Consider the following 144179-nt stretch of genomic DNA (forward strand, 5'->3'; position numbering starts at 1 on the left):
GAGATCACATTATGAAGCATTATTGAGGATCGGATCCACTTTGGCCTGAATTTATTTCTCAATGGTTCAATTGCTTACCGACAATACAAATGGTTTATGATTGTTCGGCTTAAAAAGCATCACCATCCAGAATCAACTTTATATTTCTGTGGTAAGTAAACTAGTAGGACGAGTCTATTTAGACAATATAAAATTGGCACTATTTGATTTATGCAATGCCTGCAAACATATGCTACTGAATGGTAACTTGAGGCTATTAACAGAAAAAAAAAATGTCTCCACATTTGAGGTTTCTTTTTTAAACCTTTTGGTGAATGGGTAGTTTTCGAAGTTTTTCTTAATTGGCAATAGCTAGACGTTGTTTTTTAGAGGAAATGAGGGAAATATAAAGCTCTAGCTGAAGTGTCAGTAAGTTAGAGGAAATTAAAACAACAACCACGGCGGTTCCAAGCGGGAGTGAGGGTTTAGGCCAAAAGAGAAGGATGTCCAACAGCTTTTATATTCTGAAGAAACAAAAAACAGGAGCTTCTTCCTTTTCAAGCTGCTGTAGTGGAGGAAGCAACAGCAGTCACGACCTTTGCTCCCAGGAATCATGCTTGGAAAACAAAGCTAGTGTTTTGGTAAAACACCATTCATTGTTAAATGGATATACCAAGAAGCAGCTCAGTGTGGCACATCCTGAGATGTGTTACTTTTGTTTTGATGTGATTTACTCTCACCTACATCAGAAGCCAGATACTCTAAAGCTGACTAAATGGACCAGTGATGAGTAGTATGTTTTATTTTCTATTTAGTAAATTTACTGTGGTTTTTTGCTAGGTAGAAGGTGAACATGCTACTTGATACATCTTTTTATAGGCTTGACCAACTCTTTCTCTGGGTAATGCTTCTAATAGGCTAGGCCCATTCAGTCAGTGTCCAATTTTAAGATAGCCTAAACATTTTGATCAGAATTTATCCTCCATACAGGGGTGTGGTTTATGCATTGTGCATTTGCTGACACATTAGACAACTTTGTTGGCACATTCTTTATCCCCCTCCCCTCAATACTCAAAATTCTAGCTTTGCCCCTACTTCTATAATTATGAATTATGATACAGGATGTTATTACATATAACATATTACATAACGTATGCTATATGATGTAATTACAGGTAGGCCTAGGCCTACCTAATATTGAATTTTATGAGCCTACCTTTGATGACCTTTAAAAATGTGTGTTATAAACGTGAAACCTTGTAAAATAGATCTTCTGCTTGAATGAAGTACAACAAAATTGTTTTCAGTTTCACAACTTGGCTCAATCCCACTTTATAAGGTTTTAAAGATATGGAAATAGCCTACATTTCATAAATTTTGAAAAAGAAACATTGATATGGCTCAGAATTCTACTCAAATTACCTTAAATACCTTAAAATTATCTTAAATTGCAGCTTGGAGCAATCTAAGGGTTTTTCCTTGTAGAAACTCCAGAGTTGATAATACATGACACATAGTTGAATAGGTACACTTGGCAAGTTGTTTGATGTTGCTGATTTGAGTGCTTCCCAGTTATACTTCCATTCTTTTGTTGACCATTTGTTGTCAAGATGGTTCTTAAAGCTGTCTGTGGTTTGGGCAGCAATGGTATCTGGCAGTAATTTGTTCCAGAGGTTGGCGACATAGATGGTAAGAATATGGGTGTGTTGCTGCTTTGAGGAGAAATGCCTGGATAACTGCAAGTTATGTCCCCTTGTACAAGAGTCCTGAGGCACCAGAGGAAGAAGATCAGGGAGTGCCTTTGAATTAATGAGTTTATGAACCAGAATGGCATCACTCTGTCTTCTTCTATAAACCAGAGTTGAGAGTTTCAACTTACATGGCCTTGTAGGGTAAGGGAGCTCATGCAGTCCACTCATCATCTTAGTGGCTCTTCTCTGGACATCTTCAAGAATTTTAACATCTTTTTTGAAAAAGGGGGATACAGGGACCATGCATCCCCCTGTTATGCTCAAATAACAGGAATAGCATTTTCAGAACTAAAGGCAGAGAAAAAGCAACTGGTAACTGAAAATTAAGGTGAAATGTTGTTTTGTCAAAATTTCTATAGGTATAGACCTGTCATGTAGGCAAATTTCTGGGCCTTCTAGAGGGAGAAGGAGTAGAGGTGGGTACTTTAAAATACACCTTCCCAGGATATATTCCCAAAATCAAGAAGTTCCCAAAAGTTTCATTTTACTAACCTAACCCCTTTCCAAGATAGCAAGAAGTCACTAAACTAGAATTTTACCACCTTTGTAAAATTCTAGTTTGGTAGTCAGGTAGTCAAAATTGGCTATAACATGTAAATTTAAACAAAAATTAAGTCTACCCTTGTATCTTATCCTAATTAAATACAATTATCCTGCTTCAAAACACTTGCCTTAGACTGAATAAATCCATAATAGTCTTTGTCTGTATCTGTGAATCACACTTGCTAGTAAAAAGGTTAATTCTTTATCCACCAGTTTCAGTGATGGTAGGAAGCTGGCTCATCTGTGGTGTTAGAAATGGTGCATCTTGGTTTTTGAGTTACTCCCTGTCCAGTGGTTTTTGACTGCATCCTCACTGGTAGAGATGACTATGTTCCCATTGAGAGTTCCATAAGCTGACACCTCTGTTGGTAAAGAGCTAGTTTCTCAGTCTGGTATCTGCTCATTTTTTGAAAAGCTTTTGAGAATGACCTTGAGTTGTTTTTTTAATCTTCTTGTTTAAAAGTTCTAGAGATGCAGAAATTAGAATTCAGAATCTTGTAAGCTGTAATTTCATCACCTCACTTGCAACAGTAAGTGGGGGGAGGGGGTACTTGAAGCTCCTTGAGATGTGATGAATAAGGGTCTTCATATAGACCTTTAGAGCATGTTGTTACCCTTTACTGCTCTGATTCATGATCATTCCAAATCAGTCTTATTGACTAGGCATGCTTTACACATCCTAAACTCAACACTTGGTTCAACAAAACTTTTGTAGGCTACAGCTTGGGATCTTGTAGTGATTGTTGTTTTAACTATACCAAGTGTGTGATTGGCACTTACAAAAGCTGCTTGTCTATAGAGATAAAAATTCAGCTTATTGTCAACTAGTTCACTAAGGTATCTTTCTGTCTGGCTGTTGGAGATATGTTTACATGGACCATCACTACACTCCATATTGTGCTTGGTACATGGGTTTTTCTTTCCAATATGTAGTTTTACATCCTGCTTCCAAGTGTTATTTCATTGGGTAAATGGATTGAGGTCTTGTTGGATGAACTGAGTGCTCTTTATTGTGTTTACATTTCTGAGAGTTTCATTCACAGAGCTCAACTACACTCTTATATTGCAAAAAGCCCCTAAACTTGAATTTTACCAAAGGAGAATTTAATTTACAAAGAGTCCACTTTCAGTCACAATAATTCCATTGGTCATTTTTATAAATATAACATATTATTTATCATCTATGTCAAAGAAATCTGTACAAGTCCAATGTTTACATTTATCACAGCTTAGTACTTTTTAGTTACATTTAAGCCAATACCTAGTCATCTTTATCTTTAATGGTCATGCTTAAATTGGTTTAACTGCAATAAAAACTAAATAACAATACATGCCCAGCAGCAAGGAAACTCAACAGAAGCTCAAGCATAATAAATAACCTAATGAAAGTAAAAAAAAGTTTAAAAAGACTTAATGTAATTTACCATATGGGATTAAAGACTCAGGCTCCCACAATAAAACACCCATTATCAGAGTATAAGAGAAACTGGAATAAATGGAGTAACTGTCATGGTATTATCAGCAAAAAAAAAACTACTTGTAGGCCTATAACCAGGGATCAAATTAAATCAAGTTTAACACAAATCAAAAAATTTAGTCTTCAGGTTTATGTTCCCAATGTATGCTTTTAGTCTGTTATTTTTCACACTCCTGTGATTTTAATGTATTAACCCAAGACGACAATTTTGTCATCATTTGATAGCTGAGGTTCAGCTTTATCTATCTAGACATTCACATTTCTGAAATTTACCATGTACTTTTATGTAGGTTAAAAATATGTGCCAAAAATGGAAAGAAAAAGTTTAAGCAATATTGTAATTCTTTTTTGGTGAGCAGATAAATCAGAAACTGATTATCTATTGATGCTTTTTTTTTCCTTTTGCATAAATTACAGATTAAAATAAGTCATTAAATCACATATTTTACAGAGAAGATAAACCTTTAAAAAACAAGAGCTAAGAGCTCATATGGCACTTGTGACAAGGTTTGAAGTGCCAAGAGCTCATATGGCATGAGCTCTAGCAAAATTCTAAGAATCAATAGATTAATCTAAAAGGAAAATCAGAGGCTTAATTCTGGTTAGGATTTAAAATAAGAGCTCTGAGACACAAGGTCCTTCCAAATATCGAAATTCATTAAGATCCAAGTACCCACTCATAAGTTAAAAATACCTCATTTTTTTCTAATTTTTCCTCTCCCTTCAGCCCCCCAGAAGGTTGAATCAGGGAAAATGACTTTATCAAGTCATTTTGTGCAGGTCCCTGACATGCCTACCAATTTTCATTGTCCTAGCATGTCCAGAAGCACTGAACTTGCCAAAGCACTTTGCCCCACTTCCCCAAAGAGAGAGGATCCAGTCTGGTTACAGCAATCATGTATCTGCAACATTTGCTTATTCTACCCACCAAAGTTTCATCTCAATCTCTCCATTCTAAGTGTTTTCCAAGATTTCCGGTTTCCCCCTCCAACTCTCCCCAATGTCACCAGATCTGATCAGGATTTAAAATAAGAGCTCTGAGACATGAGTTGCTGTCCTTCTAAATATGAAATTTCATCAAAATCCAATTGCTTCTTTGTAAGTTAAAAATACCTCATTATTTCTAATTTCAGAATTAACCCTCCCCCCAACACCCCCAAAGAGAGTGAATCCGTTCCAGTTATATCAATCACATATCTAGGAATTGTGCTTGTTTTCTCACCAAGTTTCGTCCCAATCCCTCCACTCTAAGAGTTTTTCAAGATTTTAGGTTTCCCTCCAACTCCCCCCCCCCAATGTCACCAGATCAGGTTGGGATTTAATATTAGAGCTCCGAGACACAATATCCTTTTAAATATCAAATTTCATGAAGATCTGGTCACCCATTTGTAAGTTAAAAATACCTCATTTTTTCTAATTTTTTGGAATTAACTGTCCCCCCAGTCCTCCCCCCAGATGGTCGAATTGGGGAAATGATTATTTCTAATTTAGTCTGGTCTGGTCCCTGATACGCCTGCCGAATTTCATCATCCTAGCTTATCTGGAAGTGCCTAAACTAGCAAAACCAGGATGAACAGACAGACTGACAGAATTTGCAATTACCATATGTCACTTGGTAAATACCAAGTGCCATAAAATTCCCACAAAGGAAGGGAAAGGCGAACAATGCTATAATCACCTTAAAAATTAAAAAGGAGTTACATAAACAAGGTATGACAGGTTCGTGAGAATTAGAAGCCAAACAAGCAGAAAAGTGATAGACATGATCAGCACCAAAAAAGTCAAGAGAATATATCATCAAAGACAGACTATTTTTCATATAAAACTCCAATAAAGCTATTAGAAAAAGCTAAGGCAATTTAGAAACAAGTGAAATCTCAAGAAACTCATGGGCACTATTTGTAGAAGGCAAATCAGTAGCCACAACATAAATGACATAAATTCCATCAGGACCAAAATTTTCTTATTTTTCATTCTTGGAAGAAGAGCTAGATGACTTTAAAGAATTCAAATAGACAAGATGACAACAGTTAAGGTACAATTTAAATAAGGTAAAAATACATAGAACCCACAGCATGATGAGGTACTAGGAATCTCAGGGATGAAGATTTTCCAACATTATGACTTATATTTATGTTCAGTTTATCTATTTGACATTTAAATGACTGATTGCTGTTTGGTTGGAAGCTAATGTACTTGGTACTATCAATTCTAAAGTTTTATGGTAATTAAATAACAGATTACTGTCTAGTTGAATACCAATGTACCTGGTATTATCAACTCTAAAAACACTGCAAGATTGACTGACAATCAGGCCAGAATTTACCAATAGGCCTGGGCCAAGGGGCACACAATGCCAGGGGACACAATAAATTGTCACTGAGTGATTTCTTTTCCTAGCAAAACTGAACTGATGTGATTTATCATCAAAGTGCCAGGTGCACTCTACCACCATGTAAAATCCACAGCTCAGAAATCACAAAGCATGCAATTGAGCTATTGAGTTTTTATCCCAATGATTTTGAATCTATGATTGTAGATGAATGCTTACATTTGATACCTTTCTTGGTACAAAATACTGATGAAGGATAAAAATAGCATGACTCTAACTAATGTTAGCTAGGTTTTGTGTAATTTTGATGCAGTTGACATATATTCAAATATTTATATTGCCTTAAGAATGGTTGTCAGTGTACCTGGTACGAACTGCACAGGAGAAAGATCCTTCCTCACCCTTTGCCAGGTGAAGAACTACTTAAGATCTTCAGTCAGCCACAACAGATTGATATCATTATTCCTGCTCACTATTGAGGAAAGGCTGACTCAAGAGATGTAATACAATAATTACACATTCACACAAAAAAAAGAAAGGAGGAAGGTTCTGTCAATTGGTTTTGAAGATAAATAGGCTAGGCTTGATTACAAATTAATGTATAAGGTGAACATGTATTATTTGATGCTATCTACCCATGGATTAAACTTATTTCTAACACCTTGTTGGTTTATTTAATTTAATTAATACCCCCAACATACAAATATTTCACTATTGAATTATTATCACAAGTAATGTTATTTTGTGATAAGACAAAAATTGTCATCATAAAGATGATTTTTTTAAGTAATATTGACCCTCCCTCCTGTGGTATGAATAAGGAGCAGTAAAAACGCTTGGGCCTAGAAATGCAAAACCTTTAAATTCAGCCTTGCCAATCACCAAATCAAGAGAAAATCGCAGGATTTGAATTAGAGCAAACCAACAAAGACTGACTAAGAGCCAGTGAATTGGAAACCAGTAGAGTAAGTACATTGTGCCATTTTCAATTTATGTGTGTTGTGGTGATCCTTTATTAGCTTCAAGCATGGATACAAGGGGGAGGCCATGGGGGCTAACACCCCTCTTCAAACGAATTTTTTAAGAACCCTTTCTAAATTCTACTACTGAGTACTATATACAAGAAATAAGAACTGAAAAAATCAATCATTTTCTGAAATAAAAACAAAGAAAAATAGCAATGCAATAAAATTGTTCAAAGACAGTATATGTTATAAACCCAAGACTGAAATGTTTCTGTGCTGTTAGGGAGAGCCAAAGGGAGTGCAGACCCAAGGCAAGAAGGGTGGACAGTGACAGTGCTGTTGTCTGTATAAGCATGCAAAGGTAAGCATCACTTATCACTGTTTCCCCAGAAACAGAGACACATATGAAGTATACATAATACATACATCCAAATGGAATAATCTTATTTCCATCACTTAACTAGAAAAAAATCAAGACAAAAAATCTGCCTCATTGCTAGCAGCAACACAACATTATATGAAGTACCCTGACAATGATGCAAATTCATTTGCCAGCAATTTACACTCTGCCTCTTTTGGTGGCACTGAAATAGCTTAGAATTGTGAGGAAGATACTGGCTTGTCATTTATTATAAGGGTCAAGGTTGTATCTTTCTTTATGCTTAATGGCTTTGCATCCTACTGTAATGAGATTTAAGAACCATGTGTTGCCTCATACCAATTGGTAGTCGGAAATTTCGCTCCACAATTTCTTCTGCCAAGTCTGTTAATAGTTACGTGAGTATATTTCACATCTCCCTTGACATGAGACCTGGTTATACTTATTTTTTTTTGTATGTGGAACCTGTTGCAGGGCACCATAAGACTAACTATCCTTTCTAGCATCCCTCAACAAGGTCCTTTAAGCAGTAATATTCTCTGAAAGATGCATTTCCTGTTGCTAGGGCTAGGTAAACTAGCGCCATTTATCACCCTTTTACCCATTTGTCTTTTTTTTCTTGACATCATATTCTGAGCTTGATTAAGTTCTCTTCTAGTCTCGTAGAGAAAAATTTGGACAAAAAATCAAACTGGCTCAAGAGTTTGTTGTCCACTGCATTAAAACGCACTGTTTATCTTCTGCCAAACTTTTGCCACGACTGCTTTTCACCTTGATTGGGGTAGGTTTTGTAGCATCAGCAATGCTTGTCATTTTCCCCAGCCAACTAACTAGGCAATTTATTATCCCTTCTCTTTTTCTTTGTTTTTGATTACCTTTGCCAAAAGTACTGTTAACAGTATTAAATAACTCCCTATCCTCAAACATTGTCATTTAAACAATGGGTGCGACTTTTGAGAGAGGACTTTTCAAAAAAAAAATTTGTCCTATTTTTATAGGAGCCTTTCATGTTGGTGTCCAGACACTTAGATTATCCATTCATCTTATATTGTGAGCTTACAACATCATGATGGTATCAAGATCAATCGAAAATATTACAACTCTCAACAGGCAACGAGTGTGTAACCTTCCTGGTAAACTGGGGTTGCCTCTGATTGGCCAATGGATATTGATGTTTAGTGACAATCACATCCTTGACAAAGTTTCCCAATGCCTTGTGCAAGTGGCAAAGTGATCCAATTAATCTTCTATTGCGTTACATTACGTCAATAGCAAACCTGGCATTAATTCTATTATTTTAAACAAAATTGTAGACGGGGGATGTTACACTTTCTCCCTTGGAACTGCCCCTCCCCCCCCAAAAAAAAAAGAAATTAGGGCTCGGGTTACATGCTTAATTAGCTTTAACATTGCAAGCAGCATCATCACCAAATGAGATTGCTATTCTGAGATCCTTCAAGGCACTAAAAATATCATTAACAGAAATGACAAATAAGAGAGGATCTAGCATTGAGCCATGGTACAGACATCAACAAAATTCAACTGGGACACTTGTGCAGAAACAGTATGGCTATCACTCAAAAATTGAAACATGTCTTTCAGGTATGACATGATTGGCTTTCAACTGAGTGCTATTGTGATATTCTGCTACAAATTGATCAGTACTATTGTGATATTCTACTACAAGTTGATCAGTACTATTGCCCCAAAAATTAGGCAAAAGTAAAGATGCATCCATGACCATCTTTGTTGGCACAAATACAAACTTCAATTTTTTATAGATCTGGGCTGGAATCTTCACTCTCAGGCTCTCAGACCTGTTGAATCTGATAGTGTAAGAGTTTTTGGCACTCTTAACAACAGTTACTTTTAACATTATCACTTTTCACTATTCATTATTTTTTCATATATTATTTTAAATATCAGTTCAAATAAAAATTTACAGTATGCCTGTGCAAAAACTTTTCGAGAAAAAAAATAATGGTAAGGCATATGTATTTTGGCTAACAAGGCTTGTTAGTCGGTAATTTTCTCAAACTTGTGGAGTATGGGTTAGTCATGACCTGCAAATCAATGGGCTTGAATATGTCCCTATCAATGGGAATGAGTATGTTCTATTATGTTTGGTCCTTTAAGTCTTTAGCCATGCCTGAACACTGAGGGGGAGGGGGGAAGGTAAGTATCTCTCCAAAAGAATATAAAAGGCTCCCAACTCTTTAATATTTCTCAAAAAGATCCTTTAAAAGTATCTTTTTGAAGAATAATAGACTCCCCTTTCCAAAAATTTTTGCAAAAGAATCTACTTTTTTGTTTTTGAGCCTCGCCTATGGAAATTCTCTGATCACCTCCTCCCCCTATTCCTGAGCTATATGCACCTATGCTTGAAGCTATAAGAAAAAGTATTGAAAAAGTATATTGAAGCCATTTGATTGGTGGTAATGATATTTTTTTTTCAGCCCCCTTTTTGTTACTTGGAAAATTGGGAAAGAGAAACGACTTCGAGGATGCATTGGAACATTTTCAGCCATGAAATTGTCATCTGGTCTCAAAGAGTATGCTTTATCAAGGTAATTTTTCTTGAGTTCTTTTATTTCATTGCATCTAAACTTTGAAAAGAAATATTGATATGTTTAATATAATTTGAAAACTTCTAAACTACTAAGATGGCAAAAAATTAATGCTTTGGTGAATTCAGTTCTTGTTGTTTCTGTGTTACTTCTTTTTTTTTCATGTCTAAAATATTTGAGTTTCCTCATCTTATTCTGCATTTCTGAGGCTAGACTCATGGCTAGTTTCTATATTTCTCAGCAGTTATAATCTCTAGTTCTTTTTGCTTATTATTTATTCTTTTATGTGCATTATGACATGTTTCTGCACCAAGAGTGTGATAATAATTAACCTCCCCTCAGGTGTTTGAGGTCCTATTCCAGAATTTGGAATACCATACTGGGCAGGATTTTTTTTTTCAGCCCTATACATTTCTGCTGCTGTTAGTTGCACTTCTAGTTAATGTCAGTAACCCCAAGCAGTTTTTAACTAAGATGAAGGAACAGACCTTTTGTTTGAACAAATGTATATTAATGAAAAAGAGAATGCATGAAAATGTATAAATTTATCCCCCTTCATTGCGTTGACAGCTCTGTGAAAAATAATTAATACTCATTGTATTTTCTGATATTCTTGGCTACATCTGTGAAACAAAAAATTGTTTCCATCTAAAATATCTTGCAAAATACGATTATAAGTCATGCTTATTAAGTTTGTCAGATGGTATTATCTCTACCTATTCACTAAGTGGATAAGAGGCATTCCTTCTAAGATTAATCGAAAGGGATTTTCTCAAAGAAAAAGTTTGGATCTAAATCACATATTCGGGTCATCAGATCCCACAGCTATAGAAGGAAATTCTTTAATATTCCACCCTAAAGCTTTGAGTCTTAGATTATGTGTTAACAGCTAACCATTATTTCGTTTCGTTTGATCTATTAGACAAATATGTATCTTTGAAAAAAATCACAAAATGTCATACAGATTATGATGCTTAATACTATGTCGCCTAATAATTTCTATCCAGGAACATTAATAGCAAAATCCAGTATATTCATTATTTCAGTGAACCAGAAGTATGTTTCTTAAAAGCTAATACAAGTTGGGACAGTTATTTTTTTTTATAGAAATTGGATCACTCGTTTATTTGATTGACTGACAAGACATCTAAAATCCTAGTTTCAACGAATTAACATGCATAAAAAATAAAGTGAGAATCTTAGGATCTGCTTCCAATACTTTATTCAAATCAAGCTTAAAATTGGTCAGTATTTTTAGCCTATAAAGATGATGCAGCTATAAGTTGACTTTGTGATTAGGAAACAGATCTATCTGGATTTGAATGCCTTCATTATAAAACTTGCTTGCCAAGGGAGCCAGAGGGGAAGGCAGAAGTTCTCAGCTGCCCCTTTGATTGGCAGAACATACAAAAAGTGCAAAACAACAATTTTTGGGAAGATGTGTTTCTTATCTTGCATCATCCTCGCCATCTATAATTTAATGTGAAGTACGTAAAGGGTAAGACATGTTTCACTTTTTCAGTGCTTTCAAAGACTCTCGGTTTTCTCCTATATCGATCGACGAACTCGGACGCCTTCACGTTTCTGTTTCAATTCTGGTTAAATTTGAAGAAGTCAACAACTATATGGATTGGGAGATTGGTGTCCATGGCATAAGAATAGAATTTCCATCTGAACGAGGCTCCCGTCGAAGTGCCACCTACCTCCCCGAAGTGGCCTCAGAGCAAGGTACATATACATATTTTGAAATTTCTCTATGGGACTCCTGTTTCCCTATGTGCAAAAGGCAAGTATGTGTACTGAAAATGGATTAGGGGAAAACTAAATCTTGATGCCCCCTAAAAAGAATTTAAGGGAATAAGTCTGCAATTACGCGTTTATTTTGCAAAAATTTGGATCTAATATTGATAGTACTCCTCTCTCGAAGCAGATTATGGTCCTAATCTTAGTCCATGATGAATGAGTTACAGTATTTTATGTTAAAAATGTTTGAATTCAAAGAGTGTACTGTCGATTTTTGTTGAAGTATATAAGTTGTCCCATACTTTTTGATAATAAAAAATCACAATGACCTCTATTAGCAACACTTTCATAACTTATCATTGACATCTTGGTAACTTAGCAGTACTACCAGACAAATTAATCCCCAGACAACGTGAAGTGCAACACTTGGAACTTCAAATGAATTACAACTAAGAGAGCTTTAATTGGAATTAAAACCAAGTAATTACACTCATTAAAATTATTATTACGCTTATTAAAATTAATATAAAATTAAGATTAATGTTAGAAGAGCTTTTGCAAGGTTTTGCATAAGTAAAAATTTGCTAGATTATACCCTGCTTATCAAGACAAGCATATTAGCATTAATTTATTAAACATTAAAAAGGCCTAAGAAATAGGAAGCATTAATCTTAGAATTGTTGTTATTTAAAAAAAAAAAAACACTATTAATATATAGCCTGAAAATACTAATTCGTCCAACGACTCATAGGAGCGAAATATTACCAAAAATAAAGGATCCAGATGTAAGAAGCGGAGCAATTGTTATGAACCAGATCTCAATCGTTATTCTAATTACTAGTAGGGTTTTAATTAATCTGTGTGAATTTTATTGCTTTCTAGAATATTCGTCAAAAGATTCGTCTATGTCTTTGTATCCTCGTAGATTCCGTATTTCATAACTTCATTGAGACTGGTTACCCTTGAAAAAGGCTAATTTACGGGGTATACCTGCTGAGAAGAACAGGTTGCAGGACAGGCAGATTATTTCTGCAAGACAGTGTGTGAGTATATATTCCAAACCCTGAAGTTAGACGGCAAGCCTATTGGCCTGTGTTTTTGGACGTCTCAATACGGCTAAAAGACAACTGTAGCTGTTCAGCATTTTCTTCGAAGATTCGTACCAGCATGTCCTTTTTGTTGTGGGTGATATTTCAGATGAAAAACAGTTATATAGACTACTTTCTTGGCACTAGCATATAATTGTTAATACGATTTACTTTTCGCCTTAAAACAGTACAATGCGAGAAGAATGACACCAGATACGTAATATTGACTAAGCTCTGAATGGAATCACCAACAAACTAACCTATGGACATGGTAGTGAACCTAAGTTGCATTTGGTGCGATTCTATTAATGCAGGTATGTATACTAAAAAGTAGTTGCTCATGACAGTGGCTTCATCATAGTATTGGAACCGTAGTCTACCAAGCTGACTCTGTTTTCTGTACTACATGATCGGTGAAATACTTTTCTGTGTTAAGTTTACCCATATGAAAGCAGCCAATAGCTCTTATTCTCACTTCTCCATTGTAAAAATTTTCAGGTGAGAACTCTCTGTGGCTCCTTTGGTACATTAGTAAACAAAAAACTTTCCTTTTGATAAATTCATGTAATAAGTCAACTTTAAACACTAAGTAATAAATGAAACTTTAGAGGGATAAATATTAAAATAAAGAGTAGAGACAAACTTAAAATGGAAAGAATTAACCATAAGTAACAGTAAGACTGTCACTACCTGAAGCCTATCAAAGGCTAGTGCTATTTGCCCCTTGCTAAAAATGGCATACATTTTAAATAGTTTTTTTTTGTGTTGTTAGATTAGAAAATTCAATTAGAAAACTCGAACAGGATTGTTTGCAACCAGCAATTTAGATTCATAACTCTTGGTGCACATTACATTTTTAGATATATTCTTCCTTTTAAAACCATTCCATGCAATATGTAAAAAAAAAAAACTTGTCAGCAGCTGCATCTATCACGGCTGTCTAGATTTTCAGTAGGGAGTCTATTTCTAAGAAAAATTGATCCACTCAACTCGTGGAAGTCTTGTAATATGGGTCTCAGAAATACCTATACGAACTTGTCATAAAATTAGTGTTCATGGCCGCCAAAAATGTCCTTTCTGAATGTCGAACGATCAATTCATCCAATAATTCGTGGTAACAGTCTCTAATTAAGGAGAACACTCGGCCAAATAACAGCCGAAACTCTAAAACGCGGAATTTTGATAACAATACATACATCAAATGAATTAGCTTTTTATGCCGACTCCAGATATATAAAATTCATCAAGTTTCATGTGCCCATCAAAAGCTAAGAGCCTCAGAAAATTTGTACGAAAGTTTATATTGAAATTGTTTTTAGATTGAGTGGGAACGCCCCTAAAAATTCAAAGCACCTTCATAAAAATCGCAGCATCAGATTCGGCATATCAGAAAATCATATTATAAGGCTGTCTAGCTTCCATCTGGAAAAATGGGATTTGTAAGTTTTGCCAGAAGAAAGATGACGGATGCGTGTTTGTTAGTTATGCTGTTTTTTTTTTCAAATCGAGAGAGGTTTTGCTCAAATGGAGTTCTAGTTCCCCATTGTGTGACCAAAACGATCGGAGGAGGGGGGCAACTAGATTTCCCCTCCCTCCCATGCTCCTTTTTCCAAAGTCATCCGATCAACATTTTGAGATAGCTATTTTGATCAGTATAGTTGATATGTCAAGTAATCATGTCTCTGGGGATGATACGGCCCTGCAAGTCCCTGGGGAAAGGGTTGTAAGTTATGAAATTTGTCCTGTGTTTACATTTAGTATTTGTTATTGGGATAAACAGACATTTTTGGGGGCGGGTGATTTTTATGTGTGTGGGAGATTTTCCAAGGGGAGAATTTTCCTTGAGGAAGGAAGTTTTCGGGGATGAAATTTCAAAGAAAAACTATACGCGAGAGAGTTTACCAGAATTCTTATACGAAATTAATTTTAGTTGACCTACTTTCTCTTTGCCAATTCAATTTTATATTTGAAGTTATTCCAGGGAAATAGCCCAGGTAACATGTTCAAAGGAGTTAAAGTTGTCTGGGGGATATTTTCGTGGGGTGGTAATTTTCCGCAACAGAAATTCTCCGTGGGGGGATCTTACTCGGGAGAAACCTTCCATTGAGACATTGGGTGGGGAGAATTTCCAGGAAAAATTTTCCACAGAGGGAGGATTTCTGGCATAATTTGAAAAACCCTTACAAATTAAAAGAAAAACTTTTTTTTTCAAACGAAAGTAGGTTAAGAAAATTTTTCAGGCGGAATTGCCTCAAAAAGTTTTTTTATGGGGAATTTTCAGCAAGGATGGAATTGTCTGGGGGAAGGGGGACCTTACATGGGAGAAACTTCCCAATGAAAAATTTTCTTGGTTATATTTTCCATGATAGAAAAGGTGGATCTTCCAACATTATTTGAAAAACGATCGGAAATTAAATTTTAAAAAACTAATTTTTTCAACTAAAAGTAAGGAGCAACATTAAAACGAACAGAAAATACCCTGTGAACGAGGGCGGATCCCCCTCCTCAATAGCTCGATCTGTACGCTAATTCTAACTTGTTGTCACAATTATTTAAGAACAACTCTTGAAACACAAGAGCCGTTTAATTAGTCAGGAGATTTTTAAAATACAAAAAGAAACTTTGGCGTGAAGAGCGAGGTATTGAGGAGGGATTATCCCCCTAATATAGGAAAACTTTTTTTAAAGTTTTATGTTGCTCCTTACTTTCAGTTGAAAAAAATATTTTTTTTTTATTTAATCAATGAAAGCCTGGACCAATTCTCAGAGGAAAATATTGACATTTTACTGCCTTGAATAGCCAGTAATTCCAAATCAGATTTTTATAAGGTCTTTGGAAGGTTCGAGGGGCCTGTTATTATTTGTTATAATTTCTGGTCATTTTCAAATTTGACTTGACTAAAGATTCAATTTCGGTTCGTTTTAGGCTTCATTTATTTATTTAGAGCGATTTATATTTGTTTAAAGGATTGGATTTTATCAAAAAAGTTTATTAGCTCCCAAAAAAAGTCCCACTCCCTTCAAATTTTCCCTTATCACCTCTTTGAAGAGGCCCTTCTTTTTGTTTGGCAGAGCTAAATTGTCAAACAAGTTTTGGTTGGCTATTATTTTTCATCATTAAAACCTGATTTTTCATTAAATCCCTACTTCAAAAAAAGGTACCATGAGACCTACTAATTTTCTGAGTGAATGAAAAGTCACTATTCTTCATTATTAGTATAACTGTTGCTTCTTCTTTTGTCTTCCATTCAATCCTTGTTTAATTTATCTATTGTATAGAAAGTGTAGATAAGAACTTGCTTTTATAGTAAATTGAGCTGTGAATTCAACAGACAAGTCGCCAGAGACCTTTGCGGCTGCTATTGTGGACAAAAGTGTCGTGAACCCAAACTAGAAATATGCTTTTTCGTCAAAAACAAAGTAAAGGCTGACTCCACGAATGATAAAGGTAAATGCGTTGGTGACAAAAAGGCACATTAAAACATAAAGTATTTGTGTTGTTCAAAGAGCAAGGTTGAAACCTTGGAAAGTAACGTTACCCCATGGAATTTTTCACACTAGCATAACTTAATATGTCAAGTAATCTAATATTTGGGAGCTAATTTTGCCTGTAACGTAGGCTGTGCCAAGGTAGACTCTAGCTCTTAAAATATCTAGCTCCAGCTCCTAAAAATTCCATTTTTTTTTTTTTTAGTTCAATGGCCGATTGCAATTATTAAATTGCATTCCAAAGCACTTGTTGAAACTTATTACAATTAATTATTTGCTTGTTGTGCTTCAGAACTGAAAAAGCAGCAATTTTTCCTTTTACAGATAGAATATTTTGGGAATTTTTACCTTTTAGTATAAGCTAACAAAATTTTCGGTTAGTTTCAAAGATCCTATGGGTTTTGCTAGATCGACATAGTAGTAACAAAATAAAATTTATGGATGAGAATTTAATAAATTCTGAAAATAAAATAGTAAATCTTTCTCAGAAAGCCTTTCATGCTTGATCAGAGCTTGAATCTCAATCTCTATTCCATGTTCTTAAGAATGATTATGATGGTTAAACGTGACATAACTTGACCTCTTCGTTTTACGTATTACCCGCGTAGTGTGAAAGTCACTTTATGTATTGTGCTTCGCATCACTTGGGCATGGTGATTCGTTGAGAAACCTAATATATGATTCTATGTTGTATTTTCAGGTTGAGACCATAATCAAACGATTTTCTGAATTCGATTAGGAGACAACAAAAATATGGAGTTCGTGGCCTTAAAATGAATGGCTTTTTACTCTCCTCCAGAGATAATCTGGACAACTGACATCAAAATGACCGTTTTTTTAACACCATAATTTCGTAAGAATCCACGTCACAAATTTTCTTAACTTGTTTTTATCACTTGGGCATGGTGACTCTTGAGGTATCTAATATATAATTTACATTTTATTTTTAGGTTGGGACCATATTCAAACAATTGACTCTTTGCTCCGAAAAGGAGGCCACAAGGGAACTGTGACTCCGGAACTCCGTAAGCAAATTCGATTGGTTAGATATCAGAGTGAAAAAATCACTGCAAGCTTTCAGGAATATATGACTTTTCGCAAGCGGAATGGATTCTCATGACTGAGCTGAAATTTGTGAGGATGTAGAGTTTTTCTGAATCTTTTTTGTTTTTGTTTGAGATCTGGTCAAGCCGGTTACAGTTTTTATGTGCTCTCATTGTTGGAGCTCTCATTGTTTCAAGAATCCCTCCTCTCCCTATGATAATCATCAACGAAACTTATGAGAATGCTTACATCTGTAAAACTTAGAACCTAGAATTACCTCATTATCAGTTCCAGGCTTCTCATGACAATTCGTATAATGCTCCCCCCCCCCCGCCCAACATGTTGACAACATTTTTACCTTGCATGAAGAGTTTTTACATTTAGGGGGGGGGGAGGTACACCTTACACTTTAAGTTAGGACTTCCAGCTTAGGTTAATGACATAAGAGAAGAAATCCAAACGTGTTTACTGTACTTCATACAACAAAATAAAAATGATCTTATCAACACTATCAAGTTAATGTCTTTCCAATAAATTTAATAAGATGACTTTTTGGGAGCACACGTACCCCTTGAGGGGCATTGATGGCCAGTCAAATTCAAGTAGCAAACTCGTCGAAATATTACATATTTGAAGAAACCAGAAGGAGCAAAAAAGGGAACCAGTTTTGTCTTTGAAAAAAAAAGAAATAATATTCCATCTGTGGCATGTACAAAGAATAAAGTAGGACAAATGTTAAGCAGCTTTTTAAAAGCTTTTTCTGAAAAAAAATCCACCCCCTGAAGGGTGATTCAGCCCTCTCCTCCTTAATCGTTTGAAATTCCATGTGAACTTTTGACTGGGCACGACTGCCTGGAAGAGTTCTTAAATTTCACTCGTTTTTATCCAGCTTTTGTTTTCTGAAATATGCTTTGGTTGCTATTCAATGCTAATTTACTTTAAAGATTTGAATTGACTGCCTATAGCTTTTGATAGGACCATTTTCCAAAATTATTTTTCTAACAAAAACTCTTTTATGTTCTTGCAGATCCAAAGATGCATCATTTTAGGTGAATCTGCACCCTCTAAAATTCATGTCCTTGTATTTATTAATGTCATGCGCTAACGTTGAAAAGACAATTCTTTTTTTTTTCTTTTCTTTTTTGACCAGTGCATTGGTACTGAGAAATTGACTTGCCACACCAACGTGGACACCCTGTATACTACATGTATATATATACATACATATATATATATATATATATATATATATATATATATATATATATATATATATATATATATATATATATATATTACCAATTACGAAACCAGAAACCAGCCTCGCCTTATTCTTTTGTCACAAAAGTAAAGCTTTCCCATTGAAGTCTAATATTTAAAAAATTGTTTCAAGGATTTCAATTGAATTTCCTATAAATTGTGCAAGTTTCGATAAAAGATAGAATTGACTCATTCTTCTTCTTTTTTGTCAGATCTCGTCGATTTTTGTCAAATTTCTTTTTGTCAAAATTCGTCGATGTTTCGACGCTCCGTTTATCAGTGGCATTAGTAAAAGAGGGTATGTTGATTAATTATTTTTTAAACAGAACTTCAATAGACAATTTTGTGGTTGATCGTTTTCTTTGAAAATTTCTGGTTATTTGGATGTTATTAGCATAATAAAACTGTTCCTCTAGTTGATATAAACTTATCAGCATTTTCACATGGTAAAATCAAAAAGCTCAGCTGATCATGGCCATGGTTCCTAGTCTACTGGAATTAATTTTAACATTCTGTCAGCAAAAAAGTTTCGTAATATTTTTATTCTTTCCTAAATCAGAAATTGCATTGAACTTGGAAGTAGGCTAAAGATAATATTGTACGAAAAAGTACTACTTTATTCAGATATCCTGTCAAGTGTCAATGTACTAACTTGGGGGGAGTACAAATATACTATTACGACTTTTTCGTATGGTCTGAGTTGTACATGCACTTTGAAAACCTTAATTCAGAAATTTCGAATGTTTTAGAATTTTAAAGCTCAATTTTAGAAAGATACTGTAATTTGACTGTAACTGGCTTTTTAGTTAACCTGCCTTTTTGACCCGTTTTTGATTTGTTTTACATTAGATGGTATTTCGTGTTCGATGTTTTGTGTACAGTCGGATGTGTTTTTATCATAAAGCTGGGCTATTGTGCCTTTTTGAGGCGATATATACTGTGTTTGTGATTCTTAGTTGAGGGAGGTCTTAAGTGTCTATTTGAGACTTTTTTCGTGAGAGTTATATATGCATGCCCTTTCTTTTATAATTGTTTGTATTTAGTATAAAATTAGATGGCAGTGCAATCAAACCTATCGCTTTGAGAACCCTCCTATGCTATAACAAAAGCTTCTTCTATACCCAAGAGTGACCAAAACACAGTTTCACCAAAGAAATGACAAAAAAATTAGTCGGCCTTAGCTCAGAACAGATGCAAATGGTCTAGAAATGACATAAAATTAAGAACGAAATAGGATGTTTCTCAAGCAAAAATGGCAAGTTTACTAAAATGTTCATTGTCTATAGTCATGCCAGTGTAAAGCTCATTCTACAGCCCCATTAGAAAATTTTGAAACATACATTGCTCCGAAAGACCTATTTTGACACTTAAACGGAGCCAAAGAGTCAAATCAAGATCAAAGTCCCTAAGGTTTTTAAATAAAGATTGATCCAATGATCGTATCTGCAAAATTTCAAAGAATATCTGGAAACTTAGTCTCGAGAAAGGTTTTGCCATGGAATGTCCAAACTAATAAGGATGACCATTGGTAGTAAAACCCTTCCAAGAATGAAATGTCCTTCGCCATCTAGCGCCCCTCCACGTATGAAATTTCTCTCTTCTTATCTCTTTGATCAGGCAAGAAGTATCATTCGAAAATATTTCGTTTTTTATGCGAGCTACTATCGAAAAACTTGTGCAATATATTCAACCTTCTTTCATCCCCCCCCCCTCTGCGGTGTCAAGATATCCTTTTTAGGAAGTAAAGACCTATGAGTTCTCAGTAAATGGAACTGCTAGGATTGCAAAATTTAGACGTATCAATCTATGTCTCAGGTTGAATCAGGTAGTAGTTCGATGCAAGATCGATAAACTTATGTCGTTTTCCGAAGTGAAATGTATGTACAATAACATAAACCAATAATCAAAGAAAACCTGGTAGATTTTAAATTATTATAATTTTCCTACCCCAGGATTTGCTATTGTTCATTTTGAACCTGGTTTAAAAGTGTGTTGCATCGTATCATCAATGTTTGCAAATGATTAAAAGTACTAACTCCACCTTTATTTGGTTTGCTGAATATTGTCTCCTCTAGGATTGAAAAGCGCTGCTCAAAATTTTTTCGGAGCGATACAAATATTTAAAGCTTAATAGTTTTGTTTTCAGTAGTGTGTTAAATGATTATTTATATTGGATGAAAAATGATATAGGTAGTACAAAACCTGAAAAGAAAATGTCGACATTTTTGTAATTTGAATATTATTTTATTTCCTGAGAATGGGGGTTCGATTCCTGGCGTCGCTGGTTGTTTGGTTTGGAAGGGGGGCAATAGTGTGACTCTGTAAGCTCAGCCAAAGTCGACCCAGCTCTAAATGGATACCAGGAGAAATCTGGGGGAAAACCCGGGAAGCGTCGGATGATTTGCCCCCAAACACGCATTACATTCCCGGCCGAAGAGATTAGTAAAGAGATCTATACCTGCGCAACATGGATTATTGGTTAGCATGCAAAAAAAATTTTTGATTTCCATAAAAAAAAATGAAAAAAATATTTTATCCCCCCGCCCCTCCGATTTCAAAAAGTACATTCCCCTCTCCAACTTAAAATTTTATGAACTGACTGTCCAACATATGTTTATGCTTCCTTATAACGCTTATTTAACTTACCTAATTTACATCAAGATGACCAATAAGACAAATTGGTGTGCATCAAGTAAGATCAATCTGAAATGTGCTTGAAAAGTGTGAACTATTGACTTTCTATTTTGGGCGGTATTTTTATTAAAATATCATATCAGGTCTGCCATTTGAAATTTAAAACTATCCGGAAATTCACCTGTAACAAAATCCCAAAGGCTCAAAGATATGAAGTAATAGTACTTTTAGTGTTGTTGTTATGCCAAAAGTCATATCTGTATATTTACGAACAACGTACATTACAGCATAGAACTTAACATTTCTGAGACAATTGCCAAACAAAATGCTTGCTAAGATGCTCTCAAAGGGAGGATCAGAAGGGCAATGTATGTTCAGTCATACTCTAATCCTCCTGATCTACATTGCCATGCTGATTCTTAATGGTCGGTTCGGAAAACAAAATAACGAAAACTGATTTTATTTAAATTTATGGAATAAAACACGACACATAACAGAATGCCAAAAGTCTCATTTTGCTTTCTTTTTAATTATAGAATGGTTAAGAGGGTATTGAGCTCTTTGATTCAGGTTATTCTATTGTTTCAATGTCTTTTGAATGAACACTTTGTGTCTGTTATTATTAGGAGCATTATATTGCGTATATTTTCCGCAGTTACCCCTTTTAAATGTATGTTGATGGGCTAGAACTACCCTTCCCATCTGTAAATATCGGTGGTGTAACAAGTTTGGCTCAAGGGGTAATGACGAACAACGGCTCAAGAAAAAGGAAGAAAATGTTGGTTTAAAATAGTGTTTAGTTTATCTCAAGATCCCCAATGACACGTTTGAAATGATCCTGTAGGGAAAATTGTGCTTCAAGTTGAAAAATAAGCAAGCCATGCAAATCATTTTCTTTTTTTGTGTTTCTTTTAAATAAATTCTCTCTCTCTCTCCTTCTATAAGTTTAAACTTGTGCCCCCCCCCCTCCAACTCATCGTTCGTGGTGTTGAAGCTTGGCTTCTTTTTTCTATCTGAGAACAAAATTGTTGTGTTTACCTGTTCATGTCAAAAGTGAACTAAGAGCTTCATTTCCCATATTATTTTCACCTTTTGTCTTAGAACCTGGCTCTCTTATAAAGATTTCTCCAGGTTCATAAGTTCTTTTTAATTCACCAAAGCAAAAGTTACCCCCGCCTTTTCTAACAGGGTAATCCAGAGTTGGATTCTTTATTATTTTTATAGAAGAGAGGGGCGTAAAATTAGCCTTCCCGCCTTTCCCATCCCTCGAACCAAGCACCTAAAAAGGTAAATTTTAGCGTCTTAAGAATTATTAAATTAAAGTAAAACAAGTTTAAACTCTAATTTTGATTTTATTAATTATCAGTTTTATTCTTTTTACTTATTTTCTGTTTCACTTCGTGTTACTTCATATTTTTGGGAATCAAGGATTGGCCATGATTATCAATCTAAAATATTGTCATTGTCCGTTATTTGTTAATGGGATTCAAACCCATTTATTTTTCCCTACATATCACATCAAGGGTGCCCCTAGAGAAGACATGGCCCGGGAGGAAGGGGGCTGGATATATTTTTCAAGGAGGAAAGGTTGAAAAACGATTTCTAGTAAATCTTAAAAATTCAAATATTAATTTTTGTTTCCCAAATATTGATTATTTTTTTCCGTATTATTTACCTTTACTTTTTTATCAATTTCCTGGGTCGCAATTGATTTAAAAAGAAGAAAAGAGGGGAAAAATCGTGTTTGAATTAAATTTATAGCATAATGTGCCAATAATCTTGAAAGGAAGTAATATTTAATTATGACAATACCTGTGTGAATGGGATGGAGGGATTTGGAGTTTGATTGAAACTTAAATGAGGGTCGAGATTCACAACTAGTTGAGCCCATATTGGACACCAAAATCGACATTCTGGAAATGGCACTTTTACAAGTACAACTAATTTGTTCTAATGGGACGAAACGCCCGTTTCTTGAAATTTTAAGCCAACCTATTTTATTAGAATAGCATTTTACCATGAGATCTTAAATAATTAAAATATTTTGAAAAAGGAAATTAACCTTAAATACAGGAGAAAAATACTCATTGATCGCTAGATTGCTACGCCACCGATAGATGCGATGTATCCGCGTGTAGGTAAAAATTCGGAGATGTTTTAGTTAATTAATTGCAACTTATTTCATGTACTAATTTTTGCGTGATTAGCTTTAGTTGATTAGCCCTTGGTTATACGGCGCTATTAGACAATTTTCTATCGTTTTTCTTTAGAGATAATACAAGTTTAAACATCAAAAATTTTTATTGTGTGTATGTTAAAGACATAGGAATAGCCTGAGGTCTGTACATATTATGATGTACTATATAGTTTAATCTTTGTCCCGAGATTGGAAACAAGTCTAAATCTGAGCCACTATCTCAGTATATAAGCACAATTTTCAGCATTTATACTGAGAATATGGAACAGTCTGTGCAGGGAACAAATAAATTAAACTGAAAACATTACTTGGTTTAAAATTTTTTTTAAATGATTACATTTGATGCAAAAACAAGAAAAGAAAAGTGTCTGAATGCTCCTAAGACAGCAGGTCTTAGCTGCCTTAATGTTTACCTTTAATGTTAATCTTAAACATTCTTGCTAGTGTCGTGTGAGTCAAGAGGCCTTATCCAGTTTTTTTCTACTTTTAACGTCAAAAAACATTTTTGAAAGCAAAGCGCAAAACATAAAAGTAAAAAAAAATACAAAGAAAAATCTGTACGTATTTCGATAATTCGATGGAACTCGGGCCCCGAAGGTTTTTGACCGCTTTTAGTCTACAGCCATGCAGGTAGTTTCAAAATTAAATTCTTTGAAAAAATTCATAGTTCTGACTCAAACAGTTGAGCTGTGTATCTAATGTATATTCTAAAACTTTTATGTTAAATCTAAAAATCATTTCAATTATTTTCGTATCGGTTCCGCAAATAGTACAATCAATTGGCCAAAAATTCCCAAGAGCGGTTTTACCACTAAAAAACGGAACGAAAATTCAAAATCATATTCCCATTCAAGTTCTTTAATGAATTTCGTGGTATTTCTGTGTAATGTTAGATGGCGCTTTTGTATGTAAAGTTTTCTCAATGAGTTCTCAATACTCTATGGCGAAGCCAGTTATTTAATATTCTACTTGCTGTCTTGGGAGCATTCAGACACTTTTCTTTTCTTGTTTTTGCATCTATTACACGGACACTTTAATCATTAAACTCCACCATATCTAAACAATAAGACAATAACAACTTTAGGACTATATTTATGAAAAACAGAATAATATTACATTTTAATCTAATAAGGACAACATTCTGTAAATAAAGCTTACCTAGGATTCAGATTTTTCTTCGATATCTTCTTGCATTCTAGTGAACCGGGCGTAAATATTCAAGGTGTTTTTTGTTTCAAGTTCACTTAGCACAAATCCTATTAAAAACTGGGCAATTAAATTAGCGAGAAAAATATTTTTGTGAGGTGCATACAGTTTCCGAACAGCACTTGGAACATGACGGAAGTTTTCAGGCAAAATTGCTGTTTGCAGTCTTGAAGCGAACTAAAAAGAAAGATACGAATTGACAATGCTGCAAAACAGTTTATATCACAGAATAATCGTGTACTAGTCCTTGAAATAATGCAGGGTAAACTTACTTTGCGCTCAAAATAAATTTTGAATACAAGTATCGGCACTTAATCATATACAGGGGCAGATTTTTTTTTATTTGAGGCCAATAAGCCGACAGTCCTCATCAGTCAGAATAATATAGCTTGTTAGAACCCATCTTCAATGTTTTAATCGTGACGAAAATTACTGAAGTTTGCATTGCCACATAGGTTATTTATTTAAAACAAAGGGAGGTTTCAGTAGACTGTTTTAAAAGATTATTTTTCAAGTTTTTAAGTCGGCCAAGTCTTCTGTACGGGTAGTAGAGGTCGCAGCATAAAATATATATGGAGTATATGTATGGAATATGTAACTTCGTTTCAAAAGTAAGACATAACAGCACTAGCCCTATAGAACAAAATGGTGAAAGTGGGAAATATCGTGTTGGATTTCGATCGGAGGAGCTCATTTGAAGGACGATTGAGCCAGTGCTAAGTGCTTGGCCTCAGTACCTACCAAAATATAGAAATGGATAAGATGGGAGCTTGCATTAGTGAATATATATCTATATCATTGCTACAGAGGCTCATTAAAATACACCATGTTATCGTGTACAATGCTCGCGTTTACAAGCACTCGAGTTACTGTAAAGAATTATTTATACTTTCACCTTTAACTGAATACACTCTTAAGATAATACTTGTTTTGCTGCTTTAACATTATATTGTAACTGCTTATTGAGAGACAATTTTCATCCAAAAGCCTTATAATGTTGTTTTTGATTTGACAAAAGTTAAAAATATTTACATGAAGGTGGCTTTCAATTGCATCTTACTGAGATAAGACACAAAACGCCTTCAGTGAGTCTTTTGTTTCCATTTTGGTCTTGTTATTCTTCCTTGGCATTTTTACACTGTGGCTCTGCCTCTTAGGTTTTTTTCTCAACGAAGATGAAGACGGCAAAATCTAGTCTACTACTATTACGCAAAATCTTGATGTATTTGAACTGGTATGATTGGTCCTTAGCAAAGTTAACTTTGGAAACGCAGCCACGAAGACCGCAAAGGTTATTTATAGGGAAAAGGCGGTACTCAAAAGCGACCAGTAGCAAGCTGCCGATGACCGATATGCCTAACAAAAAACAGCAAGTATTTAAATCGCATGAATCAGAGGCAAACATTCATCTGATAGATTGGGAACCAAGTCTAACGCCTTAAACTGCAGTAAAATAAGGTAATACACATTGGTGCAAGCTTTGGGACGAAAATATAAGACATTGCTTGAAGTAACGATCAGAATACAGAATAAGTGCATTCCAGACCATAATTTTTTAAATGGCCCATCAGGCCAGCCTTGAGAGATTTAAACCTCTTATGCCTCACCAGTACTGGCACGGTAACACACACAGCCACGTATGTATGTGAGAGACGTCTTAGTTTCCCAGCCTTTCTTCCCTAAAATTAAATGATTGTTTCCCACTTTTATATAGTTTGAATAGTTTTTGCGAAGAGTTCCCCCCCCCCCCTTCACCCTTTTAAAGCAGCGCTCCATCCTAAAAATTTTCTTCACTTATTCGAAAAATTGTTCGAAAATTTATTCACTTCAAAAACTAAAAAAAAATTCCTTGCTTAAATGAAAAAAAAAGCATTCCATACGCTTTTTTTACCAATTTATTACGTTTTCTTTCAACAATTTAAGTTAATATTCTTGCTATTCCGTAAACTAATTTTTTAGTGTCAGTTTATAAATACTGCACTTCTTGTGGGCTGTTATGTGTGAAATAAACTTAGTTTTAGTTTAAATAATAACACTAATAATAACTTATTTCTTACGCACTTACAAAAAGCAAAAAGTGGAGTACAAGGAGAAAAACAAAGAACTACAAACAAAACAAAATACAAGAAAATGAAATAACAATTTAGCAAAAGAGGCGGATAAGATGATTGTTAGGACTAAGACGGATTGGCGCTTCGTCAATTAATTTTGAACTTAGTTTTTCCACTGAGAGAACAATATCCGTTGCCTGATATTTACTAATTAACCTTCGGCTTTGAAATGATCGTGGTAAATAAAGTAAGAACTTACAATACCGATAGTAATCCGTCTTGACCTCTTTACGACACCTTTATTCAAAAGCATATAAAACCCAGCACAAAATAACAAAGAATGGTCGCAGAAACTCGAGTACAGCTTTTTAAGTGCTTGCCGCCGGAAATGTTCACGATTTCCAACAATTTTAGAGTACCCCAGTTTAAGCTTTAATTGAATATCCCGAATTGTCTGAAAAAGAAAATATAAATGACAATCAAAGAGAAATGTATATTTATAATAGCGGATAATCTCCAAAAAAAATTTTTAATTTGATATATCTACGGCATCTCAATAGATTCTAGCCCCAGTTTGGCGATGAAGTTTCCCACTGCAACTCTGGCTCACTTCTTACATTAAAAATATTTTGAATAGGACTGAATTAAAAAGCTTTCTTTAAAATATTGCATCCTGAGAATAGATGTTGAGTATCAATTCAGAGTTCAAAGTGTCAACATCTAAATTGGATATTGCATGGACATTATTAATTCAGTAAGTTTTTTGTGAAGAAAATCAAAATTTCGCAATAGGGATTATAGTGACGCATAAGTATGAATCAGTCGTGCTCTTTGACCAGTTTGACTGGTTTTTCCCAGTAAAGGATAATGGATAACAGCGAGTATGTGCATTGCCCGGTAATGAACTTTTTGCAAAACAACTGGGAAGAAGGTATTGAAGAAGCTACTATTATTCAACATGCAATAGACTTTTTTGAATGCGGTGTTATTGCTGATGCGAAAAGCGAATTTTGGGCGAAGGTTGCGCCTAATGATAATTGCCCCCGGCGCATCGGTGCGAAAGCTTCTGCGAACAATGTGAAAGATATTCTTGATTTTATTAAGAAACTGGACTCTGAGGAGGTATCAACTCCGATTTATGTGATCAAGTCTCCAACCGAGGTCCCGGTTTTGCCCGCAGTTGCGTATTCTAGGCTGTCAACAAAGGTGAATCGCGTGGAACAACTACTCAAGGTTGTTGCCACCAAGCTGGATGCCTATGAACTGAATTACCCGCAACTGCCGAAACCTGCAATTCCCGACTCGCATGCTACTATTGTTGTGTCGAACCTTCCATCTACCCTTTCGGACCCAATAAAACGAAAAGATCTGATAGATCAGATTGATGGACACGAATCAATCACTAGCATTCGCCCCGTTCGTGACAAACTGTTTATCAATATAGATAAGTCAGTTGCTGAAGATTTCCGCTTATCGGTGACTGGTGCGTTTACTGGCTCTTCTGCGAAAGTTCTAACCAAGAAGTTTTACGGACTCCTGAAGGGAATCCCGCCTGATTTTGAACTGTCCCACCTGATATCGTGCCCTGGTGTTTCTGGTGCCTCTAGGCTAGGGAAATCGCTTGCAGTAAAACTTGAATTCTCTGATGCAACATCAAGAGTCGAAGCATTTAGATATGGTCTCAAAGTTGGATATGAAATCCTAAGTGTTTATGAGTTCAAAGCGATTCCCCGGTGCTGTAACAATTGCCGATCCCCTGACCATCTCCAGTCGTCTTGTCCCTGTGTTACACCAAAATGTGCGCGTTGTGCCGGTCCTCATGTTTCAGATAGAGACTCGCCTTGCAATTTGTCACCTAAGTGCGCAAACTGTGGAGGTGATCATGTTTCATTTAGCCTCACTTGCCCTAAATTGAAAGCAATTGTCAGTCGCAAGTTACCGAAAACAAACTAATGTCTGAATCAGTATCACTCGTGTCCTTCAATATTAATGGGACGAAAAACAAGGACCTGACCATTGATGAACTGTACAGTAAGTTTGACATTGTATGCTTTCAGGAACATCTTTTGACCGCAACGAGTGTTAATTTCCTGCGCCGCAGTTCCGCCCACTTTGTTTTCACAACAAATGCTAAATCTACTTTTGGAAGGCCTTCAGGGGGGTTTAGCATGTATTATAAAACAAAAGCTCAGCTTTCTGTCCCCGTCATGCTATTTCTCTGATGAACATTTATTGGCTATAAGACTTGGTAAAACCGTATTGATAAACACTTACCTGCCTCACGATGGGAAGAATATGACATCGCTTAATAAATTCCCCAAAGCATGCTCTAGTTTGAAAACTCTCCTTCAAAGTATAAGCAAAAATGGGTACGAATTTATTATTATTGGAGATGTGAACACTGATGTAAAACGTGATTCTGCTCGTACTGTGACCCTACTTGATTGTCTCCCTGATTACAGAATAATTACGAAGGATCTACCTTTCTCGTATGTGCATAATTCCGGCAGCTTATCGGATATTGATCATGTGATTTGTTCCCCGTTCATTACATCTTCAACAGTGCATGTCCACGAAGATGAGCAAGATATTGATCACCTCCTTTATCGCTATGCTTTTCGATTAGCAAAGATAGTACTGACCAGGCTTGTGCTCCTGCCTCTAAATGGTTTGTGCGGAGTAATTGGAGAAATGTTAATATGCCATTATATATTTCAACCCTGGCCATTCTCCTTGGTTTTTTACGTGTACCTTTTCATCTACTCCAGCTGAGTGTTAGTCCTACTAAAAGTAATTACGATCTGAATCATTATTACAACCAAATCGTGTGGTGTTTAAAACGCGCTGAGGAGGTTGCTGTCCCTCAGGAGCGAGTGAGGAAAAGTACAAGGAAACCAATCTGGTCGTGTGACCCTGAGCTGAAAAGTGTGAAAAATAAAGCCAAATTGTGGCTGCGTATATGGGTTGCTAACGGTCGACCATTAGCTGGGAATGTGTTTGAAATAAAACAAAAAACTAAGCGTGAGTTTAAGAAATGTCTGCGATCGAGCCGTTACAAAGGGTTAGAATATCCTACCAATAAGAAAGAATGGGAAAAAGTGATTAATTCAGCTAATTTAAATAACTCGGCAAATCCTAATTGCCCCATTACGCCTTCCGCATGGTCTGGCCACTATTCAGTTATATTTTTCAAAGTGAATTATGCAGTGCACGCGCTTTATTCGAAACTGCTTGATTCGGTTCTCCCGCCTTTCCTGACTCAGGCACGAGTTATTCCCGTTTCAGTTGACGCTGTAATTGCATCTGTTAAGAAATTGAAATCAAGTTCTCTTGATATTGACGGTATCAGTGCTTGTCATCTAAAAATAAATTGCCCGTCTTTGTTTTTCCATTTACAGTTGTTTTTCCAAATGTGCCTTTGTCGTTCCCTCGTTCCTGACAGCTTTTTGTGTGGAACTGTCACTTCTGTACTTAAACGAGGTAAGACTCCTTTGGATTGTTCTTCTTACAGGCCTATCACGGTTGCTTGTAATTTTAGTAAAATCCTTGAACACATCCTACTTCCTTTCATAAGTATGAATGCTAATTTCGGGGAGAATCAGTTTGGTTTTCGGTCTGGCATCGGGTGCCAGCACGCTCACCGTGCTCTTGCTTTCCTTCTTAAAGATGCTTCGGCTAAAGGGTATGGTCTTCATATTTGTGCTCTTGATCTTTCTAAGGCTTTCGATAGTGTTGTACATAGTCAGGCTCTTTACTCTCTTTATAGTCACGGTATTAACCTTTCAGTTATTTTTCTTCTAAAGTTTTGGTATTGTAATTCTTATCTTCGAATTAAAACTAATGGTGCCCTTTCATCTTCTAATGTTCTTGTTCGTCGGGGCGTACGGCAGGGTGGAGTGTTATCTCCTAGTATTTTCAAATTTTGTATCTCTGGTATTCTTGAGAATATTTCTTCTATGTGTTTTGTTGGTTTGAGTGATATTTCTTACCTTGCTTATGCTGATGACATTCTTCTAATTAGCCGGTCTAAACTCAGTCTACCGCAGATGGTTCATAAAGTTTCTTCTTCTTTTACTAAAATCGGTCTTTCGCTTAATGTTGATAAATGTAAGTATCTTTCTTTCAATGTTCCCTCTTCTCCTAGGCCTCTAATTTTTCAAAATTTTTCTATCCCTCATGTAGATTCGATCCGGTGGTTGGGTATTACACTTACAAAAAATCTTAAAACTCTTCGGGAGCGTGCTGTCTGGGATGCTAGAGTGAAAATCCAGATTGGTTACTCTAAAATTGTAGCCAATCGAGGGAAATACAATCGTATTGCCCTTGGTAAGCTTTATTCTACTTTTTCCGATCATTCTGTTCTTTACCTTTCTGGGCTTTACCCTATATTTAAGAAAAAAGATATTAGCGATATTCGATCCTCTTATTTCCGTTTCTGTAAATTTCTTCTCTATCTTCCTCTGTGGTATAGAAATCGAAAGATAATCAAAAAGTTCCATCTTCAGAACATTACTGAGAAGCTGACTGATCTACACAAAAAGCTCTCAGAAACGGCGTATCGGCGTTTGTCGCCTCACCACGGTCTGATCCGTTTGTATGATTAATGTCTATTGTTGACTCTCGTTTTTTTTGTTTTTTTTATTTGTATCACATATTTTTTTTTCCGTTTTTCTTTAAGTTTTTACTCCACTATTTATCTTTTTGATGTAAGTGGGTTAGAAATAAATATTATTATATTATTATTAACTGGCATCATAGAGGTTACTTGGACTTAAAAAACAGTAATTCAGTTCAATTATTTGGACTAATCTACATTTTAGCGTGCTTTCAAAAATATTGGTTTTAAGGTTCGCCACCAAGAGAGTGCTAAATTTGGCTTGCAATAGCACTAATCGCAGATAAGTTGAAACCAGTCTTATTGCTTGATAAGAGACTTAAAAAGGGCTTTTAGGACTTCAGATTGGCCAACGCCAGACCTCCTTAAAAGAATATTTTTATTGAAAACGGGTCTAAAACCAAGGAATATTTGGCAAGTAAAAAGGTTTAGCATAGACATCGATTCTTGCGTCCAGTGGAAAGGTGCAAGTCCAATTGCTCTCGCTTCGCTACTTGTCAAGCTACAAAATCAATCTCAATCAGTACGCCGTCTTGCTTGCCTTTCCACTAATTCTCTTAGTCGGAAATTTCTAGTTAGACAGACACGGGCTGACTCAAAGAACTTCCTTTCAAATTTGGCGAAAATTGCACTATGTAAGAGGCTACCAACCAACCAAAACTCCAAGAAATACTAAATTGCCAGTTGAACCTTAAAAGGAACTAATGAAAATAAAAAAAAACAAGTTTTATTAACTGAAAGTAAGGAGCGACATTAAAACTTAAAACAAACAGAAATTATTCCGTATATGAAAGAGGCTGTCCTCTTCTCAACGTCTCTGTGTTTACCCTAAAGTTTTTTATTGTTTTAAAGAGTAGAACTGTGACAGAGTCCAACTTTAGCGTAAAGAGCGGGACGTTGAGGAGGGGACAGCTCCTTTCATATACGGAATAATTTCTGTTCATTTAAAATTTTAATGTTGCTCCTTACTTTCAGTTAAAAAATCTTATTTTGTGTTTAATTTCTGAACGTTTTCTAATTTTTTATTTTTTATTTTGTTTTTTTATTTAATTTCTGATCTTTTTTTAAATAATGCTGGAAAAATCTGGCGTCTCCTTCATAGCAATGTCCCTTCCCCATGAAAAATTCCTCCAGGGAAAGATCCCCAAAGTAACCCCTCAACCCTCCCCCCCCTTCCACTACCAAAAAAATTCCCCCTTGAAAACGTCTGTATGCTTCCCAATTACCAATACTATATCTAAACATTGGGCAAAGTTCATAAATTGCAGCCCTTCCCCCGGGGACTGTGGGGGATTAAGTCATCCTCAAAGCAATATTTATTATATTTTTCAAACATGCTGGACAAAATGGCTATCTCAAAATTTTGATCGGGTGAATTTAGGAAAAATGAGCGTGGTAGGGGGTTTAGTTGGCCTCCATTTTTTCGGTCGCTTAAAAGGGCACTAGAACTTTTTATTTCAATTCGAACGAGCATTCCCATGATATTTGAGAACCACTGGGTCGATACGATCACCCCTGGGGAAAAAATTAAAAAAATAAACACGCATACGTGATCTTTCTTCTGGCATAAAATATAAAATTCCACATTTTTGCAGATAGGAGCTTGAAACCTCTGCAGTGGGGTTCTCTGATATACTGAATCTGACGGTGTGATTTTCATTAAAGTTCTATGACTTTTAGGGAGTGTTTCCTCCTTTTTTCGAAAATAAGGCAAATTTTCTTAGGCACGTAACTTTTGATAGGTAAGACTAAACTTGATGAAGCTTACATATTTGAAATCAACATAAAAATCTGATTCTTTTGATGTATCTATTGGTATCAACATTTCACTTTTTAGAGTTTCGATTACTATTGAGCCGGATCACTCCTTACTTACAGTTCGTTACCACGAAGTGTTTGACAAGGATCACAGAACACATGGAAAATATTTTCACGTCCTCTTTTTTCTCATTAATTGGTTCCCCTGGGTCATCTTTTCAGGCCCCTGGGCCCCTTTTTTAAGATGATGCTTCAATTAACAGCAGCAATACAAGATTGAATCGTATTGACGTGCCTTATGTCTGTTTATGAACGACTTTGCTACATATCACACACTTTCAGGGAAACTTCGCTTTTGTGATCATTTCTTTTCCCGCGAAATTTTATAAAATAAGATTTTCAATGGGACTCAAAGATCTTATTGATTCACACCCTTATATAACGATGTGAATTAACAAGATTTAATACAAAAATGTAAACATAATCGGTGAACTAAAGAACTTTAGTTAGAACTCCAAGTTTTTAAATCCAGTTGTATGTCAAAAGTCAGTGAAGCTTTAAAATTTAGAAAATCTGAGAAAAATAAATGCAACTTTAATGTATGCAACACAAGATCTTTTTTAGGTTAAACAGCAATTCAAAAGTAGACTGAAGATCAGTGGGTGGTAAAAAAAAGTAGTAAAATAGTTTTCAGTAAAACTAGGATCCCAAATTATTTATGGTGTCTTCCGCTAAACGAAATGAAAACAGAATGTAAAAAAAAACTATTTTACCCTGCTACGAAGGGATCTAACGAAAATTTCGCAAGATGGTTAGGTCTTGTTTTTTTGTGATTGCTTGCCGAAAATTAGCATTTTTTGGTATCCCAGGTGAGCCAACCAAAAATCAGGGCACCCTCAAATACCAATGGGGGATTAGTAAGAAATAAAGAAAGCAGAACTTCCGCGGTGAGACTGAAGCCGTGAACATATTAGAGGGGAGAAGGAGTATGAACAACTGTCGGTGATCTGACAAGTTATCATTAGTAATATGCGCCTATTTTCAATAAATATTGTCATTTTTAAATTTAAAAGCAACATTTAGTCAAACCAATTCCTATAGTCCTCGTTTCTTTTATCATCATTACATATTGTCTAGCGTTCAACCTTAAGTTATATGAAATTATGCAAATTATCTGTGTAAAGCATAAAAGAATAATCTTATTTCAATAAAAAATAAATTTTCTTTTCGCTTTTGTCACGAAGGAAATAATGAAAGGAATATCCCAAAAGTTATGAATGAATGCGTTTTATTGTCCACTTTAATGATACAAAATCACAAGTGGAGTACTGAAAAAATAAAGGAAAAAAGAAAAAACCACTAATAAAGAATACACAGCAATAAACAAACAAAGGAAAGGAAACAAAGCATACTTCTAATAAATACAAGATATCACTTCACGAGGCGAACTACATAAATGAATGAATGAATGTCCTTTACTATCCCAATACACTTGACATAGTCAAAAAAGTGGAGCATGAAAAAAAAGAGAGAGAACACAAAAGATGCATAAATAACGAGAGAAAATATAACTAAACTAGAAAGATAACTTATAGAAAGAAGAAGATTATGGCACCATCGTCCCATAAAGGGAATTTTTCTTGCAGAGAGATCGGACATAGCGAGAAATTTGACGGTTGAAAACAACAATTTCGCTCTTACTTTTGTTAAACGACAGGTTGATTTCGGAATAAGCGTTGCTTAGAACATCGAAGTTCTTCTCTATCATCCCAAAAGAACGGCTTAAATTCAGTATATCATCGGCACAATTTAACAGTGATATATCTATACCTCTAAACACAAAACTCATCTCAACATCTTTTTGTGAATCTATAACACTATTATTGTAAAGGGGAAGGGAAGAAACTGCCCCTTGCCGTATACCTTTTTCTACAGAAACTACTATAACCGAAATTTATGTACCATCAATCGTCGGGACTTTAATTCTAGCCTTCAGTTTTTTATACAAATTTCGGAGTGGTAGGACAATTGATCTATCAAGGCCACGTTTGAGTGCAATCGACAGTATCTGAGCATGGACGCCAGAATCGAACTCTCAGCGTACATCGTGACTAGCTGCTATAACCCTTTCTCCTGTCTAGTCACACTCTTAAAGTACATTATAAATGATATGGTGAAGATATTCCCTACTAACAGATTGTTTAAAACCAAATTGGTTATCAGGGCTTTCACAAACTCTACATAACTCATCAAAAATTTTACAAAGAACTGGGGCACCTGTTTTGGGACGGTGAGAGCCGCATTGAACAGAGTCTTTTCCTTTCTTTAATACCGGGGTGACAATCCCAACACAAAAGGAATCTGGCACTAAACCGCAAGTGAAAACCATCTGGTATAACAGAGTGAGCTGCTCAAGGACCCCTTGGCTGCCATGAGCTAAATACATGCCACACACTTGGTCAACGCCTCGCAAGAACTTCTTCTTTTCTTTAACTATCGCCACTCGAACATCAGAAACAGTTACCACAAACCCGAGTGAAGGTGATGCTTCACTTAACAAGAGATCAAGATTATCTTCATATTTCGACACAAGCTGAACATCCGGTGCAGCTAAGTCTAACTTTTAATAACTATTCCACTGTTCTTCTGTGGGCCAGAGGCTGGGACCGTCGCAATCACTTCTTTTTCTTCCTTTTAAGGAAATTCCACACGGCATTTGGGTCACTTTTCAGCATGTTACTATTTTCATCCAGAATGGTATCATTGTGCTTCTGCAGGCATTTGGCAAACCTTTCTTTTCAGATAAATCCGCACCGTATTCACAGCACCTGACCGGGGCTTTCCTATTTTCTATCCACTTTTTGTGCCAAAACTTAGAAGCGTGACAAAGCTGAGCTAGGAGTGGGTTTTCTTTCCAGCGTGGAACTTCAGTACCAGTTCGAACCTTGCGTTGTGGTACCGCAGCGCTTTCAGCGACTCTCAAAGCATGGATTATTACCATGCAGTATACATTTAAATGAACCTGTTTTTCAGTGGTTTCTAGACTGGATTCGTTTGTAGAAGGCGGTAGGGTACCTTGATCCTTCCTAGAATTTCATCACAAAGAGACTGGTATATGTCTATATTAATCTTCTTCCAGTCAGATTTCTTACGCCATTTCCTGACTTTGCTGAGACATATGCTTGGCTGTATAGTTGTATCGGAAGAACAGGATACGGGTAACTGATCGGAAATGTTGATGGTAGTGTCCACATATGGAGAGGGGGGAGGCAGTGTCGTTTGCTTGGTTTGAAAAAAGAAATCAAGGGCTGAGGTTGCTTCGAATTATGGATGTATGTAAAACCAAGGTCGTTCGAAAGAACCTCAAGACCGCTGAGAGCGTTAAGAAAGATTTGTGAACGTGGGTTTGTACCAGAGAGATTACAGTTCATGTCACCCGCTAGTATAACGTTTAGTCCCTGTTGTTCCGAACCACTTACTGAACTTGCTAACTTTTTACAAGCCATATTGAACTTGCGTTAAGACTTAAGGTCTCGGTAGTCAGTTGGCATGTACACTGAGTAAATGATAATCTCGTTTATTTTGACCGCAACATAATTGTCAGAAGACGAGTGAAGCGCCGGTAGAGGTTCCGCTCGGGCGAGTACCGCTATACCACCGGACAGGCTACCCTTTCCACTTTAGCTGGTTATCGCTGAGACCCCGAATACTTTCAACCATCCGTCCAGTGAAAGAATGTCCAGACTTTAGTTGGAGAGAAAGTGTTCCTGCATACACAATACGTCACATGACTCCATTAGGCGATACAGAAAAAGCCTTTTATTAATAAAACCACCATTTATGTTCCAAGTAGTTATCCTTTAAATTCGACTGTTCATTCTTAAGCAGTAGTTTCTGTGCTTTTGGACATTTATACGAATAACGCGGGTGGTCAGAGGAGCCACAGAGAGCGTATTTCATGACAAGTTGACACGGGTTTTCTTTGGAGTTCTAGTGGTCACCAGCGCATTAAGAGCACCTCGGGGAAGCTTTACAGTTATTTGCAGTGTGGCCGTAACACTGGCACTTGTAGCACTGAGTAGGTAAAAACTTGTACTTGTGACGCTCGTAACCAATAACAAGGAGATTCTCAGTGGCATACTTTAGGTGGCCACTTGACTCAAATTTTAATCGAAAAGACCTAGTACTTCCTAACTGAACAGCTTCTGTACAGTTACTAGCGAGATTGCATAGGTCGCTTTTAGACGTTCCGTCAGGCACTCGGCGTACTATACCGAAGAAGGCAGGACTCTTCACCTTAGAATTAATGGATGGGTCTGCTTTTCTTAATGTGTCTGACAGAGTATTGGCAGCACCTTTGTCCGATAGAACTACTTGCCATGCATCCCTCCTAGGCCTCAAAACAACTATGCTTGAACTGACATTCCCACAAGCTGTATCCAGGAAGTCTTTACGAGCGTCAGGATTATTCAAGTTTTTAGGTGGATTTTTGACAATAACTGAGTAGGACAGTTTTGCGGGTGGGGGAGGGTTCATTTCGGAAATAGTTTGCACTACTGACCTTGCTTTATGGTGCTCAGCGAAGCTATTAAATTCCATGTAGAGTTCATTAACCTTCCGAGTTAGCGTAGCTGTTGTTCGAGTTAGCGTAGCCATGTGTGCCCTGGCACACACGGGATCTGTTCTGGCTTGAAAATCAGATACAGTGGTAGGGTTGTCTTTTTCTCGTCACAAAGATCAAAAGCTCGAACCATATCGCTTACAATATCAGTCATTTTGAGGCGCTCAGTTACCCTAGTAATAGAAGCGTCAGCCCACAAAATCTTTTTTGCTTTAATTAACATCTCTCCTTTGTAAAAATCGCAAGCAATTTTCACAATACTATCAGCTGAACAACCTGCATTTCTAGCCCGTGAAATGAAATTCAACACGGGATTCAAGACAAGTCTTTCACCTGGCATCATCCGGTGGAATGATCGAATTTCATCAAAGTTCGTAGGCGGGGCTAAAATAGTCGTCAGTAAGGCGGTATCCAACAGCAAACCAGGTAGCAATATTCACAAGATGTGTTCACGGCAAAGACTGAATGAAGACTTATCAAGATAATATTGACTTCTTCTTTAATTCTTCTTCTTCTTAAATTCTTGAGGTAGACAGAAACTTTGGGAAGTGCAATACTCAAATCACCTGTTCCCAGCAGTTTAAGGATTAAAATCCCGCCAGTACCAATACGGCCTCTTGATCGTTTGATATTGCTCTCTTCTGCACAGACTATCTCCGGAAGTACGCGAAAAACGGTTGAAATAGCGTATTCTATGGTGTTACAGAAATATAACGTTTGGCAACTGCGCTCTTGTTGTTAAATGAACTACATCTATAATACCAGAAATTAGTAAGAATCTAATGATGTCAACGCCAGGATAATTAGTTGTTTCAATAGATAGCATCAAACAAATATCAATTTTGTTTGAGGGAATCTTAGTAAAATAGGTCTAACCGGTCTTTCGAACAAAATCAATGTAATCCAAATTGAACAACTTTCTTACTGTTCTTCATTCAAACAAACTGATCGATAATTATGATGAAGGATGCCATAAATGGTGGTGATTTCTTTTCGCAATTTTCATACAAAAGAGCGAAGAAAGAAGAAACAAAACTCCCTCTCCCACCTAGATTTTGAAAATATATTTCTTTTTTTTTGTATCTTACATGTCAAAAATAAATAAAAAAAACCCTAACCCATCCCCGTTGCAGTGCCGTGAAACGAAACCCCTGTCAGCTCTTCATAAAACTGAGGATGCCTTGAGTACGTCACCCAATAATGTTGACTAAATATTTCGTAGTAATTTGCTTTTTTGGGAGAAGTGGGTGGAAGGGAGGGGTGGTGGAATTTTGATGGCGTTTAGACTCTTAGAAAACATTATTTTAATAGGTTAAAGTATAATAGAAAATAATCTTCAGTACTTACTGTAGCTACACTGAGAGGAATAATGACGGCAGGGTAAATTCCTCCGATAAGACACTGTATAAATCCAGACCTAACGCCAACACACGTAGAACATTCAGTTTTATGGATGACAACGTCACGAGTGACACTCTAAAAATCAAGATATAAAATTAGTTTCATTTAAAATTTTCATCCACGCAGTTTAGCAGCAAACGAAACCTCATTAATAATTTATTAAAAAATTTAACTGTATCTGTAACATGAATTTCGCATTACATTTAAATCTACCCTCTTGGCCAAAAGGTATGTTATAGTTGTAGAAACGCACCCGACTACAGAGTTTGGTGTTGCCTGCACACGTATGAACCCGTATTTTCTTCCAATTTAATGGTTTGCTCAGAGTATGCCACAATGAAAAGAAAAACTCAAGTCCATTTAAATATTAACTAAACAGCTTCGAAACACATATACACACGAATTTTCATTATTTGTTTTTCAATAGATAAGTATTAGCTATAAAACGACTTATGCAGTGCATTTAAAATATTTCCTCTTAAACCAAAGGATATCTAATACTTGTAGAAATACATTCTTCAAGAGATTTTGCCCGCTCTGACTATGTATTTTCTTGCCATTTTGTGGTTTACTGAAACGCCCAAGTTATACATACAAAGAAACGACCTGAAAACAAAAAGGACACTGATACATAATAGAATTTTACAGATGTGTTTCAACCCACTGTGGCCTGAAGGTTCCCTCGTTACTGTGTTAGTATTAGAGCATATTCAGAGTCTGATTCCACACCGCTGCGTTCCAATTATTACGCTGAACGTCTTGAAGACAGCTGATATATAAAAACACGGAGCTTTCCATATCAAATCGATAAGCTCGAATTTTTGGATTTTGGCAAGCTGGGCTATGTTCATCCTTAAGTAATAAATCAATAGTTTAGTTCTTACGCAAAACGGCTTCCAGGATTCCAGATACAGCCAAAGAGCAGTTATCAAATTGTCAAGTATACTTTGTTGCCAAGCGTAAGGTAACCCGTAAATAACTATGGCGAGCTATGTCCATCTTTCAATTTTGCATTGACATAATGGGGGAAAACGAACGACAAATTTTTGGAAATAACAGGGGAACGAAGTTTAACTTACAACTGTTTAAGTTTTAAATTAAAAATTTCGGAACCAAAAAATGCACTAAAAAATAACATAATTTGAGCTATGTAAACAACGTAGAGAAACAGAGAATTTACTAGCATAATATCATGACTCGAAAAATTTTCGAGATTTCAAAACTTTTACTAGCTTATATTTCATGCAGTAAATTAAAAGAAAAATTCCGAAAAAGAAGTTTTCTAAAGAAAAGTAAAGGCCATATTAAACGTAAGATCAGAAAAAACCTACAATAAATCAAACTCAAAACGACCAGAAATTACTATTAAAGAATAAATGAAACCCAAAACGAACAGAAATTAAATAAACAATCATAGGGAAAACATACAATAGGTGCTAATCATAGGCAACACAATAGCACTGCCTAAGTAAAGAGCGATGTGAGCATTTATTTTTGTCTTAGGCCAAGGCACTTCGTGTCGAAGGACTTGTCGTTGAAACTTCGAAAAGGGCTCATTCGATTTGAAATCAAAACGGCTACTGCCCTTTTTAATAGTCGAAATTGATTGGAGGGCAACTAACCCCCCTCCGACGCTCACCATTTCCCCAAACACATTCAATCAAATTTTGAGGAGGCCATTTTGTAAACGTAGTTAAACGGTCCGGAAATTATGTATTTGCAAATGACAACCCCCCCCCACAGCCCTAAGCGCAAGGGTTGTAAGTTATGCACTGGGGAAATTCAAGGCTTACATAGAAACAATGACCGTATAAACTTGGGAAAGGACTCATTGGATTTCTAACCAGAAGATTTATTGTCATTTTTGGAATTTAGTGTAATTGGAGTGCGGTTACCTCCCCCCCCCTCCCCGCACACACACACACACACATCTCGAGTTTTCTCGAAATGCATCTTATAGAAATTTAGAGATGGCCATTTGTTGTCGTGGCCATCGAGATGGCCACTGCAAATTGAAAGGGCTAGTGCCCTTTTTAATAGTCAAATGTGATTAGAGGGCAACTAACCCCCCTGCCACGCCCACCATTTACCCAAACTAATCCAATTAAAATTTTGAGATAGCCATTTTGTTCAACGTAATTAAAATATCCAGAAATTAGTCTTTGAGGATGAAAACCCCCCATAGCCCTCAGGGGAAGGGATATAAGTTATGCCCTGGTGGCATGTAAGGTATATATAGAAAGGGTGATCATAAAATCTCTGGAATGGGGTCATTGGATTGGAAACCAGAGGTCCTAGTGCCCTTTTTAAGGTTAAGAGTGATCGATTGGTGGATGCCCCCTCCCTATACCTCGTATTTTCCCGAAATGAATCTGATAGAAATTTGAGACAACCTCTTATTGTCGTAGAAACTTCGAAAAGAGCTCATTCAATTGGAAATTGAAAGGGCTAGTGCTCTTTTCAATATTCAAAAGTGATTGGAGGGTAACTAAGAGAATTGGTTATTTAAGTAAGAAAATGATACTTCTACCGTCAGGGAAACGGGCAGTAGCCATACTCTTGTTTGTAGTGAAGATACCATTCATTAGAAGTACATAACCCCTAATCCCCGAAGACGACCACGGTCTAACAGCCAATCCTTAATCCAATCCTCACTTGTCTTTGAATTCTTTTCTCCCAATTATTATAATAATAAAAAAAAAGGTAGATTATATATGTACATGACCCCCAATTCTTTCGGAAAGAATTGGGAAAAAAGATTTCGGAAACTTTGTTTGAATTAATTTTTGTTCCTTTTTTGATTGCAAAAAGTTTCAAGTTTTAAAAAAAACTCCTTGTTTCGTAATAAGATTTTTTTTTTCAACATCAAACTTTCATCAAAGTATCAAACTAAAGCAACAAAATCAAAGTATCAAAGTAAAGAAAGGATCAAAGTTAACAAGGTATCAAAGTAAGACTAAGCAACTTGCAAAACTTACAGCCCTTGTACCGTAAACCGAAGTTACCAAGTAAATCACTAAATCCAAGAATCTTAGTAAACAAAATATAAAAGTAACAATAATTAAGTTGCGTAGCTGAGAGCCATTTCCTCGGTGCTGGAAGGGGGGGGGGTCAACCCTGGAAGCATAGTTATTTGGCCTTTGAACTATTTTGAACAAAATGGCTATCTCTAGACTTTGACAGGATACCCTTTTAGAAAGTGGGGCATGGGCTAGTTGGCTAGTGATCACTTTTGACTCTTAAACAAGAGCTAAGAGCTCATATGGCACTTGTGAAGAAGCAAGAAGAGCCAAGAGCTCATATGGTATGAGCTCTGACAAACTTCTAAGAATCAATAGATTGATTTAAAAGGAAAATCAGAGCCTCAATGCCGGTCAGGATTTAAAATAAGAGCTCTGAGTCACGATGTCCTTCTAAATATCAAAATTCACTAAGATCCGATCACCCACTCGTAAGTTATAAATACCTCATTTTTTCTAATTTTTCCTCTCCCTTTAGCCCCCCAGATGGTCGAATCTAGGAAAACGACTTTATCAAGTCAATTTGTGCAACTCCCTGACACGCCTACCAATTTTCATCGTCCTAGCACGTCCAGAAGCACCAAACTCGCCAAATCACTGAACCCCTCCCCCAACTCCCCCAAAGAGAGCGAATCCAGTACGGTTACGTGAATCACGTATCAAAGAAATTTGCTTATTCTATTCACCAAGCTTCATCCCGATTCCTCCACTCCAAGTGTTTTCCAAGATTTTCCCCTACAACTCCCCCCAATGTCAAAAGATCTGGTCGTGATTTTAAATGAGAGCTCTGAGACATGAATTCCTTCTAAATATCAAATTTTATTAAGATCCGATCACCTATTCGTACGATAAAAATACCCCAATTTTCACGTTTTCCAAGAATTCCGGTTTCCCCCTCCAATTCCCCCCAATGTCACAGGATCTGGTTGGAATTTAAAATTAGGGCTTTAAAGCACAAGATCCTTCTAAATATCAAATTTCATAAAGATCTGGTCACCCTTTCGTAAGTTACAAATACATCATTTTTCCAAATTACCCCCCCCCCCCTCTACTCCACCAAAGAGAGCAGATCCGACCCGGTTATGTCAGTCACGTATCTTAGACAGGTTTTTATTCTTCCCATCCAGTTTCATCCTGATCTCTCCGCTTTAAGTATTTTCTAAGATTTCTGCCCCCCCTCAACTGCCCCCCCCCCAATGACGCTGGATCCGGTTGTGATTTAAAGTAAGAGATCTGAGTTACGAGGTCCTTCTAAATATGAAGTTTCATGAATATCTGATCACTCCTTCATAAGTTAAAATACGCCATTTTTTTCTAGTTTTTCAGAATTACCCCCCCCCCCCCTTAATAGAGCGTATTGGTTCCAATTATGTCAATCACGTATCTATACCTTCTTCTTATTTTTCCCACCAATTTTCGTCCAATTTTTCCCTCCAATCTAAGCGTTTTCCATGATTTTAGGTCTCCCCCCAAACTCCCAGCTTCGAGACACGATATCCTTCTATATATCAAATTTCATTGAGATCCGATCAACCGTTCGTAAGTTAAAAATACCTCATTTTTTCTAATTTTCAGTAACCCCCCCTCCCAAATACCCCAAAGAGAGCGGATCCGTTCTGGTTATGTCAATCATGTATATAGGACTTGTGCTTATTTTTCCCGCCAAGTTTCATCCCGATCCCTCCACTCTAAGTGTTTTCCAAGATTTTAGGTTTCCCCTTCCCAGCTCCCCCCCCCCAAAGTCACCAGATCCGGTCAGGATTTAAAATAACAGCTCTGAGACACGATATCCTTCCAAACATCATATTTCATTAAGATCTGATCAACCGTTCGAAAGTTAAAAATACTTCATTTTTTCTAATTTTTCCGAATTAACCGGCCGAATTAATTTCGGACTATTTTGAACAAAATGGCTATCTCAAAATTTTTATCGGATGCATTTGGGGAAAAGGGCGTGGGGGAGAGGTAGATACCCTCCAGTCATTTTTGATTACTCTTAAAAAGGCAACTAGAGCTTTCAATTTCAAATCAAACGAGCCATCTCCGAAATTTATACGGCCATCCCTTACTTTATGTAAGCTTAGGGGGCATAGCTTACAACACTTGCCCTCGGGCTCTGGGGGGATACGTCGACTTCGGAGTTTTTTGTAATTTAATCTTTAAGCTATTTTGAACAAAATAGCTATCTCAAAATTTTGATTTAATGCATTTGAGGAAAAAGGGCCTTGGGGTGGGGTTAGTTGCCCTCCGATCACTTTTGACACTTGAGAAGTGCACTAGAAATTCTGATTTTCAATCGAATAAGCCCGCTCCGAAGTTTATACGACCATCCCTTTCACAAAAACCCCAGAGCATACAGCAACACTTGCGCAAAAAAAAAGAGAGCATAAAAAGTTGCTTGGTATAAATTCGTAGGTTCAACTGCTCATGATTAAAAAACATTTACGACCTGTAATTTTTTTTATTCATACATATAAAGATAAAACCTTTGCCAAAACAAAAGAGTCACAGAACATATTTATATGATTTGGCCCTTTTGCTAAGATTGATGTCCATGTAAGTTGGGAGCCTTTGGTTGGGTGGGAGGGGAGGTTTAAATTATAACATTATTCAGTGAATGACAAGATATATCTCAGATTTCAATATCGGAGCTATGGTCACCGTAACTAAATACCGAAATTGAGCAAGAATATTCGAAACACTTTTAGCTTTGCAGATTTTTTCGTCAAAAAAAAAAAAAAAAAAAAAAAAAAAAAAAAACTGGCTCAAAAATTTGTTTTTTGCTCAGTTAAAAAATCACAGATACACTTCTTTCCGTTTTGCGCATAACGATAGATACTCCATCAAATTAATAATCCCTACTGGGCTATATTTATATTTAATGTTTGTTTAATTTAATATTTTGTTTTAAAAATAATTTTAATTAGAAATTTTATTCCTGACCTAAACTATAAGATCAAAAATCAATAAGAGTAAAGGAGTGTACCAGGTGATGTAATAGCGCCGTACAACACATAGGCATGGCAAGGCCTGCTACAGTTGTAGTAATCTTTCCATATTTGCCAACTTTCATTGCTTTTCTCATAACATTTATTAAATACGCTCCAGCAGGCAGTGTACAAAGCCCAGAAATAATGGAGCCGTTCTTCAAAAAGAACCTACAAATAAGTCATAATATACACATATTTACAAACCAACACAAAAATGGCACAAATATGTTCAGTTTTTTTCCTAAGCGGTAGGTTTGCTGCTTGACAAAACTGTGTAAGAAGATACATCTACTATAAAAAATAAACAGAGGTTTTAGGCATTGGATTAGGAGAATTAGGATCCAGTCTCTCCACAAATAGTTTCTCCCCTTCATAAATGATATGATACTGGGGTTAGGCATCCCCCTCCATAAATGATATTTGACAATATTCGAAATATTCAGTAAATATTTATATATACGTTGCTGGGGGGGCCGTTGCCCCCTCCCAATAATTTGGAAAAAACTATAGTTTATTAAGTAGCTTTAGAACTGTTGCTCGTTTTAAGTGTTAAATTCAGTCTTTACTTTGAACAAACATTTTTTTTATTAATCCATGTTCGTTTTTAATATAAGTAAAACGAGAAAAATATGGGTCCATTACGCTTCATAATATATTCTTTAATATAGTTTTCCCATTCATCAACTAAAAAGGTGAGCCTAGTCAATGGCAAAATTGAAAAATGTTTTATGGTTCCTGTTTCACCTCATTCGCTAAAGTAAATTTTTCCTGATATTTAAGGTACTTTTAATTCCTAAAAACTATCAATTCAAGATTACATTCTCTTGTTTTAAAATTTTTAAAAGCGGAAATGAATAAACTGTCTAAATCTGCAAATGGGACAGAAATAGAATCATTGAAGGATAAGAAGGTAGATATACAGAGAATATAATTTACTTACTGAAAAAGAAATCTTTGAAGAAGAAAATAAGGGTTATTTCTTTATATAACGATATTCATACTATAACTAGATAGCTCAAATTGGTTGCAGTTTGGCCATGGAACATGGTAGAGAGAACCTGCTCGAGGAATTATATAATTGTTTTAATTTTTATTTCCAGTATCTAAATGAAAATCCAATATTGCTCCAAATTTTCTTATTTCTAGTTGAAATGCCTAATAAGCGCTGATAAAGTCCGATTCCTTGCGTTTCCAATTCACATACCAACCCATAAACGTAGAATTGCGTCTATGCATGATACTATGCTCACTTATTGCTATTTTCGCTTTTTTAAATATTAAATATAAAAAAAACTAGTTTTTTAACTGAAAGTAGGGAGCGACATTAAAACTTAAAACGAACAGAAATTACTCCGTGTAGGAAAGGGGCTGTTCCCTTCTCAACACCCCGTTCTTCACGCTAAAGTTTGACTCTCTATTCTACTTTATTAAACAGTAAAAAACTTTAGCGTAAATAGCGGGGCGTTGAGAGGGGAACAGTCCCTTTCCTACATGGAGTAATTCCTGTTCGGTTTAAGTTTTAATGTCGCTCCTTACTTTCAGTAAAAAAAAACTATTTTTTTATATTTTATTTCTGAACGTTTTTGAATTAATGCGTGTTTGATTGTGGCTCTCCGAACATAAATAATCAAAATTAAATTTGCATATTAATTCTTTTTTTTGCTAAATGGCTTTCTCTTAGTTTTGATCAGACGACATTGGAGGAGGAGGCCTAGTTGCCCTCCAATTTTTCAATTACTTAAAAAGGTAACTAAAACTTTTAATTTTTAACGAACGTTCTGATTAGTAAAAAATATACGTAACTTAAGAATTAACTTACGTAACGAACTTCTATATTTGTGTATTTTTATTATGTATATGAGGGGGTTTATCCCCTCGTCAATACCTCGCTCTTTACACTAAAGCTTAAATTTTGTCCCGATTCTTTAAGAATGACCCTTGAATCACAAAGGCCGTAGAATAAATAGTTGCAATTACTAAAAATACTTTAGCGTAAAGAGCAAGGTATTTATGAGGAGAAGAACCCCTCATATGCGTAATAATCTCTGTTCGTTTTAAGTGTTAATGCCGCTCCTTACTTTCAGTTGAAAAAACTTTTTCATATTTATTTTTTCATTGTTTTTTTATAATAATGCTAGAAAATCCTGCGCCCCCTTCATTGAATTTCTCCTCCCCCATGACAAATTCCTCCAAGCAAAGATCTTCCCACGTAGCCACGTCCCCTAAACCCTCCCCCCAACAAAAAACCTGAAAACGCCTGTACACTTCAAAATAACCATTACTGTACATAAACACTGGTCAAGGTTTGTAACTTGCAGCCCCTCCCCCTGGGACTGTGGGGGAGTAAGTCATCCCCAAAGACATAGTTATTATGTTTTTCGACTATGCTGAACAAACTGGCTATCTAAAAATTTTGATCCGTTGACTTTGGGTAAAATGAGCGTAGGAGGGGGCCTAGGTGCCATCCAGTATTTTTGATCGCTTCAAAAGGACACTAGATCTTCTAATTTCCGTTAGAATGAGCCTTCTTGCACCATTCTAGGACCAATTGGTCGATACGATGGCCCCAGGAAAAAAATAAATATATAAAAACAAAAAAATACACACGCACCCATGATCGACCTTCTGGCAAAAAATACGAAGTTCCACATTTATGTATATAAGAGCTTGAAATTCTACAATAAGGTTCTCTGATACGCTGAATACGATGGTGTGATTTTCGTTAACATCCTATGACTTTCAGGGGGTGTTTCCCCCTTATTTTCCTAAATAAGGCAAATTTTCTCAGGCTCGTAACTTTTGATGACAAAGACTAAATTTGATGAAACTTATATATTTAAAATCAGCATAAAAATCTGATTCTTCTAATGCATCTCTTATTATCCTAATTCCATTTTTTAGAGTTTCGTTTACTATTGAGCCGGGTCGCTCCTTACTACAGTTCGTTACCACGAATTGTTTGATTATTTTTAACCAGCTCCAAAAAGACAAAAATGTGCTAAGAATTATGATTGAAATTAGTAGCATCTCGCACAACGACATCATTACTTGTGGGAGTTTTATCTCTGCATCAGCAAGCTGTACGAAATGTCAGCTTAGAATAGAATAAAGTGAATTAAAAAAAACATGTACATTTTTCTCCCAATTTAGAAATTTATGTGTACGTATAAGCGGTACCAACCCATTCTCTTTTTCTATTGTTATCAGTTTTATCATGCAGCACTAGAAAACGAAGCTTTGCTTGTAAAAGGAATTATACATATAAAAACGAATATTCAGTGTAACCTCCACTGGAAATGCATACCCCTCCCCTCCCCCATACCTTGATTCACAAAAGAAAACTTTTGGTAATTTTTATAGAATTTCTTTGTTTTTTAACAAAGGGGAAGGTAATATTCAAACTCTATTAGAAAATTTTCCCTTCCAGTTAATGCCCCTGGCACTTTTAATTAATTTAAGGTTTCTGCCACGATGATGCCAAGATTTTTTCTGATTTTCTCAATATTCTTTGCCAAACAATACCCAACGGATAAGTTAATAATTCCAACTTTGTTTTTTTTTAAATACTTCAAATTTGAAATACAGTCGCTATTTAAATGTGGGGAATATGTCACAATTTAATGTTAAATAATATGTGGTAATACCTTGACTTGTCTTCCATCTTTACTTATACAGCGCTATCGCGCTCCCTATGATTTTTGTTTTGGTTTTATGTGGCAATGCTATTTATCAATACAAATCGACGAAACCACAAAAAAATTAATTTAATGAGAAAAAAGTAATAAGTAGTTATTCAATAAATCACGTATATTAAAACTTTTAGTACAACAAATTAAGTCTTACAGAGTCAAAATCCATTAAAAAAAAAACGAGTGAATGAACAGCCCAGTACTCGGGGCTAATGGAATAAGGCTTGGTAGTTATGAGATTGAGTATCCTGTGCTGGACCTGTGGGTTGGGGAAAGTGGAGGGGAGTATGTACTGCCATATTGGTGGTGGATCTGGCTAAAAAAAAAAGCCGAATGTATACGAAATTCACCTTCACCCACCCGGAAGCTTGTTTACATTATTTTACTGCCGTATGCAGTAGCTTTATTGCTGACAATTTTAATAAAAACCAAGCACCAGCACTTATATTTATGATTTTTTAATGTGTTTTTATTGTTAATAATATATTGCGTAATGGTTTTAAATTCACCAAGAAGCATGTTTGTTAAATAGTTGCTTTTCTTCCTTACCACTTGAATAGTAACAACTTCAATAGGAACCCCTCTTGCCACCCAATAAAAATACGGTAGCTACACTCCTGACTATAAAAAATAATTGGATAGCAATGAAAGGATAATACCCTTACAGCGACTGAGCATGTCCTGCCATGTATATACCCGGTTTCAGTGGACAAAACCTTTATTTTCAGATCCCTAAGGAAAAAACTTCGCAAGCAATTTGGGAGGTTCTACTGGTCATATTGAACCCACTTATTAGGAATATACTCCGGGATAGGCTTCCTTGGGCGATGCTTGATTCTTAAAAAATGACAAGAAAATTACAAAGTGTCATCTGACGAATCTTCTTTGTGTTTGCCAGTACACCGACACTAATATATGAATAGGTGTTCAAGAACAAAAGGAAGATAACACAAAAATCCATGAGAGTTCACTTAAAATAGCAGAGACATTAATAGCTGCAGAAGGTATTGGATTACAAGCTATTGAAGGCTTTCTGACTAGAAAAGTGTCAAATTCACAAAGATAAAAGGCCATGAATAAACACAAAAGCTGGTCCATCTAGCCATAAGGGTAGCCACAGCATCCCAAGAACAAGACCCAATTATAAAGATCATGTTGGTATGCCAAGATAGCCGAGGTTCCCTTTGAATATTCAAGGAAAATTTTTGAAATGAATTGATTCCATCTTAAGTTAGGGTTTTTGAAGAAAAGAAGTCATTCCAAGAGTATGCAACAGCAAAAAAAGAAGAATTTTGCTGAATCTGTCTAAGTGTCATCTAAATGTAAGATATTGGGAAATTAAAACTCTGGAAAGCCAAACCTGCAGCAACACGGGAGGAATTGTAGATTTCATTCCGTACTTTAGGTTTTAGAAAACAACTCAAATGATACTTTGAAGAAAATTAGCGGGAAGAAAGATCCAGAGAAAACTTTTCACTGGGGGATTTGACAAAATTCCCATACGAAATTCTTGTTAATTGTCTTACAATATCTTTGTCAACTCAATTTTGCCTGTGGAGATGTTCCAAAGGAATTATCTGAAGGCTATTATCCACAAGTTTTGATTTTCCGGGAACTGTCTGGAGGGAACTTGACAGGGGGTGTACTTTACGCTAGATGAAATTTTAAAAGAGAAGTTTCCATGGGGGGAAGGGTAAATTTTATGGAGGCTGAGCCAGATTTACCTGCATTATTTTAAAAACAAACAGAAATTAAATATAAAAAAACAAGCTTTATTTTTAACTGAAAGTAAGGAGCAACATTAAAACTCAAAACGAATGGAGATTATTCCATGTATGATGGGTTGCCCCCCTCCTCAATACCATGCTCTTTGCACTAACTTTGACTGTTTGTCCCAATTCTTAAAATTGGCAGCTAAACACAGGGGTTGTTTAATTAGAGTAGGAAGCTTTTTTTAAAAGTACTAAAAGCTTTAGCGTAAAGAGCAAGATATTGACAAGGAGGCAACCTTTCATATACGGAATAATCTCTGTTCGTTTCGAATTTTAACGTCACGTAATTTCAGTTAAAAAAAACTTGTTTTTCTATTTGATACAACAAAATAGAAGTAAATAAAAATTTGGTACCCATTTTATTCCATGTTAACACAGTTTTTCTTCAAAGCAGGGGGAGGGCAAGCACAATAATATTCCTGAATGAGGAGAGGATACTGTAGAAATAAAAAAAAAACATTATCATGTCCCTATTTTCATTGCTTCTTTTGATAGGGGTGGGGGCTTCCTTTGAACCAGTTACATCCGATGAGTTACCCAGCCCCCTTCGTTTAGGTATTTAGGCTAAGATAAGACATAATATGAGGGCAAGTATATCCAAAATAATACCAAGGAACTGCCAGCTGTAATCACTAGGAAGAGGGTCAAAATATTCCTTTTTTCATTCATATTTATTACTTATAAGTATTCATTCATTACCATATAAATATAGAGGTTCAAAATACTCCTTTTTCATTTATTTTTATTACTTATAAGTATTCACTCATTACCATATAAATATTCATTCATTATTTAACTTTTATGTCATCTGTGAGTCATATCTTTTTCCATAAACATCACCATATGCTAGGATCCCTAATCTTCTTCCTCCTTATGCATATATGCAATAATTTTTTGGGGGGCAATAATTTAAAAAACACATTTCTAATTTCAATAAGAATCTCTAGAAATTCAAGAGAACTTTGGGAGGGCTGATGGCCACAATCCTCCCCACTGCACACAAAAAAAGTTTTAGATTATGTCATATCTTCATTAGGCTTCTTTAAACTTTTATGTAAAACTATTATAAAATACTTGCACTTCTTCTACTGGCTGCCAATCCTTAATCAGAGCTATCTGTCTTGATGCCGCCTCCTCCTCAGTCAGAACAACAGCTCCTTTCGGTACAGTTCCCTTAAATACAGCCATAGTTTGGATGCAAACTTACTATGTCTGAAACAAAATTGTGGTTTAGTAAATTGAGTCTACATAAGAATTAAATAAAAAAAAAAACTAATTTTTTTAACTGCAAGTAAGAAGTGACATTAAAACTTAAAGCTTGCTTTTCATTTGACTTGTTGGCTTCTTCATATTTTTTTCAGCAATCTTGCTTTTGCTTTTGCATCTTTCTCATCTTGCTTTGCTTTCTTAGCCATCATAGCAGCTTCAATTTTATCTTTCTCTGGTGTGTCTGTCAAAACTCTCGATGCACCCTTTTTCCTTCCGCCCCTATTGCTCTGTTTCCTTAGCAATGCCTTTGGATACGGTCGGACATCTTCGGGGGTCAAAGCATTAGAGTAACGAATCTCTGCAGCTGGTGTTGCCGGTGCAGTTGACGGTGACGGACAAGGATCTAGTAGATCCGATACTGGTGGGTTTCTCTCTGTTGCTGATGGGCACGGCTCTGCCTTAGGACGGTCGCTGACAGACGCAGCATAAAAATCCTCATCAGAAAAAGCATTGCGGTTGAAGGGCCAAATGCCAGGCTTCGAAAACCCAGAAATGATGTTGTTCATGGTCAGTGCATTTGGATAAGCATTTACTACAAGCTGGGCAATATGGGTGATCTGGATCCTCTGAAACGGATTTGAAGTCATCCAATCATGAAATGCTCTTTTCAAAGCAGACTTCAGTGGTCCATAGATAGTAATATCTAGAGGCTGAAGACGATGACTGCAGTGGGGTGGGAAGGATAGTAAAACAATGCCATTTGCACGGGCGTACATGATAACGTCAAGACCGATGTGGCTCTCATGGTTATCGAGCAACAAGAGGACCGGGCTGTCCTTGGAACATCGAACTTGTTTCTTGAAATGCTGTATTGCCTCGTAAAACAATGTTGCAGTCATCCAACCAGTTGTTTGGGCTAGGCCGAGACTTCCTGCAGGGGCCCCAAACATCATATGATCCTTGAACTTTGCTCTGGGGAATACGAAGACTGGTGGCACGGTTCCACCAATAGCATTGACAAAGCAACAAACAGTAACAAGTTCACCCCTTTCAGCTGTGGTAACCTGACCAACCTGCTTGGTACCGGTTTGTGCTATCACCTTGGGGCTGTCAAGTACAGTTGTGACCCCCGTTTCGTCACAGTTCCAAATGCTTTCTCCTGTGAATTTGTATTTGTGCAGGACAGCCTCCAAGTTGTCAAGGAATCTGTCAACATTAGCACGATTGAAGCTCGAGCTGCGAGCTAAGCTAGTTTTCTCTGGCTTTCTGAGAGACAAATCACCTTGCCTTATCATAAAGCCCTTCATCCAGTCTGGCCCAGCCATCTGTGCTTCTTCCCAGTTGTGAGGAACTTTCTTATCTAGTCTTTTTGCATAATCATATGCAAACTTTCGTGTTTGCATCAGGGTCATACCATAATGGACTTTCGAACAATGTTTCAAATAAACAGCAAGCTGGCCCTCTTCATTGGCCGTGAAAACTTTTGCAGTTGACAATCTCTCTTTTCTTGTCGGAAGAAAAGCACTATTGAATGTGCCACCACTAGAGGTTCCAGAATTAGAGACCCCAGCTTGAATAGGCACTGGTATGCCCCCTTGCTCTTGCTCGCGTAGTTCTTTTGCTCGGCGAACGTTGTCGATAAGGGTTGATTTCGGTATTCCGAAAGCTGTTGCAGTACTACGAATTGAAGCTTTGTCCTTCAAAACTTTGGAAACAGCAATGTTCATAGCCTCATCTGACACACCCTTCGGGCGTTTTGGAACTCTGTTCCGAACCATAACCAATGATCTGGAAGAAACAATGAAATTAAGACTTACCGAATTTGGCAGTGTAAAAATGACCTACAGTAAAAGAGAAGACACAAACGAACTTATTTCCGGCGTAATAAGTTCGTGGAACTTAATAGCACGACCCAACAAGCGTCAAAGAAAATGCACTGTGGCCCGAGCGCGTCATTTACAGGCTTCATTTCTTTTGGACACACTCGCTGATGCAGCGGAATATCACTGCCCTTCTCTCGTTCTGAAAGTAACAAACTCTTTTGGTACACCTTACTTTAGTTCTATGCTGGGAGCATCAATGTTAACCACAATTGAATTGTAGAGAGACCTATCTTTAACTTAAAACTGGTAAGGTTACGTTATTCATCAGGTTGGGGTGCCTCCGGTCAGCGACCGAAGGTGCCCCGTCGTGGACTGACCGAAGGTGCCCCAGCCGCCATTTTGTCAAACTTATTTTCTGACCCGAAAACAGAGAAAGATTTCTCCTTAGAAATACCACTATCTTCTAGTCCTATCATTTCTATGTGTATACAAATTTAATCATCGAAATCCATGCCAAACAGAAGGGGAAGGCTAGGTTCAAACAGAAGTAGAGAAACTTACTTTTCGCAAAAAAAATGGTACGAAACTCTCTCCAGCTAAACTGGCTGAAGCTAACTGAGGGAAATTTTCTTCGGACGTCCGCCTTGGATAAACAACCTCCCCAGTGCCATCTAGCATAAAAATACGTAAACTCAAAATGAGTTATTGGGGGTGACCGGAGGCACCCCGTGACCGAAGGCGCCCCGGTCTCCCCTATATGAGGGGATTTTTCCTTCTCGTCAATACCTCACTTTTTACACTAAAGCTTGAATTTTATCCCAAATCTTTAAGAATAACCCCTGAATCACAAACGCCATAGAATAAGTAGTTGAAATTACTAAATATACTTTAGTGTAAAGAGCAAGGTATTGTGGAGGAGACGAACCCCTTTATGCTATATACATAATATTTTATGTTCGTTTTAAGTTTTAATGCTACTCATTATTTCCAGGTGAAAGTTTTTAGAAAATCCTGCGCCCCCTTCATGGAAATTCTTCTACCTCACAATAAATTCATCCATGGAAAGATCCTCCCACGTAATCCCCTCCTCGACCTACTCCCACCTTAAATCAAAAAAGTCCCCCTGAAAACGTCTGTACACTTCATAATAACCATTATTGAATGTAAACAATGGTCAAAGTTTATAACTTGCAGCACCTCCCCCAGGGACTGTTGGGGATTGAGTCGTCCCCAAAGACTTATTTGTTAGGTTTTTGAATAAGTTGAACAGCGTGGCTATCTCAAAATTTTGATCCGGTGACTTTGGGGACCTAGGTGCCCTACAATTTTTTACAACTTTTAATTTCCGTTAGAATGAGCCCTCTTGCAACATTCTAGGACCACTGGGTCGATATGAGCATCCCCTGGAAAAAGAAAATAAACGATAAAAAATAAATAAATAAACACACATGCATGATCTCTTCTGGCAAAAAATACAAAATTCCACATTTTTGTATATAAGAGCTTGAAACTTTTACAGTAGGGTTCTCTGATATGCTGAGTCTGATGGCGTGACTTTTGTTAAGATTCTATGACTTTTAGGGGGTGTTTCACCGTATTTTCAAATAAGGCAATTTTTTTCAGGCACGTAACTTTTGATGAGTAAGTATAATCTTGATGAAACTTATATGTTTAAAATCAGCATTAAAATGTGTTTCTTTTGATGTAACTATTGGTATCAAAATTCCGTTTTATAGAATTTTGGTTACTATTGAGCCGGGTTGCTCTTTATTACAGTTTGTTACCGATGATGATTGGGCGGACTAAGCTGGTCTTTGGAAAATGCATGAAACGAATCCAGGGAATAAACCTGGAAAGCATTCTGTTATCAAACTTGTACAAGATGGTTTGGAAGTCTGTGGTCCATGAAAATTAGCCATCACACTAAATGGTCTATTTATCACAACATCTACAGTTTCAGATTAGATTAATTAGTTAATTAACTAGCTAAACAGGTTGACAAATTTTTACTTATTTCCAAATAAAAATGGAATTAGCTGTCTTTAATTAATTTTTCAGCAAAGAATTTAAAAAATAATAGTATTGCAGGTTTAATACAATCAGTTTTTTGATATGACTATCTTGCCAATAGTCCAGTATTATATTGAAAGAAGCTCAAAAGGCATTTTAAAAACACTATTTTTAATTATATTATTACCATTAATTTACCAAGAAATATAACTGCAATTGATATACATACTTAAAAAAATTAAAAGACCAAACAATTAAACAAAAATTTAATACGATAAAACAATATCACTTTCTTTTTTTTTCTATAAGCCAGTAATTGTCACCCAACATTGCTAGTTCTCAATGACTTTGATATCAAGTTTCTCGAGTCCTAATGACCTCTTGGAATCTTTCTCCAGAGTCATCACTAACCATACCAAGATTTTTGGGGAAATGAATGTAAAAAGTGAATTCTGAGTGACATTTTAAACTCCATAAGACTTAAGAAGCTCTTCTATCTAGATTTATAACTTTTATCTCTCAAAATATGTTGTCTAAAAATTCCTTTTACTACTTTCACAAATGATTTCCAAGCTGATAATTCCTTTAGATTTAAGAGCCCTTCAAAAGCAGAAATGCAAATCAATTATTTCTGATTTCTTGCCAAATAGAAATGCCTTCTTTAAGCCTAACTTCACTTAATTGTGGAAAAAGCATTTTTAAAATTTTTAGTCTTTAAGCTATATTTCAAAGAATCTACAAAAATCCACCATTTTGATGGTTCATGCTTAATATCTAGTTCCTTAAACAATCCATTTATATCAAAATAAACAAGCTTTTTTCAACTCTTGTGATAGATGTCAGCCTTGTGATTTTAATGTAAAATGTCCACAAACATATTCTGAAATGAACTATTAAGTTTGAACAATTAGCTTCACTTAATTGTGGAAAAAGCATTTTTAAAATATTTACAGTTTTTAAGCTATATTTCAAAGAATCTACAAAAATCCACCATTTTGATGGTTCATGCTTAATATCTAGTTCCTTCAACAATCCATTTATATCAAAATAAACAAGCTTTTTCAACTCTTGTGATAGATGTCAGCCTTGTGATTTTAATGTAAAATGTCCACAAACATATTCTGAAATGAACTATTAAAGCACACAGCCACACTTAAGGAAGGATTTTTCTATTCTGTTAAGCATGAAATCATTGGATAAGACAGGGTTGCAGAGGTTATTATGAGCATTTAGGTCAAAATTATGAGAATTGGAAAGTTCTATTTGATTTGTATATAAAAAAAATAGATGTGATGGGATTTCTTTACTTGCAGTTATTTCAATAAAAATATGAATTTATTATAAAAATAATAATTTGGTTGTTGTTAGCAAACCACTGTTATTTAGTGTAATGTTGCATTATATTACTTAATTTGGAAAGCACTACCAAAAGCCACACCAGGCTAATTTAGCAAAGGGTATAAGCCTATATTAGGGGCTATTGAGAAGGAAACATGTTAGAAAAACATTTTTTACTTAAAAATATGCAGAATAATAGTCGTTAATGCATTTTGACTGCAGCTCCACTATACTTTATTTTTAACCCACCCAAATGTGCAAGTATGTTACCCAAAGTGTATATTTCCCATGCCATACATGCAAAAGAAAAACAATCCTCTTGTTTCAACCCTTGATCTGTAAATTGAATCAATTGTGTCAGAAATAAGAAACAGCAAAACACAAGGGAAATACATAATTTGGGCTATAGGCTATATTTGAATATTCAAGGGGGGGGGGGTAAAGTATGTTGTAGCTATAGTCAAAATATGTTACCTACAATTATTGCACTTATTATGAAGTAAGAATTATTTTCTTAGCATGTTTCTTTCTTGATGGCTCCTAATTTTGGCATATACTCTACCAAGCATAGTTTTATTAGACTAAATTTTTGGGTAATAATGCATAATTTGGCCTATTAAGAATAAAATACAACAAAATTATGAAAACAAATTTAAACAAATCATAATATTCTGATTAGGCCTATATAATTCCTAAAAACGCCTCTCTTTACTTCACCCCCATCCTTTCCCTGATGTGCAACTATAGAGCCCAATTTATTTGTTTCCCACACATTCCTCCATTTTTTCATTATTTTTTTTCAATGTTGCTTCTTTACCTTACCTTAATTTGCACTTTGGAGCAAAATTATGGTCCATACTGGAAATGTTGTGTTTAGTGTTGAGAATGGTGACATTTTGTCATTGTGTAAGGATCCAGTGACATGATGTAAGAGAGATCTGAATGAGAGATGCAATTTAAGCCTTCAGGGTAATGGTGACCACAAGTTAGGTATGACCTGTGATGACTATTCTTCAGTTTTTTAAAGCTGACACCACTGCACAACTTTGGATAGAGTATGCAAGATGGTTGGGTATGACAAAGTGCCATCAACCTACCAGCAAAAAAGTCTTATAATAAGGTTGGCTGTAGGTGTTTGACTGGGATGGGCAGTCCCACTCATATTTCAATGACTTTTGACAATATTCCTTGTCAAGTCTGGACTTAAAGGACACAGTTGTGGGTGAAATCACAATTTCTGTATGAAAGCTATTCCCCTTGTTGACAGCATACTCAGAGGGCAAATCTTGCCATGTTTTTGTATTAACTAGATATTTCAGCAGCTTATTTGAGTGGCCTCTTGTATGCTGCTGGCTTGAGTGCTTGGTAAAGAGGGGGTTATCTGGTTTACTATTTATATTAACAGAGTATTTAGATAGCTAATGTAATATTATGCATGTTAAATAATGATATGCCTGCTTGCTTTGCTTTTGCTTATTTGATATTAACTGCTTGCTGTTGCTATATAATGACTTTTGTTCTAGATGCCTGGGTTTAAATAAATCATATAATTGGTAAAACGCTACATGGTGTCAGAAGATGGAAGCAAAGCCACCAAGTATTGATTGGGATTCAGCTTACCTTGGCGATGAATGGAAACGCTTTGAAGAGCATGCCAAACTGATGTTTCTGGGACCCCTGTCTGGAAAGACGGCAGAAAGCAAATGTGCTTACCTTCTCATCTGGGCAGGAGAAAAAGGGCGCCAGATATTCAACACCTTCCCACTCACTGCTGCAGAAACAAACAATGTAGAAACTTACCTGCAGAAATTCCGCGAATATGCTGCACCAGTCACCAACAGTGTATTTGCTCGATATATATTCCAGAAACGTGACCAGTGTGAAGGAGAAAGTGTAGAGAAATACATCACAGAACTGAAAATCCTGGTAAAGGCTTGCAACTATGATAGCGCTGATGAAATGGTTTGGGACAAAATAGTTAGTGGCATCAGAGACCCTAAAATTAGAGAAAGACTTCTTCTGGAAGGTGATACCCTAACTTTGGCACTAGCTGTTGACAAATGCCGTTCTTACCAAACAACCCAGGCACAGCTAAGAACATTTGAAGTACAAGAACCACAACAAATCAAGAAAGAAATTGATGCTGTCCAGAAGTACAAATATCCAGTCAGAAAATACGAAGATGCATCTGTGTCATCTAGAAAAACAAAGGAATGCTATTTCTGTGGAGGAGTATACTCACCTAGCCACACTTGTCCTGCAAAGGGAAAAATCTGTGCGAAGTGCAAAAAGCCAAATCATTTTGCACGTGTGTGCAAAAGCAACAAATCAGTGAATGTGGTGATTGAATACAAGGAGAGCCCAGCCGACAATAGTGACGAAGATGAGGATGTCTTCTTATATGCCATAGAGAACAACACCAATAAGAGCAGAGATGAAGCCCTTATTATACTGGAGATGAACCACTCCTTACCTGTCAAATTCAAGGTCAATACAGGGGCACAAGCTAACATTCTACCTGCCAAGTATTTTGACGCCTTACCACATCCGCCATCACTGAAATAAAGTTCTCAGAAACTCACAAGCTACTGTGGATCCAAAATTCCTGTGAGAGGTGTATGCAAGCTGAGCTGCAAGCACAAATCAAGCAAGGCTGAAACCCTACCATTCTTTATTGTTGAAACGGATTCAGTGCCAATTCTCGGATTCCGGTCAAGCATTGACCTGAATATTGTAAAACTTGTACTGAATGTCAGTAAAGTTGAGAAAAGCATATGCAAGGACATGCATGCAATCGACAAGACAAAAATGGATGACATAATCAGTAGCTACAATGATGTCTTCCAAGGAATAGGAAAATTGGATGGAGGGTGCCATCTGCATCTGAAGGACGATGCAGTCCCTACAGCATACCCAGCAAGAAGAATTCCCTCATCACTTCGAGGAAAGTTAGAAGCAGAACTTAAACGGATGGAAGAACAAGGAATAATTGAAAAAGTCTCTAAACCAACTGACTGGGTGAATTCGATGGTCGCTGTAGAAAAAAAGGATGGCAGTTTAAGAATTTGCATTGACCCTGTAGATTTGAACAAGTCAATCAGAAGACCATTCTACCCTATTCCCTCCCTGGAAGACGTAACATCCAGACTCCATGGGGTAAAATACTTGAGCAAACTGGATGCAAGGTCGGGGTATTGGTCGCTAGTCTTGGATGATGAATCTGCAGACTTAACAACATTCAATACCATCTTTGGCAGATACCGTTTTAAACGGATGCCGTTTGGCATCATCTCTGCCCAGGATGAATTCCAAAGAAGAATGGAAGAGGCTCTCGAGGGATTAGACGGGTTTGCTGTCATCATTGATGATCTTCTGGTTTTTGGTTCAACCCTTGAGGAACACAATAAGCGATTAGTAGCTGTACTTGAGACAGCCAGAGCAAAAGGTATCAAGTTCAACAAAGCGAAATGCAGCTTTTGTGTGACAAGTGTGACATATTTCGGACATGTGATTAGTGAACAAGGAATGCAGCCAGATCCTGACAAACTCGAAGCTATTAACAACATGCCTACACCATCAAACTCAGAAGAACTTGCAACTCTGTTGGGTATGTTAAACTATCTTGCAAAATACATCCCAAACTTATCAACACAGAATAAAACCCTGCATGACCTCAGTAAAGCCACCGAGTTCAAGTGGGCCAAGGAGCATGATGAAGCCCTCCAAAACATCAAACACTCAACAGTCTCAAACTTAGCATACTTTGACCACTCATGCAAGTCCATTGACCTCACTGTGGACACATCGTCACATGGTCTAGGAGCATACATCTCGTCAAACGGCAACGTTGTCGCATATGCATCACACTCCCTTAGCAAAGCTGAACAGAAATACTCACAGCTTGAAAAGGAATTATACGCAATAGTCTTCGGTTGCAAGTACTTCCATCATTTCATATATGGCAGGCATGTAAAAGTAACCACAGACCACCGCCCACTTGAAACCATCCTACGAAATCCACTTCAAAAAGCACCTGCCAGAGCTCAACGAATGATGCTTCAGATTCAACCCTATGACCTAGAGTTCAGTTACAGACCAGGGACAGAAATCGCAGTCGCAGACACTTTATCAAGGCTGCACCTACCTGACATTGACGAGAAGCTCCATAGAGAAATCGAGGTGTATGTCCACCAGATTGCACGCGTACTTCCTGTTAGCGATGCAAGGCTCGAGGAAATACGACTTCATACCAAGGAAGATGAGCACCTGATTCATCTCAGAGAAGCCATACAAGGTGGTTGGCCCAACACCAGAAAGCAATGTGCCACGGATCTCCTTGCATACTGGAACCTTCAACACAAGCTGTCATACATGAATGGCATCATATTTAAAGGCGAAAGGATCGTTATCCCAAGGAAGATGCGACCCCAAATCCTCAAGCAACTTCACGTCTCCCACCTTGGTATGGAAAAGACAAAGCAACGCGCCAGGATGCTTGTCTACTGGCCAAAGATGAATGGTGATATTGAAACGCTAATCACAAACTGTCCCACTTGCCAGAAACATAGCCGTAACAACCAGAAAGAGCCTCTCATGAACTCCCAGATCCCATTAGTACCATGGCAGCAGGTAGCCTCAGACATATTTGATTGGAATGAAGCAAAATATCTTATAACAGTCGATTACCACAGCCGCTTCTTTGAAGTCGACCTGTTGAAAAACGTGACATCCAAAGAAGTCATCAGTAAACTAAAAGCACATTTTGCTCGACATGGGATCCCCCACACCATCATCTCAGACAACGGAACACAATACTCATCTGCAGAGTTTGAATGGTTCATCAATGAATGGGGCATAAGGCACAAGACCTCCAGCCCTATCTACCCGCAGTCCAATGGACTGGTAGAAAAGGCTGTCCACATTTGCAAGGACATCTTCACCAAGGCAAGTGAAGGTGGAGATGACCCGTATCTGGGTCTACTGGAATACAGAAATACACCCGTAGACAACTACGCTGCCCCTGCACAACTGCTAATGAGCCGCCAATTACGCTCCACCTTACCTTGCACAGAAAAGCACCTGCAGAAGCAGGTGGTTCCAACTAAAAAGTACCTGCTGAAGCGGGAAGAGGCCCAGTCAAGACAGAAACGATACTTCAACAAACAAGCCAAGTCTAGGCCTACAATCCACTTGGGAGACACAGTGACCTTCCAGAAACAAACTGATGGCCAGTGGAGCACCGCCAGCATCATAGCACCAGCAGCACGCCCTAGATCATACCATATCAAAACTGAAGCTGGAACAATTCTACAGAGGAATCGGAAACACATATCAAATGCACAGCCATCAACGCCAGTACAGAACAGACGTAGTCCAGTAAAATGCACTGGAAGCGATGCAGTTACTCCTACTGCGATCCCCCCAGCGTCGGACCTAACTCGTGCAGACAAAACACTGTTTACCACATCATCAGACATTCCCTCACTTGACAGAACAGCCCTGCTCCATACTACCAGTAGCCCAAGCCCACCCAAGGAGGGAGTACCAGTGGTTATACCAGTAACTAAATCAAGGTACAGGAGGCAGAGTAAGCCACCAATCAAACTGAACTTGTGAACTTACCAACAAAAATCTCAAAAGAAGAGAAGTTGAAGTCTGTACATAGTGTTTATAATACCTGGTGAGAAGTGAGCCAAGCGCCTTCTCTTGAGTGCGTGTTAAGTCAGTGCTATATGAGGAGTTCTCTAGTTTGTTTTGTGTCTGTAAAAAGTGAAGAGAAGCAAGCCTAGCGCCTTCTCTTGGAGACGTTAGTAATAGTACTAACAGTTGAGTCTCCACTGCCAGTAAGTGATTAGAATCTTCTTCTAGGGAAGAAGGAGGATGTAATATTATGCATGTTAAATAATGATATGCCTGCTTGCTTTGCTTTTGCTTATTTGATATTAACTGCTTGCTGTTGCTATATAATGACTTTTGTTCTAGATGCCTGGGTTTAAATAAATCATATAATTGGTAAAACGCTACAGCTAAGAAACAAAGTTACCTCTATAATCAGAATTTCATCCTGAATCTAAATATGACATTTATTTCTTTTGCAAATTCAATTTCAGTATAACCAAATCTGACCTATCCTTCCCAACCTTAACCAAATATACAGGCCATATTATACATTTCCTATGTATTTATTGATTCTTAATTTGCCAACATCAATTCAATTTACAGATAAACCAGTTTTAGTAAAATTGATACAAACACTGTCTAAAAAAGAGAAAAATGTATCATCTTTGAAGGTTTGTAGAGGGCTTAAGATTGAACTTGCAATGAAAATAAACGTCATATTTGGATTCAGGATGAAATTGTGATTGCAAAGGTAAGTTTGTTTCTTAGCTATCTGAATACTCTGTTATTATAAGTATTTACTGTTATTTGGTTGAGTAGGCATGCTATAATACTTGTTCAATAGTTATGTAAGCAAGGAATGGAAATATGCATGGGAAAAATATAATCTGGGCTGTATTTTTGGCAGGTGAAGTATAGGTCTATTGAAGCATTTTAAGGATTTATATTAGTAAATTTTTTTAAGATTTTTTTTAAGTTATTTCAGGATTTTATAGTGTTCCCTTTTAAATAGCCCCTATTTTGTATAGATACCAGTATTTGCCAAGAGAACTAACTGGAGAGAAGGTAACACATTAAGAAAAAGAATTCTTACTTCATAATATGCAGAATAAATCATAGTTAACATATTTTGTATGCAGCCTTGCAATACTTAACCCCCACCACCACCATCTCCCCCCTCATGTGCAAATATATAGCCAAAATTATGTATATCCTATCTTCAGAAAACAATTCTTAATCCATAATATGCAGAACAATCATAGTTAACACATTTTGCATGCAGCCTTGCTATACTTTATCCCCAATATGCCATTATTTTCAAATATATAGCCCTAATTATGTATTTCTTATCTATTCTCCCAATGTGTCTCAGTTGTTTTTATCCATGTACCTGTAAATTGAATCAACTGTAATGAAACAAAAACAGGGAAAACATGTGTAAAATTCTAGTTTAGCTAAATTTGATATTTTGGAAAGGGGTATTTGCTATGAATTGACCCTTAATTTTCAGTTATCACTTTCTTTTTCTTTTGTTTTAGTTCTGAAAATACAATTCCTTTTATTTGACTAGCATTTTAAGCCATATCTATGAGTTTTTTTTCTAACTTTAGGAAATATATTTGCATATCTTGGAAATCACATAAATCAGGACTGAGCAAAGTTATGAATCTGAAAACATTTTTTTCATAGGGTAAACTTTTAAGAATGACCAGTTTTCTTTGGCATTCCTGAAAAATAGCAATGGGTTTTTGGACCACCTCTATTTTACTACAGCATGATGCAATATGAGGGCAGTAACAAGAACCCCACCATCTTGGTCAAATTTTCAATAATGATTTTTCAGCATAAATCAAAAATGTGGTCTCTGTTTTTACAAGCATCTCAAAACAAAAAATTACATTTAAGATTTATGATTTATAGAATAAATATGAAGCAATAAAAGTTACATTTTTAGAATCAAGAGAAAGTCAGATTTCAGTTAATATATGAATAAAACTGAAACACTAAAAGGATATAAACATCAAAATAGGATAATTTGTATTTACAAAAGAGGTCCTTGTAGGAAAGTCAATAAACTAATAATTTCAAGTATTTGATCTTAAACCATTTTAATAATAATCATATTGATGTATAGCTTAGATTTTTAGCTTTTCTCTGATATATACAATGCTTCCCAATTCCTCTTTGATAGCAAGATATAAGGGTTTGGTTTTACCTAGCTTTTCTCAATTGCTTACTGTTTTTTTTTGTAAGCTTTCACTTTCACAACACAAAGACTTTTAAAGGTGATCAAAAGTCACTGCCACCTAGAATGAGAAGGAGTGGAGATAGGTACTTCAAAATATGGTAGAATTCTAGTTAATTGACTTCATGCTATCTCGGAAAGGGTTTAGGTTAGGAAAGTGAAACTTTCAGGGATGGGTCCACAGGCCAGAGTATGTCCTGGGAAGGTATTTTAAAGTGCCCACCTCCATTCCTTCTCCCTCTAGAGCCCCTGAAATTTGCCTACATGACAGGTCTATGCCTATTGAAATTTTGACAAAACAACATTTTACCTTAATTTTCAGTTACTAGTTGCTTTTTCTCTGCCTTTAGTTCTGAAAATGCAAAAAGTAGCTAAACTAGAATTTTACCAAAACAAGTTATGGATGGCAGAATGCATTGAAAATATATAATTTGGGCTATATGTTTTCACATTGACGGTGGTGTTATTTTTTGGAGGGGACATTTGCCCCCTCAAAATAATTTAGATAAAAATTAATATAGGCTATAGCCCATGCCTCTTGACTGCCCAGATGTAGCTCTTCCCCCTCCCCCAATAAAAATGCTGAAGCTACCATCTGTATATTAGGGGGTGGGGTAAAGTATACTGGGGCTGCATGCTAAATATGTCAACTAGCCTAGGTTAGGATTGACCTATTCTGCATATTGAAATGTAAGAGTTGTTTTCTTAACATGTTTTCCTCTCCAAGTGGCTCTCAAAGCAAATACCTTGACACATATTTCTGTTTCTTTTTAACTATAAATAATAGGCTAGGCCTAAGATCTTAGCCTAGCCCTAATTAGTGCTCCATATCCAGCCTCTTCCTGGAAGCTTCATGGCTATTATTCTAGCAGTTATGCAACATATCTAATAAATATTCACTGAATCATCTATCGGTGCTTAGAAAAGATATTTAGAGATGGTCTTTTAAACGTCAAGAAAAATTTTTCCTACGTTAATCACATGAACAACTTTTGAAATTTTACGAATTACTAGTTAAAGGGCTTTTACTTTCGAATCTCAAATTCAGGGACGGGAAATATTGTAAAACACTTGGAGTGGAGGAATCGGGATGAAGCTTGGTGGATAGAATAAGCAAATGTCCTTGATACGTGATTGAAATAACCCTACCGGATTCGCTCTCTTTGGGGGAGTTTGGGGGGAGGGGTTCAGTGATTTGGCGAGTTTGGTGCTTCTGGACGTGCTAGGACGATGAAAATTGGTAGGCGTGTCAGTGAGCTGCACAAATTGACTTGATAAAGGCGTTTCCCCAGATTCGACCATCTGGGGGGGGGGCTAAAGGGAGAGGAAAAATTAGAAAAAATTAGGTATTTATAACTTACGAGTGGGTGATCGGATCTTAATGAATTTTGATATTTAGAAGGACATCGTGACTCAGAGCTCTTATTTTAAATCCTGACCGGCATTAAGCCTCTGATTTTCCTTTTAAATCAATCTATTGATTCTTAAAATTTTGTTAGAGCTCATACCATATGAACCCTTGATTCTTAGCTCTTCTTGGCTCGTCACAAGTGCCATATGAGCTTTTAGCTATTGTTTTTTTTACACTTTTGTACCACTGTTTTGGCTTAGTAGAAAACAACTTGACTTACCATTTGTAATATGCAGAAGCAGATTTACATATTTCTTTTTTATATGTTTATGCAGTGAGATAGCTTCAGATGTTTCCCATTCTGAAAAAGATTAATTTTAAGCCTAATCAGCTTTTTTGACTGACTAGTAATGTTAGGTGTGTCATTAGAGCATGGTTTTACTTTTTATTCAGGGAAGGATTCTAAGTATTTGGTTTTAATCAGATTTTGGAAGTAAGACATTTTAACATTAATGTCATTACTCCCCTTAAGAGCTAGCCAGTTTTCAATAGTAATCCAAGATCCAAACTCAAAGAGGCCTTCATTGGAAATTGGACGATAAGAGAATTGGGTAACAGAAAATGTATGATTAAAGTTGGAAAGAGCATTAATAAGCAAAAATGGTAGCTTTTTGCTAAAGGTGGCAAAGGAACAGGTGAGCTATAGAAAGTGTGCATATTCGTGCAAATCCGATCAAGAGTAGTATTTCCTTTGGTTGTTGGTATCTGTACTATTTGTTTTAAATTGAGGGAACTACAGACTGAATTTAACTTTAGGTCATTGGCGTCGCCTACTAGGAATATACCAGCGTTTGTGAATTTACAGAGGACTAAGTCGGCACTACTATGTAGCTGCTGAAAAAAAACCTACTGTCTTTATGCTGCGTTTTGATTCGGGGAATAAAAGTAGCAAAAAAAAAATTAAATTAAAAGGGCGAGACAAAACTTTGGGTCTCACACTTACCCAAATGATTTCATCATAATCTGAAAAGTTGGGAGTATGAATTAATTTAGGGAAGAGATAGCTACCTACAAATAATATTGTTCCGCTTTCCTTTTTACCTAGGGGGTGGTCATGAGGATGAGTTTTTATGTAATGGGAGTAGTTATTGATTTTTAAAAGTTCAGGGTGCTGTGCCTGGACCTCTGTTACAGCAATTACATCAATTTTGTGTAATTGGGAGAGGACCTCTAGTTCGGTCAATTTGCTTTCATGCAACATATCTAATAAATATTCACTGAATCATCTATCGGTGCTTAGAAAAGATATTTAGAGATGGTCTTTTAAATGTCAAGAAAAATTTTTCCTACGTTAATCACATGAACAACTTTTGAAATTTTACGAATTACTAGTTAAAGGGCTTTTACTTTCGAATCTCAAATTCAGGGACGGTTTTAATATTTGGGGAGTTTTCGGGGACAAGTTTTCAGTTTTCGGGGCAAGTTCAAAATGAAATTTTGCTGCAAAAAAATTTGGGAGCTAAAATTGGCTATAGCTTCATTTTCAGGCTCAAGTAGGGCTTGGATCCGCTTAGTTAATCAAGTTTTTAATAGAGGAGGTTTTAGAGCCAGAGTACGGGATTGGAACCCATAGTTGAAAACGATTATTACTGATATTACGGACAAAACCTCAAAACTGTTTTCAAATTAAGAAAAAAAAATAAGACTGAATTACGCTCTAAAACTTTATTGCCTTTGGTTTTATATTAAATAAAAAAAACTAATTTTTTAAGCTGAAAGTAAGGAGCGACATTGAAACTTAAAACGAACAGAAATTACTCCGTATATTGAAATGGGTTGTCCCCTCCGCAATCCCTCGCTCTTTACGCTAAAGCTTTTAATTGTTTTAAAAAGTAGAATTGTGGCAAAGAGTCAAACCTTAGCGTAAAGAGCAAGGGATTGCGAATGGGACAACCCATTTCATATGCGGAGTAATTTCTGTTCGTTTTAAGTTTTAATGTAGCTCCTTATTTTCAGCTAAAAAAATTAGTTTTTTTTATTTAATTTCTGAACGTTTTTGAATTAATGCATGTTTGGTTTTGGCTCTCCGCACATAAATTATTAAAATGAAATTTGTATATTAATTCTTTTTTTGGCTAAATGGCTTTCTCTTAGTTTTGATCAGACGATTTTGAGAAATAAGGGGTGGAGAAGGAGGCCTAGTTGCCCTCCAATTTTTTTGTTACTTAAAAAGGCAACTAGAACTTTTAATTTTTAACGAACGTTTTTATTAGTAAAAAATATACGTAACTTAAGAATTAACTGACGTAACAAACTTTCATAACCTTATTTTTTTATTATGTATACGAAGCGGTTTTGTACCCTCGTTAATACCTCGCTCTTTACACTAAATCTTAAGTTTTGTCCCAATTCTTTAAGAATGACCACTGAATCAGAAAGGCCGTAGAATAAATAGTTGAAATTACTAAAAATACTTTAGCATAAAGAGCAAGGTATTTATCTCCTCCTAAGTACCTCGCTCTTTATGCTAAAGTGTTTTTAGAACCCCTCATATGCGGAATAATCTGTTCGTTTTAAGTTTCAATGCTACTTCTTCCTTTCATTTGAAAAACCGTTTTCATGTTTATTTTTCATTGTTTTCTTATAGTAATGCTAGAAAATCCTGCGCCTTCTTCATTGAATTTTTCTTCCCCCATGACAGATTCCTCCAAAGAAAGATCCTCCAACATAGCCCCCTCTCCTCAGCCCCACCCCCAAACAAAATAAAATCCCCCTGAAAACGTCTGTACACTTCCCAATAACCCTTACTATATGTAAACACTGGTCAAAGTTTGTAACTTGCAGCCCCTCCCCCAGGGATTGTGGGGGAGTATGTCATCCCCAAAGAAATAGTTATTATGGTTTTCGACTATGTTGAACAAAATATCTATCTCAAAATTTTAATCCGTTGACTTTGGGAAAAAAATGAGCGTGGGAGGGGGCCTAGATGCCCTCCAATATTTTTGGTCACTTAAAAAGGGAACTAGAACTTTTCATTTCCGTTAGAATGAGCCCTCTTTCGACATTCTAGGACCACTTGGTCGATACAATGACCCCTTGGAAAAAAAAACAAATAAACACCCACCCGTGATTTGTCTTCTGGCAAAAAATACAAAATTCCACATTTTTGTAGATAGGAGCTTGAAACTTCTAAAGTAGGGTTTTCTGATACGCTGTATCTGATGGTGTCATTTTCGTTAAGATCCTATGACTTTTAGAAGGTGTTTCCCCCTATTTTCCTAAATAAGGCAAATTTTCTCAGGCTTGTAGCTTTTGATGGGTAAGACTAAACTTGATGAAACTTATATATTTAAAATCAGCATTAAAATTCGTTTCTTTTGATGTAGCTACTGATATCAAACTTCAATTTTTTAGAGTTTTGGTTACTATTGAGCCGGGTCGCTCCTTACTACAGTTTGTTACCACGAACTGTTTGATTATCTTTGCTGCTTTATTCTCTTAGCTCGAAAACATGACTTATATGTCATTTATTTTCAGAAAAACGAGAAAAATAAAGCATAGAAAGGCAATACAATTGCATACGGAGCAATAAGAAGTGCAATGATTTATTCCAATTAATGAATATTCTTTGGGAAGCAAACATGAACTTACACCAGGAATTTAATAAAAAATTGTCAGAAAGCAGGGAGCAACAGTAAAAATTGAAAAGAATAGAAACAATTGTATAATAAGGGGATTGTCCGCTCTAAACACCCAATTATTAACGCTGAAGGTTTTTGTTACTCAAGCTTCTCCTTGTGCTATTTAAACTACAATTATGTTTCGGGAGTCGTTCTTACAGAATCGGGACTAAATTCAAACTTCAGAAGAGTTTGGTAGACCGATGTAAGTACATTTCTTTGAAATATGTATTATCCTCAATAAGTTTTCCTTGAACCCGAAGGCCAAGATTTATCATCAATTTGCTATATACACACCCCCACTTTCCTGTATTCACTTAAAGTTTCAACCGAGTCCCTAAAGCTGTTAATTATCTGTTCCGAAAGTATTAGAGATATGTCATTTTAATAGCCCGGATGCACATAGCATCCTTCGATGCTAGTCATCCCTTTCCCTCCTGCAATAAATCATTGTTCACTTCACCCTTTCCCTTTCAAACTCCTTAAAAGTTTCATTTTAGCACCCTAAGCCACTCCTGAAATATTCTATACATGCCATATAAAACATGAAGCTTGAAGTCGGAAAACTTGTGTATTGGGAAGTCAAAAAAAGCGCTACATTGGTAGTTAACTTATCACTCCATGGCTGAAGTCTTGGCGATTTATGGAAGAAATAAACGAATCTCCCTTGGAATAAACAGATAAATAAGTTTAATATTGTAAGTTTACATGAACACCTTTGCACACTCATATTCTATGATTTCCATATGTAGTCCTTCCTTTTTTCATTTGGATTCTAAATATACACTTATTATAAGCTCACTTATAATATACAACATAATATAAGCTCACTTATAATATACAACAATAGCCCATAACCTTACTCTATTGTTGAGATTTCATACTACCCGAGGCAGAAATTAAATTAAAAAAAGGAACTGGTAAATAGTCAAAGTCAAATGGAGGGGTGTGTTTGAGTAAACCTCCATAAAAACTGAAAACTATGTCTTAAAAAAGTTAAAGGTATCCTTGGCCTAGTCTACCTATTTGTGTCAATCCTAAAAATGTGTTGTTTAACTATAGTCTACTCCCTTCCCCATTGATGAATAAATGTGTAACAAATATGATATATTTCCATTTTGTTTTAAAATAGCAAACACCTATGGCCTACATCTGAACATAGGCCTACACATAAGCAACACAGTTGCTCAATACATTCCCATAAATCAGGCAAGACAGCCATTGATATTGTGAAGTTGTAGTGAAGGAATGTACTTTTAAAATAAAGATAGGCTAAGTAATTGTGATATAAGCCTAGAATTAGGGCTAATGAGAAAGCAATGTGTTAGTAATAGGCTACAATTCTTCATGTATAGGCCTAATACAGCCTACAGAAACATTCTAGTTGAAAAATTTTGAAAGTAATTCCACTAAACTTTACTCTCATATCCCTTAATATACAAATATATAACAGTAAATATATATTCCTCATTTATCACTCTTGTTTCACCTTGTATACCTGTAAATTGAATCACTGCTAAAAATTGGTAAATGTTTAGTTTCATTCCAAGTGCTCTAAAGTGTGTATTACAGCATATAGCAATATTCTGATAGTCACATATTGTTTCCTTGTCACAGAGAAGCACATCCATTTCTGGTTAATCCTCCTACTCCATAGGGCAAACTAAAAAGTAGGCTTTCTTGTTGGTAACATTACCTATAAAGTGAAGCATATTAGTCCACAAGCCCTATAGGCAGCAGGGTAAGGTTTATATTCTATATTTATTCGACAAAGATTAACAAAACTAAAAAAAACCCTCAAATAAGGTTTGTTCAGTAAATGTAAATTACAGACCTCATCCTACTGCCCACAGGGCTAATGGACTAATATGCTTTGCTCTATAGGTAATAATACCTATAAGCAAACCCACTTTACACATTTTTAGTTTGTTCCATGGAGGAGGAGGGTCAACCAGAAATGGATTCACTTCTAGAATTAGCATTTCTAAGTCTAAACTTGAACAAAACTAAACATTCACCAAAAGATCAAGAAATAAAGGAATATATAACAAAAATATATTTATTTTATGAAAAAAAATGCTAAAGACTTGTCCTGTCAAAAAGATAATAAACAAAGTATAAAAGATTCTACATGATTGGCAAGTAATTGTTCTTTAGATAAGTTGAAGGCTCAAATTTGATCTGGAGATCATTTTTGGATAGTTCTTATGGAACTTTAGGAGGTTATCTATAGTGACTTCCAGGTCTTTACCACTTGTGCAAATTGGGAGAGGAATTGGGGATGATGTCTGGTTATCATTCATAGTATATTGGTGCTGAGGACTATTGTGACCAAAATGAATGGTGACAATTAGACCTTGTTTTCCTTAATAGTCAAGACCTTCAGAGAGAAGATAAACTGACAAATCTGACTTGGAAACTATCAGAATCATGAAGCCTCACTAACTAAAGAAAACTAGGATAACCCAAAGAAATTTGGGTAATATTTTTTGAGTAAAAGACCTGGTCAGTGATCAATATCTGAACTAACTACTGCTTCAGGACATTTGTTGACATGTCAACAAATCAGTTGGGCTAGATAATTTACATCCATGCCTTCTAAAAGAAGTTGCTGAAACCAATTGTTCACCCTATTTTTCAAAGTTTTCTTCAGTATCAAGGAATTGCAAACAGATTAGAAAACAGCAGCTGTCAAGTATTTGTCCAAAGGAAATTATTGTCCCATAAGTGTCACTTTTGTTCTGGCTAAGATCCTGGAAAAAGGGGTAAATGAGTCTTTCCTAAAACATTTCAAACTTAATGGAATAGTATTACCCAGGCAACATGGGTTTCAGCCTAGAAAGTCAGTAAAACTAATTTTCAGGAGACTCATGATGCAATAACAGACCTGATTGATCAGGGCCTACCTGTACATGTCCTGTTGTTTGATCTGGCAAAAGCATTTGACAAATCCACACCTAAAAATAAACTCATCTTGTGTGGGATCAATGCAACCCTGATAGGTTGGAACTCAGCTTTTCTTACTGATAAAACACAGAGTGTGTGGCTTCTTACTAATGAAGAAGAATCAATACTCTTGAGAGATGTGAAGTCACCAGTGGTATTCTGCAGGGTGTTGTCTTGATACTAACTTTGTTAGATATCTATTCAAATTATATTTTCAACTTGCCAGAAATTGGCTCACTCTGTGCTGACAATTTGAAGCTGTTAGGTGTAGTCCAGTGTAAGTTAGACTACTACAAGCAGATCTTCACTATTAAAACTGGGCAGAAACAGAGCATATGAGTTTCAACATTGACAAATATATAATAATACATTTTTCCATGTCCAACCCAGGTTTTAACTATACTATCATCAATCCTGTGGTAAGTAATACACAAGAGCTTTTGAGTTTGGATGAAAAAAAGGGATCAAGGAATTGTTCTCAGAAGCCAGTATAAATTTCACTAGAACTGCAAGAAGATTGTGTCTCATGCACACTCTGTCCTTGGCCTCTTTAAGGGAGTTATTTCAAGTAGATCTCCCTTTGTTTTTGTGGAGTTGCACAAGGCCTGTGTTTGACTTTGGAATCTGCATATCATCACCAGTGTACAGTGGGGATTAACAGCTTCTGGAAGGAGTGCATACAAGAACTTGTAAGGTTTTAAAAGAAATGAAAGACAAGTCTTATGATGAATATTTGAAGGAGTTGAAGTTATCTACACTGTCAACAAAGAGCTGGTATACTAATGACCTATAAGCTAAATTTATAAGAACCACCCCCTCCTCTTCCTAATTCACTTGTCAACTTCCTAAAATATTGGCACTAACAGAAGAGATATTCAAAGAAGCTGTTCAAGCCATCAGTCGAAACTTGACACCATCAACAGTTTTTTCACCTACCACATAGTCGACCATTGGAAGTCTCTCAGATGCAGTACTCTCAGCATCCAATGATTAAGATTGTGGAAAGATAATAGATGTTGAGTGGATTGGGGTTCCCTGAAAGCACTGGTGGGATGCATCTGATGTATGATCAACCTACTCATTAACTATGGAGCAATTGACAGATCAAGAAGGATCTTAATTCACTCTAAAGTGTGAATTAAGGTAATTGAATCAAGCTATAGTAGTTTCCAGAATTTTTAATGGTTCCTAGTAAAGTTCTTGTTTATGACTTATTGTTGCCAAAAATTCTAAAAACTACCTTAAAATAATCTCTCATAAAATAAAAAGAAAAACCTCCCCAATACATGGTTTAACAGGAAAAAATTAGTTCAACCCTTGTCTAAACTTCTTGGTATCTATTTGGATTGTAGTTTGACTTGCAGAATCAAATCGATTCTACTAAAAAATCTTACATGGAAAGACTAATTCTTTTAAAACATTTAGTTACTACAAATTATGCCAGATCTTCAACAGTACTGCTTGATTTTTATAAGTGATTAATTAAAAAAAATCCCTCAAAATAGGTTTTTCAGAGAAAAGTATAATTCTATTTTGCCAAAACTGAGCAGAAACAAAATAAAATAATCTTTCAAGTGTAAACTACCACAAACCACTATCAATAAATAAATGAAACTCAAAACAAACAGAAATTAGAACAAATAGCCAAGTCAAACTAAAAAATAGCAGAAATTAACGTGAGTAGGGGTGATAACCCCCATGCCTTCTCATGACCAGAACATAATTTGTACTTTATTGAAAAAAAAGCAACAAAAAGCAAATAACTGTGGATTGTCAGTTTGATTGACATATACTGATATTTATTCCTTAAAATTTTGATAATTTTTTATCTGTTAAAGAAAAAAAAGTGAAAACATGTAAATTGTATTTTGTTTTCTGTAAAACACAAATTATTTTCTGGTCTTGAGAAGGTATGGGGGTTATCTGCCCTACTCTTGTTAATTTATGTTTGTTTTGAGTTTCATTTATTTACTGATAGTGGTTCATGGTAGTTTTATGCCTGGAAGATTATATAAGAATCTGTAGTTTGGGTTAATATTGGTATGTCAGAGAAACTTTTTCTAAAATTTTTAATCCTGACCAAAACAGTGTTTTATTTTATAACTCCTAAAGTTGACCTAAAATATGACTTAATATCATTCCCAGAAGATTCTATCTATGCTCTGTCACTTTTTTGAAAGTCCACATGCTCATAGCTTGTTTTGATTTATTTCAACATCTGCCTAACTATTCATCAAAAAATTCCCCTTACTGCTGTTAGCTTATGCAGTTGCATTAGTTATAGCAGCATTAGTAGTAGTATGCACATAACATCTTTGGCTTCTTCAATATCCCCTTCAACACTCACTGGAAGTTTTGGCATAATACCATCAACTATTCCTGAAGCATTTATGATATGTCTGCTTGACAACCCATGAATGCATAGTGTGCTTTAAGTTAGTTCTGTACAGTTTCTGTATATCTCAAAATTTTTGCCTTAATATCTGTAGTTTTAATATAGCAGTAGTAGCAGTAGAATTAATTGTAGTAGTCTAAGCTTTAGTAGTTGCAGTAGTAATAGAAGTAGTAATGATAGTAACAGTAGTAGTAGTATGAGTAAAAACAGTAGTATTAGGATATGAATATTTTCTTTTGGTTATTTCAATATCCCTCAGCAAGCCCTGTTATTTTTGACTTCACACACCAAACTGTTTCTAAGATATTACTGTTACACTATTTTGACAACCTAACTGACAGTTTGTTGTGATTAATTTCACATAACCCCCTCAAAATTCCTTGAAAATTTCACCTTCATACCCTTAGGTATAGTTGCAATAGTAGACATAGTAGTAGCATTGATATTACTATTAAGAGTATTGAATGGCATTAGTACTACTAGCTTTAGTAGCATTAACATTTTGCCTTTTGGTCAGTACAATATTTCTCTCATTCAGTCCTGGAAGTTCCAACTTAATATGATTAACCATTGCTATGACCCCACTGGTATGTTGTTTTGATAAGATATGATTTATTTCAACAAAGTGGCTATCATAAGCCCAAAAGGGCCGAATTTGCACTTTAGTGTCAGTACAAAATTATAAAATTGCAATCAATAAAAAGTCAAACAATAAAAACTTGTAGAGTTAAACAGGGAAAACAAATTTAGCAAGAATTACAAAGTTCTTAATTGTAAAATAAACACTAAAACTATAAGATAAAGTGGAGTTAGAAAAGGGGGGGGTTATTGATTTAAAATTTCAACCATGTGAGGGGTGAATGTTCTTTTATATCTTTCAGTGGATACTTATTGGGGCAATAAGGGGGAATTTTCTTGAAACAGAACGTGGGGGGGGGGGGTTCAGGGAGGTAAATGTTCACTAGGGAAAAGCAAAGTAGTACAAGGGTTATACATGGCATTGTGGACACAATGCAAGGAAATTTGTGCTCTCCTTTCCTTAAGGGTGACTAGATTTTCTCTCCAAAGAAGGGAAATGTAAGGCACTTTACCCTCATTGAAGATAATTCTTAGGCACCTTTTTTGAACTGCCTCTATTCTGTCCAACAATTCGTTGGAGATGCCAAACATGACAAGTGTATTTGAGGCTAGGACATAAAAAAGAGAGAAAAATCCTTGAACAATGCAATTTAGGACATTTAAATTTATGAAGGAGTTTGAGGAAAGAAAACGCAGTATTTGTGCGTTTTAAGAAATCGTTAACGTGGTAATCCCATTTTAAGTCACATGTGATATTAACACCCAGTACTTTCATAGTTTTGAAAGACATTTCAAGGGGGGATAGGACAGGAGAAACAAGGGGGAGTTTTTAGGAAACTAATTGTTAAAACTGTTGACTTTAAAGGATTGACTCTCATATCACTAGCAACAGCTTTATCTGGTATTGATTCCAAGATGACCATATGGTTACTTTTTAGATTTTTGAAACATGTTTCTAAGACAGTTAAATTGTCAACGAATTTTCATCTATCCAGAAAATTGACACCAAGACTGTTTATCATGGTAAGAAATAAAATTGGGCCTAAGTTTGTTCCCTAAGGCACACCATTATAAATTTGGAGGGAATCAGAGTTTACATTCAGGTATTTGACGACTTAAATTCTATCTGAAAGGAAGGACAAAAATATTCTTGTTAAAGAGGGGTCAACTAGGAAGTCATTGGTTAGTTGTTTTTTTTTACTAATGTATTGTGGTTAATTAAATCAAAAGCTTTTTGTAAGTCAACTGCTATAACATTGAGCCAGGTATTGGGGTTTTTATGGCACTTGGTATTAACCAAGTGACATATAGCAATCACAAATTCTGTTGGTCTGTTAATTCAGAAAAATAGAAAAATTAAAGTAAAACAGTTCAAAATAGGGATTATACCTTTTTATTGACAGTGAAATATAAAATTATTTAACTAGATATTTCGAACACATATACAGTGTTCATCATCAGCAGTAAAAGCTGATGATGAACACTGTATATGTGTTCGAAATATCCAGTTAAATAATTTTATATTTCACTGTCAATAAAAAAGGTATAATCCCTATTTTGAACTGTTTTACTTTCGTCATGGAAAGGCAGTGTGGTCTTCAAAGTTATCTAAGAAAAATTAAAGTATTTTTAACTTACGAATGGTTGATCAGATCTTAATGAAATTTGATGTTTGGAAAGATATCGTGTCTCAGAATTGTTATTTTAAATCACGACCGGATCTGGTGACATTGGGGGGGGGGGGGGTTGGGAGGGGAAACCTAAAATCTCGGAAAACACTTAGAGTGAAGGGATTGGGATGAAACTTGGTGAGAAAAATAAACACAAGTTCTAGATACATGATTTACATAATTGGAACGGATCCGCTCTATTGGGGGGGGGGGGGGTAATTCTGAAAAAAAAAAAAAAAATGATGTATTTTTAACTTACGAAGGTGTGATCGGAACTTCATGAAACTTCATATTTAGAAGGACCTCGTGACTCTGATCTCTTAATATAAATCTCAACCGGATCCAGCGTAATTGGGGGGGGGGCAGTTGGGTGAAACCGGAAATCTTAGAAAATACTTAAAGCGGTGAGATCAGGATGAAACTTGATGGGAAGAATAAAAACCAGTCTAAAACACGTGACTGACATAACCAGACCGGTTCTGCTCTCTTTGGTGGAGTTGGGGGTAATTTTGAAGATTGAGGTATCTATAACTTACAAAAGGGTGACCAGATCTTGAAATTTGATATTTAGAAGGATCTTGTGCTTTGAAGCTCTAATTTTAAATTCTGACCAGATCCTGTGTTATTGGGGGGAGTTGGAGAGGGAAACCGGAATTCTTGGAAAACGTGAAAATTGGGGTATTTTTATCTTACGAATAGGTGATCGAATCGTAATGAAATTTGATATTTAGAAGGAATTCATGTCTCAGACCTCGTATTTCAAATCCCGACCAGATCCTTTGACATTGGGGGGGGGGAGTTGGAGGGGGAAATCTCGGAAAGCACTTGGAGTGAGGGAATCGGGATGAAGCTTGGTGGATAGAATAAGCAAATGTCCTTGATACGTGATTGACGGAACCGTATTGGATTCGCTCTTTTTGGGGGAGTTGGGGGGAGGAGTTCAGTCATTTGGCGAGTTTGGTGCTTCTGGACATGCTAGGACGATGAAATTGGTAGGCGTGTCAGGGAGCTGCACAAATTGACTTGATAAAGTCGTTTTCCCAGATTCGGCCATCTGGGGGGCTAAAGGGAGAGGAAAAATTAGAAAAAATTAGGTATTTATAACATACGAGTGGGTGATCTGATCTTAATGAATTTTGATATTTAGAAGGACATCGTGACTCAGAGCTCTTATTCTAAATCCTGACCAGCATTAAGCCTCTTATTTTCCTTTTAAATCAATCTATTGATTCATAGAATTTTGCTAGAGCTCATACCATATGATCTCTTGGCTCTTAGCTCTTCTTGCCTCGTCACAAGTGCCATATGAGCTCTTAGCTCTTGTTTAAGTTTGTTACATATAATGTCCAAAAGGTGAGCAAGATAGTGTCTGATTGAGGTAGAACGCAATTTCTGAATTGCCTTTGGTCAAAATTTGGGATCATTTTTACTTTCAACCAATCAGCTAAAGAGCTTTCATATAACTTGGAAAGAACCGAAGTAAGAGTAATGGGCTGGACACCAGCAAAATCTTCTTTGCTACCCTTCTTTTTTACGGGAGCAATAAAACCTAACTTTCAACAATCAGGGATTTTACCACTAGAGGTCATTTCATTAAAAAGTACGGACAAAGATTCTGAAAGAATGTCTGCAAAGGCTTCAATTAGTACTGTTGGGATGCCTAGTGGATAGATTCTGCGCTTTTTTATATTTTAAATTTTTGCCTCAACATCTGAGGGCAAAATAATAGAGAAATTGGGAGAGTGTAGTTCATAAGCAGTATTAATAGAGAGGGAAGGGAGGCTTTGAGCCATGGAGGAAAGAAATTTACTCAGATCATTGGCTGTAACAAGGGGCTCTTCTTGTAAATGGAAATCAATACTATTTTGTGTTTTCCCACAATATTTTACCTATAGGTCATTCTGAAAAATTAGAAAAATGAGGTATTTTTAACTTACGAACGGGTGATCGGATCTCAATGAAATTTGATATCTAGAAGGATATCTTGTCTCAAAGCTGTTATTTTAAATCCCGACCGGATCTGGTGACATTGGGGGGAGTTTGGGGCTGGGAACCTAAAATCATGGAAAACGCTTAGATTGGAGGGATCGGGATGAAGCTTGTTGGGGAAAATAAGCAGAAGTATTAGATACGTAATTTACATAATTGGAACGGATCCGCTCTATTGGGGTGGGGGGTTAATTCTGAAAAATTGGAAAAAATGACATATTTTTAACTTACGAAGGAGTGATTGGAACATCTTCATGAAACTTCATGTTTAGAAGGACCTCGTAACTCAGATCTCTTATTTTAAATCTCAACCAGATCCAGCTTCATTGGGGGGGGGGGCTGGAAATCTTAGAAAATACTTAAAGCGGAGAGATCAGGGCAAAACTGGATGGGAAGAATAAAAAACTGTCTAAGATACGTGACTGACATAACCGGACCGGATCTGCTCTCTTTTGTGGATTTCGGGGGGGGGATAATTTGGAAAAATGAGGTATTTGTAACTTACGAAAGGGTGACCAGTGTGCTTTAAAGCTGTAATTTTAAATTATGACGAGGTCCTGTGACAGTGGGGGAGTTGGAGGGGAAAACCGGAATTCTTGGAAAACGTGAAAATTTGGGTGTTTTTATCTTTCGAATAGGTGATCGGATCTTAATGAAATTTGATATGTAGAAGGAATTCATGTCTCAGAGCTCTTATTCCAAATCGTGACCAGATCTTTTGACATTGGGGGGAGTTGAAGGGGGAAATATTGTAAAACACTTGGAGTGGAGGAATCGGGATGAAGCTTGGTGGATAGAATAAGCAAATGTCCTTGATACGTGATTGAAATAACCCTACCGGATTCGCTCTCTTTGGGGGAGTTTGGGGGGAGGGGTTCAGTGATTTGGCGAGTTTGGTGCTTCTGGACGTGCTAGGACGATGAAAATTGGTAGGCGTGTCAGTGAGCTGCACAAATTGACTTGATAAAGGCGTTTCCCCAGATTCGACCATCTGGGGGGGGGGGCTAAAGGGAGAGGAAAAATTAGAAAAAATTAGGTATTTATAACTTACGAGTGGGTGATCGGATCTTAATGAATTTTGATATTTAGAAGGACATCGTGACTCAGAGCTCTTATTTTAAATCCTGACCGGCATTAAGCCTCTGATTTTCCTTTTAAATCAATCTATTGATTCTTAAAATTTTGTTAGAGCTCATACCATATGAACCCTTGATTCTTAGCTCTTCTTGGCTCGTCACAAGTGCCATATGAGCTTTTAGCTATTGTTTTTTTTACACTTTTGTACCACTGTTTTGGCTTAGTAGAAAACAACTTGACTTACCATTTGTAATATGCAGAAGCAGATTTACATATTTCTTTTTTTATATGTTTATGCAGTGAGATAGCTTCAGATGTTTCCCATTCTGAAAAAGATTAATTTTAAGCCTAATCAGCTTTTTTGACTGACTAGTATTGTTAGGTGTGTCATTAGAGCATGGTTTTACTTTTTATTCAGGGAAGGATTCTAAGTATTTGGTTTTAATCAGATTTTGGAAGTAAGACATTTTAACATTAATGTCATTACTCCCCTTAAGAGCTAGCCAGTTGTCAATAGTAATCCAAGATCCAAACTCAAAGAGGCCTTCATTGGAAATTGGACGATAAGAGAATTGGGTAACAGAAAATGTATGGTTAAAGTTGGAAAGAGCATTAATAAGCAAAAATGGTAGCTTTTTGCTAAAGGTGGCAAAGGAACAGGTGAGCTATAGAAAGTGTGCATACTACAGACTGAATTTAACTTTAGGTCATTGGCGTCGCCTACTAGGAATATACCAGCGTTTGTGAATTTGCAGAGGACTAAGTCGGCACTACTATGTAGCTGCTGAAAAAAAACCTACTGTCTTTATGCTGCGTTTTGATTCGGGGAATAAAAGTAGCAAAAAAAAAAAAAAATTAAATTAAAAGGGCGAGACAAAACTTTGGGTCTCACACTTACCCAAATGATTTCATCATAATCTGAAAAGTTGGGAGTATGAATTAATTTAGGGAAGAGATAGCTACCTACAAATAATATTGTTCCGCTTTCCTTTTTACCTAGGGGGTGGTCATGAGGATGAGTTTTTATGTAATGGGAGTAGTTATTGATTTTTAAAAGTTCAGGGTGCTGTGCCTGGACCTCTGTTACAGCAATTACATCAATTTTGTGTAATTGGGAGAGGGCCTCTAGTTCGGTCAATTTGCTTTCAGCGTTCATAACAAGGAACTTATGAAAAGTAAAACGGTTACTAAAGCGAGCAGTTGTTTGTTTGCTAATTGTAAAAACCAGAAGGGAGTAAGAGGAGCGTGGGTCTGGGGAAGGAGAGCACTCTTTTTCAACGGGTATATTTTTAGCTTAGCTGTTCTGCGCCCAAAATCTATGGTTTACCCAAAACTCATAAGACTGAAGCCCCCCTCCGTCCCATTGTATCAACTTTTCCGTCACCTGTTTCAAAATTAGGAAAGTAGTTATCTGTGGCATTGCGTCCTCTCTTAGGAACACAAAAATCATATTTAAAAAAATTGACTGATATCACTAATAAATTACGAAATTTTGTATTGGAGGAGAATTCAATTCTCTACAGTTTTGATGTTGTTTCCATGTATTGAAATTGTAATGTAATAAAGTGTGAAGATATATTAAAGAGTAAATTAAAAAAACACTATTTGATACAAGATGTGACCTTGGCTAGTTTAGATACCGAGGTTATTATGAAATTAATTATCCCAGTAAATGAATATTCTTTTTATTTTGGTTTTGGAGGAGAATTTTACAAGCAGGTGTTTGGTTTGCCTATGGGGGCATCCCTAAGTCCTATGTTGGCAAATGTTTTCGTGGATTCCACTGAAACCTCCGCTATACGCAGTTGTAGGCTCTCCCCTTGTTTCTGGGGCTTATATATAGCGGGTTTGAGATGGAAGCTTGAACAAATTTTTACAAAAATATAACATTAACACATTTTCCAATCGGTGAGACCATTAAGTAGTTTCCTTAATTCTGGGAAGGATTTAACTCGGGGGAATTTAGTAAGTGGGGTATATAGGATTCCTTGTTCTTGTGGGAAGTTTTATATTGGCAGAACCCACCAACAACTTGTTGATAGATTTATTAAGCATCACAGATCAATAGAAAAAACTCTACAATTTAGCGAGCCTCCTTTGTTTCGGCTTTAGTGGAACATATATTCTTTCACCCTAACCGTTTTGTACAATTTGATGAGGCCGCGGCTATTTCTAATAATTGAGGTTATTCTCAGTGAGCGAGGGAGGCTATTGAATTAAAAAGCATATGTTTGCTATTCTTTCAATAAATAAGGACACAGGAAATTGAAATATTGACCCAATTAATTATATTCTTTTGAAAAATGAACTACCAGTTAGTAAGGGAATTAAGATTTTACTGAATCACCTGGGGACGAGATTACCTACCAGACCAAAAAATATTGCTCCAATAATAGCAAACGAAAGGGTTATTTTGCAACTTAAAAAGTAACCTCATTTCCATGTTTATACTTTTTTATCCAGTTGCTTTGGTGTTCTCATCGAAGTAATTCTATTAGCTTCCGTGACCTTCTTGGATCATTTACGATTGTATTTTATTAATATTTGTTGTGGTTTTATTTGTTTTCAGTTTATTGTAGTTTTTATCTTTGTTTCTTCTGTGCTGAAGACGCCTTGTTTTACAGGTAGGTGAAATATCAGCGTCGTTTTAGTTGTTTATCTTTTCTCTCTACTGACCGCAGTCTCGTTTGTTCTTCACTGAGTTTTTTTCTCGCTTTGTTGTTCTTTGTTCATGGCTGGCCAGCTCGGCCTAAGATCTTTCATTGTAAGTAAAGAACAACATTACACCCTAAAATGAGCAGAATTTTTTCCGTACAGTTCCCCTTCCTAATCTAAACCTCCACCTCAAGATCGTAGAAACCTTGAAATGTGCTCATTAGATCAGAAATTGAGAGTTCTAGTCCTCTTTTTAAAGTCAAATTGTTGAATGGTTTTATGGTGTCCAATAGTTCTATGACTACCTTCTTTAGTTTTGCCCTAGGATGTATGGACGGATAATAGATAGACTTATCTATCAACAAATGAAATGACATCATTTTTATACAATCCTAAAAAGGGCTTATGCCAGATTCGTCTCTCACTCACTCCGACTATATTTCTCGGCTTTTTGTACAATTAGCCATGGCTTGATGCCTGCAACTTCTTGATTTTATTTCAAAATCAACGGACTTGGTTGAAGGGATTGGAGACCCATCAGTTCCGCGGGGGTGGTATTTTCTGGGGTGGGCATTGTCCGCGGTTTTTTTTTTCAGGGGAGGGGTATTTTCTTCGGGGGGGGGGGGGGGTGGTCTCCAGAGATGACCACATCAAACACATTACTCTAGAATATTCGCAGAGTGTTTGTTTGATCAGAAATTTTAAACTTCTATTGCCCTTTTTAAGTGACCAAAAACGATTGGAGGGCAATTAGTCCTCCTCCCATGCCCTTTTTTCCCAAAGTCATCCAATCAAAATTCTGATATAACCTTTTGATTCAGGATAATGGAAAGTTCCAATATCTTTGGCTTTGGAATGATGCTACTATTACTCACTGTTGAGCTAGATTAAAAGAGTTTAGGTGTATCCAGTTTGTCAAAAAGCTTATCTGTAACACCTCAAAAAATCCCGAGGTATTAAGTTGAGAATTTCAGAGAATGTTGAGCCGTGTGTGGGACTAAACCAAAAGAGACTGCACGCATCCAGGTGCTCAAAAAGGTGTATTTTCTGTATCTCAGGAATTACTTAGGTTATTAAGTTGAAATTTTCAGAGAAAGTTGAGGAAGGCTAAATTAAAAGATACTAGGTGCATCCATGTAGGGCTGTTTATCTCAGAAATGGCAATGGATATTAAGTTGTCACTTTCAGAGAATGCTAAGGCAATGTTAAGCTAAATTGAAGACATTACATGCATTCAGGTTGTCAAAAAGACATTTGACAATGTCTCGAGATTAGTTATGGGTATTAAGTTAAAACTTTCAAAGAATGTTGTGGGATACTTATTTTAAAGACACTAAATGTGTGTTATCAAAGGATATATCTGCAATATTTTACGAACAGCCAATATTATTAAGCTGGAACTTTTAGTAAATGTCAATTGGGATGTTGAACTAAATAAAAGACCCCATGTGTATCTGTGTTGCAAAATCGCATATCTGTAACGTCTAAGGAGCAATTATAGATGATAAATGGAAGATTACAGAGAATGCTGAGGGCAGTGGTGGAGCCGGGGAGGGCGCCCCCTGTCGTGGTGGTGGATTTGTGGTTCAGACCGCTTGCTCTGGTTTGGGACGAAAGTTTTTAATAAGTTCTTAATTATTAAGACTGTTTCTTTTTGCAAACAATTAAAAAACAAGGTTTTAATCACTTTGTGCGGTCTCTGCTAGATTTTTGATTTTACTAGTGTCGCATACCGCCAAAAAGTATTTAATTAAATTTAGGTTTATCAAGGGAATCTGTCTGTATTACCATAAAAGCCAACTGGGAGGTAAAAATCTTCATTTCGTAATAACAAAGAGAGGAAATTTAAAATCCTACCTTCTTTAGGCTGTCAAAATGATATTTCAGGATTGTGCTGTCACAACGGGGCTGAAAAGCGAAATATTTAATTCTTTTTACTGTCAAAAATTTATTTTCGAGTCTTGCTACAGCACTGAGGCGAAAAAGTTGATATCTTTACTTTTTTGGCTTTCTGTTTTGGTTTTTTGGGTTCGCTCTTTTTGCGAAGCATGTAAAACAATAATGTTTTACAACATTGTTGTTTTTTACGAAATTTCCAACATAGAAAGTAAATGAGAAGTGCAAAAATTATTTATTTAAGTTGTGGATTTTAGTGAGCAAGTGGTGGCCACTTTACCGCCTATTTTCATCTTTTTAAAGCTCTGCATTATATGACATCACCTTCTTTGTTCATCCTAAACATTAAAATAAAGGCCTAACTCTTTAGAACTTTAATAAAAGTTCGTATAAGTATATATTTAAAACTAAGTATATGCGTTGAAATACTCCTTCCAGGGTCGGAGTAATCATTTAAGAAAAATAAATATTCGAAAAACTGTTTATAAAAGAAGCCAAATAATTATTTGTTCACTTTTTTTTATCTTGCTGGTTTAGATGGGTCTTTGAATTCTCAGTTTGAATCAGTGGAATGGCATTGATTATTTTTAAACATTTACTAAAAAAATGTTGATAAAAAGTGGAAATTCAGACAAATTGTATTAACCATGGAAACGGAATGCAACTACAATATTACTTCAGAATTTCTCACCTTCTCAATACCAACCAGTCACAAAATATTGTTATGTTTTGTTTTGGGGTTGCATTATTTGTCCATGAAATTGTCTAAACTGCTATATATACCACTAAGGATTTTTATATTTATACCATCCAATCATGTTTCCACGATTAGTTGTTTACAAATCAAATTTTTACAAAACAATTTTTTACTTATTGCTAAATCTGAGTCAAATTTCAAATTTTTATTTTTGTGACATATCGAGATTTAAACGTTTGAATTGACTATCTGAAAATCTCAAGATTAAAAAAAAAAATAATTAGAAACATACAGTAGCTTGAAAACCTGAGAATTTAAATCACCAATCTTAACCTATCAAATACAAAAATAACAAACACATAATTATTTGTTTTTTAAGGAGTGTTCCGACTCATATACTTAGTTTAAAGCAAATATCTATGTGCATATTCATTAGAGTTCATATTTTTCTGACGATTTTGGTTTTATCCGAGTATTTTAGGATGAATAGAAGAGGATATACTTACGAAGAGCTCTAAACTGACAGGACTCTAGACTGAGAGGACTAGCCATTATAAGCATTCATCGAAATATTGAGGTAGAGATCGACTGTATAATAAATAGATATGGCGGGAATAGAAATAGAGAAATAGACTTTTTCTTATAAAAGTTTGATTTCTGTAATTTAAGCGAAATATATCAAACTTTAAAAATTGGAAAGAAATGCTATGTTGTTATGAAAAGTAAAATTTTAATAAGTAAATTTTTGAGATTTCGTCAAAGCTGACATTGTTTATTAAAACACTATTTTTAAAAAGAAACAATTTATTTATTTTTTTTGTTGTCTTTATTTCCCTCAAAAAATGAGGGATTAATTAATAAAATATAATAATGATTAATAACATAAAAAATAATGATTAACTAATGCTTTATTGCCTATACTTAAAACCTGCGTTTTAAATCTCTTCTATGCATTTCTATCTTTTCGTTCTGTTTTTCTTGTTACATTCCTAAAAGAACTAATATTTAATGTCTAATATATCTTCTACGAATATACAAGTTGTATCTTTATCCTCATTTCCTACTCTTCACTACTATCATAGTTACGAAGCGATGCCATGAGGTTAAGCGACATGCTAAATGGTTTGACCTATACAAATTGTCGCAAAGAGTGCATAACCCCAAAAGATGGTTCAAGACTAATTTTTTATTTTTAACAATAAAAAGATTAACTCACTTGCTATAGTGGTCAGAAGTGCAGAGGCAAAAAATTATGCAGAAAATATTAATTATAATTTTTTTATACATGATGGACATCTTTTTTTTATGACGGGATGGTTTTTATAACTTGTTATTTTTTGTATCAATATTTATATCCATTTTAATTTCAACAGATTTATTAGAACTTTATCCCTAACCAGATTTTAGATTAAATTTACGACCATTTCCACTAATTACCTACGACGCATAATTGTCCTGGTTCCCTTCAAATTGCAGGTATTTCTTTGTTCGCAAGTTTATCCAAGCAACTTATTATGCCCCCCCCCCTAAAAAAAAATCCTGGATCTGCCCTTGGCTGAGTGTGATGTTAAACTTAATCAAAGACACAATGTGCATTCTGGATGTCAAAAGGGCGTATTTGCAATATCTAGAGAATGATAAGGCTGTTAAGTCAGAATTTTCAGGGAATATTGAGGGGGATAATGAAATGGATTAAGAAACAATATATGCATCCTTATTGTCCAAAGGGTGCATATAAAAAGTGTCAAGAATGATTTGGGTATTAAATTTAAAATTTCAGTGAATATTGAGAGGATTGTTGACGAATCAAAAGACAGTATGTGTATCTCGATTGTCAGAATAACATTTTCACATACCAAAACCAAGCAAACACTCACATTAAAGTCATAAATTGAAGATTTTAAAAGCCAGACAAAACCAAGGGATACCTCTGGTATATATACATATATATATATATATATATATATATATATATATATATATATATATATATATATATATATATATATATATATATATATATATATATATATATATATATATATATATATATATATATATATATATATATATATATATATATATATATATATATATATATATATATATATATATTATATATATATATATATATATATATATATATATATATATATATTGTTCTATTGATTCAAAATCTTAGTTTAAGAACCGTTCCTCACTTTGACTTCAGATTGAACAAAATACAAGCGTAATTATATTGAAAGAAATCAAAGGCATCAGTTAGATAACTTCATGCAACTTAAGAATTTAAATCAGAATGCAACATTTAAATTCTTAAACTGAAAACCTGAAAAACAGGGAAAATGTTCTTAATGTGACTTTGGCAATCAAAAATGGATAAAAACTGAAAAAAACTGCCAGAAATGAAGTTTTTCAGTGAAAAGTAAGGAGTCATATTAAAACTTAGGCAAGTAGATAAAGAGTGCTATCGTAACTTCCTTTCGGCTTGATCTAAAGACGACCATATAAGCTTGATATATCCATAATACAAATGCGAGATTAGAAATGGTAAAGGTTGTTGAAATATGGAGTATTAAATAGAATGAGTGAACTATCCTAATGCAGAAGAATCAATTGTCCTAGTTAATGGTTTTGGTAAAATGAACAAATTCTGCAGAATTTGTCTGCAGTGTGAAAACTGCAGAACAGTTTTCTAGGATGCATTATTAGTAGAAAAGATGGATAGAATGAAGGTGTAAAAAGTTGAATTGCAAAGATGCAATGTTTTTTTTTCTCAGTTTAAAAATATCTGAAAGACTAGGGAGATACGTTCCACTATCTAATTCTGTCTAATTACAATATAATCCATGCAGGTTCAAATGGCCTCAACCTGCAGACTTTCTCTTATCACATCCACAATGCTACTTGGCTGACATCCTCATCCCCATATTGCGATCATGTCCTATATTCCTCGTAAAATAAAACCATTGACTACTGCCTACTTGAATGTAATGTGCTAACACCAACACCACATGCCCTTCAAAATAATTTGTTCAAGTTCCCCAAACACCACAAACTACTGCTCTTAGTGAAAAGTGTGGCTGACTAAACCTTCACATTGGGTATTGAACTGAAAATATGTACCAGGATTGTCCAGTGCCTGTAATCCAAAGAACTACTACAAAACATATAAACTACGATAATCTGTATTAGTTTATCATGCTGCATCAAGATGGAGAAAAGGAAAGAGGGCTAAATAGTTTTGACTGAAGAGTCCATAATTCTAACTAAGAAGAAAAATAATGGAGGAAAGGTTTAGGTGGATAGTTCCCATTTCGCCATTGAACTTACAAGTAGCATCTTTTATTAATCCAGTTGGAGCTAAATGAAAAGCAGGAGGATATCTTATTTGGGGTGGGAGGGGCAATAAAGCAAATATAGAGGAAGCAAAAACTTCATGCAAGAGAGCAAATAGTAAAGTTCTGAACTGAATGAATATGATTTTTAGAAGAACCAGCTGTTTAGGCCCCAGGGGGCTTTGTGCTGTGTTTAGAATGGTAATAATAGTAGTAATTTTGCATAAGCTTACAAAACTCTTGAGCCTGTAGCTTGCTTGTGGGCAGGACGTTTTTAGGAAGCTCTCAGAAATCAATAAAAAATTTATTTAAATTGTGCTATTGTTGCTACGTGTTCTATTCTCTACTGAATGGATGGCTAATACAAATCAATAAGAGAAACTTTCCCACGCATGAAATAGGGAGTAAAAGTCGCCAGTTCATTACTAAAAAAAGTTACAGCAACATTTGTGTTGCTCCACGGGGGGCTGAAAACCAACATTAAAAACTGGAAAAATTAGTAAAATAGTGTTATATACTTCTCTGGCTTTATAGTTTTATCAGCCGAAGTAGAAGATACTTGAAAAGATGATTTTTCAGACGTGGATTTAAGAGTATTTATCTCTTTAGGATGACAAAGACTTATATATACGGGAAAGACTTGTATATTATGGAAAAATTTGCTGAGAATACTAGTGTTCTTTATTTTTCACCTGTAGCACATTCAGCTGATGTAATATATAATCAACTCAACAGAATAGGATTTTTTTTCTAAAGGAGGATTAGTAGGTCTTTCAGTATCATCTATGAATCTGAAAATTTCCTACTGGAGTGGTAGCTTAGCAAAGTTACAAGCTGCTGTCTTAATATGAGTGAGACTTGAAATTTATAGTATTTGCTTAGTGAGCTTACTATTGTGATAAAAGTTGGTATTGTTTTATTTTTTCTATGCATTAACATACTTTATAAGCTTGTTATCTTCCCTTACTTGACCACATGTGGAGCTACTATGAAGTCCTTAGAATTCTTTTATTTCTATCTACCATCCCTTTCTGCCTACCTGTATTTTAAGACAGTTTGTATTCTGTATTCCGGAACTATTTGTCTTCCCTCAGTCAATATGGAAACAAGCTTAAATTAAGTTCACATAGAACTATTTTGCTGCTGTAGTTTGAGCCTAGCTGTATGCAACAGGTGTTTCTAGACAGTCCACTATCAGTTGTATCAATCATGAGCGTCTTACAATGCGCATCTTCTGCAATTGGCAAGCTTGGACCACAAACTGCAGCCGCCACTCATGTGCAATGACCTTAATTTATTAATAGCTATTATTTTTTCCAGGTTTTTATATGTGTTTCTTGCCTAGTTACTTGTGGATAGTGTGTTAAGCTTACCTTTTAAATCTCAATTGGCAACTGATCTGAAGTATTGTTTGATCTCAAATTAGACAAAATGCCCGTCCGTAAACAAGGTAAATCCTATTTCTTTATTATAGTCTGATTGCTAGGAGCAACTGTTATCACCTTGATCGGGGGTGGGGGTGTGTCTTTTCCCTCCTGCCAAGTATAATTTAAAAATTTGGAAAATGCAATAGAACAAAGCATTAAAGGGATGGGATATTAGAATGTTAGAGATTCTGCATGAAAAGGGGATTTTCTAATGCAGCACCACAACAAGCTGGACCAAGATGATCCTTGCTTCCCTCTTCTCCTGAGCTAAAAACACATTCCAATCCATGGTTATTGGTGCGTTTTTTGGCTGCTAAACTGAGGCTTTCATTCAGATTCATTCTGTTGTGACAATTAGACCCAACAAAGACTTGGTCAGGCCTATGGATGTATGCAATTGATGTGGATCATCTTCACCTGAAAATTATATAATAGTCGATAAGTAAATTCTCCTGATCCAAAACGTATTTAAGCCCTCTCAAGTCTTTGTCTAAAACTCGTGGGGTAAATAAAGAGCAAAATGGGAAGGACTATCAGTCCAAGTTTTATTTGACTCTACTCTCTATATTTATTTATTTGTTGATTAATTGAAAACCCGTCTACAAAAACTGGAAAAGGACGGAGCAAAATACAAAAAAAAAAATTAATGAACAAGAGAAAACAATAGTACAAGACAATATATTGACAAAACCAGTAAAAGTCAAATAAGAACGCCGATTATAAATTAATCAAGGACAAAATAAGATTAAAAAACAAAATCAAAACGAAGCACATCCAAAGACAAAAAATGAACAAAATTAAACGAAGCAAAAGCAAATTTACACATACAACATCAACATATTCATACAAAAAAAGAAAGAAAATAAGATCTCCGCAATAAATGCACGCAGTAAACACAAATCAAAATACTGTTGAACAAAAACGGGGTACCCATCATTCTGTGAATGCGAAGAACTAAGCCTTCGGTTAGGCTTATTACTTAACTTAGAGATTGCAAGTTCAATGTCAGCAAGTCCATATTTTTTAACCAATGGAGCATTCCAATGCCAAGGCGGTAGCAGAAGCAAGCAAATACTTGGCGAACTGAAAGAAAATAGATGGTACTTTCAGACAATCAGTTCTAGTAAACAGCTTCCAGAACGGAGCAATATACAAAATGTGAGGAAGGGCTACAACATTGAAAAGGCTAGCTAATAGTAGGTGGTCTAATCGAACTTTTGCTACAACAATCGATGGATAAGAAGCAGATATGCGTCGTACGAGATGCTCTAGAAGAAGGGATCATGTGCGGCGTTGGGACGAACCAATGGGAAGACCTAGATAAACGAGGTGGTCAACAGTTCTAACATTGGTATTGCCAAGCACTATAGAGGACGGTGGCAGATCTTCCCAATTAAAAAGCACTACTTTCCCACTTATCAGCATTGAAACGAAGGCCACGTTTATGATACTCCTGTTGAAGTGTGACAAAGACCTCATTCATTCTTTGGAGGGTACGGCTGAGATTTAAAACGTCATCTGCATAATAAACTTGTGTGTTGGGTATCCAACACACAATTATTGAAAACATTAGGAGAAAAAATTGCTCCTTAGGAATGAGTTTGCTATTTTCAACAAGGAATATTTTTATCCGGAGGTAGTTTCAGGCGAATACTTAATCGAAAGTACATATCTCGAAGACACACAATCACCGAAAAATTTAGTCCATGTTTGGCCGCTTCAAGGAGTATAACTGTGTGGATGAGGGAATCAAAGGTGTCTCTGATATTTTTACTAGCGAAAATTAGACATTCTCTTGAGGGTTCGGTGGCAATTACTACATTGGTTACAACTATAAGGGCATCAGCACAGCCTGTTCTCAGCCTAAACACGAACTGTCGAGGTGGAGTGTAAAATGTCTTTTCAAGGTCAGATCGAAAAAGAAGCTCAGAGACTTTGCAAAAGGAAGTCGCAATCGTAATAGGTCGAAATGACGAACATTCTGGGTTTGGTTTTCCTTTTTTGGGAATTGGTATAAGTTCTCCATTGCAAAAAGAAGAGGGTACGATTCGCTATGTAAAAATCATCTACATTATTAGTGCCAAGTGTTGAACTAATGCATCTACTTCAACCTTCAAATGCAAAGCACTGATGTGGTTAATACCCTTGGATGACTTATGTTTCAAATACCTAATGATGATTCTGGTTTTAGGTTTTAAATAACATCTACAATTGATGCTGTGCTAACAACGAACTCTCTCTTGGGACTGGTAGCACGGAAATTATCTAACTCATTTTCATAAAAATGGTCAAGGTTCTGATCGGGTGCAGCAAATTCTGATTCAGAGTAGGCATACCGTTCCTCATATGAAATGTCAGCCGCAGAGACAGATGAAGGGGAACTATCTCTGCAAGAGATAATTCTAAAAAAAAGATTTCTACCGTTTTTAGCTCTTGCCGAATAGGCGTTTAATAGGTTTCTATGATGAAGAGTCAGAGCCTTAGAAAAACTAATCTTTGTGTAGAGACGAACAAGATTCACATTACCAGTTGAAGGACGGTTGCAATCCCACCAGAGATTAAACAAAAATTTTGCTTCGAGACAAGAGGCAACGAGATCAGGGTTCGAAGACCAGCCTGGAATTATACCCTTTCCGAAGAGGGTCAGCTTGATTTTTGGCAAAACCAAGAGCATGGCTGATTTCGACTACATACATATCCTGGTTAAGTCTCATGTCATATTTTTACAATTTAGTGGATCTTTGCAAAAGATGGAAAGGATCCTAGAATACTAAGGAAAAATCCTGTACATGAAGAAAACAAATCAGAATTGATTCCAACCCAATCATGACGGGTTTTTGGCCTAGGAGGAATCACAAAATTATTTTGATCTTTGAAACCATGAAGATGGATAACGGATGTAATAAGGAGATGGTCAGATAATTGATAGTCAGAAACAACTTTCACCACTTCAGCAGAGAGATTGTGGGATGCAATGGGATAATCTAGATTAAAAGTTCGAGCAGAACTGTGTATTTATGTAAAATTGCTATCTTTTGCAAGAACCCGAAAATAATTGCCAAACAAAATCGTTGTCATTGACGTACGAGCTGACTGATGAATCCCTATTTCTGATAAATCGCAATTAAAATCACCAGTAATTACGTAGGGCAAACATACTCATTTTACTTTACCCAAAAATGAACCAAGCTTTTGAACAGAAAGTGTAAATAATTGATCAGATTGCGGTTGGCAGATACACATTAATGACGATACAACACTCAACCCTAATTGTTAGAACACAGTCACCCATATTTTTTTGAGCTGGTTAAAAGGAACATTTAGAATAAGCGAAAATAGCAAGAAGTCAGCATGGTATTATACATAGAGGTAGTTCTACATTTATGGGTTAGTATGTGAATCCGAAACGTAAGGAGTTGGACGTTATCAACGCTTATTAGGCATTTCAGTGACAAATAAGAGATTTGGAGTTTCAATTAAATACTGGAAATAAAAATTAAAACAATTAAATGATTCCTGGAGCGGATCCCCCTCTACCAAATTCCATGACCAAACGACAACCGATTTGACCTATGTAGTTGTGGCACAAATATCATTATAAAAAGCACTAAGTCGTATTTTCTTTTTCATTCAGGAAATTATATTCACTGTAAATTCCCCTTCTAATTCTTCAGTGATTCCATTTCTGTCCTATTTGCAGATGGCGAGGGTGTATTCATTTCCACATTTGAAAATTTTAAAATAAGAGAATCTAATTTTGCGTTGATAGATTTTAGGAAGTGAAAGCACCTTAAATATCAGGGGGAAAATTGACCTGAGCATTTATGGCAAAAAAAGGAAGCATAGAATATTTTTCAATCTTGCTATTAACTAGGTTCACATTTTTACTTGATGATGAGGTTTCAAAGGCAGTATATTTGGAAAAATGTTAATGTGGAACATACTATGAAGTTTTATGGACCCCTAGTGATTCGTTTTCCTTGTGTTAAAAACGAGAATGGATTAATTATAAAAAATATCTGCTGAAAGCAAAGAGCCAATTTGACACTTAAAACGAGCAACAGTTACTTAATAGATTGTAGTTTTTTCTAAATTATTGGGGGGGAAACTGCCCCCTTGCCGCCCCTTAACGATACCGCTGTTCGACAGCTACTTAAAATTTCTTGGGTATAGGATGAACACTGTAGTGATGCATGCAGTGCACATACATACCATCGATTTGTATATATATTTTTATTTGTATATATAATCTCGAAAAGAAAATACAATTAATGAGCTTTCTCGCTCTCTTGCAGATTTGCTCAGCAAAAGCTAAACTTTCATTAAGTTACCGGAGGGTCGGTGGGGGGGGGTAATTCTCCTCACGTATAGGGTAACCCTTGGTATAGTGTTAAAAATGGGAAGAAATTAAATGGAACAAAATAAGCATGTTTACATGAAGTTAAAGAGCATTACTAAATACAGAAAAGTAGGATTAGAAGCTCTAATAGGTAACAAGATGGCACAATATAAATGTGGAGTATGCGATTTATTATATCAAATATGTCACAAAAGTTAAAAAGGTTACTTATTTTGGTTAGACATTAGCTTTAAAAAAAACGGACTTATTCTTAAGGAAGTAAAAAAGCGAAGTTGAAACTGAAAACGAACAATAATTATCGCTTCGCATATTGCACAAGATATATTTGCAAAACTATCTTAGATGAGCTGACTTGCTGCAACATTCACGTCATATTTAGAGCCGTTTTAATGATTGGGGACTCAAAAGTTTTTACTTTTTTCTAATTTTTCGACCATGACAAACCGATTAGCTTTATTTGAATTCCTGGCATTTGACCCTTTCCGAACAAAAATTATTGTTTTGAAGCGGAGAACAGCAGAAAACGCCACTTTGCTTTGGTGTTCATGGTTTTGGATCCTGGAAATTTGATTGGTTGTTTCAGAAACAGTATGTTCATGCATTTTCATCCTCCGCTCTCAAATTGATGTTTTTTATATGAAATGGCAGAAAACGCTACTTTGCTGTGAAGTGATGTCTTTTGCTACTTAAAAAGGGTACTAGATATGGCGGTTTACTTTCAAATAAGCCCTCTACCAATGTTATGCGGCCACTGGCTCGATACGATCACCCCTGGATAAAAAGGAGACACGTTAGTGCTTCCTAGGCATAAAAGTGATTTCTCTCTTTGTTCAAGATCTTTGATTCTCCTAAATTGGGTTTCCAGCCATAGCAATTCCCATGGTTTACGTTTTGTTTAGATCCAGCGCCATTTTGTGGTGTTTCAGGCTCTTTTTTGAACTAAGGATTTGTTGTCACAATAAACATACTATTAAAATAAATCGAAATAATAGTCATTTCTGAATCAGTTTAAAATGATAATTTTGCTCATTATATGTTTTTTTTTGTAAAAAACATTTTAAACTTTTGGTTAGTAAGGGCAGTGGTTCGCTCTTTACTAGGTTGCAGCTCTTCCTGCAATCATGACTCATGTCAGAAGACAACTTATTTGTGCTATATTTGATACAATATACCATGTTTTTAACTGATACTGTCTATTCTTGTCGTTTGCATCTGGTTTTCATCTTGTTTTTGTGGCACCCTGAATAAGAATTTATCTAAATTGGTTTTTATCTGTTATTTTTTCCCTGCGGTGTTTTTTTACGTAAAATTTAGTTTTCCTTTTCTTTTCTTCCTTTTGTTTTTGTATTCCCGTTGAAGAATAATTATATGTGTGAAACTGCTATTTGTTTTCTGTCTTTATTAAAAATTATTTCCCCGGTTTTTTCTTTCTATACATTGTATTTTAAGTAAAAAGGTAGTAAGGTCCAAGAAATTATTTATAAACTACATTTTATGTATTTTTTAATCAGTTTTCCCCGAGATTTCAGTTCTTCCATTGTGCATAGATACATTGGCGTAGAAGGGGGAGGGGGATCCGAAGACTACGTCTTATGAAATTGGAAAAAGACCCTAAAAGGTTTGCAATTAGGCATTGGAAAATGGCCCAAAAAATGCTGTCGTATCAGCACATCCAAGAAAAATTCTACTGATTTAAAAGTTGGATTAATTGACAACCTTGTTCTTTAAATATGTACAACCATTGGGTGCGCCTTCGATGTGAGAACTGTTGATAAACATATTACGTTCTTATCCGAATTTTCCGGTTGGCTTGTACTAAATTTTCTTTATTAGCTTTTTACTTTCTCAAAAGGGACTTTTTTTTTATGGGATTGGTTGTTAATTCCAAGAAAGTTTATGCTCTATTATTTTTTTTAAGTATCTTAAAGAAAGATGACATCAAGTAAAAAAAAAAAAGAAAAAAAAATCGAGGACGGGCAATATCCATCTGTAGGTTAAAAAACGAAAAATTTGGTTATATTCTCACGTATTTGAAAACCATATATGTCATACAATTAATAAAATATAAGTAAAATTTCATAGGTGAGATATGAGTGGCTTTCTAGTTGGTGAAATATCCATAAATTCAGTTTTTTTTTCTGGGGGGATACTTGTCCCCTAGTCAATTTGGCGTAAAATACTGAGTGATCAAGGCCCAAATAGTACGAGTTCCGAACCAAAAAGGAAACGGTCAAAACCGATTGTGTAATGTATATCTGATGTCAACTTGAAGATGTACATAGTTTAATTTTTGCCTCATGGACTTGACTAGCATCTGTCTTAGTGTGGCTTTACTGTTGAAATTTCGATTGTAAATAATTTCCAACATAAAATTGAATTCTTTCTTATGTTTGTGCTCTGCATTCACAAAGTCGTGCATCATGGAGTGGTAAGTCCAAGTACACTGGATTAATGGTCTGCTGTCCTGTAAAAACCCAATTGCCAGGGCCTGGAAAGACTATTTTAAACCCTTCTTCTTCTTTTTATAAAGCAGAAAGCGAAATTTAACAATTATATACATTATTACAACAATTATATTACAAGCAGTAAGCTTCACGAAAGATCTTGCTCGAATCTTCTATCTGGGAATGCAACTAAAGAAAGGTTGTCATAGTTACGTCACGTTTTACACATTTAGAATGATAGTCGTCCAAAAGTCGTACTTTCAGGCAATCCATTTTGGGCTAAAAGAAAAGGGTGGTGTTCTCCAATAGAGTGAAAAGAATATTCAAAGAAACAGAAACGTTACGGGAGGAAGTAAAGTGCGTTGAACAGAATGGGTTTCAGGGGGGGGGGCGTGCCTAACCTGATGGCCTCATCCAGTTTGGTGCTATGATGAGCTACCAGCGATAGTTGAAGTATATCAGCTTAGGAAAGGTCTCTTTAATATGTGTCTAAAGAACAGAAAAAAACAATGCAATATGCAGCTTCCCTAGTTAGGGTTTGCAAATATTTTCTGGATGTAATTTTTTTTTTGTAGAATCCACATAATTTCATTACTTCAAGAATTTAATAAGCTGCGGGAGAACGAATTAAACCATTCGATCAAGTGTGCAGGCTACAAATCTTTGTTTGACAGGTTATTTCGAGTGTAAAATTTGGCTGTATTTTCTGACGAATCCCGATTTTCTCATTAGTCTTGTTATTTAATCAGACAAGAGACACTCTATATTAATCTAGATACTAAAATATATTTATTCATTCCATTTAGAGGCCCACCGAGCTTTAGAGCTGCTGGAAGATTATCATAGTCGTCTTAGTTCTCCAGAGGATACGAATCTCAGAGCAGCTATTGAGAAAGTAATACGAATTTTCAAATCTAGACTTTTTCAAGCTTTACTGGGTAAGTACGTTTTTCTATTATGAGTTTTTCTTGTTGTTGTCCTGAATATTCTTGTTCTAGCTTAGTGGTTGGCGTTCTAGACTTGTAGTCCTATGTCCTTCAGGATGGGGTCCAAGTCCTGGTTTGGCCGATTATTCGATTTGGGACGAGGGTCAGCGGTGTGACTCTGTAAGCTTAGCCAGAGTCGACCCAGGTCTAATTTGGTACCTGGAAAAATTAAGGGAAGTTAAACAGGAAGGGTGTGTGAAAACAAAGGATGGCTGGCCCCTTAACCTCCTATTGCTCTTTCTGTCTGAAGGGCTGAGAGATGGAGATCAGCACCGCTGGTTGGAACTGTGAAGTTCATTGTAAATTCTTTTCCCTTTTTTGTCCTTAATGCTCAGTTTGTGTTGGTTCTATTCACTAAGGATGCCCTGAGAATTCGAAAAAATGTGAATTATCGTTTATTTTGTGTACAAATTTCTTGGAGGAATTGCCAAAACAACATAAGAAAGTGAATAGACAGGAATCTTTGGCACTTTAATATGAGTGTGCTGTGTATGAAAATCTGCTGATGCAACTGACAGTGCAGCGTTTGCAGAACTAAAATTCAAAACAATCCTAAATTTTATTTGATCTCGAGGATTTTAATTTAGGCCTTAGTTGGATCTAACCTAGATTTTTCGGAAAGTTCGGAGGTTTTCTTTTCAACTAATAAAATCGCTAGGCTTATGTTAGTTCACACAACTACACAACTTTTGTGGCATTTTATACCTTTGGCTCAAAGTAAGGCAGCAGTGATAGATATTATAAACACAAGTATTGTTAAATAATTTCTGAGACCACTGGCTAATCATGATAAAACATAAACTAGCGAAGAAAGGAAGAAAACGAGGACAAAAAATGAGGACTTTTTACTGGCTGTTTATTGCACTCATTTTCTTCTTTTCTTCGCGAGTTTATGTTTTAACAAGTATTGTTTAATTTATATTAAAGAATTGTTATAGATGGCTTCCTGATTTGCTAGGTAGCGCTAGAAGGCGGTCGTTCTTATTTATTTGGAGACGAGCTTTTATTCGCTCTCTTGTCAGTTTGTCATCCTCTCTCTATTTGTTGGTAAAATTAGCGCTTCAATGCCAGGTATGTAAAAAAAAAAGTCAAATATCAACAAGTTTATAATGTACAATTGAGCTACTTAGAGGAAAGTTCTTTTAATACTTGCTCAAGTATTTTATTTATTCTTGCCGTGTGTTGCTAGATTCTTTTGCAAAAAAAAAAGTTTCAAGAAACGCCAAGTCTTTCCTGAGGTTTGACATTTACTGACATTAAATCGCCATAAGAAGGAATGTAAAGTAGGACAAAAACCTGCACAATTTGGAAAAAATAATGTTATTTTTACTAATACCAAATTTCCTTGTATTTGACTGTTTTTTAGGTTAGCTGTTGCAACTTCCATTCGATTTTATTTTTATTTTTTTTTTTTTAGCTTTCCTACACCTTTATTTCATTTCCCTCTGGCGACATTAATTTAAAGTCACTTCTCCTTTATCGCGAGTTGAAAAAAAGAAAATATATTACACCAAACTCTTTATATTATGACAAGGTTTTCTTTTTTCTTTCTTTTTGGAAAATTCAATAATGTCTTCTCACATTTATGGTACCCAGAAAAAAACTGTAGACTTGACTTTACTTTTTTTTTATGAGCGTTATCACTTAACACCACTGTAAAACAATTACTGCAGAGAAATTAGAAAAAAACACTCTTGTGGAGCTTATGAAGCCTTGTAAGGATTCATATATCATTATCAGGTAACATACCCCAAGGGATGTGAGAGCTGAGAAACGAATAAGTTGTAGCCTATGTGTGTTTGTAGCAGACAACTGCAACTGCTGCAAATGCAGAAAGGGAGTCCCACATAAGACTGAGTGGGAAGTAAACGAAACTTTACCACTCAATATTGTTGCTCAAGTGAGAAAGGTACCTATCATTATCGTCATCATTCCTGGATAGGCGAGTAGCCTTCAGTTCCCATTGGTACCGAGCCATGTTCTACGTGGGAGACTTTCTGAATACCCTGATGTTGAATCGTAAATCTAAAAATTATGGGAATAAAAGCGTAAAATCGCACATTTTGTGAAAACCAAAAGTAGGTGCTCTTTACCCTATTTCTGTGTATTTTTAGCTAATCTACTGGAAACTAAAACTGACCTCAATCCTGGAAGATATCTGGAGCGTGTGTCAAGCGTGGCATACCAACATCAGCCTTTTGCCCTCCCAACATGTTATTGATAGTTTGAATATGAATTTAAATTTCTGAAAAAAAAAACATGCTGAATGTAAAAATTCACAAATTTGCACGTGAAACAAATTGTTCTATGAAATACCTTACTGCTATTTCCTCTTTTTGACTAGGACATGGCAATATGAAAAAGATTAAATCCAGTGGAATTAAAAGTATAGAAAATCATGTACGCTATGCAGCCACAGACTGCTGCAGCGCCACTATACAAACTAGCCTTAGACTCCTAGAATGAATAGAAATAGAAATAGAAAAATAATAATAATATTAATAATTAAATGTAAGGTTTCAGTATAGCAATATATTAATTTATTTTTTCCAATTTTAAGTCAGTGCTAAAATTTTACGGTAGACTTGAAATCTCGTGACCCTCTGACCTACCATGTCTCACTGGTTGAGATTCAACGTTATTTAGACCAGTTGAGCCCACCAAGGTAAACAGGCTCTCCATGCTTGACCCAGAAAGTAAATAACTGTGTGTATGTTCTTAAACAATTTAATTCGACTCAAACAAATTTATTAAGAAAAACAAAACTCAGTGTGACAACAAGTCGCACTAAAGCGAAAAAATGCTTGATAAAGCGGTGGGATATCACTCATGCCAATTCATCATATTGAATCAGTAAAAAACGGAAACACTAAAAAGTTATAGAAAGAAAATACAACTCCACTTCAAAACAAGAGCTAAGAGCTCATATGGCACTTGTGACGAGGCAAGAAGAGCTAAGAGCCAAGAGCTCATATGGTATGAGCTCTAACAAAATTCTAAGAACCAATAGATTGATTTAAAAGGAAAATCAGAGGCTTAATGCCGGTCAGGATTTAAAATAAGAGCTCTGAGTCACGATGTCCTTCTAAATATCAAAATTCATTAAGATCCGATCACACAGTTGTAGGTTATAAATACCTCATTTTTTCTGATTTTTCCTCTCCCTGTAGCCCCTCAGATGGTCGAATCAGGGAAAACGACTTTATCAAGTCAATTTTTGCAGCTCCCTGACACACTTACCAATTTTCATCGTCCTAGCACGTCCAGAAGCACCAAACTCGCCAAATCACTGAACCCTTCCCCCCAACTCCCCCAAAGAGAGCTAATCCAGTACGGTTACGTCAATCTCGTATCAAGGACATTTGCTTATTCTATCCACCAAGCTTCATCCCAATTCCTCCACTCCAAGTGTATTCGAAGATTTCCCCCTGCAACTCCCCCCAATGTCAACAGATCTGGTCGGGATTTGAAATAAGAGCTCTGAGACATGAATTCCTTCTAAATATCAAATTTCATTAAGATCCGGTCACCCGTTCTTAAGTTAAAAATACCTCAATTTTTCTAATTTTGCCTAAATTAACACCCCCCAGCTCCTCCAAAGAGAACGGATCCGCTCCAGTTATGTCAATCACGTATCTAGAACTTTTGCTTATTCGTCCCATCAAGTTTCATCCCGATCTCTCCACTCTCAGCATTTTCCAAGATTTCTGTTTCCCTCCTCCAACCCCCTATGTCCCCAGATAAAATTCGAGTCGAGTGGAGCATCTGAGACATAAGATCCTTCTATATATATCAAGTTTCATTAAGATCCGATCACCTATTCGTAAGACAAAAATACCCCAATTTTCAGATCTGGTCACCCGTTCGTAAGTTACAAATACCTCATTTTTCCGAATTACCCCAAGTAGATCATAAGCAGTATTAATAGAGAGGGAAGGGAGGCTTTGAACCATGGAGGGAAGAAATTTATTCAGATCATTGGCTGTAACAAGGGGCTCTTCTTGTAAATATTTTGTGTTTTCCCACAATTTTTATGGCACTTGGTATTAACCAAGTGACATATAGCAATCGTAAATTCTGTTAGTCTGTCGGTCTGTCCGTCTGTCTGCCAGTCTGTCGGTCCTGGTTTTGCTACTTTAGGCACTTCCAGGTAAGCTAGGACGATGAAATTTGGCAGGCCTATCAGGGACCGGACTAGATTAAATTAGAAATAGTCGTTTTCCCGATTTGACCATCTGGGCGGGGGGAGTGGGGGGCCTGTTAATTTGGAAAGAATAGAAAATATGAAGTATTTTTAACTTACGAACAGTTGATCAGATCTTAATGAAATTTGATGTTTGGAAGGATATGGTGTCTCAGCTGTTATTTTAAATCCCGACCGGATATGGTGACATTGGGGGGGGAGCTGGGAGGGGGAAACCTAAAATATTGGAAAACACTTAGAGTAGAGGGATCGGGATGAAACTTGGTGGGAAAAATAAGTACAAGGTCTAGGTACATGATTGACATAACCGGAACGGATCCGCTCTCTTTGGGGTAGTTGAGGGGGGGGGGGGTTAATTCTGAAAAATTAGAAAAAATGAGGTATTTTTAACTTACGAACGGGTGATCGGATCTCAATGAAATGTAATATTTAGAAAGATATCGTGTCTCAAAGCTCTTATTTTATATCCCCACCGGATCTGGTGACATTGGGGGGAGTTTGGGGTGGGGGAACCTAAAATCATGGAAAATGCTCAGATGGGAGGGATCGGGATGAAACTTGGTGGGAAAAATAAGCAGAAGTCTTAGATACGTGATTTACATAATCGAAACGATCCGCTCTATTGAGGGGGGGGGGTAATTCTGAAAAATTAGAAAAAATGACGTATTTTTAACTTACGAAGGAGTGATCGGATCTTCATGAAACTTAATGTTTAGAAGGACCTCGTAACTCAGATCTCTTATTTTAAATTATCAACCGGATCCAGCGTCATTGGGGGGGGGCGGAAATCTTAGAAAATACTTCAAGTGGAGAGATCAGGATGAAACTGGATGGGAAGAATAAAAGCCTGTCTAAGATACGTGACTGACATAACTGGACCGGATCTGCTCTCTTTGGTGGATTTGGGGAGGGGGGGGGGTAATTTGGAAAAATGAGGTATTTGTAACTTACGAAAGGGTTACCAGATCTTAATGAAATTTGATATTTAGAAGGATTTTGTGCTTTAAAGCTCTAATTTTAAATTCTGACCAGATCCTGTGATATTGGGGGGAGTTACAGGGGGAAACCGGAATTCTTGGAAAACGTGAAAATTGGGGTATTTTTATCTTACGAATAGGTGATCGGATCTTAATGAAATTTGATATTTGGAAGGAATTCATGTCTCAGAGCTCTTATTTCAAATCCCGACCAGATCTTTTGACATTGGAGGGAGTTGGAGGGGGAAATCTTGGAAAACACTTGGAGTGGAGGAATCGGGATGAAGCTTGGTGCATAGAGTAATCAAATGTCCTTGATACGTGATTGACGTAACCGTACTGGATTCGCTCCCTTTGGGGGAGTTGGGGGAAGGGGTTCAGTGATTTGGCGAGTTTGGTGCTTCTGGACGTGCTAGGACGATGAAAATTTGTAGGCGTGTCAGGGAGCTGCACAAACTGACTTGATAAAGACGTTTTTCCAGATTCAACCATCTGGGGGGGGGGGGGGGCTAAAGGGAGAGGAAAAATTAGAAAAAAATGAGGTATTTATAACTTAAGAGTGGGTTTTCGGATCTTAATGAATTTGATATTTAGAAGGACATCGTGACTCAGAGCTCTTATTTTAAATCCTGACCGGCATTAAGCCTCTGATTTTCCTTTTCAATCAATCTATTGATTCTTAGAATTTTGTTAGAGCTCATACCATATGAGCTCTTGGCTCTTAGTTCTTCTTGCCTCGTCGCAAGTACCCTATGAGCTCTTAGCTCTTGTTTAACTTTGATTTTGATTAGTGGTCTTTCTCCATGTTATCACATTAGGTAGGTCCACTTCACTTCATCACTTCAGGTTCGAGAGGAGTTGGCTATTCTGAGGGCGTACAGAGCCTAATGCCAGTTTTGAAAGGACTCCTTTTGTGAAATCTTGTTTTAAAATCATCAAACTTTTCATTTCTGAAGCTATTCATGATACTTTCAAATGCGTAACTGTAAGTTAAATACAGTATTCTAACATAAAATAGTCTTTTTTTTTCGCTGGAAAGAGACAATGCTGCCGTAGCTTTTAAATAATGAATGAACCACAAAATGTACAACAGTATATTCGTTTTTGTGACATTTTCTCGGAGAAATATCGCTTACAAGACATGAAATATTGACTTTTTTTTATCTTGCTAATTAAATTTTTAAGGTCTTTAAGTACCTACAGAAGTGTTGGAAGATCCTTAGTCTATATTGCTTGGGGAATTTTTTATAAACCAAATTGAATAGTTTATAACCGGTTAAAACAATTGAATTTGTTCAAGTGTTTCTTTAACAGAAGAGATTTTCAAGATCGAATTTTTTTTATCGTTCAAAGATGTAATTCAAGGTAAAAACTTATGGATATTGTTATAATGATAGGTTTATTATGATTTTCAAGCCTATGTTTGGCATTGTCCCACATAATATTATTTTGGTCGCTGTAAACTTCTGATTTTGTGTGTGTTAAGGATTTAATTGAAACAGATCACTCCTTCGTAAGCTAAAAATACGTCATTTTTTCTATTTTTTTCAGAATTTACCCCCCCCCCCCTCCCCCCAATAGAGCGGATCCGCTCCAATTATGTCCATCACGTATCTAAGGCTTCTGCTTATTTTTCCCACCAAGTTTCAGCGACAGACCGAAAGACAGACCGACAGAATTTGCGAGTGCTATATGTGACTTGTTAATACCAAGTGCCATAAAAAGAATAGAAAACCAACATATCAGAAAAAACCCACAAATAACCTTCTCTCGAACCTTTATTATCCAAATTCGTGAAAAAAACTTTTAAATTAGATTCGTAAGTTGTATATATTAGAATATATTTTGCCTCTTTCAGTATGTTTTGTTTTTATGGCACTTGGTATTAACCAAGTGACATATAACAATCGCAAATTCTGTCGGTCTGTCTATCTGTCGGTCCCTGTTTTGCTACTTTAGGCACTTCCAGGTAAGCTAGGACGATGAAATTTGGCAGGCGTATCAGGGACCGGACCAGATTAAATTAGAAATATTCGTTTTCGCGATTTGACCATCTGGGGTGAGTGGGGGGTCGGTTAACTCGGAAAAAATAGAAAAAAAGAAGTATTTTTAACTTACGAACGGTTGATCAGATCTTAATGAAATTTGATGTTTAGAAGGATATCATGTCTCAGAGCTGTTATTTTAAATCCCGACCGGATCTGGTGAGATTGGGGGGGGGGCTGGGACGGGGAACCTAAAATGTTGGAAAACACTTAGATTGGAGGGATCGGGATGAAACTTGGTGGGAAAAATAAGCACAAGTCCTAGATACATGATTGACATAACCGGAACAGATCCGCTCTCTTTGGGGTAGTTGGGGGGGGGGTTAATTCTGAAAAATTAGAAAAACGAGGTATTTTTAACTTACGAACGGGTGATCGGATCTCAATGAAATTTGATATTTAGAAGGATATCGTGTCTCGAGGCTCTTATTTTAAATCCCGACCGGATCTGGTGACATTGGGGGAGTTTTTTTTTTGGGGGGGGACCTAAAATAATGGAAAACGCTTAGATTAGAGGGATCGGGATGAAACTTGGTGGAAAAAATAAGCAGAAGCCTTATATACGTGATTGACGTAACTGGAACGGATCCGCTCTATTGGGGGGGGGGGGTTAATTCTGAAAAAATAGAAAAAATGACGTATTTTTAACTTACGAAGGAGTGATCGGATCTTCATGAAACTTCATGTTTAGAAGGACCTCGTGAATCAGATCCCTTATTTTAAATCTCAACCAGATCCAGCGTCATTAGGGGGGGCAGTTGGGGGGGGGGACCGGAAATCTTAGAAAATACTTAAAGCGGAGAGATCAGGACGAAACTGGATGGGTAGAATAAAAACCTGTCTAAGATATGTGAATGACATAACCGGACTGGATCTGCTCTCTTTGGTGGAGTTGGGGGAGGGGGGTAATTCGGAAAAATTGGGTATTTGTAACTTACGAACGGGTGACCAGATCTTAATGAAATTTAATATTTAGAAGGATATTTTGCTTTAAAGCTCTAATTTTAAATTCCGACCAGATCCTGTGACATTGGGGCGAGTTGGAGGGAGAAACGGGAATTTTTGGAAAACGTGAAAATTGGGGTATTTTCTCTTACGAATGTTGATAGTGGAGCTGGTAGCACCAATGATACAAACACAAGAGTACTAAACGTAGCAGTAGAAATTATAAGAGGATAAAACAGTTCGTGGTAACGAACTGTAGTAAGGAGCGACCCGGCTCAATAGTAAACGAAACTCTAAAAAATGGAATTTTGATGCTAAAAGATATATCATAAAAATCGGATTTCCATGCTGATTTTAAATATATAAGCTTCATAAAATTTATTCTTGGTCATCAAAAGTTATGAGCCTGAGAAAAATTGCATTATTTTGGAAAATAGGGAGAAACACCCCCTAAAAGTCATAGAATCTTAACGGAAATCATATCTACAAAAATGTGGAATTTCGTATTTTTTGCCTGAAGACAAATCACGGGTGCGTGTTTATTTGTTTTTGTTTTTTTCTTTTCCCCAGGGGTCATCATATCGACCAAGTGGTCCTAGATTGTTGCAAAAGGGCTCATTCTAACGGAACTGAAAAGTTCTAGTACCCTTTTTGAGTGACCAAACAAATGAGAGGACACCTAGGCCCCCTCCCACGCCATTTTTTTTCCAAAGGCAACGCATCAAAATTTTGAGATAGCCATTTTGTTCCGCATAGTCGAAAACCATAATAACTATGTCTTAGGGGATGACTTGCTCCCCCACAGTCCCTGGGGGAGTGGCTGCAAGTTACAAACTTTGACCAGTGTCAAAGTTTGACCAAAGTTTTTTGACCAGTGGCTGCAATATGTAATGGGGAAAGAGAAATTCAATGAAAAGGGCGCAGGATTTTCTAGCATTACTATAAAAAAACAATGAAAAAATAAACATGAAAAAGTTTTTTCAATTGAAAGTAAGGAGTAGCATTGAAACTTAAAACCAGAGATTATTACGCATATGAAGGGTTCTAAAATACTTTAGCATAAAGAGCGAGGTGTTTAGGAGGAGATAAATACCTCGCTCTTTATGCTAAAGTATTTGTAGTAATTTCAAATATTTATTCTACGGCATTTCTGATTTAGGTTTACGAGGGTACCTTTCTGATTACGAGGGTACAAACCCCCTCATATACATAATAAAAATATAAGAATATAAAAGTTTGTTACGTAAGTTAATTCTTAAGTTACGTATATTTTTTACTAATAAAAACGTTCGTTAAAAATTAAAATATCTAGTTGCCTTTTTAAGCTGCCGAAAAATTGGAGGGTAACTAGGCCTCCTTCCCCACCCCTTATTTCTCAAATTCGTCTGATCGAAACTAAGAGAAAGCCATTTAGCCAAAAAAAGAATTAATATGCAAATTTCATTATAATCATTTATGTGCGCAGAGCCAAAATCAAACATGCATTAATTCAAAAACGTTCAGAAATTAAATAAAAAAAACTATTTTTTTAACTGAAAGTAAGGAGCGACATTAAAACTTAAAACGAACAGAAATTACTCCGTATATGAAATGGGTTGTCCCCTCCGCAATCCCTCGTTCTTTACGCTAAAGTTTGACTCTTTGCCACAATTCTACTTTTTAAAACAATTAAAAGCTTTAGCGTAAAGAGAGAGCTGAGGGGACAACCCATTTCATATACGGTGTAATTTCTGTTCGTTTTAAGTTTTAATGTCGCTCCTTACTTTCAGTTAAAAAAACTATTTTTTTTTATTTAATTTCGATTTGGCCTTGAATGGGGTGAGATATATGCAAGATATGTGATATCAGTGAGCAAATTCAAATTGGAGGATCAGTTATGTTATGCAGTAAAACTTAATACAATGCATATACATAAACTTAAAATTGCTTTAAATGCAATAACGAAACATACTGAGGTTTGTTCTCCGCTGTTGCTGCTTCATATTTGTCTATCAATTTGTACGCCCTCACTCATGCATACGAGGATGAAAAAACACCTTTTCCAACCAGGGGTTTAATCTTCCTTTTTTTTATTTTTAAATATGTTATAAACTTACGATCATTTGTGATGCTGCTATTTTTCCGCCTCTTATGTAAGGTTGGTAATTTTCTAAAATTGTTTTTCTCGTCTTTTTAATTCTTTCAAAGGAGGAATCCTGGGATAATCTGCGCGATGCTTTCGGCTCTGTGGGAGAATATCCTAAGAAATTACATTCGACGAGAATCATTCAGTATTCTGTATCGCCAGAATGTCTAATATATAAGTTCTGAATTTGTCTAGATTTGAAAAATATTGAAATCATGTTCAAATAGTTGTGTATCAAGATTAATGGTTTGCAGAAGGGCTAAAGAGATTAAACGTTGCTAAAATTGGTGTGAGTATGTGTTGAAATGTGTATGAAGAACAGTCTGATGAGTAAATCATCAGAGTGAATGGAATATGTGATCTGCATTTTTTTTTATGATCTAACAGTAATGAAATTCAGTTGATTTGTGAGTTAAAAAGTCTTCAGAGCTCTACGTTATCGAAGTACACGCGTGTATTTTCGGTTCAATTGGAGCGTACTAAGATGATTATTAGACAAATCGATTTGGGATTCTTCAATACTAGACGAAAACGAAATTGAATTCAATAGAATTGCTATACTTCAAAAATGTATGGTCTACAGAGTTGTTGATAACGTTCTTATATATTAATATTGAAGTGAAACAGTGAAGTGAAATAGTATAAGATGTCGAAGAGAGCCCTTCAGTATCTTATCCCCTTAGAATGAATGGTAAAGGTGATCTTGAAACACACTAAAGTGGTTGCTAAAATGCATGAATTTTGAGATTTGTTGACTAATCAAAGATTAGAAATTTGTTTGATCTAGACTAGTCTTTGGTATTCCATACTCTTCGAAAATTGGTTAGGATTCGTTATGCTGGGCCTTTGTAAAAAAAAAAAAAATATATATGCATAAAAATAAGTAAAGTAAATAAAATGGTGTGACTTGTCTACGAAAGCACCTGCAGAAGTGATCTAACATGCAGTGATGAACTGAGGAATACATTAAAAGTTACATGTAATGTCTACTTATTTATAACGACGAATTTTTTTATATGTTCTACTAGCAACTACTGCATAGTTTGATTTCAGTCAATAGTTTTATTTGGAGCCCTCATTCAATTTTTGGTGGAATATTCCCAGAAGTTTTTATATTACCGTAAATCGCTTAATTAACTTAATTTTTGTTCGGTAGTAAAACCAAATGAATTGATTTTGTAAGGGAGGTATATTTGCAAAAAATAGGTTTAGAGAAGGGACGGGGCGAAATTTTTTTTCATGGGAAATTCCGAATATTTACAATTAAGAAGTGACGTAACTTTTTTAATTTTTGGGGGCATCTTGACCTCCTTTTTGGGATATATATATATATACTAGCTGTTGGGGTGGCGCTTCGCGCCTCCCAAGCCCCCCCGCGCGCGTAAGTCGTTACGCGCCATAATAGTTACGCGCCATTGTAGTTGTGTCCCTATGTCCCACCTGTGAATATATATATATATATATATATATATATATATATATATATATATATATATATATATATATATGGTTTTAACTACGTAAAACTTGCGAATATACAACATTCTTTGCTGTCCCATTGTCTTTGCATATAAATAGATTGTCAGGTTTACCGACTCTTGAACATGCAACATATAATGGTCCATGGGAAAACAATCTGTATTCAGATCTATACCTCATGATTCTAATGATTGCCCTTGAGCTTTGTTGATGGTGATTGCTAATCGACCATTCCCTGTCCCGGTGTCCCGGTCGTCATTTATATCCCCCTGTTTCCCCCGGTGTCTCCGTTGTAGTTGTGTCCCTGTGTCCCGGTCGTCATTTATATTCCCTGTGTCCCGGTCGTCATTTGTATCCCGGTGTCCCGGTCTGTATATACATTCGTTTTTTAGTTTTGTTTTTCTCCTTTATTTTTTTCTTTTTTTTTTCTTTTTTAGTTTATTTAGATTTTTAGATTTTTTAGTTTTTTTATTAGTTTTTAGTTTTTTTTTCTTTTTAGTTTTTTTGTAGTTTTTACCTTCTTTTTAGTTTTGTTAGTTTTTTTTTTACTTATGTCCTGGTCGTCATTTATACTCCCTGTGTCCCGGTGCTTTGTTGATTGCTAATCGAACATTCCTTTTGTCCTGGTCGCTTTCTCTTTGAGTGTCGTCATTTATTTTTTTCTTTTTTAGTTCTTTTAGTTTTTACCTTTATTTTAGCTTATTTTTCAGTTTTTTCCTTTTTTTTTTAGTTTTTTTTAGTTTTTAGTTTTTTAGTTTTTTACCTTTTTTTAGTGTTTTTAGTTTTTTTTAGTTTTTTAGCTTTTTTATTTTTTTATTAGTTTTTAGTTTTTTTTGTAGTTTTTGCCTTTTTTTAGTTTTTTTAGTTTTTTAGCTTTTTTATTAGTTTTTAGTTTTTTTTTTGTAGTTTTTGCCTTTTTTTAGTTTTTTTCTTTTTAGTTTTTTTGTAGTTTTTACCTTCTTTTTAGTTTTGTTAGTTTTTTTTTTTACTTATGTCCTGGTCGTCATTTATACTCCCTGTGTCCCGGTGCCTTGTTGATTGCTAATCGAACATTCCTTTTGTCCTGGTCGCTTTCTCTTTGAGTGTCGTCATTTATTTTTTTCTTTTTTAGTCCTTTTAGTTTTTACCTTTTTTAGTTTTTTTTTAGTTTTTTAGATGAAAATTTTTTTTAGTTTTTTCCTTTTTTTCTTTTTAGTTTTTTATTGGTTTTTACCTTTATTTTAGCTTATTTTTCAGTTTTTTCCTTTTTTTTAGTTTTTTTTATTTTTTATTTTTTTTAGTTTTTTACCTTTTTTTAGTTTTTTTAGTTTTTTTAGTTTTTTAGCTTTTTTACTTTTTTTATTAGTTTTTAGTTTTTTTTTGTACTTTTTGCCTTTTTTTAGTTTTTTCAGTTTTTTTTTTTTAGTTTTTTATTGGTTTTTACCTTTATTTTAGCTTATTTTTCAGTTTTTTCCTTTTTTTTAGTTTTTTTTAGTTTTTAGTTTTTTTAGTTTTTACCTTTTTTTTAGCTTTTTTAGTTTTTTTAGTTTTTTAGCTTTTTTATTTTTTTTATTAGTTTTTAGTTTTTTTTTGTAGTTTTTGCCTTTTTTTAGTTTTTTTAGTTTTTTAGCTTTTTTATTAGTTTTTAGTTTTTTTTGTAGTTTTTGCCTTTTTTTAGTTTTTTTAGTTTTTTAGCTTTTTTATTTTTTTTATTAGTTTTTAGTTTTTTTTGTAGTTTTTGCCTTTTTTTAGTTTTTTCAGTTTTCAGTTTTGTCACCTGATCCAGTTTTTTCAGGTGACGTCACCTGATCCACAGATCCACAGATCCACACACAGACAACTTATTTTTATATATATAGATATGTATATAAATATTTATATATATATATATAATAATAATATAAGAGGCTGTACCCTGGAATTCGATCTGGGGGGGGGGGCTAGACTGCCAGAAAATTAAATATCAATAAAAAATAAGATAAATGGAGGAGGAGTGAATTTTTCACAAAGGGAGTTTTTGTGGGAATGGATTTCCTGGGGAAATTCGTCATTGAGGAAAAAGGCGGATCTCCAGGCATAATTCGAAAAACTTAAAGACTTCAGAAATAGAAATTAAATGCAAAACAAGATTTTTTTTTTAAACCGAAAACAAGAAACAACGTTAAAACGTAACAAACACAAATTATTCCTTATACTGGGGAGTTGCCCTTTCCTAGACCCTTGCGCTAAAGTCTTATTTTTTTTAAAAAATACTCATCATTGAAATTCAACCATCCTTGAGTTTGAGCAGTCTTTCTTAAAGAATTTTGACAAAGTTAAGATTTAGCACAAAAAAGAGAATTGAGGAAGGGGCAGTCAACTTCATTTACGGAATAGTTTATTTTTGTTTTAAGCTGTTATGTTGCTCCTTGCTTTCAGCTGAATTTTTTTTTTAATTTAATTCTATCTATTTTAGAAATTATTCTAGGAAAGCCCTCCTCCCATGCAAAGTTTCCCCTGAAAAATTACCCTGGAAACTTTCATCCCCACAAAAAATTCTCCCTGTTCAAAATACCGGGAGCCTGACGGCTTCGGCGCTGGGCCCCGGCACGCGGTAGTCTTCTATACATGGATTGTCACTGTCGCTTGTCTTCTACACGCAGGCAATTTGAGCCTTTTTTGATGTTCTGACGTTCAAATAGACCTTCAATTAGAAGTACTACCTTAGTAAAATTACCTCTTCTTTTATTGGGCGTTTAACTTTTGCCTCGGCTTGTCTTTTGTCATTAAGAAAAACAAAACTTCATCTTTTGCCTCGTCTTGTCTTTTGTCATTATGAAAGACGTATCACCGAATCTTTGTTTCTTTTAATTGTTCAGGTGGTGGGACAAAAACTTCTTTTTCTTCTAACGATTTATCTATCCCAGGTTTTTGATTTTCAAAGTTAAGGTAGGCATTGATAACCACCTTTGTTTCTTTTAATTGTTCAGGTGGTGGGACAAAAAGGTCTTCTTTTGCCTTGGCTTGTCTTTTGTCATTATGAAAGACATGTCGCAGAACTTTTGATTCTTTTAATTGTTGTGGTGGTGGGACAAAAACTTCCGTGTCTTCCACAAATTTACCTAGCCAGGATTTCGATTTTTCAAAGGTGCGGTAGGCATTGATGACCTTGTCCATGTCAAAATCCAAAATCCAATCATCTTCACTATCATTTTCAATTTGTTTGGTTCGTTTTATCTCGGCTTGTCTTTTGTCATTATGAAATACATATCGCCGAACCTTTGTTTTTTTTACAAGGGTATGGTAGGCATTGATGACCTTATCCATGTCAAAATCCCAAAACCAATCGTCATCGCTATCGTTTTTAATTTCGACATGTTTTGATTCTTGCTGTCCAGGTTGATTTTCATTGACTCACTCACATGTTCGGTGTCGCATGTCTTCTAACCGCGTGTGTCTTTGCTCTTCATTTTCATTTTTAATACGTTTTATAAATGACAATAATAAAAAAACACATCCCCTAACTTTGCCACCAAAAATAAATCGTGCTATCATGTTTGCATTTTTAAGATTCAACTTCGCTCTTTATATCCGTAGGAAAACTTTTTTTAATTGTTAAATTTTGGCTCAAAATACAACCCGATGCTAGATTTAAGTAGAATATATTTACCCCTATCTTAAATATAGCCATGAGGCCTCTAATGTGAGCTATTTGCATAATTTACGGGTCTTCTCCCCAGAACTGCACGGGTCAAAAAACGAGAATAAACTTGTGAGCAACTGTCCTTTCTTATTTTCGAAATGTTCATCCTCCGATACCGATTGGGAGCGGTATTTTCTTGCGCGAAGATCAGTTTGAATTCGTGGGGATTTCTTTATGTGTCGTGTTAGCTCTCGATAATATTCCCTTTCGTTTGTGAATATTCCCAAAAGAAGAAATTGGAGGAAAACTTCGAAAAATTAAACCTAGGCCGATATCTTAGTCATAGAAGAGAAAATAGGGAAAAATGTACCGAATCATTTGGTTTGTACCGTGAAATTTCTTAGTTTACCGCTTTGTACCAGGACCTGATACAGTTGCCCCGCACCGGCACCGCTGTCCTTGGCGCATATATCCACCTTCCGACTATATATAATAAATGGCTATCTCAAAATTTTGACCGGATAGGCTAATGACAGGGGGCGTAAAAGAGCGCAAAAGGGTGACTGGTCGGATCATCCATGCCTCTTAAACATAGACAATTATTCTCTCCGCAAAGACCACTCTTTCCGCAATAACAGAGGATCTATCAGCACTCAGCAAACATTTTACTTTGTGTTTAGTCCTAATATATTCCTCCAAGTGAAGATTAAGGGGCAAATTCCCTTTTCTCTAATGATCTGAAAGGCCTCTGTGTATTAATCTTTTTCCACCAGGGTACTTTGTATGGAAGGAGTTATAGTAAAAAGTTTGAAGAGGGCTCGTTTGGTTAGAATTTAAAAGCTCCGAAACGAGGGTATGTTTGACCTTGTTGTCGTCACAATCATCATAAGCAAATTTTTCAAAAATTAAGAATGTGAAAATTAAATGGGTATTCAAGCTCCAATCAAGTGCTAAAGGTTTTCCAGGAAAAACTTTTTAATTTATTTTCGAAGTCTATTAATTGATCTTCCAGAAGTTAAGTTTTATTACTATTATGTTGACTTTTCTATTCCACAATATAAACCTACAGAACGTAAAATCCTATGTACAGCCCGAGTCTACTTGGCATTACCTACGTTACAAGCAAAATTTGCTCCGTGATATGGTTTTAACGTAATTTGAACCTTTAGATGTATGTCCCCTCTACAACAGCTCAAGTCTGTGACAAGGCTTGTGCTGTAATTTGCATCAAAAGGACGAGATACTTGTGTTTTTGGGTTCATTAGTCTCAGGTTTATCTGCTCATCGAGCCAGAATAGGATGTTATTTAGATTTTTTCTTAGTTAAGGACCCCTCTTCCATAATCCTTGGCTGTAATTTTCACAGCCGAAGCTGATTCTCTGGTGTTAACACCGCGAAAAACGGGTAATGTCTTATGTTAGCGGTACAAGTTTTCGAGTGTGTTTCTCGTATAAAACGTAAGTACCCAGAAAAAGTGTATAATTGAACAACAGTTATTATGAAATAGGGGCGATAGGTCATTGTGTGGGCGGAGATACGGGCCTTATGCCTAAAGAGCGTATTTCGATGCCCAATTTTTTAAACCTCCCTGAGCCTCCAGGTAAATATAGGAAGGGTTATGGCAGGGAGTGGAATTAATCTATCATCTCCCCTCTTTTAGACTTAGCCTGAAGAAGGATGATACTGGGTGATAACCACTCTTTTTATTGCAAAAAAAATATTTCTGACATTTATTTAAATCTCCTTTTAACCAAGTTAATTTGCTACATATTACATAATTTTTTTTGCGATGAAGTGTAAGTGCAATAATGTCGGCTATTATGAATTCCGGGTGGTGGATCATTTTGTGGGGGGGGGGGTTGCAGATACAGTAAAGAGTGCATCTTAATGCCAAAATATCCGAATGCTCATTGTGCCTTCATGAAAGTCTAGAATTAGTTCTAGGGAAATGGGCGGGGGAGGTAGAAATTGATATCTAATCGCCCTTGATTTCCAGGAATATTTCAGGTCTACGTCTCTATTATCAAGGTGAAAAGTAACATTAAACCCTATTTCGAGCAAAATTTAATCTGCACAGGAGGGGGCTTCCCCTCCTTAACGCCCTCTCGTGGTCGTAGAAACCTCGGAGAATGCTAATTTGTTCAGAAATTAATAGTTCTAGCGCCTATTTTAAAAGTCAAAATGAGGAACCAGCCCCTGACCTGGAACCTTTTTTGTGTTCATTTCTTCTATAACCCCTTAGGATATCTGATCAACATTTTGCTCAGAATAGTTGAAAATATCAATAAATTTGTTAAGGTAGGTATAACTCCCAGAGCCCATGGCATAAAGGCCGTAAATTATGCAAAATTTCGGCTTTAAAGATATATTTTATAGTGGAAGGGGGGGGCATGTTTGATCTTGAAAGTTCAGTGACGTGAAACTTCCAGGTTTGACCATTTCTTGGTCAAAAACATCATCAACATCTGCTATGGGAAGGGGGAAGGGTTATGGGGCTCGGAAATTATCTTCACAAACCTTTTTCCTGATCAACTTTGAACTTACAACCCCAAGTTCTTGGAACAATTGAATTAATGCAAAAAAAAAAAATGTTCACAGGATTGTTCCATTGGAAATTGGCTCCTACTCTTACAAAGGGGGCTGTAAAAACTGCTGATTTTTTTTTCAATTGGCCCAAAATCTATGTGAAATGTTTGGCTAAGAGACCCTAATGCAAAAGGAAAAACATTGCTTCCCCTCAAAAGGCAGCCTGGAAAAGCCTAGAAAAGTGTCAAAAACTATTCTGCCATTCAGTTCAAATGGAAGGGGCCATCTTAGAAACTACTGAGGGGATCGTTCGACTGAAAATTGAAAGTTCTGTTGTAAACAGTGAAAGCTACTGGAGAGCAATTAGCCTCCTTCTCGGTCCTTTTTCTGCTATCTGGCCCTCTTTTAACCCTTGTGATATTAAATACAATTTTTAGGTGTCTGTTTTGTTCTAAAACTTTGATATCTGAAAAGTTTTGCCCCATATCAATCCCATAACTCCATTGTTAAACTTTATTTTACCCTGCCGCGATAAACCCCCAGAAGCACGAAAAAAGAATTAAAATAAAATTGTAAAACATAATACTATAAAATTTCTGCACCACGTATTCTCCTAACGTATTGGAGTATTGGTAGAATATTCCAAAGTCCCTTCATACTTGCTGTGTGGTGGCTTGATTTTGCATTTGGGTGGAATTTTCCACTGTGGAAACGTTCCATGGGGAATAAACCTAGTACTTCTCAACGATTTTCAGCCAGTTTTCAAAATTAAAGAGAGTGATTCGGTTGATGGATAGAAATAAATCTCAGCTATGGAGCAATAGCAAAATTTTGTCTGAGAGCAGAAAAATAACACGCTGAAACTTGCGTAGGGAACATAAACTTTAATTTGCGTTAGCGTGCAAGGCCCTATCTAGGATGTTTGCCCTAGGGGGGGGGGACAAAAAACTTGAAAATGCATCAAAGATTTATTTAATTGCATTTTTGTTAGGGTTTTACGAGTCGGACAAAAATTTTTTTTTTTGGGGGGGGGGGGCAAATATCCTAACCCCCTGGACACGGCATTATTAGTGTTTCGCGATGCAAAGATTTCGCGATGCACTGTGAAAGGACCATTAGGCAGTAAGCTATTTATAAAGTATGAATAATGAATTTTGTGTTAGGATGGAATATAAAAGCTTAATTGTCTCTCCTAAAAGAGTTACACAAGACTAAAAACAGTAAAATGAAAAAAAAATTCTCAAAAACTTAGAAGAAAAAGCGACTTTATCACCTAAATCGGCTCATACAGTAATCGCGGAACAGGAGAAGCGTCTTAGCACCTTTGAAAATAAGTGTCTGTCGGATTCTAAGGATCAGCTGGAGAGACCATTTCAGCAACAACAAGATTTGTAATTCGCATATGCCAATCAGTCATCGCCTCCGTTGTGAGGCTACAAATATGGAAATACTTTGGACATATCCTCCGTATGTCAGATCATAGACTTCCTTAAATGCTCCTCCAATGGCAACCGGAAGGCACCCGTCACCGAGGAGGACAAAACAACACGCTCCGTAGAATGTACGAATATGACAGAAGAGCCCTCCAGACATGTATCATCCTGCAGTGGGAGGAAACTTACGTCGTTGCCCACTTGAGGGAAGATTGGAGGGTACTCACTGACTCCCTGTGTGCCTGTGGAGGTGCTGGATGAACTAAGGTCTGAAGATCACCAAAATCCCCAAAAATAAAGGATAAATCTTGTTTTATTGCTACTCGCAACGTTCAAATTTTCTTTATGACTGAAAATTAAAGCGTTGGGCAATCATGGCGGGATTCGGTAACAATTAACAAAAATGAATTTCTATGCCACGCTTCCCTACGCTTTTATTTTGTAAAAATATAATTTTTTTTAGTCGTAGGAAAATAATATAAATTATTCTTTACTTTATTCTTCGTTTGGAGGTAAAAGTTGTTTTCTTAAAGCTATTGTAAATATTTTGTTATTTTCAATCTTCGCCGGCAAATATCCCTATGATAGATTCAGATGTGTTTTGATTGATTTATTTTGCTTACCTTTGTATTTAACGATTCTTATAGACGTAGGAAGAAGCATTCTATCGTTGGTTACTATTCTTTTGTTGACAGAGCTTAATAGTAAGACGAAGACATTTATCCGATAGATCGGAGAAAAGAAAGAAACTAGTCTCGATGTTGGATGTATTAGCCTTGATCTACGTTGAGAGTAAATATCCAGTTGCTTCTCCAAGTTGATTTGTAAAATCTTACTAAAAATATGAAGGAAATTGCTGGTTTTTCTTTTGCCGAGTTCATTTGAGTTTGTATGAGTTGGTGTGATTTTCAAAAATGAATTTTCAGTCAAGCCGTCAGGCGCATATCCTATGTTCAATAAAGCCGGTTTCCTAACTTTTTTATTATTTTGGTCATCAGTTATTTTGGTGAATGAAAACTTATTTTATAAGAAAAAAGTTTGGGTGATGAAACAAAATATATAGAAATCAATGTGTGAAAATAAAAATGGGTAAGAAACTTTCGACCGTCATTATTTTATTTTGTTGACCGCTGTAATTAAACCTGGGTATAGACCCAGGTCTGCCACTCCTTGGGATTTTCTTGAGGTCTTCAAATTCTATTCCTGAACTTAGGATCTTGGGAAAGACAAATGGGAAAGATTGCAACCTTTTTTGGCTGCGGGTCAAAATCAGTAAAAATGTTAATATTACTTGGATGTTTGGGTCAACAATATTTTTATTTAAGACAGTCCTTTAGTGAATGTATTTCCATCAACTTTAATGCCAGTTATGCCACTAGACTACACATTAGATTTGATCTGTTAAAGAATGTTTTCGACCCTATCTTCAGCGTGAGACGGAGCTGTTCTAGCTTGATGGCACAAAAGACATTAAAAAAAAAAAAAAAATGCCGTTTGTAAACTGTTTGCCCTTTGGCACCAGTTCCAAGGGATGGATCAAAGCTGACAGATCGAGTGCATAACTCTTCAAGAATTTATTTATTTCCAAAATTTTATAAAAGATTTGTCTTCATTTGTCATTCACACACATCTTTGTGTTTTGGAGAAGAAGTGTTGCTCAATATTGTTAGTCCTAGTGACAATTAGACCTGTACATTGAGGCAAGGCCTTATACAGGGGAGGGGTGAGGGGGTTTGACCCCCCTGAATCGTCTGTCCGACTCGTTTTTGACAAAATCCTGGATATGGCCAACACAAATTCTAGGTATGGCCTTCCACATATCAGGTGCATTTTTGGTACATCCATGGTTTTCTGTAGAATCATCTTGAAATAATTTATTTTTTATTTGTCCATGGTAAAACTTTTAAATAACAGTAATTATTTTACTAAGTTAGTTGGATAATAACTATTACTTGTATGTTATAACGTCTGTTATACTTGTCTGGTACTCGTCTGTTATAGCACCTGTGTTTTAGCGCCTGTGTATATAGAACATCAGTAGAAAGTAAAACCTGTTTCTCTGACGATTATTCCTAATGAAATATCATAAAATATGATGAAAATATAATGCTTTATTAACAAATTTGGACTATATACTTGCACATTAGGGGAGGGGGGGGGCAAATTATAGCGTTTCTGCTTGTAAAAATAAATATTATGAAGAAAGAATTGTTTTCCAACTTCATACTGTCCAAATACTTTACCCCCCCCCCCTAATGTGCAAACATATAGCCCAAATTATATATTTCCCGTCTATTGTGTCACTTCTCTTTGTCTTGTCTCAAGCTTAGGTGAAAGTAACTAACGAAGAAACAGGTTCTACAGCTTCGATATACGTAGGCACTATAACAGACAAATAACACCTTGTTATGCTACCGAAAACGATTAAGAACTGAAAGAATCAATACACGACGCGCACCTAATAATAGTACAAAAAAATTCAGAGAATGTTGCTGTATTTCTCCTGTTATCGTTATCGCAACTTTGTCATCGACCTAATATGCTATTCTTAGTGTCAGTTTTCGTTTTTTATTCTAAAAATATTCGTTATGATTTTTTTTTCGTACACGTTATCTCTGAACTTAAGGGGTTCACTTGAAATTAGTATAAGAGTCACTCGATGACGCAGTAGGTCAAAGTTGTCCATCCATGTGTTAAACATTACCCTTTAAACATTAAGTATATAATATATATGTATATATTTATATATATATTATCGTTGCTTCTTATCTTGGGATTCTTTCAAACTTTAGGGTGTTCCACAATGAATCTCGTTATATGTACAGATAACAGGAATTGACATCTTTCAGAATAAAAGTTGAAAAAAGGATCGTGTTCGAATTGAGTCTGTTAGATGCTAAATCGCTATATTCACTTTTAACATACTTTCCTCATAGCATCGGATGGCTGTTGTCTATCAATTGCTTTCATTTGTTTTTGAATGTAAAGCATTAGCAAACACACAAAAAAAAAATTTAAAACTATTCTGGCTATATATATATATATATATATATATATATATATATATATATATATATATATATATATATATATATATATATATATATATATATATATATATATATATATATATATATATATATATATATATATATATATTTATACATATATATGTTTATATATATATATATATATATATATATATATATATATATATATATATATATATATATATATATATTTATACATATATATGTTTTTATATATATATATATATATATATATATATATATGTTTATATATATATATATATATATATATATATATATATATATATATATATATATATATATATATATATATATATATATATATATATATATATATATATATATATATATATATATATATATATATATATATACATATGTATATAAATCAAATTTTACAAGTTCACATAAAAATTAATGCGCTCAAATACATTTTTTATGTCTTAGCACTTAAGAGAATATATATATATATATATATATATATATATATATATATATATATATATATATATATATATATATATATATATATATATATATATAATATACAATAGATTGTCCCCAATAAATGTTCGGTACGCTACAAATCGATACTTGCAATGCGTGTTGTTTTTGAGTTTTAGATATGATATACTTGGTATCTTTACAGCTCGGTTTAAAGAATATAAGAGAAATTTATTTAGAAAGAAAGTTGGTGAAATCTCTCAATTTCTGATAATAAAAATATATTTCGTATATGCTATTTTCAGGTAATAGTTTGGTAGGTGGCCTTATTTTTCGTCTCAATTCAATAATCGTATTCTATTAATTTCGCTTGAGCATCAACTGGATTTTTTTATTCTTTATTAGTAGGGCTAAGCAAAAACTGATAGTCACGTTTTCCCAGCTTTACAGTAGATAAATTTTCTTTAAAGGAACAACTGATGGATCTAATTTCGAAAAAGAAATCTGAAGGATTATTGGGAGATTTATCATGCGTTTGCTCCTGAGGAATGATAGGGAAGATACTTCGGAATTTGAACTAACTTTTCAGTTTTTAAATTGTAGTTTCAAATTTATGTTTGACCTTATTTATAAGAACGAGGAAATTTGACTGCGCTAATTTACCCATCTCATAATGCACAATAATTGCGTAACTCGCTTGAGCTCAGGCTTGCTCTATCACAGTGCGATAGCTTCAGAATTTTCTATTCAGTTATGGTATGAATATTTTTTTAACTCTTCTGGGAAGAAATAGAAGTGCAGTAAAAAAAACGATAAAAGTGGAAATAGTCATTCGTGAACTTCAAAGTCTTCACAGAGAATTTTCAGTTGGCTTGAAAAATACAAAGAGAATTACAGTTTGTCGACGAAGTGAAAAAATATTTTCCTTTTGTGGAATGATTCTGCCGGATGGCTTTATTTGGTTTAGCTTGGACAGTCCGAATGAGAGCTGAGATGGCGAAAGAAAAACGAAAGCAGCGTGAGAGACATTGTCCTATGTGTTCTAGCAGTTACCATAAAAATTCGTCAGTTGAAGTTCTTCTACCCCCGCCGATTGGATTTGAGGATAAACCGAGTAGCACACGCGCCAAGGAAAGTGAACCTTCCAGTTCATTCTTTTCTACAGGCCCCTTTTGTATACGTGAATCAGATCTACACCACAAGTATTTAAAGCCTGCTTTGAAGAAAAGAAGTTCATACTCGACAAGCATCACTGACCTTTCTAGTTTTTCTAACGGGGATATCCGTAGTTTTTGTGTAAATGGTCAAAGGACCTTGATCCCGGATAATGGCCAAGCTCTTCCTTGTGTCCCTCCCGCTGGCTATTTAAGTGAAAATGGACTTTCTCTTGAGAGGGAATGTTTCCGTGAGGTGCCTCATAAGAAAGATAAATGTAGATGTCTTTGTACGTGCCCTGATTCTTGGCCTCGACAGTGGACGCCCCATGGGCGAAATTCGTCTTATGATTGTTTTGATGAATGTACTAATACAGTGTCTTGTGATGACAATTGCTTGGATAGAAGAAATGGAGTCTATTCCAACGGAAAACTTCATAATTTTTCGGGTGTGAAAAATAGAGCTTCCTCAAATGGGAGCTTGGATAAATATATATCTATAAATGGTTCTGTGAAACATGGTTTTAAAGGTATGTATCGAAGACTCATTTCACATGTAAACAATTAGTCAGTATAAAATCATGATACTAAAAAGCTGGCATTTTTAATAGCTTCAGTCACACTATAGGAAGAACTTTTGATTCCCTCCTAGTGTAAAACAAAATTGCGGAAAAACACATAATAATATAGATTTCCATTTACAAGAAGAGTCTCTTTTTACAGCCAATGATCTGAATAAATTTCTGTCCTCTATAGTTCAAAACCTCCCTCCCCTCTCTATTAATACTGCTTATGATGTACACTCTCCCAATTTCCCTATTATTTTGCCCTCAGTTTTGAGGCAAAAATTAAAAACATTAAAAAGTGAAGCGCCTGTCCACTAGACGTCCCAATTGTACTAATTAAAGCCTTTGCAGACATTCTTTCAGAACCTTTGTCAGTATTTTTCAATGAATTTACCTCTACTGGTAAGTTCCCTGACTGTTGGAAATAAGACTTTATTCCTCCCGTAAAAAAGAAGGGTAGCTAACAAGATTTTACTGATGTCCGGTCTTTTCCAAGACACTGGAGTCCGGTTTTTTCCAAGTTATATGAAAGCTTTTTAGCTGATTGATTGAAAGTAAAACTAATCCCAAATGTTGACCAAAGGTAATTCGGAAATTTGCGCTCTACATCTACCACACACTATCTTGTACACCTTTTGGACACTATATGTAATAAACTTGAAAAACCCAATGCCTGGCTCAATGTTATTGCGGTTGATTTACAAAAAGCTTTTGATTTAATTAACCACAATACATTAGTAAAAAAAAAAAGCAAAAAACTAACCTATGACTTCCCAGTCAACCCTGTTTATTACGAATAATTTCGTTCTTCCTTTCTAATAGAACGCAAGTCGTCAAATACCTGATTGTGTACTCTGATCTTTTCCCAGTTGATAATGGTGTACCCCAGGGAACCCTCTTAGGCCCAATTTTATTTTTTACCATGATAAACAGTCTTGATGTCGCTTTCCCGGATAGAAGGAAATTCGTTGGCGATTTAACTGTCTTAGAAAACATGTTTCAAAAATCTAAAAAGTAACCCAATGGATGTCTTTGAATCAATATCAGTGAAGCTGTTGCTATTGATATGAGAGTCAACCCTTTAAAGTGAACATTTTTAACAATTAGTTTTCTAAAAACTCCCCCTTCTTTGTACTATCCTATCCCCCCTGAAATGTCTGTTAATAGCCTACTATGAAATTACTGGGTGTTACCATCTCATGCGATTTAAAATGGGATTGCCACGTCAATGATTTCTTAAAACGTGCAAATACTGCATTTTCTCTCCTCAAACTCTTTAATAAATTTAAATCTCCTAAATCGCATTGTTTGAGGATTTTTCTCTTTTTTTGCATGTCCTACCCTCGAATACGCTTGTCCTGTTTGGCATCCCGGCATCTCCAACGAATTTTCAGACAGAATAGAGGTAGTTCAAAAAGTGTGCCTAAAAATTACCTTCAATGAGGATAAAGTATCTTACATTTCCCTTCTTCGGAGAGCAAATCTAGTCACCCTTAGGGAAAGGAGAGCACAAATTTCCTTGTGTTTTGCCCACAATGCCGTGCATAACCCTCGTACTACTTCTCTTTTCCCTGGTGAACATTTATCTCCCCGAACTCGCCTCACACGTTCTGTTTCAAGAAAAATTCCCCTTCTTGCCCCAATGAGAGTTTTCACTGGACAATATAGAAGAACGGTATTCCCTCAGATACTTGAAAATTTAAATCAATAACCCCGCCCCCTTCTTACTCTACTTTTATCGTAGAGTTTTAGTGTTTATTTTGCAATTGCGAATTCTGTAATTTTTGCTAGCTAGACTTTTTTAAATTAGTTTTCCCTGTTTTAAGTTTATGAGTTTTTATCGTTTGACTTTTTATTTATTGTAATTTTATGATTTTGTACTAACACTAAAGTGCGAATTCGGCCCTTTTGGGCTTGTGATAGCCGCTTTGTTGAAATAAATCTTATCTTAGTGGCCGTATTCCAGAATGGTCGTTAAGTTATGCCTTGGGTTAGCGTTTAGTTACCAAAGGGCTATGCATACGAAGTATAATCAGGGTATAATCTACGCCTTAAACACTATTCTTCCTAAAACACATCCTGGTAATGACTTTAGGGCTGAAGCTGGTAATCCAAGAAACCCTTTCTCTTGAAAATTTTTGAGAAGTGTGAAAAGTGGAAAAATGGGCTGAAATTTTACATTTTGTTATGTTCAGTAAAAAGAAAAGGGTTCATGCTCATGGCACGTAATTTTACATAGATATTTTTCGTTTAGGCACCTCAGCGCCCAATTTGATAAAATACAGTCTTTTGTTCTATAGCTGGAAATATGTTACACCTGCCCAGCCCTTTATTCTGGGGCAATACCAAACCGAGAATTTGTTGGCATTTGATTCAGTTTTGGGGCCAGTTGTTCTAAGCTATTAATAATAGGTACTCTTTTTCTATTCATTGTATTGTTTGTTTGTGTGGTATTATATGTCCCTCCTTCTATAGGAATAGGAATTATTTGCATGAAGATAGATTTAATCTCATATTTCATGAAGGGAAGTCACTTTGTAAAACTAGAAGATGGGCTTCTTTCTCCTGCTGAGAGCTGTAAAGTCGATTTTTGGCCGCTCAACCAGATAACTGGCTTGGTTTGGTGTCAGTTTTTAGGCAATTATTTGTCATTTATGTTATTGTGCTCACGACTTGCGCAACCACCTAACTAATGTTGTTTTTTCTTATCTTCTTTTTCTACATCTTGCTTTCGATTATTATACATTTTATCTGAAGTAATTTCTTTTTAATTTCATGGTGTTGATGATCATTTAAAAATCAAATTCTTTTATACTTTGCTATAAATAAACCTATTTCAGAATTTATGAAGTAGTTCAACGCCTAATAATGATAGAGATAATTGCTTCATTTGCTATTGATATATATTTCGGTGCAGAAAAAGATTTGCTAATCTTGATTTTTCAACCTTGCATACTGAAGAATTTAAGGGAAAAAACAGCTGTTATTTGTAATCTGAGAAGCAGAACAGAAAACAGAAAGTAGGTCGTCAGTTTTCATGCCTGCTCTTTTATTCAAAAACAAAATAATGTGCCAATCCATAGCTGAAATTAAATTAAAAAAAAAAACTCTTTTTAACGGAAAGTAAGGAGCGACATTAAAACTTAAAACGAACAGAAATTACTTCGTATATGAAAGGGGCTGCTTCCTCCTGAACGCTAGCTTTACGCTAAAGTTTGACTCTTTCTCTTAACTCTTCTTTTTAAAACAGTAAAAAAACTTTAGCATAAAGAGCGGGGCATTGAGGAGGAAGCAGCCCCTTTCATATACGAAGTAATTTCTGTTCGTTTTAAGTTTTAATGTCGCTCCTTACTTTCCGTTAAAAAAACTAAAAAGAAATTTTTTTTTATTTAATTTCTGAACGTTTTTGAATCAATGCATGTTTTGATTTTGACTCTCCGCAGATGAATAATTGAAACAAAATTTGTATATTTATATATTTTGGCTAAATGGCTTTCTCATACTTTTGATTGAATGATTTTGAGAAAAAATGGAGCGGGGGAGGAGGCCTAGTTGCCTTCCCATTTTTTGGTTACTTAGAAAGACAACTAGAACTTTTAATTTCTTCCGAATGTTTTTATTAGTAAAAGATATACGTATCTTACAAATTAGCTTACGTAACGAACTTCTGTACTCTCATGTTTTTATTACGTATATGAAGGGGTTTCACCCCCCTCGTCAGTACCTCGCTCTTTCCACTAAAGCTTAAGTTTTGTCCCAATTTCTTAAGAATGACCCCTGAATAACAAAAGCCGTAGAATAAATAGTGGAAATTACTAAAAATACTTTAGCGTAAAGAGCGGGGTATTAGGAGGAGGTGACCCCATCATATACGTAATAATTTCTATTCGTTTTAATGCTGTAATGTTTTAATGCTTCTCCTTACTTTCACTTGAAATTTTTTTTCATATTTATTTTTTCATTGTTTTTTTCATGAAAATTTTCTTCCCCCTCGACAAATTCCTCCAAGGAAAGTTCCCCCAACATATCTCCCTCTTTTCGACCCCCCCCCAACCTAAAAATCTCCTGAAAACGTATGTACACTTTCAAATAACAATTACTATATGTAAGCACTGGTCAAAGTTTGTAACTTGTAGCCCCTCCCACGGGGACTGTGGGGGAGTAAGTTGCCCCCAAAGACATAGTTATAAGGTTTTTCGACTACGGTGAATAAAATGGCTATCTTAGAATTTTGATCCGGTGACTTTGAGAAAATAATTGGCGTGGGAGGGGACCTGGGTGCCCTACAATTTTTTTGGTCACTTAAAAAGGGCACTAGAACCTTTTATTTCCGTTAGAATGAGTCCTCTCGCAAGATTCTAGGACCACTGGGTCGATACGATCACCCCTGGGAAAAGCAAACAAACAAAAAAACAAATAAACACGCATCTGTGATCTGTATTCTGGCAAGAAATGCCAAATTCCACATTTTTATAGATAGGAGCTTGAAAATTCTACAAGAAGGTTTTCTGATACGCTGAATCTGATGGTTTGATTTTCGTTAAGATTGTATGACCTTTAGGGGGTGTTTCCCCCTATTTTTCGAAAATGAGGCAAATTTTCTCAGGCTCTTAACTTTTGATGGATAAAACTAATTTTGATGGAACTTATATATTTAAAATCAGCATTAAAGTGCGATTCTTTTGATGTAACTACTGGTATCAAAATTCCATTTTTTAGAGTTTTGGTTACTATTGAGCCAGGTCGCTCCTTAATACAGTTCGTTACACCACGAACTGTTTGATTGTATAATTTTCAAAATTCGTCTTAAAATTCTAAAAAAAGAATTTTTTTTTGAAAAAATAGGAGTTGCGAGGTGGTGCTTCACTCAAATAATCATAAGCTTATAGAATCAATCTTTCCTTACAAAATTTGCAAGACTTTTCAGGAGTATAAATGTACCCTCAACCACGCGCAAATTTCCCAGCTAGTAAAATCTGTAAGTACAACACGTGGGATTTTTTTTTGGCAAAACCATTTCATCCCTGGAACTCTCTTCCTGGTCGAATCTTGTCTTGGTGGTTGAAATTTTACTTTGAACTACCTGCAAAGCTAGCTTCTCAAGCTAGCTCCTTTGAAGAAACTCCAAACTATGGGTTATGTCAAATTTTAGCACTTTCACTAATATTTCTAATTATAGATATTCAAGAATTTTATGAAGTGACCCTTCTGGATCAGTCCAAAACAAATCAAGAGAAAGAAAATGAAGCACTTGAAATGGCCAATAGATGGGAATCCAATCCAGGACTAATTCTATCTCGAGACATGTACTTACATATTAAAGAAGTAAGTGATACTGTTTGTTTTTGCAGTTAATAAGGAATTTTGCACTTTCTATCGCATGTCCACGTGACATTAGGCCTCGGAATCTTTGTCTTAAAGCTCCTAAAAATTACTTTTATGCCTCTATTTGTGCTTCTAATGCGCATCAAACGATTAAACTTGTAAACCCATGGTAAGTAGGCCCCGACCGAGAGAGGTTTCCAAACTTTGAGACACAGGTAAGTTCTAGAGACTGTGTGCGATTTGTGACGTTTCAGACGCTGTTTTCAAATTTTAGCCCGCGATTGTTCTTCCTGTTACTCGATTAACTAGACGTTATAATTTTGATTCAACAAGTTCAGCAAAGTGATATGTTTGGACAAGAAAAAAAAAATTTTAACCTAAATCTTTCCAAGACTATTTTACGATTTATACTTAGAAATCCCACATATTTTTAAACAGTCTGTAAAAGTTACTAGAAAAAAAGTTACTAGGCGTTCAAAACATGTAAACTAATAGCTTTACACATACAAGTACCTTGGTTATATTATTGTTGCCATTGGAATTTTGTTTTGTTGTCACAAGTCTTGTAGTTTTTGGTTCTCAGAAGCTATTGGCTAGTTTTGTCGCGCAGTAACTGTTTGTAATTGGGTTCTTTATCGCTATGATTTGAAAAACATAATCGAAGTTAGAAGTTCCTCTCCTCCGAAAGTAAGATTTTCTTGACTTTTAATAAAGATTATAGAAAAAAGTTAGTACTAAGAATCCTATTTATGAAAGCTTTCTTGATAAACTCTATAGGGCCTGTTCTCTCAAGTGCCTTATTTGTTCGCTTTGAAAGTTCTTCAATAAATTGTGTATCGTTGTTTAAGAATTTTACTACACATAAAATGAGTAATACGTGGAATTTACATATGACCCACATTTTCTAAAACTGACAACAACCCAATGCTGCCATTTTTTTTTTAGAAAGACTGAAATAACTTGTATAGTCGAGTTTAGTATTTCTTTATTGATTCTGATAGTACTTAGATTATAATCTACATATTGAATTTCAGTGTTATTATAGTTCCTTAAAAACTTCACGAACAAAGTTTGCTGGATGAGTGTGTTGTATTGAAGAACTTTATTTCACAAAAAATATTGAAGCATCTCATCAACACAGCGAAAGGGTCTGCTGCTAAACACAGCCAAGGGGAAAAATTAAATACAATTGCAAAAAGTTAATAAATGTAGTTAAATATCATAAATAACGGATCACAAAAAGCTGAAACAATAACATATTACGTACATTAAAATAATTTGTATTATATAATATGATCTCAAAGTAACATAATAATAACAGAATAATATTTCCTTTGATTGATATAATATCCGCCAATATACTTTTTCCCTCTAGTAAATTTTTGTCCGCTAAACTGCAGACTTAATTAGCTTGTTCATGACTGCCTCCATTATTGAAGAAGAAGACGAAGATTAATATAGGAATGGTTACAAGTAAGAAAGCTAATTGGTTTTGGAAACAGTCTTTCCGAAGCTGGATAAGCTATTCTTAATACAGAACTTTAGCAACAGATTATTCTGCTATTGCTGTTTCTCAATAGTACTATTTTCAGTTATGTTTCTCGAAAACGATATGGGTTTTGGAGAATTCTGCAACAAAAGAATTTCAGTCAAATGCATGAATACTTAGTTGAACTGTTTGAAGAATATTACAAGAACTAGTTGTTCTTGTAAGTATAGCAATTTAAAAACAAAACTGCAAACATATATAACCTTCTGAATAACCAAAATAGTAGCAAATTACTCTTTTTCCCTTCTTTTCTCTTTACTCTTTTGCCTTCTAAGTGCAGAGGTGTAGCTAGGGTTTTCAATGCCTGAGGATAATGTTGACTTGTGTAGCTTCCCCTTCCCCCGTCACCACTATCACTACCAAAATACAAGTGAAACAACTCATTTTGACACCCCCTCAGAGGCAGGACCTAGGGACATATATCTTAGCTTGCCTCCTAGCTACGCCACTGCGTAAGCCTGTGTATGAACAGGTATAAATTCATTTTGGTTTGTAGGTAGATGAGACCGATTGTTTTTCTCAACTAAGTTTTTATTACATTCAAAAATCAATGTCTTAGATTCCATTCCCTTCAAAGTAGTTCCCTTCAAAGGCAGCTACATACCAATGGAGACATCGTTCCCATTGTTGTTAGCAGCGCTGGAAGTCTTCAACCCCTATAACCTTCAGCATATTTGTTATAGCCTTTTGGATGGTTTCTAAAGTCCTGAAATGAGAGCCAATCCTTTTGGTCACTTAAAGAAGGCACTAGAATTTTAATTACTGTTTTAATGAGACCCCTCCCGAAATTCTCCGACCATTGCTTCGGTACGATCACACCTGAAAAAAACAAACAATGAACATGCATCCGTGATCATTCTTCTGGCAAATAATATAAAATCCCGGATTTACAAAATGGGAGCTCGAAAGCTCTACAGTAAGATTCTTTGATGCTTTGAATCTAATGGTGCAATTTCCGTTAAGATTTTTTTAAGTTTTCGGGGATATTTCCCCCTTGTCCAAAAGTTAGGCAAATCGTAGCCGGGCTTGTAGCTTTTTATGGGTAACACCAAACTTAATGAACCTTATTTATTTTGAATCAGCATGAAAAGCCAATTTCTTTGATGTAACTGTTAATATCAAAATTCTTTTTTTTATCGTTTTGGTTACTATTGAACTGTTCCGTAACGCACAACCAAAACATAACTTCACTTATTGCAGTCTCACAAGTCACGTAGTTAACGGATGGAGTACAAACTTGAACTGAGCTATGGAAGGATCCTGATACACGGGTTCTAAAGGAAAATAGCACAGGGTTGCTGGATCACTTGCAGTATAGACTGTCTCATTACTTTTCTACCGCACCTCCAGATTCAGGTTATTGTTATAGGTCAGGACCGTACTTGTAAGGCTAACCCTTTCCCACTGTAAACTATATTTAGAAAAATAATATTTTGACATATAAAATAATGCATTATCTTTTGACGGAAAATTTACTTCACTCGAAGAATTTTCAGGCAAATTGTAGGAAATTTCTTGGAGAACTAACTTTTGGAAACTGTTCTATTACCCCTTTTGTTTGAAGTGAAATTTCCAAAAAAAAATCTGGAGTAAAACGTTTTTAGTAGCCTCATCAATAGTCAGTAATTCATGCAATAGGGCTGTCTTTTCACCAGATATCTTGCTTCAATGATTGTTGAAATTGTTTTCAGTTCATCCCCTAAAAGAATGTTTTGAAAAGTATCCCAAGATGAATCATTATGGTGCTTAGATTCTTATTTTTAGTTCATCAGAAACGCATCTCTTAGTCTTTCTCCTCGTATTCAATACGAATTTTGGACATGTTGACTGATTGTGCAAGACGTATCTAATTATCTAAGCCTTGCCTACTTCTACTTTTACTCTCCAACCTTCCTCCTCTGTAGGTCGTGAATTTTGAAGAAATCGGTGGATGTTTGCTTATTTGTGTTCTTATTTTGGTTGAGTTAAGCCACATCGAGTATGCGAATGCTTCGTCTCTTGTCCTTGTCCTACTTACATTTGTGTCCTTTTTAACCCTTAGAAATTGACTGGTATGAGAATATTTGATTGCCCCAAAAATTAAGGACGTGCTGTATGACCTGTGGGTGGTTAGCCCATACAAGAGAAGCAACTGCTCCAGATGATATATTCATTCATAGGATAAGAAATGGCAAATGACCTTACGCTTACTAACTGTTAAGTTGGTCTTCTGGGTTGAGGTCTGGAGTCAGAAACTTGATGCCCCATCCCCGCTTATGCTCTATATGCAAGATCGCATGATTCTCTGTAACGGACCAAAGCTAAACATTTTTTAAATATTTTTTTTTTCTGACCGATATGGAGTTCTTCCATTGATGCTCAATTTGTAGAATTTCGTCTAACTCCATAAGAAACAAGAAAATGATTCCAATTTTTTTTAACTATTAACTATAAGGTCCGAGCTCTTCCGCCCTGATTGGATATGCCTGCAGAAATGAATATATATTCCGTCATTCACAACATTATGTATTCCTCCTGTCTATTTATTTTTGTGTGAAAAGGAGAGTACAAATGGTAGCAGACACCATGGAAGAATATTCTTTTTATTGTGCGTGGAAGGGGGATTGACCTGAGATGCCTGTAAGTCTTTGCTTCTTGGTTTTCTGGTTGAAGAAGGAGTATCAACCGTAGCCGACATTGCCCTTTGTAGGAAAATATAGACTTGTCTTTCCCGTAAATTATTGTTTCCTAAGTTGTGAAATACTAAGTGGGCTTGTTTACAACTGCCTCCATTATTGAAGAAGAAGACGAAGATTGATATACGAATCATTGACTCTGTAATCTTTTTAATGTTTTTGATTAATTATCCTGTTGCTTGATCCAGGAGCTTTGAATTTTAAACCGAGTACATAGTTTTTTTTCATTTTGCTGCACAGATATAATTAATCTTGTTGATCATACACTAAATGATTTTTCAGAGGAATTTAGTTGATCTTCGTAATATATTGATTGGTTTAAAAGTCCATATATTTTGCAGCCGCGTCTGCCATTCTTTCCCCTCCAAGCTCAGCTTACTCCAAAGTTTAGAATTTTAAAGGGTATCCTACTGTTGTAACTTTGAAAAAAGTCTAAACTCAAACTAGTTGAGAGGAAACCGTCCAATTAACTTTTTTAATCTTGAAACTTAGTGAAGTGGTTTGACTTAATTTTTCACAATTGTTCCATGTTCAGTACAGAAATATTTGCATAGAAGAGACAAATACTGTGGAAACTGGTAAGAGAGAAAGTTCAAAATAGCTTCCGAGAAGAAACAAAAATTATCGCCATCTATTGCGTTTGGTAGATTCTAAGTTGTTCTTGTTAGTTTTTATTTTAATCGATACCATCACAGTTTTTCTGGTGCTACTGTTACTTCAAATTCTTCAAACATGGTGAAATGTCTTTTCTCAAAGTTTTTCACTATCTTTCTTTGTTCAGCACAGAATTCTTTTCTAAGGAGATAAATTAAATTTTCATTTTGAAAATCTAAATAAGTCCCTAATTTTGAAGAAAAAGAGGGAAAAAGAAAACAAAAGGAAAATGTGTCAGCCTCCGGAAGTGTAAAGAGTTTTAGAAATCAAAACTGAATTTTTCAAAATAAATTGGTTATATGCCAAGTTAATTATCTCCACATTAATTCTTTTTTATTGTGTCGGTGATAAATACGTTTTTTTTAAATGACCCTCTAGCACAAAAATCTTTTTTAAGAACCTAATTTGACTTGCTGAAAATTAGCGTTGTCGCCATCTGATCTAGAATGAGGGCCAAAATGAGCATTTCAGTTGTCTGAGCATTAAGTTTTTTTTTTCGTTTTATCACAGACATGATTGTAAAGTTGAAGACTTAGTATTAAGTTTCCTAAAGCTGTTGAATGAAAAAAAGTATCATTTCAAGTAAAAATACTCTATCAAGCGAAATTAAATATATTTTGGTTTTTACTTTCTGAATTAGAGACCATCATATAAATTCTTGCTCTAGCAATCCAACGTACTAGGATTATTCTTAGAAAAGAAAAAGAATGAGGGGAAAACGTTAAATTAATGAAAAGAAGACCCATATAAACTATGACAAGCTTAAAATTCCCCTCCGGAGCTTTTGTAGTAATGTAGCAATTCAAGTAACACCTAGAAAAGGGATTGTAGATGGGGAAATGTAACATTTCAGAGCACTAATAGGTCGTACTTGTGAGAATGTATTCAAGCAGAAAACAGAATTGAGCTCATCTATTTATCCTATACTAAATATATGAATATGTATTTTAATGCAAAGTTACACAAAAGTCATACTTTGAATTGAAACTTGCCTTGAACAACCCTGGGTTAATAGATGAAGAAAAGTTGCATAGAAACAAAAATCAGATTTGAAAAAAGACGATTCAAAGGAAAAAAGCCCAAGCAGGCTAATATTGAAGATGAAAAACACAGATGTAATATCAATATTACCGATCCTGCTGCGACTGCCCTCTTCCAAAAAAAAGGATACGGGGAGGATGTGAACAATTTACGGAGTAAAAACAAAAGTAAAAAAAGTAACTATACGCTAATGACCCTTTGGCGGGTTAAATATTCAGTTACAAGACCAACTTCGGCTCAAATATGTATCATATGGACGTCGTTAGTCTACACAGGTCTGTTCCTTTGATTGTAAGGGGAGCAGAGTATAGGGAAGGGGTCATAACATGAAAAATAACATTTTTAGGCCTTTTTTTGGGATGAGCTTGTAGGGCCAATCTAAGGAGAATTCCCTTATATGAGGTTGGGCTTTGTATACAGGTCTGATGGGCATGTAGACCTTGTAGAATCTGTATAAAAAATACACATTGCGTATTCAGAAGTTAAAAAAAGGGAAATAAGTCACAATTTAGAAGAAAAAGAAAACTTTTTAGGAAATTTAACCAGTTCTGTTTCATTAGAACTTCGTGGCTTGTCTTCAGATTTATTATTTTTTCCTTAATATTTGGCAAGATTCCTTTGGGAAAGTGAATTGTGTGACTTTCTTTTTGCTTGTTTAGCTTTCTGATTTAAAAGAGGAAATTGCCATTAGGAGGGAGGCATTGGCATTTGAGTGTGTTTAAGGACCCAACTTCAGTGAGTAACTGTTGGAAAAGACAGTAAATAACACATAATAGGGTACATAATGCTCTCTTAAATTTTTGGATAAGTCAATGACAGTGCTTTGTCTGATAAGCGAATAGAGCATAAAAACTTTGAAGTTGCTCAGGGATTTTGGTTGCCAAGATTTTATGAAACCTTACAAACGTTTTAGATGAGTTTGAAGCTGCTTAATGTTGAATATCGTCTTAGAATCGTTTGTCATGTCTAACTTATTTCATTATTTTATAAATCAGCTTGAATAATGTTTGTCAAGTGGTTCTCGAAATTTTTTATTTTTTTTTTCTTTGACATTTAAAAAAGCTAAATCTGTGAAAAAAAAATTAGTGTATAGAACTCTTCTTCGTTAGCTTCTTTTGGGTTTGTAAACCACTCAGAGGCCAATTTAACCAACTAGAGAACAAACAACAGAGAAAATTCGTTGTTGGTTTTGTTTTAGTGCACAAATGATCTCGTAGAGAAAATCCTATATTTTTGTTTTAATTCCTTATGAGCTTGAGAACAGAGAACGTTTTTACATACATTTTAGCATAGAATTAATTTGATTATTTCTAGAATTTTTTTGACATTTCTAAATATATATCTCTGTTTTGACAAAATGTCCTTATGAATTTAGAAAGTCGAGAATTAACCAAGTTTTTCGGCGATATAACTTGTAAAAACCTAAAATCTGGACTCATATTGAATCTGGTCACATTGAATCAATGATTTATTTATAACCCCCCATAAAAAATATGTATATAGAGGGATCCCAACACAAACAAATATACAAAAGGAAGCAAAGCAAAAGAAACGTTCTAGTATAATGGGCGTAGACCTAAACTTTTAATTCCTTCTGTGGCCCCTATTTTATTCCTGCAAGACATGGCTCCATTTGTGTGACAGATTATCATTGAAATTCACTGTAATAGTTTTAGAGAACGAGAGATATACATTTATTTAACAAAAAAAGAACATCATTATTAACAGCCACCCCGAGAAGTAAAAAACTTGTCTGAGGGGTGGCAAAAACACACAAAAAACAATGCTGGACTAAATAAATTATAAAACTACTGGTACAAATCGCACATCCTAATCGACACCACAAATCTTGCAACAAAACAAATTTAACTTTAATGTTAAAATTATACCCCAATAGCCCATAATAAATTGTTCGATTATTCATATACCCCCCCCCCCAAAAAAAAAGAAGAAAATAACGGGTTGACACAAACGAGTTTCAGGTCCAGGGCGGGCGGTAAGGGGCATACTTTTAGAAAAAGTAGTAGCACGATGTGATTTGCTTAGTGTGTGTGCGAATAAAAACTCCAATACAGTACAACACTCAATATGTACGGTGGAGCAATAACGTAAAACAACCTTGCAATAATTAGACTGTTACCGGCAACTTATTTGCAAAAATTCTCCCATATATAGCTGACATTTCCCTCTTGATATGTACAAGAAACGAAGCACTTTTTGCTCGGATGGATTTACCTATTGGTAAACATAGATAGGTGAACGAAGTACTACTTGTGATGACACATCCGCGAGTTTAACACAAATATCCGAGCAATCTCTCTAATTAAACAAGATGATTTCCGATTTGCTAGCATTGAATCCTAGTCCTATTTTAGCATATTTATCTCTCAAAGTCATAAAATTTTCTTATAAACGACTACAAGAGCAGCTAAGCATATCATCTGACAAACAGATTTAGTCTTACGTTAACACAGGTGACTAAACAAGCCGGCAAAACTTAGCTTTAAAATTCTGTTAACAGCTTTATTAAATTGACCAGTGGGTCCTTACTTAGCCTTGTCTGGTTCTCATATACACTGACAATAGAATAAATGCATCAGGGCCACTCGATATCTGAATTCGCACAATAAGGTTCTCGTACATATCAGCGTGCGGATTCTGTAGCGATACATACTTCATGTGTATGTGTAGCCCAGAGGATTGACTCATGAATTATCTAGCAAGTGAAAAACTTGACTATTAATGAGACCTACTACAACAAGTGACTCCTTGTTTAAATCTGTACCTAATAGGATTGAGCGAGTATTGACCCACATCATGGCTTTTGGAAACCAAGTTAATATGGTGGTACTTAACATTTTTGCTTTATTTCATCATAAGTAAGTAACTCGAAAATCTAAAAAAAAAAAATTACTTTTCTTTGAAACCATCCATAAATTTCTTGAGACACAAAATGAAAACACTTTTTGCCCCTTGGCTCTATCTTCGGTGACCACTCATTCCTGAAAACTGGGACTTTCTAAAATTTTTGTTTTGTTTATTTTACAACTATTACTGACTTTCTCATCGCGTAAACTCTCTTTTAGTGCCACACTGAATAGTGAAGATTCATAAGCCAAAAAATTTCTGTTTACACAAAAAGTGGAACCAAACGACTGTACAGTCCAAATATAGTCCAAGTATTTCTTCAGTCAGTCGGGTGATACACCCACTTGCTTTTAATATAGGGTAACAAATACAGGGTACAAATAGTTGCTATATTTACAAATATAGGGTAGTGAGAATATGTCAAAATTAAGTAAGAAAAGTAATGTTTTTATAATCAGAAGAAGAAAAAAAAACACAATGATATTTCGGAATAAATACAACTTTAGTGACTAGGATTGCAACTATGGCAAAGGGTGTGAAGGGGAAATTTTTAGGGAATATTGAGGAAGTTGAAATGAATCATAACACGCCCTCTGCAAGCAGCCTGTCAAAAGGATGTATCAGCAATATCTTGGAGCTGCTTGGTGTGTGAATTTGAAACTTACCGGGCTTGTTGAGGGGATGTTAAACTAAAAAAAGGCAATATTCGTATCCTACATCTACTAACACTTTTGCTACTAAAGCTAAGGGTTTAGGGTAAAAAAAAGGCAATATTCGTATCCTACGTCTACTAACACTTTTGCTACTAAAGCTAAGCGTATTAGGGCAAAAATTTTGGGGTTTGTTAAAACAGTGTTTAACTAAGTCAAAACACCACTATGCGTATGCAGACTGTCAAGAAACCAAGTTGAAACTTTCAGCGTGTGTTGAGGGGGATGTTGAAAACATTTCCACTACTACTACAACAATTGGTACTACTGAAGATAAGGATATTAAGTTAAGATGAAGGTTTCAAGGAATGTTTATACGGATGTTGAAGCAAATCAAAACGTACTATAAGTATTCAGATTGTCAAAAGGGCGTATCAGCATTATCTTAGGAACGGCTTGCATTATCAAGTTGGAACTTACAGGGTATGTTGTAGTGGATTTTGAATTAGCCAAAAGGCACTCTGTGTATACTATCAATACCACTACTACCACGATTAATATAACTAATGAGGCTAAGGGGACTAATGTGGAACTTTTAGGGAACGTTTAGAAATTACAGTAAATGACCGTGGCCAACTCAAAACGAGCAGAAACTAAGAAGAGAAGGGCTGACACTCCCCCTGCCTTCTGAAGACCAGAACATAAATTGTACTTTGCTGAAAACGAAATACATTTTAAATGTTTTCACTTCTTTAACTTTATCAAACCCAAAATTATTAAGAATTTAAGGAATAAATATTAGTATATGCATATTAAATTTTCAGTCCACATTTTTTTTCTTTTATATATATATATATATATATATATATATATATATATATATATATATATATATATATATATATATATATATATATATACATATATATATATATACATATATATATATATATACATATATATATATATATATATATATATATATATATATATATATATATATATATATATATATATATATATATATATATATGTATATATATATATATATATATATATATATATATATATATATATATATATATATATATATATATATATATATATATATATATATATATAGTAATCTTGGTTATGAGGGTGTTTTTTGATGTTATTGGAAACAGGAACATTCAGTTCAAAATAAGGATTGTTTTCAGTAAAGTGCAAATTATGTTCTAAGTCACTATGATATTTTTGAGCCTCTAAGACAGTACCTTTGCAAAAAATAACATATCAAAACTTTCAAAGGGAACATAAACCTTTTTACATTGATTTTGCCAATTACGCTAGTTACACTAATTTTGCCTTATTATTAGACTGGAAATACCTCCAAGAAACGCCTAGTGCTTGATGGTATTGGTGAATGTTTCTTCGGCACCAGTGCCAGTTTCCATTCTTATAAGTTACCTATTCTCTTTGACCAATTATTCAATATGTTAACTTGACATTTTTCATATCAGCAAAACTTAGTTAAGTTTATTTCTTTCGGTCAACAAACTTTGTCAAATTTAAAGCGAAGGCAACAGAAGCGAAAGTTCAAAAACCCATTAAAGATTTCTTTTTTGTTCATTGAAAGATGTATTCCAGTTGACAAAAATTATTTCCTTAGATAAAGGGCACTTAGCAATAGCCTTATCTGACCTTGCTGATAGTCATTTGTTATTCTGGAATGGGACAATGGTCAGCTAATATTAATGACAAAACTCTGTAGACACAATCATTTATTAGACCCGGAACTGTGCCAAGTTTATATTGTAAAAGAATGTCAAACACTTGTCCTATTAGGCAAGAAGAAACAGAAATACATAGCAGCTTAGAGGAATTGTAAGCTCACGAATTTTGTCTGCAAGGTTGTTAACCACTTAAGGCCAATTTGATCTAGTCCATAAAATACACAACCGACATGTCTGATTTAAAAGACAAGGCTGATTGGCTGTGAAGATTTAAATGCTCTAATTATATAATGCTCTAATTATAGTAGACTAAGTTCACGGAGTTTTTGTGTTCCTCTATGCGTTTTTTTGTATAGAGAGCTCGGGCGTCGAGAAGGCTTTCAAGTATAATTATTTTTCGGACCTGGTCAAATCTAGTTTTCAATGGCAACTATCTAATTCGATCAATCAAAATTTAAAAATCTAATCCAACTATCTAACTACAACTATCTAATTCAATCAATCTAAATTCTTCAAATCTAAATTCAATGGCAAATCTAGTTTTCAAGTATTTTTATCAAATTTGGCACTCGCCCTTATATCTAAGGGACAAAGCTTGTAGAAGTAGAAACCTGAAAGTCATTTAATCAAATTCTGTGAAAATAAAACTGAAAAATGTTTAAGAAGTGGACTTAGTGATATTGACATCTGAAAGGGTGAGATATTAAAATTTACAAATTTGATAAAAACACGATAAACTATATGTTTGTTGTAAGTTTGAAGTAAAACTCGTAATTCTTATTTCTGTAAAATACGTTGTTTTATGCTCGCATCTAACAAATAGTAAGAAACATCTAAATTTTTATGAAAGTGTGTTGATAATATTGGTGGACAAATATGTACCGATATACCTCACAGAAACATATGAAAAAACTCGTCGATCATAGATGCTGATCATATATGCACCCATCTATTCTTGAGAGTGTTAACCTCAGACTGGATTGATGAATATGGCTTTAGATCTTGAAATACAGAGTGGGTTTTCTCCTTGGGCCAAAAAGGAGGGTTTTTCTTACCCTTGAGCCCAGAGTTTTCAATGCGTGAGCTGAAGTGGAGTTATATGGTCTTTGTTGGAGCTTTCAGTTCTTCCAGGCACGCTCGACCATATGCTTGTTGTAAGTTCCAGTTCCCTGAATATAACAGGAAAATATCTTCTTAGAATTATAAATATAATACTTAGAGATTCAAAAAAGGAGCATTGGTAGACGGCTCCGAAAGTGCTGCCATCCACTGTTACTAACCTTTTCTTCTTGTGATTTCAATTCGGTTCGTCGTTTCATTCCCCGTGTTTGAGACTGAGGCAGTCCCTAACACGTAACTCCCGCAGTAAAAATTCTGGAGATTCGCCCCTATCTGTATCTGTAGATTTACTTACTACTTTTTTTGCTTGAACAACTGAAATAAGCTCAACTATTGCTCAAAATTGATCATAGCTTTTGAATATTAAAATGAGGCTGGAACCCTGTCGACATTATTAAAGCTTGTATTTGATCATGTACTCTCAGCCTATCCCCTGCATTGAAATCCTGCCAAAAAGACATTAGTCTTTTCATGCCGGTAACTCGGTTCTTTGGTTTCGTCCATCTTCTGTTTGCTCTTTTGGCTCTCAAGATTACATATTTCAAAAATATATTGTCTCCTCGAACTTTCAATATAAAAAAAAAACTAAACAAAACTGCTACGGCAAAAAAAAACTAAACAAAAAAAGTGTGTTTTTTCAAGTCTTGTAATTTGCTGCCTTTTGAATTCCTGTCGCCGATATTTTTGTCTTAAGGGTAAAAGACAGATACTAAGAAACCTGCCTTTTTTTTATTATCAAAGCTCAATGGTTTGTTAAGCTTCTGCTTAACATCACTTGTGTTTGTTTTTTAAAATAAAAAATCAACCTGCTGGAAAAAGCTCTTCGTTTGTTACTCCTGAATCAATCTGTGCAAATAATAACTCTAGCCAATCCATACCCATTGAAGGAGAAAATTAAATTTCTGTCTGAGTTATTTCCATTATTACACCTTTGCTGTTGGGGAATTGTCCTTTTTGTAAAGTAAATATTTACTTTACTAAATAATATTTTTTTTTATTCTCATGTGATGGCATTTTTTAGCTTCAAAATCAAGCAGCGCAGAAGATAAGTAACTTAAGTTACAAGAACACTCCAAAAGATCATGACATCCAAGGCTAAATGTGGACTTTAAAAGTTAAGCATTAAAATACGCGATTCTTTTATAAATTTTTATGTTTGATCTGAATATACAAGTTTAATTTTTCTGTTGCCCATAGTATTTACTTAATATTTTGTGATGGAATCTTTTTCTAATGTGGTCTTGTGAGTTGAGTTCAAAATTATAAAAAACGGTTATAACCCGTTTTTTTTAAGTTTTTTTCTGAAATATTACAAATTCAACGAAGAACTTCTAAAAACCACAAAGCGAAAATAATGGGCTGTAAAAAAAATAATTACATTTTAGAATTTTTTCTCCTTGACCAAAATGTGAATGAGCTCAATTTTACAAACATTGGTGTCTTTTACGCCCTGAAAAAAAAAACTTTTTTTGGCTCAACAATTAAATGTGTATGGCTACATAGGACTTTTTACGCTAAACTTGAAAATAAGATTGGGATTTTTTCGTCGTCTGTTATTTTTATTTAACGAATTTTTGAAGTTTTTTTGTCTAAAATATAAAAATTACAAACAAACTACCACGAAGAAAATGTGGATATAAGAAAAAAACAATAGCATGTGAGGACTTACATGCAAGTCTACATATAGCCTACAAAGTTTTATAAACATCTATGTTTTTTGTTTTGTTTTTTAAACTCCAAAAGACTCAATTTTCGTGACAAAACTTTGCGCATGTTAGAAGCTGTAACAGAAGCTCAAACAAACTTCGTTTCTAAGTACAATGGAACAAAGCAAAATTAGATAAACGAGGTGAAAGAAGGAAAATATACAAAGAGAGGGAAAAAGGGAAAAAAGCATAAATGAAGCATATTGGAGCGGGAAATTGACAGGAAAAGAGAAAATGATTTACGAAGCTTTATGACACGTCTCAAGTGAAGACGTGTATCCGCGTGAAATGTCAGAACTGTCCTAATATTTTTGTGAATATAGTGGAATATGGACAGGGAACGGGACATCGTTATGGAAAGACATGGCAACACACAGGCGAAGGCAATCTCTTATTTATTCGGCTGATTAAAAACCAAATTATTTTCATTATTTGATCCTATTTTTTCGTGGATGTGCAATCGTATAATTTTTTTTCCAAATTGCTTCTTTCTAGCTACCACCTTCAGCCCATGGTTAGTTTTTTGATGTTTCTGTATTTTGTCGCCCATGTGCAGAAACTTGTCTTGAGTGGGGTCTCTTCAAGACAATAAGAATGGGTGGATTGTGTTTTTGTTTCGAGAATTGTTTGAAATCGTTAAATCTCGAAGATTCGGAGGAAATTTTACGATATTCAACCCAACTCATCTCTGTGTATGTTCCTTTAGTACGGAGAGTCCTGCAGAAATAATTTAATTCTGTCTTTAGCAATCCTTTGGGCTCATCTTTTGAGGATTTTCTCATCCTATTCTTCAAGTTTTTGTGTTAGTATAAAGAAAAGAAGAAAAGTGCATTTCTGTTCCCTTGCTGTGTCTGTGGATTCAGGGCAAAGCGGAACTTCGATCTCATTTAGGGTTTATCCTGCCAGAGAACTAGCCTTGGCAGAGAGGGTTTTTTAAATAGTTCTCATGTCAACTACTATCATTTTGTGCCTTATTGGTAATTTTGAAAGTGGTTTATTGCTCTTTTTGTCTTGATCCAAGAAGTCTTGGGAAGTAAATCTTACTGTAGGGATGCCTTTTAGGTAGAATCAGAGGTTAAAGATTTGTAGTTTGTGCATCAAAAAGGGTAATTTTTTCCAAAAACTGGGTGAAGATATGAATTTTCGATACTTTCCGCCTCTCCCCTTGACAATTTCATTACTCTACTCCCCCCAAAAAAAAATCAAAACTGTTTCTATCTTGTAGCATCTTATTTGTTCGTCTATCTAGAGATAGAATGAAAAACAAGGAGAAGTTCCTTTGAAAAGAGACGCCACTGTTATAGGTCATTTCATTTGAAATGTTATGGTCCCTTAAAAAGGTCAGAAGGCTTGAAAGCGCAATCTAATGCATTTTTCTTCTGATATTAAGACTCCAATGCCAGTTAAAAAGGTCTAAATGTTTTTGAACAATTAGATATGGTATTCAATCTGGGAGACCTATTGTTACAACTTAATGTAAATAATCAAGATAAGCTTGTTTTTGTTATTGTTATTTTATGAAAATAAATAGAACTTGAACTTGAGCTAGACATTCGATGCTAAGGCCCCATGGAATGTTACTGCAACTGTAGCTTGTGCTTCACAGTTGGGCAGCAGTACAAGTGACCATTTGTATCGGATCTGTATCAGAACCCTCTTAAGGCGAAAACAAAAAATAATTACATTCTAAGTCTCTTAAATGTAATTGAGATTCAATAGGTCATTCTTTAGAATATGGAAGACAAGAATGTAGCTCTTTTTCGAAGAGGTTCAATCGAGCACGGATATTCTAGACCATAACTCTAGCTGTTGATAATGTTTTGTTGAATGAATATCGCCAGCCCAGCTGACTTATTCGGCTGATCAAAAGAAATGTTGACCCTCCCCCCAACAGAGGCTGGATAAACCACTGACCATGAAAGTGAACGCCTGTGAGGTTACCTCTTACTTATTATTAGGTTTGTTGAAGTCAGACATTCCCTTCTGATAGATTTACCTATCATAAGGATTTAGGGACTTATAAT

General features: G+C 35.5%; 4 protein-coding genes across 12 annotated transcripts in view; 3 read left to right on the plus strand and 1 right to left on the minus strand.

Moving 5' to 3' along the window:
* The first annotated feature begins 359 nt into the window (after positions 1 to 359).
* On the plus strand, positions 360 to 23547 carry LOC136037114 (nuclear protein AMMECR1-like). The gene is made up of 4 exons (XM_065719585.1): positions 360 to 772; positions 9883 to 9993; positions 11516 to 11721; positions 17263 to 23547. The coding sequence occupies exons 1-4, from the start codon at positions 483 to 485 to the stop codon at positions 17430 to 17432; spliced, it is 777 nt and encodes a 258-aa protein (XP_065575657.1). The 5' UTR covers positions 360 to 482; the 3' UTR covers positions 17433 to 23547.
* Positions 23548 to 24521: 974 nt separating this feature from the next.
* Positions 24522 to 65834, minus strand: LOC136037115 (transmembrane protein 126A-like). The gene is made up of 5 exons (XM_065719586.1): positions 65787 to 65834; positions 51649 to 51782; positions 45106 to 45277; positions 39046 to 39174; positions 24522 to 24830 (listed from the first exon to the last, which is right to left on the minus strand). The coding sequence occupies exons 2-5, from the start codon at positions 51756 to 51758 to the stop codon at positions 24606 to 24608; spliced, it is 636 nt and encodes a 211-aa protein (XP_065575658.1). The 5' UTR covers positions 51759 to 51782; positions 65787 to 65834; the 3' UTR covers positions 24522 to 24605.
* LOC136036774 (uncharacterized) lies at positions 58529 to 59515 on the plus strand. Its single transcript, XM_065719100.1, has one exon. The coding sequence runs from the start codon at positions 58529 to 58531 to the stop codon at positions 59513 to 59515; it is 987 nt and encodes a 328-aa protein (XP_065575172.1).
* Positions 65835 to 70451: 4617 nt separating the features above from the next.
* The window catches only part of LOC136037117 (disks large 1 tumor suppressor protein-like), a 328881-nt gene continuing 255153 nt past the window's right edge, over positions 70452 to 144179 (plus strand). For 7 of the 9 annotated variants that reach the window (XM_065719588.1, XM_065719590.1, XM_065719589.1 and 4 more), the window contains exons 1-2: positions 122067 to 122817; positions 128033 to 128178. In XM_065719588.1, the coding sequence (XP_065575660.1) occupies positions 122082 to 122817; positions 128033 to 128178 (882 nt within the window). In that variant the 5' untranslated portion in view covers positions 122067 to 122081. Of the gene's footprint in view, positions 70544 to 90407; positions 90538 to 98124; positions 98257 to 122066; positions 122818 to 128032; positions 128179 to 144179 lie in introns of those variants that run through there. The other 2 variants (XM_065719595.1, XM_065719596.1) reach the window with 1 other exon arrangement.

Source organism: Artemia franciscana, chromosome 16 (genome assembly GCF_032884065.1).
Source record: "Artemia franciscana chromosome 16, ASM3288406v1, whole genome shotgun sequence".
Lineage (NCBI taxonomy): Eukaryota > Metazoa > Arthropoda > Branchiopoda > Anostraca > Artemiidae > Artemia > Artemia franciscana.

What these genes read in the sequence shown, in the direction of transcription:
- LOC136036774 (XM_065719100.1), top strand. Translation starts at nt 58,529, where the DNA reads ATGGAAGCAAAGCCACCAAGTATTGATTGGGATTCAGCTTACCTTGGC.
- LOC136037114 (XM_065719585.1), top strand. Translation starts at nt 483, where the DNA reads ATGTCCAACAGCTTTTATATTCTGAAGAAACAAAAAACAGGAGCTTCT. An exon ending in AAATGGACCAGTGATGAGTA is followed by an intron (nt 773 to 9,882) that starts GTATGTTTTATT and finishes TTTTTTTTTCAG; the next exon opens with CCCCCTTTTTGTTACTTGGA. An exon ending in AAAGAGTATGCTTTATCAAG is followed by an intron (nt 9,994 to 11,515) that starts GTAATTTTTCTT and finishes TCACTTTTTCAG; the next exon opens with TGCTTTCAAAGACTCTCGGT.
- LOC136037115 (XM_065719586.1), bottom strand. Translation starts at nt 51,758, where the DNA reads ATGGCTGTATTTAAGGGAACTGTACCGAAAGGAGCTGTTGTTCTGACT. An exon ending in CGGCGCTATTACATCACCTG is followed by an intron (nt 39,175 to 45,105) that starts GTACACTCCTTT and finishes CTTGATTTTTAG; the next exon opens with AGTGTCACTCGTGACGTTGT. An exon ending in TTCCTCTCAGTGTAGCTACA is followed by an intron (nt 24,831 to 39,045) that starts GTAAGTACTGAA and finishes CTTTCTTTTTAG; the next exon opens with TTCGCTTCAAGACTGCAAAC.